Raw genomic sequence first — 119,608 nt, 5'->3', positions numbered from 1 at the left:
CCTGTCTTATATTTCATCAAGCTCCTCTGCCTCTGTTGTCTCCTTGATAAACAAACACACTAAATTTTGAAAAAACTTTATTAGGCACCACAACTGTGGACAGTCCCTTTTTTGTGTGTGTGAAACAGATATATCAATATTCACGCAATAAATATTGAAGAGATGTATGATTATTTCACTCAATTTTGGTAGCCTAAATTTATCATCCTTAAGATTTGTAAAGTGCATTTCTCAAAACAATTCGTATAGCCTACAAACCAAACGAACCACACTGCCAAAGCCTGTACCTTGCTCAAAATCCTTTGTTCATCTCTCAAAACTAAGTATTTATGTCAATGAACATATCAGTGCCATCTCAGAATGACAAGTCCTTGTGTCATTGTTCACACACAAGATATAGTCAAAATGCTTAGTCATGTTGTCAATATAACAGTGTAGCTACTCTGTCATTATATTCAAATGTAAACATGGCTAAAATTTTAATGACAGTGATTAAAAAAATAAACAAGACTGCACATTACTCTATGTGGGATATATAGTATACAATAATGTAGGCCTAGTACATACACACGTGTGTGTGTGTGTGTGTGTGTGTGTGTGTGTGTGTGTTACATTAGGTCTCTATAAAGAATATTTACTGTATTGCAAAATGCAAGTGGACTATACAGCATTACAGTGAGTAGCCTATACTCTATTACAGTATAGTGAACATAGTCTTACATGTCCTGCCTACAAATGTTTGAATAATTGATGACACAATGACACTTAATCATTCTTCCTGACTGTTGACCCTATTTGTTTCCTTGTTGTTTTTCCATTGTCAGAATGTGTAACACTGTTGTGCTCATATGCTTGCCAAATAAAGCTTCATGAGATGCACCTCTGAACTATTTTAGAGAACTGGTTGATCAATGTATCTAGCCTTTTACTTTTCCCTTTGTTAATAAAATTCAAAACTCACCTACGCAATTCATCAATTCAGGACACATTTACAAAAAAAAAAAAAAAGTCTGATAGAAATGTATAGAAAATATGCTTGACAGTTTATGACAACTAATTCAAGCATTTTGCACTTATGCAAGAAACAAATGATGTTTAGAGGGGTAAGACCATTCAACAGGAAACCGGTAGCTATAATATATTTTGACATGACACAAGCAATTGATAATGTATTTGACTAGTGACAAGTGACTATGATGTCGAGGTTGAACAAATGGTTTTTGAGAATTTCAGTTGTGATCTGAGAAATGCACCAAAGTTACTGAGAATAACTATAGTTTGGTGCATTTCTCAGATCATAAATATATTTACAATGGATTAGCACATTTTAATTATTAAAGTTTCTATCTGGGAAATAGATCATATAGACTAAATAGATCAATATATCCTTAAAAGGATGCACAACAACATGTAGATCATTATTATTATTTAGTAACTGTGGATGGATTCGAATACTAGATTGTCTTTAGACTTTGCCTGTAGATAAGAAGAAAGAAAGAAAGAAAGAAAGAAAGAAAGAAAGAAAGAAAGAAAGAAAGAAAGAAAGAAAGAAAGAAAGAAAGAAAGAAATATGTATCTATGAATAGACCTGCGTGATGGCACGGAAGCGCGTGGGGGTTTGGTGACGTAGAGCGCATGTCGTCCGCAGTGCACGCGAGGCCTGCTGCCAGTGGAAGAAAGCGCTTTCAATACGGTGAGGTCATGTTATCGAAACCAGCAGCCGAATAAGCGCTATTAATAATCAATAGAGACTTCACCACATCATTTCTGAAGAGCCCGAATATTTAGTCGCATTTAGGATACAGGAAGTGTTTATATTTCAATCGTAGCAGGTAAGTACGCGTTTTAAGGTGGTTTTGATACTACGTGGTATTGTTTCGCAGTGGGGGAGGGTGTCTGCACACATCACAGCTGATTTTCCTTCCTTTGAAAGTGTAATACGACAATGTCGCTGTTTTGAATGATGAGGCTTTTTAACGTTGCGACTAATAAATGAGCCCGGTTACGTGAGATCGCTTACAATGCTATTTGTCAAGCTGCTCGCTTTGCCACCCACCCACTGTAACCATACTATACCTTGTGTGTATTCTAGATACAATTTAATCAATAACGTAACATTTGAATGTAGATTGAATTACAAATGGTTTAGTATTTATACTGATCACTGTCCAAGTAAAAAAAAAATATATATATATATTTTATTTTATACATAACTTACAGGCCTGCACTGTCATGACTACATGTATCCTGATTTATAAACATTTAAAGGTCAGTTTTAAATGAATTGGCAACAGGCTGATTAAATATTGCTTGACAGAATTTGGCCATTATATCTGTGAGTTTGATGAGTAAAATTGTCATTATTATTAATGAAACAAAAACAAAAAATGACCCCTAAAGTTTGGTGGCAGGAACACATGATTAAAGTTTGTATCTTAATCAGAATTTGTCATATTGTTGAAATTAACTTGATACTTGACTGATATCTCTATAAAAGTGTTTATTTTATTAGCCAATGGTCACTTGTGATGTGTTTTTACTTTTCACCAGGAAGGCTGTCCATAATATTTTATTTCTAATAAATTAATTTGATATCACATTAGAGCTGAAGGAATTCCATATTGAAGGCCGTTTCTATTCCTTTCTATCGATAATTTCTATTGTGGTGCATAATAATACTTGTGGTTTGAAATTATTCTCTTTGTGATTGTTGTGTTGAGTAGTTGTGAGTTTGCCTGGAAGTCTAAGCCTTTATTATGATCTGATTAAAATGAGAAATTATGTTAACTGGTTTGTTTGGGTGCATGTCAGATTCTACAATGTAAGCACTCATTAATATTCAATCATAAGCACCAATTAAAGTACAATTAAACATGGGCCTGTAATATTTTAAAATGATATTTTTTCTTTGTTTTTTTCACTTGCTTGATTATACAAGGTTACAACCACAGACTCCTGATCTAGTGTTTTCCAGAATCAAATCTTGGCAAAATTCTCTCTGTTGCTATGGATCCAAATGCATTTTTGTTCATGCTTTTTTTTTTTTTTTTTTTTCAGTGCTACTTCCTCTCATCACATTGAACTGTGTCACTTTTAATGTACTGTGACATGTCAGACAAAAAATATCCCTGATATTATGCCATTTGCGAAAAAAAAAAAAAAAATGGAGCTTTTTTTCTGTGGATCTGGGTCATTCTGTTAGTCCTGCTATTTAAACTCAGGTTAATAGCTATTAGGATACTGCCCTACTCTTTGGTGGCGTGCGAGTCCCCTTTTTATGTGTGTGTGTGTATATTTCTAACAGCTGTATGTTCTAGTTATTTTCTTTATGATGGCAGAGAGATAAAGCCCAGAGCCAAAACGAGGCTTTAGACCACTCTGTGCTGTCCTTTCAGTTTATTCTGCTATGCCAGGACAAAAGATAGTGCAGAAAAATTATGTTACAATGCTAGGGATATCACAACAATTGCAATCTATAGTGCATTTTACTTTGTTTTTGTGGTCTAGGTTTGTAAAAGTCTGCCTCGTTCGGATGCTAGGACATCAACTTCATCATGAACAAAAATAAGCGAGAAAAAGAGTTCTACAGCGTAGATGTGGGTGATTCGACGTTCACAGTGTTGAAGCGCTATCAGAATCTAAGACCCATCGGCTCGGGTGCTCAGGGAATAGTCTGGTACGTTCTAGAGCTCAAATTCCACCTCAAACCAAGGACGTTACACAGTCGCCACATCTTTTCATCTGTTTTATGCATGCTTTTCTCTTTTAGCTCAGCGTATGACCACAACCTTGAGCGAAACGTGGCTATAAAGAAACTCAGCCGGCCTTTTCAGAATCAGACTCATGCCAAACGCGCATACAGAGAGCTGGTGCTCATGAAGTGTGTCAACCATAAAAATGTAAGTCATCAATACTCCAAAATGGGTGCATGTTGCATGCAAAGAGAAACATTTGTCCAGCTTCCAGCAGGGCTAATAGATATGCTTGTCTTTTTCGTTCCCAGATAATAGGGCTCTTAAATGTTTTTACACCCCAAAAAACATTAGAAGAATTCCAAGATGTGTGAGTATACATTGTGCATTCATACAGTTAAAAACGCCAGACCCCAGCTGATACCCCGCTAATGCTCTCTCACATCCGCACACACACCCTCCCCTTCTTCTCTTCTCTCTCCTACCCCCCCATCACACCCTCTTTTTTTGTCCCTCCCCTTCCCGCCCCTTCCCCAACGACAGTTACCTAGTAATGGAGCTGATGGATGCCAACCTCTGCCAAGTCATTCAGATGGAGCTGGACCACGAGCGGCTGTCCTATCTTCTGTACCAGACGCTGTGTGGAATAAAACACCTCCACTCCGCAGGGATCATCCACAGGGTCGGTGCTCTTTAGCCTAAAGCCTGTCCGCCTAAACAAAAAGACTGCCGTACGCAGCCAAGGTTGCAGTGACGGCGAAAAGCTTAATAATCAGTTAAGGTGAGGGAGGGGGAGGGGTTTCATCCCCTGGGCTGATTACAAAAAGCCAGACCTCTGCCTGCCTGACTGCCTGACTGCAGCTGCTGCTGTGGACTGCATTGCGCTGTTGAGGCAGGGACGTGTTGAGAGGCGACAGGAGGGAAGCGATCAAGTGATCCTCAGTAAACATCGCTGTCCTGTAGTCCTGTTTCACCTTGACTTTACCTCTGTCTTATACGGTGCACTGCTTCTGCACAGATATGACTGAAGACGTTTATATGGATGTAATACAATAAATTTGTCTCACTGCACAAGGTCATGGCTTATAAACAGCGACCTTTGAACATTAAAGATGTTAATTTCATTTGCAACCGTGGATAATCAAGCATTAAATTAATGAAACTGGTTTCACTCTGACAGACCGATTAGGTGATGAGAAAACGAAGGAACATTGAAGGAAAGTCTTTTTCAAGGTTAATGATGTGGAAAGATTTGTTTGTTGAAAATGGAGTACAGAACATTAGTTTTAGTTCACCTTAGCCCCTGGAAATATATCTGTATTGCTGGTTGAGTTTCAGTTAGACAGCACCAAGTGAAACCTAAAAAACTCAATACTGTAGCTGACATATAAAACCCTTTCCAAAGCACACAGAGTTTATAACCACCTTTGGCAGTTTATTTACAATTATTCTTTTATTTTAAACATTTATATTCACCCATTAATGTTACCTGAATGTTAAATGCTGCTGCCACTGGTCCAAAAGTCTGCTTCTGTTTTTTGTATATTACAATGTATTATCAGCATAACATTTTGAGTGGAAAATAGAATGGAAACATATTGACTATTTCAAATAAATGGTACTTCTAAACTTTCTATTCAACAAAGAATCCTGTTTTTGTTTTTGTTTTTTTTAAATCACAATTTCCAGAAAAATATTAAGCAGAACAACTGTTTTCAACATTGATAGTAATAATAAGAAATGTTTCTTCAGCATATTAGAATGATTTCTGAAGGATCATGTGACACTGAATACTGGAGTAATGATTCTGAAAATTCAGTTTTGCCATCAGAAATAAATTAAATTTTAAAATATACTAAAATAGAAAACAGTTATTACAAATTGCCATAATATTTTACAATATTGTTTTTACTATATTTTTTTATTTAAAAAAATGCAGCATTGGTGAGCATAAGAGATATATTTAAAAAAAATCTTACCAATCCCAAAAACGTATTATTATTAAAAAAATTTAAGAATCCTAAGACTTTGTGGTGTTGTTTTTTTCTACTTTGGTTTTGATTTTCTGCCGTCTCAGACTTTTGGACTCCAATATACTTTATATAGCCTATTTTAAAGCAAACAAATGCTATAAATGAGAATGCAAAATATTCAACTAATATTCTGTCCTGTTATTCTTTAGGATCTAAAACCCAGCAACATCGTGGTAAAGTCAGACTGTACTCTGAAGATCCTGGATTTCGGTCTGGCCAGGACAGCAGCTACGGGTCTGCTGATGACACCATATGTGGTGACGCGTTACTATAGAGCCCCTGAAGTCATCCTGGGAATGGGATATCAAGCCAATGGTCAGTGCTGCTGACAGGCTACAGAATGCCTAGTTGACACATCCTATGCATGCTTAACTACCAATATCATCCTCGTGTTGCAGGTTTCAATTCACGCTTTTATAGGCCTCTCTGATGCTTTCCTTGCACTAATAGCTTTGTGGTTTCAGCACCAAAATGTGTTACAAGGCATACAAATTGTTGGGAATTCATTCTTTTTTGTTCTGTCTTTGTTAAAATGTGAAGCCTGTTTAGTGTGTGATGAGTAGACAATGGCTTGGTGTGCTCATTCATTTCTTCCCCAAACCCTAATGAATTAAACAAGCTCTTATGCAACAGTACAAAAATACTAACACCCCCTGACTTCCTGCTTAACCGTTTTCTCTCTTTCCCTCTGCTGCACGTGCTTAGTGGACATTTGGTCTGTGGGCTGCATTTTGGCAGAAATGGTCCGTCACAAAATCCTTTTTCCTGGGAGGGACTGTATCCTTGAGCCACAAAATTACAAAAATGCATAATTGACGCTTAGATTGTCTGTTGTCATTTTGAGAATCTGTATTAATCTCACAAGGAAGAGTCATGCGGTATATATTAAGCTAGATATACTGTATAGTCCCCCACTAATTTGGCATAAATGTGTTTTAAGGTTCTATATTGTGTTCTTTGTTATGCATGCTGCGTTCATCAAATTTGGGTTGGTTATAGCTCTTTCTTTTGCATTTCACTCAAATATTTATTTCAGTGAAGTGTGGTTTTGACTTGTCAGTTGGCTCACTGGTTAATTTTGGCTTTACCTTTAGTGAACACCACTATATTGAAGGATTAGTTTGTTTTTTTAGATTGCCACCTGCTTTTTCATTTACTGGTTGGTTGTCTCTTATTGGTATGTGTTTTAGTGTCATGGTAAATTAAAAAAGAAACATTCAGGCATTCTAGCTGTTGTGTTCTGCTCTTGTGATAAAGGTCTGACATTGTTTTAGTTTCATATTATAAATTACCCCTGAACACTGGGATCAGTTGTATTTATGAGCTTATTAGATTTGAAGGTTTTGCACTCTATGGTGTTCACTACTGTTCACAAGCTTGGGGTCAGTAAGCTTCTTTTTGAAGAAGAAGAAGAAGAAGAAGAAGAAGAAGAAGAAATGTATACTTCTAATTAGAAAAAGATTCTTTAAATTGATCAAATGTGACATTAAACACATTTTATAATGTTGCAAAAGATTTTCGATCAAATTTTCTATTCATCAAAAAATCCTGAAAACTGCATCAGTTTCCATAAAAATATGAAGCAGCACAACTGTTTTCAACACTGGCAGTAATGTATTTTTCAGCACTAAATCGGCATATTAGAATGATTTCTGAAGGATCATATGTGACTCTGAAGACTGGAGTAATGATGCTGAAAATTCTACTTTTTCATCACAGGAATAATATTTTAAAGTATATTAAAATAGAAAACTGTTATTTGAAATTGTAATAATATTTAACAATATTACTGATTTTACTGTATTTTTTTTATCAAATAAATGCAGCTTCGGTGAGCATAAAAGACTTTTCCAAAAAAAAAAAAAAAAAAAAATCATACAGACTCCTAACTTTTAATGGTAGTGAGTTTTGATGGTGTTTGAGAACACATTATAGTGTCATCCCAAAAAGCCTACGCCAGGATTTTGGTGTATTCTGAAAATAATATTCTGTAATATGTGTATGGTCATGTCTAAATCTGTGATATTGCCCAATGTTTTATTTTCTCCATCATAATCAGCTGATGAGTCACAATATGAATGAAAACGGTCAGGCCTGTGATGCTTTATAAGGCTTGTTTCCAGTTTATTTATAGTGTTGCGATGATCATTCTGTTACGTCTGTGCTCCATCCTCACTGCCTTTCCCTGCTAGACATGACAGTTCCTGCATGACGCACATCAATTTTCTTGACATCTGATTTCATTTTATTTGTCTTTTTTTAGCTCTGTGTTGCATGCTAATTTCACTTTCATTTCATTTTTCAGTGGATGTGTGGTCTGTTGGCTGTATCATGGCTGAAATGGTCAGAGGTAGTGTGTTGTTTCCGGGTTCAGATCGTATCCTTACATGTCTATCGTGTGTCATCCATTCCATGGTCATCCCTTCTCTCTGTTACACACGATACATTGTTTTTCCATGGTACACTATGGCTTTTGATCTAAATAGATTTAGCATAAGCCTTCAAAATGAATTGGAAAGCCTGCAAGAAGATCGTTTTAGATATTGTAGGCCTATTTATTATTTTCTTAACCTTCTAATGCCTAAAGATATTGATCAGTGGAACAAAGTCATCGAGCAGCTGGGAACACCATCCCAGGAGTTCCTGATGAAACTCAACCAGTCTGTGCGGACCTATGTGGAGAACAGGCCTCGGTACACCGGATACAGCTTTGAGAAGCTGTTTCCCGACGTCCTGTTCCCTGCTGATTCAGAACACAACAAACTGAAAGGTACATATGCCTAAAGGTTTAAATGGGTTACATTTTTCTGTAGCACTTTTTTAATAATTGGGCAGCTGTGCAAAATGCTGTTTGCAAATGGGAAAGTCAAAATGTTGGTATTGTGCAAGTGTTGAAATTAAATATTTAATCCATCACTCAGCTGATATATTTGCAGAACAAAAACAACCTATTTTGCAATTCTAATCATTTCCAGTGTATTCACAGTGAAGTGGCCTGAATAATCTGCTGTGTTTTTGAGATGACATGTCAAGCCACTTGAGAACCTCAGAAACACCATTAACTCTTTCTCTTTGTACTGGATGTGATTTATGCAGCGAGCCAGGCACGGGACCTGCTGTCTAAAATGCTGGTAATAGATGCATCTAAACGGATTTCTGTGGATGAAGCTCTTCAGCACCCCTACATTAATGTGTGGTACGACCCAGCTGAAGTGGAAGCGGTGAGTTTATGCGCATTCACACACACCAAGTACCAATCCATTGCTGTTAAGTACACATGCAAACTCATTGTGATTTCAAGTCGTTGCACTTTTGAATAATCTACATAATTAGTGTTGATTTTTTTTAAGCTATAAATGTACAAAAGCTATTTTAAAAAGAAATTACAACTGTGCCAGAATAAATGGGTGTCTAATTTGGGGACCAAATGCAGGTTTGTTGTTATTGTTTGAAAATGTTTCATACTTGATGTGTTTTTAAAAATTAGATGTGTATATTTAATATGCACATTTAATATAAACTAGAGATGCGCCGATATATCGGCCACAGATATATATATCAGCTAATTTCTAATCAATTTAAAGCCATTGGCTATAGCATGAAAAAGGCTGATATCAATGGTTTTGATTAATTAACAGCTTAAAGGCAATGATTTGTATTATGTCTGTTGCATAATCCAATGTTTTTCTTTGGGTAAAATATTTAGATGCTTGCCAAAACAAAATTAAACCTGTACAAAATATAGCAGGGCTCGACCGTTGCCAGAATTGATTTCTCTTTTGCTTGAACAGACAAATTCACACAAAATTATATCAAAATGCCCATCTAGGTAAGTATCCTAGTAAATGCAGCTGGTTATGGCTTAAGTGAACATAAACAGTTGAGAAATAAAACGTGTATATCAGTATATTGGATCTGTGCAGCTCTTAAAGTGACAGAAGCCTAATATTCCTGCTGCACTGCTGTCTTTGTTTTAATATTAATCAAACTAAAAAAATCGCTCACTGCTCTTGACTAAATAACTGTTGTATCTTTAATAAGGATTATATATACATTTGCATACATTTAATATATACAGCAGTTTTATCTAACATTTGATTATTTAATTTCTGTACCTGAAAACTTCTGTTACTCCTGTTTCACACTGGATGCGCAAGCAGAGCGGAGGCAACGCAGAAGCTGTGCGTATGTAGAGCGGGAGCAGCACGCACGCATTGTGCTTTCACACTGGCAGCGTTCGTCGCGCAGCTGAACCGTGGCTTGGTACTTGATTACTTCAAATACAGAGTATCGTACATTCTGGCACGTTTTTCAGGTGTTCTCCTCCAACCACTGTCTGTCACGTGCTTTGATTTAAGATAGACAGCATACTCTGCTGCAATGCGACTGTGTTCTCCTCCTACTGTCCCACACACATATGCATATAACATGCTATATATATGCGTATATATGTATGTGTATATAGTTTACATGATAAAAGTAATCTTAAAGTCAAGATATACCACTACTTTTAAGCAATTAAACAAGCCTTTGAAGTTTGGGCAAAAACTCCTGGCAATCATGTGTTTTTGTGTATTTTATTATATTTTTTCACTGCTCTGAATGTCGGTTATTGTGAAACACGGAACACCTCATTTATATGATTTTATGGGGAAATTTGTTATTTTACGTTCTAACAGCAAAGATAGACTCGGTCCGAAACGATTGCGGGACTGCCGCTTCTGCTCTGCTTCTGCTATGCGCTGCCTCGGTGTGCAGTGTGAATGCTCTAATAATCTGAACATGGTCACCGTAAAAAATTCGCTCTAGTCTGTTTACGCATCCACTGTGAAACAGGCCTTAGAACTACCTGAAAATCACTGTTTATTTCTTATGTATCTTTGTTCTGTTGTGTTTATGTATTTATGTTGGCCTGTTGAATGTTAAATAGATCCAATCCATGTTTAATGAAGATGATTTGATGATGCAGCAATAAACTAGCTAGTATACATTAATACTTGCTTTTTTAAACTTTTCTAATTTAAAACATGATCAAAAAAGTAATCTATTTTAATGACGGAACTTATATCGGTTATTGCTATTAAAATATTGTTATTGCAATTTAAAATAATATTTCTTTATGGCAAAGCTGAATTTTCAGCAGTCATCATTACTCCAGTCTTCAGTGTCACATGTTCCTTCAGAAATCATTCTAATATGTTGATTTCGTGCTCAAGAAACTCTTATTATTATAATTATCATCATCAATGTTGAAAACAGTTGTGCTGCTTAATATTGTTGTGGAAAACATGATACATTTTTTCAGGATTTTCTGACGAATATAAAGTTCAAAAGAGCAGTGTTTATTTGAAAAATAAATCTTTTGTAACATTATAAATGTCTTTACTGTCACTTTTGATCAATTTAGTTTGTTCTTGCAAATTAAAAGTATTAATTTCTTTCAAAAACAAAAAATCTTACTGACCCCAAACTTATGAAAGGTAGTGTATCTGTTCTCACAACAGAAACATAGAGTTTGTGCCTATTTTTTTTAACACATTAATTGTTTATCTCACCAGTTATCTTGTTTATCATAATTATGTACGCTTATCTTTCTCTTTTCAGCCACCTCCTCTGATCATAGACAAACAGCTCGATGAGAGGGAACACACAGTGGATGAGTGGAAAGGTGGTTTGTTTTTCTAACTTTAAAGTTCACTGAGTGAAATCCGATGCAAAGGAAAGTGCCAGAGGTTTAGAACAAACATGATTTGCTCACTGCACACGCGGTCGAAATCTTGTCTGCAGCGGTCACCTGATTGAATAGTGTTAATAAGCTCCTCTGCGTGTTTAAATGTCTGACGGCAGTTGCTTAAATTAGAAAGATTGATATTTCTTTCAACTCATGGAGAGGAGCATGTGCTGTTGAATATAAGCCTTGCCAGTTTCCATGACTTCGTTCATCTATCCAGATTTGGGGAGTAACACATTTTTTTTTCTTCAGTTGGATTTTCTTTTAGCTACTTGACAGTAGCTCAGCTCTTTTCAAGACAGCGTAACTATTCCAAATTAAGAAAAGCTAGTTTTTCATGACAGTGAAGCTACGTAGCGTGACAGTACAAAAATCCCTCACAAGTTCCTAAAAGTTTTGCGAAGTCTGATGCCGTTTAGTGAATCAGTTCATTTGGAGGGTTATACGATTCATCAGTCAAACAAACAATTCACTTTTATTTCAATCCCTGCTCTTTTCCCTTCCAAGTATGTAATCTAATGCCACTGTTCATCACCATGTTTTCAAGTTAATTAGTTAATATTATTTTCTAGTTTTATTAATGTATCTGAATGTGAATTTAACCCTACTGAAATCCTTATGTTTTTTTTGCTTGAGAAACTTATTTATAAAGTTTCATTCCCTTAAATGGCTTCACTGAAGTTGGATAAAAAGTGTGTACTAAGTACTTCAAAAAGAGTAGCCTCACTCTTTTGTTTATTCTTTCTAATTGTTCTTTCTTTGTTTTTCTTCATCAGAGCTGATCTATAAAGAAGTTATGGACTGGGAAGAACGGGTGAAGAATGGTGTTATTCGAGGTCAGCCCTCCCCTCTAGGTTAGTTAGATGAGTTTCTCTAATGCAGAAACATTTGCTTATGTTGATCTCAGAGCTCAATGCTAAGGATTCTTTTTAATGACCCGGTCAAGCCTGTGGTTTAAATTTTCACTGGCCCCACCACAACATTTTTATAAATAAAATAAAATTGTTATTGTTTTCAATGATTTTGACCCATGACACCAAAATGTTAGATCCCAGTAAAATCTCGCAATTCTCAATTCCAATTTCTAGCCTAACTAATCTACATTTCACTCACTTGCATGATTAAATTGGCAAGACTTACAAAAAAAGAACGTGCAAATCATAACCTTTCGTGACGATATAGACAATTCTGTCAACTGTCCCAAACATCTTTCACGCTGGCCTCGGCGATCAGGCAGTCCTTATTGTCGGGCCCTGCATCTGCCCCCATCTGTATATAATCACACATTACACCGTACAAAAAATAGTTGTTTCAACTTAAAAAAAGTAAGTGTTCATGCTGCCTTAAAAATGTACGTTTACTCAACTCAAATATCCAAGTTGTCACAAGTACAACTTCACATTTCAAGTTGACTAAACCTAAAAATGTTAAGGCAGCAAAAACACTTGCTTTTTAAGTTGAAACAACTATTATTATTTTTTACGGTGTATGTGCAGTTAATCTAACTGACTGTTATGTTTCACATAGCACAGGTGCAGCAGTGATCAACGGCTCACCCCAGCCCTCCTCCTCCTCCTCTATTAATGACGTCTCCTCCATGTCCACAGAGCCCACCGTGGCCTCGGACACCGACAGCAGCCTGGAGGCCTCTGCGGGACCCCTGAGCTGCTGCAGATGACTATCACCTTCCCCTGGAGATTCTCTGTGTGTGGCATGGTATCAGATTTAGGCCAGTCTAATACATTATTTTGGGTCGGGTATGGCTTTTTGAGTTCTGCTGTAGATGCTGTAAATGACTATACAATTTTATCTTTTTAGCGACAGCCCTAACAGGTTTAGCCAATGATAGTGAACTCCTTAACAAAACTCTTCTTTTATAAGCTACATTTAGAGTATTTTGTCATGTTGTCGTAGAGTGATTTTGGAAGGTAATCTGTAAAGATTGAATTGTGAATATATTTTCTCAAATTCATTTATTTTTAGTCTTTTTTTTTCCCTGGTCAATGTATAATTTTCTTCACCTGGGATATGAAAATCTTTAGATTGTCAATATGAGTATTTTAAAATGAACATAACAATGTTGCACATATTGATATCAACATAGGTATTTAAGTACATTTTGACAGCTTGTCTGAGGTGGATTTTTCTGGGTCATGTTTTCCATCTTTGTGCACAGCACATTTTATTTAAATTTTGTACAGTTTCGTTTAGATATAATAACTCACAACATCGAAAAAATATTTTTATATGTACATTGAGTTATTTTGTCAGGCTGATCTGTTTTTCATGGATACTTTTGCTGCTGGTTAATTTCCTGGTAGACTGTGATATGTGTCGTGCTTGTCCATATGTCTCTGGTGTTCTTGTTCTAGTCCTAGTTACCTGGGATTTCAGCACCTTTTTATTTTTTTATTATTTAAATTCATTTTACCCCTTCAAAATCTGCATATAGAACAAGCATTGCACTTCAATACCGTCCTGGTCAGAATTATTGGCACCCTTGGTAAATATGAACTAAGAAGTCTGTGAAAATAATTCTGCATTGTTAATCCTTTCAACCTTTTATTCAGAAAATTCACAAAAATCTAACCTTTCATTGAAGTAAAACAATTGAAAATGTGGGGAAAATCTGAAATAAATGTTTTTCTCTAATAAACACCGGCCACAATTAATGGCACCTTTCTATTCCATACTTTTTGCAACCTCCTTTTGCCAAGATAACACCTCTAGAGTCTTCCCCTATAATGGAGAACACCTGACAAGAGATCACTAGACAATTCTCCATACAGAATCTCTCCAGATCCTTCAGATTCCCAGCTCCATGTTGGTGGTGCTTGTCTTCAGTTCAGCCCACTCATTTTCTGTAGGGTTCAGGTCAGGGGACTGGGATGGTCGTGGCAGAAGCTTCATTTTGTGCTCAGTGACACACTTTTGTGTTGATTTTGATGTTTGTTTTGGATCGTTGTCCTGGTGGAAGATCCAACCACGGCCCATTATAAGATTTCTAGCAGAGGCAGTCAGGTTTTGATTTTTTATCTGTTGGTATTTGCTAGAATTCATAATACCATGTATCTGAACAAGATGTCCAGGACCTCCAGCAAAAAATATGCCCACAATTTCAAAGATCCAGCAGTATATTTAACCGTTGGCATGGCATACTTTTTATCCCTGGTTGCACCAAACCCATCTGTTGGGTTTGCTGCCATGAAGTACTTTTTTATTTTTTATCTGACCATAGAAGCCTGTCCCCTTTGAAGTTCAAGCAGTGTCTGACAACAATATGCTGACCCCTAGACTCAACTATTTTCTGCAATTCTCCAGCTGTGATTCTTGGAGAATCTTTGGCCACTAGAACTTTCCTCACTGCGCATTAAGACAATATAGACAACATAGTCCTCTTCCAGGCAGATTCGTAACATTTCCTGTTTATTGAAACTTCTTAATTATTGATGGTGGAAATGGGAATATTTAACGCTTTAGCTATTTTCTTAAAGCCACTTTCTATTTTGTGAAGCTATATTCAGAATTCTTTGGTTTTACTCATTGTGATGGATGATTAAGAGAATTTGGCTTGTGTGTTTCCTCATATTTATACTCCTGTGGAACAGGAAGGCATGTTCCTAGTCACCATGGTGTGCTACAAAATTTAAAATATGAAGGGGAATATACTTCAGATATATATTACTCACAAGAATTTCTAAGGTTACCGATAATTGTGGCCAATGTGTGTTAGAAAAAAAAAAAAAATCATAATGTGATTTTTCCCCTCCACATCTATTAGTTTTAATTCAATGAAAGGTTAGATTTTTGTGATATTCTTTTTTGAATGAAAGATCAAAAGGATAAACAATGCAGATTTATTTTTTCATCCATCTTTGATCATATTTACCAAGAGTGCCAATAATTCTGACCACGACTGTAGCTGGGATTATATCAATATTAGATTTTGCAGTTTTTCTCTAATATTTTTCCATCCCTTAACAAGGTTTGTTTTGTGACTACTTTGTTGGTAGAGCAAATGTTTTCCAATTATTTTATTATTATTATTGTATTGGAAGACCTACAAAAATGTCTACACTAGTTAATTTCTAGCATATTCCATTAGAGTTATTAAGCTACTTATTTTTGTACAACAGTGAAATGAAGCAAATTTGGAAATAATTTATCTCTAGATTGTTTTTATTCTTATTGTTTTTTAATTCCCCCGTCAGGTTGAAAGGTCTGTAATGGCACATTATGTGCTGTAAATGAACGGGACATACTGAACTGACCTACTGTACGTATATGAATTGTAACTCGTGACATTGAATACTGTGGAGTGCCATGTATTATTTGATAAGATTAAGATATATCAGGGAAGTGGGTTTCTTTTACATTTGCTTTTGAATGTGAACGTGAGAGAGAACGTTGAAAAGGCCTGAAGTTTTGGAGTGAAAAGTGGGAATCTGAATGTTGGTGACCTGGGGTTTAGCCCATTGGATTTATTTACCTGTGCACAGGGTAAAAAAAAAAAAAAAACTAAATATTTTGCTATTACTTTATATTATTGTTTTTGTTTTAAGTGCTCTTAATAGTGGCAATGATATTAAGCCCTACATACTTGCCTGGGAAGCCTGAACCTATTGTAACTGCAAAAAGCAAAAGCTTCTCAACATGTGATGTTTTAGGCATGAAAACACAAGAGCCGTTTGAAGGTCGAGTCTGAACTACCTCACACTGACACCATACAGCTCACATTTTACAAGTATTACTGTAAACTTCATTTCATTTTATTTATTTATTCAGAAGAATATGAGTGTACAAGTGTCTATAGTTTGTTAGTGTGAATCTGTGAGAGTGTATTGTATGTATGTGTATACAATTCAACGAGCGTGTCCTTGTTTCCTCTAGACTTTTTTGTTTGTTTTATTCAGCTTATGTGCAGTAACTCAAAGCTGAACAATGAACATCTTATTTCAGACTCTATTTATTTCAGAAGATGTTTAGAAGGGTTCTGTCCGTATTTTGCTGTTTCGAGAAAAAGAAAAGAGAATGATTAAAATGGAGAGGAAATGTTTCTCATCCCCAGTCTCAACAGTGGGCGGTATCTTGCATGACCTGCTTAGCATTTGATTTTAAGTCCAGAACACTGTACAAGAACCATAAGATCATGGTGCTGGGTTTATTAGACTTCACAAACTGATGCAGTTGTTTTATATTAGGGTTAGCAGATTACCACCTCATTTGAATGCACTGAACTTCAACTGTTAACATCATAACAACTGGAAAAATGGAAATAAACCATTGAAAAATGGGTTTGCTTGTGTCTTTTTTTGTCCTTATTGATGTCTAAGAAGTTATATTTAAATTTTATCTTTTTTTTCAAAGTGAACTGCTTTCTTCATATTTTACCAAACACTTTAAAGGGTTAGTTCACCCAAAAAGGTAGATTTGGTCATCATTTATGTACCCTTCTTAAAAACACAAAGGGAAGATATTTTTAATAGAGTCCTGAGAGATTTCTGTCCCTCTTCTGAAAGTTCATTCCACCATTTCAAAAGGTTCATAGTGAGACATTGTAAAGGAAATCCATATGATTCAAGTGCTTTAATCCATGTCTTCTGAAGAGATTGCTATAGCTTTGATGAACAGATTTGTTTAGGCTTTTATTCTCATATATAAACATTGATCAACACACATACATATGATATAGCACAACAAATATGGTCAATTTAACTTTATTAAGCATTAAAATGGACTTTTAGAATGGACTTTCAGTGGAGGGGCAGAAATAGCTCCAGTTGCATAAAAAAAAATCTGAAGATGAATGATTTATGGAAAGGCATGAGGGTGAGTAATTGATAACAGAATTTACATTTTTGAATGAACTATCCCCTTTGAAGGGATAATTCACCCAAAAATTTAAATTCTGTCATCAATTACTTACCCTCAAGTTGTTCCAAACCTGTATTCATTTCTTTCTTCTGCTGAAAAGAAGGTCGTAAACCAAACAGTTGATGACTAGTTGACTGCTATTTTTTTCCATACTATGGAGGTCAATGGGGTCGATCAACTCTTTGGTTTCCGACCTTCTTTAAAACATCTTTTGGGTTCAGCAGAAGAAAGAAACTAATACAGGTTTGGAACAACTTGAGGGTGAGTAGATGCTGACAAAATGTTCATTTTGGGGCAAACTATCCATTTAAGTTGTCCTTGTTGGTCTGAATTCTTGAAAGCGTTAAATAGAAAACAACATTTTTTTTTTTTTTTTTGCATAGCACTGTTATCATTATATGATTTGATAATGAGTTGTTATAGTACTCATTATCCAACTTCTGATTTTGCTTGATGCATTATAAAGTCACAACATTACACAGTTTTAATGACAACAGCAATTTATTACGAAGACTATAGCCAGTCTTCATTTGAAATTAAATACCCATTTTTTGAAGACCTCTACTTTGGCACGTTCTGCATTCAGGAATTAATAAACAGAAAAACAACCACATATGTGCATACTTTAAAAAAAAAGAAAGAAAAACTAACACATTCAAGTATATGTCAGCCTTAGTTCCATCATCTATTTTATATAAAGACACTCATTCTTTGAGTGTTTTGAAAAACAACACCTGAGAAATAGTTCTAGGTACATTAATAAGCTTAAATAAATACTAGCCTTGGCAATCCTGCAGCTGAAGTAATCTTTTGATATAGTTGATTTAAAAGATTTGAATAACTTTTGGACAAGTTGTACAATTCAACACTTGTACAGTTTGGATGGTGTCACCTCATCTAATCTTTTATTCTATAGTGCATTTTACTTACAATAAAGGGATTTGCTGAAAAGAGTTTGTGTTTGAAGTCTGACGGTGTAACAGTTGATCTAAATGAGATGACTTGTTCATGTCTGGTAGTGTGAGGCAAAGTGTGATAGTAAGCAGCCTGTTAATGGTTTTAAACGAAGCAGACTTTGTATGAAAAAGGATTGTGTGATAATTTCATCAAAACATCAAGGTTTATCAGGACTTCTTTCATACCATGCATTAACATGACCTGCCTTTGTGAGGGAACAGTCTGGTCTGAAAAGTCATGCTTTGGTATAATCTGTGCAGGTTATGCTAGTGATGACTGCTAACAATTGAGCTTTACCTTAAAGGAATAGTTCACCCAAATAAATTAAACTGTTATTATTTACAAATAGTAGATGGCAAGTTTGACGTTAAGAACAAGATGCACAATTTGGTTTGTTCTTCACAAAATAAAGCACTGCTTTTTGACATTTTTTTAAGATTTCTCAAAAATTCGTTTGTGCTCTGCAGAAGAAAAAAAACAGCAAATTTGAGTTTAGAACAACATGAGGGGAAGTAAATCACAGAATATGTATGTTTGTGTGAACTATCCCTTTAAAATGTAAGACTGAAGAGCAGAGATAAAAGTAAAACTGCTACACGATCAAGTCGCCGTTACAAAACAGCACAAAATGACCTCTGAATACTCATGATGCATGAGCAGAGAGATTTCAAAATTCTATCTACAACAAACACGCAGTCTCTCAGTGTTAAATCAGGAGGACTGTCAAAACGCAAGTCAAATTTTGCTTGTCCTTGTTCCCAACGTAAGATCTCCCAAGGTGGAGAAGAACTCCTCCATTTCGTTCTGGAGCAAACGGTTGCGAGTCTCTGCGTCCTCGCGGGCCCGTTCAGAGTTGCGGAGTTTGATTTCCAACATGCGATACTTTTTCTTCTCCTGGTCAAACTCCTCCTCTAGTCTCTCCATTTGGCTACGCAGCATGATGCTTGATTCCTCCAGCCTTAGAAGAATGAATTACATTTGAAAAGTAATGCCAAATGCACCATGTGATATTGTAGGAAATGCAAAGGAAACACAATTTATTCTAATTCACTTACTAAATGACTATTTATTGTCAAAAGAATTCATTTAAACATAAAGGTGAAGTGTGTAATTTCTGCACCGCTAGCAGTATGAAATGAAAATTCAAAAATTATAATTGTTGTCAAGCAGGTTTCTTAAACACTCTCTGCTATTGGCAGAGACAGATAGCCCCGCCCCAAACTTACACCATTGGTTGAGCCATTGTTGCTGTGTTGGGCTGGTTGGATTTCTCAAAAAAATCGTCAAAATCCAAAGTATTTACTCTTTCGGGGGAAATCAGCGAACAAAATGGCTTTCTCATGTCTGCATAAGGGCCAGATTTACAAACACTTTTTGTGGCTGACCTTATTGCATATGCATTTGTAGGAGTTTCCCTTTTAAGTGTAAAATTTATGGGAGGAGAGTATTTAAATTAATCACGCAAGGTGATTCACTAAAGTTAAAAAAGCACGTCTTAAACCAGATGCTACCTAGCAGATTGTATTGGTCATTATGGAAATTATCTGACTGCATCTGTGTCCTTTAAACGTACAGTATGGGATTTTTTCTCCACTAGGGGTCGCTAACCTATTTACAATAACAAAGGCGTAGTTTGATGACGCAACATTTGCTAAGAATTATGGATCTTGTCGTCAACGTCAAGCCGACCGATCTAATAATGTTTATGGATGACTGAATACATCGATGCTTTTATCATGACTGTGATATGAAGCAGTTCGGGATTGCTAAGAGACAGCTATCAGCTCCACACGCGACGCGAGTCCCGCGGATATAAAAGGAATATGGACATTTCATTCTACCGAACTACACGCAGAATCACTACTCACAGGTCAGTTTATTAGACAAATTAAACTTGTGAGGTAACGCAGCGCTGTTTCACTTGGTCTAACATTACACTAGCACACTAAACTGCATTTGAATGTGTTGAAATGTAACTTATGTGTTAGTTTGTCTGTATGAGACTAACATTAGCAGTAACGTTAAGCTAGATCAACATTAGAATAACATACAGATCATATTCTGACATTTTATCATTGTTGAACTATATAACATTGATTAGTTTTATGTACATGTGCTCACCTGTTTAATAAAGTACATGTAGGAGCAGTCGAAGTCTCGGACGTGGAGCTCTCGTTTATATACTGTCTATGGGAGCTCTCGGCATCTCGAAAACACCGCGCTGATATTGATTCTCGTTTTAGTTCTCCTTTTTTATCCAAAGTCTGCTTGCCATGGTCCATAATGTTTGAACGAAACAACAACAGCGTGCAAATAGACATTGCGAACTACAGTGGTCCACGTCTGTCGTCTTGGTTACTATCAGAGGGCTCTAGTTCATAGCTCTGGTTACCATGGCAGCACGAGCGGAAACCAGGGACAACGCGGATATGACGCCATTGACTGCGACATAACGGAAATAAAGACACGGTCCGTGTCTTCGAATTAAAATATTAATTTCTCTGGATTTAGAAGTTAATTGGAACTGTCGGGATAATGTAAATACACAACTTTAAAAAATATATAACATAGATATAGTGATTTTTTATATTTTTAAAGCAAAAAAAATACATATTGTGCCTTTAAATCGCACATCCTCAGTAGATCACACGCAGAACTTTGCACTCCCAACGGCGCTGTTTTGGAATTGCGCTTTCATGCTAATTTGCCCTGTTTAGTAAATCTGCCCATAAAACTAGGCTAGGAGAAAGAATTTTAAAGCCACCATGAAATCAAAATTGACAATTCTCTATGACAATTCAATGTCATCCTTAGTTTTTAAAAATGTATGTGCCCTTGTAATCTTTAATCAAAAAAATTAACTTCCCCTCCCCCTCGCAACAACATCTCAACTTACACACTTCAGCTTTGAAAAGATTCTAACATTAAAGGAACGATGAGAGAGTTTATACTGCTCACTTCATTTAATTAGTTCAAGTAAACTTTAATCGTCAGTGTGCTGTGGAACATACCTTCGTATTCGTGATTCATAGTTGGCCTTCTGTTTCTTCAACTCATCTTTCAGCTCTGTTACCAGGCTATTAAGTGCTGTAGTGGAAGTGTCAGTATCTCCCATGGCGTTCACCACATCTCCAACATTTCCATTCTCACTGCAGCCTGCACTGCTCACACACATTTCCAGTGCTTCGCTGCTCTCCGTGACCTCTGAACTCCTGTCCTCACTTTGCCCTTGGACAGACCCTCCAACTGACCACTCCAACTTCACAGAGTTCAGCCCAGAAGGGTCACTTGCTACGGAGTCGGCCACTAAAATCTCGCAAGAGGACGTGGACCAGGGCGTGCTCGCGACACTGGGTACGCTGAGACTGGATGAGGTCACGTTGTCGTAAGTGGACAGACGGTGCGACAGGGCTGAATCCTTTCCCATGCGCTCTCCTGAAGAAGTGCGCCGATGGCTGCGGAGAGAAGAAAGCCCGTTCATCAACCAGTTGCCAGTACTGGGCAAGGTGGACACGTCCACGGACGAGCCCCCTATTTTCGCGGGCTGAGCGCGTACACCTCCACTCTTGAAGGAGTATTTCCAGGAGGGGAGGGATTTCATCTGCTTGCTGGGGCTGACCGTCACACCAGCTTTTCCCTGAGGTGTCATTTTGGCAGTGATAGGGGCACCTGTACTGATGTCTAAAGACGTGGCACTGTCGCACGTACTCTCTGCCACTCTGGACGCCTGGCTCAGTGATGAGCAGTTCAGCATCTCCTCATCGGAGATCCACTCCGCCATGCTGCGCTGACCCCGAAGACAACTTCCGGTCTGCTCAGAAGACATATCTCCCTCAGTCCCCACATAAAGACGCTCATGTTCACTGATCAACACCGTCATCAGGTGCTGAACCTGGGAGGTTCCTAAAAAATGATTTAAAATGACTCAGATATTAGTTTCTAGCTGTATATATTACAATGTCTGCAAATACTTACCTTCCATCATTGAAACAGGGTCCTCTACTTTAGGCCGAAGGATATTTGGTCCAAATACTGTTGCAAGGTTCTGGACGCTCATCTTGTTCTCAATTGAGTGTGACTGCACCTCATCTAAGAATCTACGAGAAGACATACAGTACAGACAACAGATATTCATTCATCATTTATTCAAATGAGTAAAGCAATCATTTCAATAACATTGACATGTACTGTATTCACTTACTTGCAAATGTACTTTAACAAATTATAATTAGCCTGAGGAAGAGTGTACACCTGCTTCACAAGCTCATCTAGTCCCTTTAGGAGACACATGGGAACATGATACATTAGAAATCCAGGAAACAAGAACAACATGCAGTGAGCTTTTCTATGAAATCATCCATTTTAAAAATAAGTGAAATAGTTTTGAATGTGCACTTCAAATCCTAAAAGTATATTTTAAAGGTAATATAATATTAATGAGATAAAAGGCCACTTAAGTGTACAGAGTACACTTTCATGACTATTTTTCTTAACACACTTAAGTACGCTTTTAAAAAAATGCACTATGTAATCATAATTAAAAGTTGTTTTGATAATCTTTTGTCATAATTTAAAGAGGTAAACCTATTTTGATGTGATGACTAACATACTAAAGCTCATGTAAGTACTTGCTTAGAGTTTTAACTGTAGTGTGTTAATATTACATTGAAAGTTAATATATTTTAAACATACTAAAATGCAAATTCATCATTACAAATGTGTAATATAAAAATACATGACATACAAGTTTTAATAGAAATTACATTAAAGTATATTTTAGTTTACCATAAATGCTTGTCAGAACATTCGGCAGTGAACTTTAACCCTATTTTCAAAGACATAATTGTGAAATTACATATAGGCCTGGTATCACAGACAGAGCTTATATTAAGCCAGGATTAGGCCTTAGTTCAATTATGAGGACATTTAAGTAGCAAAATAATGGCACTGACATATTTTAAGATATGTCAGTGTAAGTTGCTCTCAGTTAAGACAGCTCAAACATGCATTTTTAGTCTGTGACTAGGCTTAAGGCTTATCTGTGAAACCAGTGGATAAAGATGTACTTAAGTCCTACTTAAGTGGGTCAAAAAAACTCAAGTTCAACTAATTGATTTAACATAAATTTAAAATATGATACAGGTTCACACAATTGTAAATAACTTGCAATTAAGTGCCCGGAAACATTATATTCAGTTCATACCAAATTATATTATTTCCATAACAAGTACTCTTTTAAAAGTTTACTGCTTTTTTGTTTTTACAAGGGCAATGTTTTTATTTAATTCAACTTCATCCCACTGAAATACTGTATATCAGACTCACCACTTCGTCATCTTTTAGCAGAAGCTGTGCACAGGTTAGAAAGTCCTCATATTTGTTAAAGGGGATCACAGGCTCGGGCAACTCCCTGAGGTAGAGCTTCAGGAGGGACGCCACGGTGTGAACGTCAGTGTTACTGCAAGAGGTCACACACAGGTCAGCGGGATACACAGATACACCAGTTTAGTTTTCTTGACTAGGCAAGTATGTAAACTGGTCCAGCACCCTGAAAAGCACCTATAACCAGCACTAGCCAGACTATATACTGTAGAAACTAATGCTGGTTTAAACTGGTAGAGGGAAGCATAATCTTTAAAGTCGCCATGAAATTATATAAGTGATTTATTATTATAAATGATTTATCAGTGCACATAATTATTATTTTCTTTTAATTCATGTGCCCTCGTAATTTTAATCAAAATAACTTGCATCGACATCTGTTTTCTTGTCTGATGAGGATGTGTTTACTGGCGTGAGGCCAGGACAACCTGTCACTCACATGAGATCACAGCAATCCAAAGATCCAATAAATTCCCAATGGACAAAATCAAGTCCCGCCCCACATTTTCTCATTCGAGAAGCCATTTTTTGCGGATATGTGTCACAATAGGGAAGGAAAGCCGATCACAACTTCCGTTCTTAATGCTCTTATGACACTGTGGGATGTTTCTGATATCCAGTCTAAATCCTTTCTAAAAAGCAGTTTATTGGACCTTCCAAAGAAAGCTACTTGTCTGCATTTGAATTACTACAGCTTGTATACTATTTATAGCTCATACTTAAACTTGGCATTATGTACTGCAAATATGTTGCCCCATTTCATAAATTGCTTGTGGTTTTCTTCATTTGTAAGTCGTTTTGAATAAAATTCTCTGCTATATGCCTAAATGGAAATATAAGTGTTTTATTTGTTGTAGAGATTTTGATCTCATCTTGCCTGTCAAACAGAGGCTTATCACCACAGTCAAAAGCATCCTGGAGTTCTTTGACCAGGTTGGCTTGTCCTGGCATCCTAAAGAGACCCTCCTCTTTCAGACCCCGTTCCCGTATGAAATCCACACACTGCTCCACCAGGAGAGGGGCTAGCCGTGGTCCAAACTTCCTCTCATATTGTACTGTGTCCTCCAGTCGCTGGCCAAAGATACCTAAAGTAATACAAAAATGTAAAAAAAAATGGGTCATTGCAACCATGACATTATCAAAATGTTAGAAATCAAAATATGTTTCACAAAATCCCAGTAAATCTCCAAAATCTATGCAGTATCCTATCCTACCTTGCAGTACAGTTCTGCCTCGTATATTACAATCTTCTGCACGCACACACAAGCCACGGTGATCGAACAGACATGACAAGGTTTTAACTTCAGGCATGAGACACATGGCAGGTCCCTCCTGGCACAGGCAGCAGTCCACTTCAGGCACAAGTGAACAGTGATGCATGTGAATGTGTGTGTGCAGTGAGTGTGTGCAGCCGTCAGCAGTCACACCTGTTTTTGTCCTCTTTCATTGTAGTGGTAATCCAGCCTCACAGAGCGTGGAGAGAATGTGGGCGTGAGAGATTACACCGAGCGGCATCATATTGCTTAACCCATTTATGCCCAGATTCACACAATGTTTTTTTTTATAATCATACTGTTTAGCATGGTTTAAATATGACAATTGTTGTGATCACAATGTTCTATAAGTGCTGATATATAGTCCAGCAGCACTGGGACTTTTATTTTGGTATCACGCCACCTTATTTCATGTTGCAATCTTTTTTTACAGTCTATGGTTGCAATATTACTAGGTATTTTATATTATTAGTTTTATAGTGCTTTTGTCATTTTTGCTCGTTTTTTTAAATTATTTCTATATAGCTTTATAATTTATTTATGTTTAAATTTTAGTTTAAATAATTGTAGTACTTCAATTAAAACTTATTTTATTTCAGTTGCAAAGGAAAATTTTTTTTTATGCTTTTAAATTTAAGTTTTTGATCTAATATTTATATTTTATTTGATTTCGGATTTATTTTAATAATCTGCTGCAGGGGTGACGTCAAAACCCAGAAGAATCCAGTGGTTCCCTCAAGATTTTCGGGTTTTTTCAATTTATGAGTAAAATAAGGTCTGCGGTAAACGTAACTTTACGATACTTTGACGCTTTGTTCTGTAAAACGTAAATTACACACCCATATCTAAAACACAATTTTTGAAGCTGTTATATTTATTTTAAAAACAAGGTCGTTTACACCACGCTGTCTTGCCTCAAATATCGTCTGCAATATTTAGAACTGCAATCTGGCTGTGTCCTGTGATATATAACAAAGGCTGTCTGTGGTGGATATTTAATACCATTAAAATAATATTAAAATGTTTGCCATTATTCAGACACCCCTAAATAATCCATGTTATTAAAGACCTGTAATACAATGCCTAAAGATTCAGACACTGTCATTCACACTCTGCTAGTGCTGTTGTTATTTTAGTGAGCTTGTGTATCAGCCGTGCCAGATATAGATCAGCTTGCTAGTTTAGTTTGATCGTTTTCTTGAAATCAGCAGATTATGTTGCCTCATAAGAGAGAAACTAATGCTTAGTGCAGGGTTCACCAATCTCGGTCCTGGAGGGCCGCTGTCCTGCAGAGTTTAGCTTCAACCCCAATTAAACACACCTGAACCAGCTAATCAAGGTCTCACTAGGCATACTAGAAACTTTCAAACAGGTGTGTTGGAGCTGGTTGGAGCTAAACTCTGCAGGACAGCGGCCCTCCAGGACCGAGATTGGTGAACCCTGGCTTAGTGATTGGTGTTATTTATGTATGATGTCCAGGTATATGTTACCTCCTCCAAAGGGAGCCCAGATGACACGTCTGATGGCTTTGACCCAATCCTCCATGTCATTCTGGGAGTTTGCCATGAGCAGGAAAGCCTCATGGCTGAGAGCTGATCTGTCCTTCTCTCCTGAACAGCCTATGGAGACAGAGAGGGGAAAAACAAAACAAATAAATCCTTTGATTGACACTTATAGCATTCAGTCTGTCAGAGTCCCTCGACACTTCAAATGACAGATAAATACCAAAACATGAATAATTCTATTAATGTCATTGCAAATGCTATTTGTAGGCACATGAAAAAAAACATTACATAATTATATGTGGGGAATCATTAAAACCACATATTGCTAATTCTGTTGCATAATATAATTCATGGAAGTGACAGATCTGAAAAAATAATTATGACTCAAACTAGTGTTCTAGGATGAATGATGGTGCAGAAAAAAATATTAATTTAATAATTCATAAATTAATACTTTTATTCAGCAAGGGTACAGTCATTTGACAATAGGAAGGATCCAAAAGTGTCGGTAAAGACTTTTGTAATGTTACAAAAGATTTATATTTCAAATAAATGCTATTCTTCTGATTATTACATCAAAGAATCCTGAAAAAAAAAATGCATCATGGTTACCACAAAATATATTAGGCAGCGTAACTGTTTTAAACATTGATAATAAGAATTGTTTCTTGGGCATCAAATCAGCATATTACAATGATTTCTGAAGGATCATGTGACACTGAAGACTGGAGTAATGATGCTGAAAATTCAGTCTTGCCATCACAGGAATATGTACATATTCCCTTTACAATATATTGAAGTTAACTAACCACTAGATGGCACTAAAGTCATAGGGAAATCTCAAATGGCCAAAATAGTGATTTCTTTTAATGACATCATCCTTCATACCAGACATTAGCCATAGCAGCACTGGAGAAAAGTGGTATATCGTTCTTAAAAAGAGGACATCCGATGAACTGAAATGTGCCATGACATTTGGAGAAGCTGTCATTTGATCTGATTTCTTAATCATTCTGTTAGTGTTCTAATCAAATGAACTAAATAGTTCAATATTAAGTTGATTTGCTTTTGAATGCTTGTTAAAGCATTGCTTTTTTGTAAAGCAAAGCAAAGCATTGAATGCTCCTGTTAAATTCATAGCATTATGGAACTGTGACTTCTTTTCATTTCCTTCCTCAAAAAGCCCTCCCTCTCCACCTCCCGAAAATATCCTCAGCATAAATTCTGTTCAACCTAGTTTTTGTGGATGGATGGTTCCATTATCTGTCTGAGCCTGACTGCAGACTGCAGAGTATTGGTAGGTAGCTAGTGGCTGTGTCAGACAGCACACATACTGTAGGACTCCCTGAGGAGCGCCTGACTGTCTCTGATCTACATGTCTGAAAGACAGGGAGTGGATGATGCATTGCCTCTGTGTTTGTGTCCTTGGAAGATGCAGTTCCACTGTCTGTGTCTCACATGTAATGGCAATAATCAAAGGCCTGACTTTGTGGGGAAGTAAAAGTGACCTCTTCAGAGAACACAAGCTGTCAATACCATTGGGACCTTCTGTTTAGAAATGGGTCTTTTGACCTATTGATTTTACTAATATTGGCACATTTGCATTGGTGTGCAAATGTGCACACCACAATGCACAACGTGTCATTTGCAAACTGAATTAGACAGATACAGTATGTATACACCTTCAACATTTCTCACATTATTACAGTTTATTCGCTATAGTTTAGAAAATGGTAATAAAATAAATTAGGTCTCACAAATGAATTAGGTTGAATAGCTGTCAGCTGATAAATTTAAGTACACAACTACATAATACCAATTTAGGTCAACCAATTACCAAGCAATGCTTAATTTTGTTCAGTCTGTGGTGTAAAAAGGTCGCATTAGCAATTAAAGAAAAAACACTTAAGCAAAACATGGTCAGGTCAAAGTGTCTGAATAATTTTCGGTCCCAAACTGTTATAAATTTTACTGGTAGTTCACTGTATGAAGAATGTTGGGGTATAATATGTCACATTTTACTTTATTTTGCTATCCTCACTTACATAAATGAACTATAGTGTCCTGCACCCGCTAGTAAAAAAAAAAATTATATCTGGTGTCTGAATATATATAGTCCCAATAGGGAAACTAAGACTGCAGCAAGGTGCCAGAAACACTAACCACATTCATGTAATACATATCAGATAAACTATTACATACAAAAGTTCGTAATAAACAATACAATTATACAGAAGGCATACATAAAAGTACCAGGCTCTATTCAAGATTTGTATAAATTCAAGATTTATTGTGTGTGTGTGTTAATATATAAATGTATTGTATATATTGTAAGACTGGAAAAACTGGAAGAACTGGAAGAGAGGGCAACTCTCTGAGAGAACAAAGGAAATTAACATTTGAACTCACTCTTGTGCACCGTTCGAGATGCAAGTCTCACCTCAGAATCATCCTAATTTACATCTCTTTCCCTCTTCCCCCACTCCTTCTCTCTCATGCTGAGATCACCAAAATCTATCTGGTTTAATGTGAATAATTATCATACAGTATTACACGTTTGGTATCATTTGAAATGTCTCAATGCGACTACAAAGGTCTCATTCCTAAAGAAGTAAAACAAATGGTAATAAAGTTTTTAAGAGTTTAGAGATAACTTGCACACAAAGGAGGGTGGGTCTTGGCCTCCTGCTCTCAAAAGGTGTGAACTCTGAATGCAAATTCCCATTGTTAGCAAATGTTTCCATGTGAAAGGAGTTTCTGTCTTGGTCTGGGTTTATAATGAATTGCAACAAGAGGCTCTGTGCGATTCTGTAACTCAGATCAGCCCATAATGTTGAAGGATCTCAAAGACTTCAGCATTATGCATTTTTCAAAATGTCGGGTTTCACCTACATCTTTTACTCTTTGTCTCTGAGCATTTGAAGTTATTGTATTGATTATCTTTGAACTGATTATGAAATTAGCATGATACATTTACCTGACAATAAATGGTTACATTTGATTATTCTGAATTGCTCTGAAATTCTTTCCCCAAGTAGATTAAACGGATTCGTATGTTACCTCAAATCTGCGTCAGATTAGTGACGACTAATATTTGGCGCTAATTCAAGTGTACTTGGCTTTGCGAAGACAAGAAGGGAATTTCCGTTTAGGGCAGCGAATGCTGTTTGACCAACCTAAATTTGGGTGTGTCTTACCTCTGTTTTAATTTTAATGTTACTTTAGATAAGTATACGTGAGAAATCACGGCATGGCCAATAAGAGAAGTAAAGTTGGTTGACTTATATCTTTAAGTTAAGTTCAAGTGTATGCAATTCCATGGGGGCTATACCAAAGTATCTTTGATTGTGTAAGCGTGAATGCGACCATCTCAGGTATAGCCTATAGCCAATTACCTGTTTAGTGACCAAAGCTGGCGAGATTGTGATCGTGAGACCCGCGAAAACAGAAGACGTGAGGACCTCAAAAGCGACATAGGTTCCTAATCTGAGCGGGTAAAACATAATTAAAGAGTTAAAAAGAATAATCAAACATTGGCTCACTTTTAATGATGCCCAGATATAATTAACCCTCTGGGGTCTGAGGCGTTTTCTGGGCCCTGGAGGTGTTCTGACATTCTCAGACATTTGTGCTTATTTCTGTTACTTGTGACATTTTCATGGCTAAAGTCTGATTACACTGTATTAAGCACAAACTCTGCTACAATAATATGTCAACAGCATGTATGTAAAAGTTTGTAGTTTTGAGATAATGACATTTATGCGTGGTTTGTGAAAAAAACAAAAAAAATTGTCACTGAAAAAGGTCATGAAACCCATACTGATTATTTCTTCACAAGACTTTGTGTCATATTTGTCGTAAAATTGTATAACCTTTGTCAGATGAAATAACGAGGTAATACATATGAGAAAATGTATTTCATTTAATCTTGTTGTGTCACGTAAAAGGAAAGACAGTAACGCGCAAAGACCTTCACCCGTATTATTGGAAAACCACCATTGGACCGACAAACAGGCTTACAATATTAATCATAATTTCCTGTAATTTCTTGTAAATTATATAACTTTTAATCAGTATCATATTATTGAAATGTTTTTGAAATTGCTGGGATTGAATGAATTTGAGTGAATTATAAGTGAACTGCATCAGGCTCACTCACTTTGCATGGCCAAAGTCAAGGTCAGAAATAATCAGTCTGCATTCACAACATAATTTTGAATTCCCAGGATTTTAGATGGCCTTGCTGTCCCTTATCTGCTACCAAAAAGCTGGGCTAAACTGCTCACATCCAAATTCTCAGAGTGTGCATATCCCAAACAATGATTTTACTATATGACATTTAGCATTTTCTATGGTAAGGTCATGGATATGGACTATTTGTAAAATGAAGGACTGAACAGTGATGTGCATTCCACTGGTGGTAAGAACCAAACAATGTCATGCCTATTTTACATGATGCATTGTTCAAGATAAAACATGTACTTGTGGAATTTCATCACTTGGAGAGTTTTTGTACTGGAGTGAGCCAAACGTTCTTCATTAATGTCCCATTAGCACTATTACACATATCAGGGCATAATAATAAAAACAATAATTCTTGTTTTTGTTTTTTTATGTGCAACATAAAAGGCAAGACATTGTTTATACATACTAGATTCGTAAAAAAAAAAAAAAAAAACTCTTGATGTCCTTTAACCTCAATTTGGTAAATGCTTAAAGGGGTCGTATCATACTTTTAAAAAATATTTCCTACATATAATATTCATTAGTTTTAGCTGTCTTTGAGCACAAAAAATGAATTTTTTAATTTTTTTATTGTAACAAATGCTTTGGAGTATCATCTAAAAACACACTATGAAATCCCGCTATAAAAGCTCAGTCAGCTTTTAGGTAGCTGCAGTGTGTCTTCCTCTGTCATGTATCAGAGAAAGATGTATATCAGGCAGAGAGAAGCCCGAGGAGGCACAGTGTGTGGTTTGGCCAGCAGTAGACTGGGACGACATCCAGCACGACAGGCCTGAGGCTTTCAGATGAAGATCTTTACTTTGAATCCAGCACTTTGTAGATACACTTGCCTTGAGAGGTGAAAGTCTGCGTCTTAACTTAATGAGAAATATCTATCTATCTATCTATCTATCTATCTATCTATGGTCACAAGTTCCATTGGTCTCTTTTGAGAACGACAGAACTTGCGAACATCGTTGCTTTTAGGAAACGCACCCCAGCCTAGCAACCATTCAAAACACCTTTGCAAGCACCTAACAAGGTTACATCCCTTTAAAACATTTTTTTTTCAAACTTCAGACTGACATTTTCTAGTGTTACCTAAAGTTCTTTACACACACGCACACACACACACACACACACAGAGAATCTGTAACATTCAGGGCAGATATGCAATTAAGTTCAGAGTGCTCACAGAAATATTTTCTAAGTAATACTTTATTTGAACGACCTATCTTATCGCTAACACAATGCGTGTCAATTGTGTTTGAATTCTTTATGTAGAGAAACCAGCAAAACCAACATGCTCCAAAAATCTGCCATTTGGAAACTCTTATCAGTGCTGTTGGTTTAGCTCTCTCTGTGGGGCCGTCGTTTCTGGTTCTGATTAGTGAAGATGGGAGCCACTCTTTAGTGAGTCTCTGCTCTCCTGATGGGCCCCCATGACTCCCACTGTCATAAAATCAGTTGACCCACAATGGCTTCATTCTGACAGCCATTAGTTCTCCCTGTGTGTTTTTACTTTGTAGAGAAATGCAAGGATTATTATGAACTTAAGAAGAGGGATATCCATGGTTATGTCTACATTTAAACAAAGCAGGGACAAAATGTTTCAACCATTTTTATTTTATGTACCCCTTCATTGACATCAAAAATAAATGTGTTCTTTTTAACTTATTTATACTGAATAATATTTAGCATTGTCATTATTAAAATGGCCATTACATGTTTATACATACACTATAAACAATCGATACTGTATAGGTGAGAAAACAAGTAGCTTAGTTTTAAACTGAAGCACTGTGAGAAATATAGAACCTCTTATCAAACCATAGTTTGATATTGGTTTGAATGGCTGATATATTAAAATGGGACAGTGACAGTAAATAGAGTGAAATAATATGTGTGAGATAAGAGTGAAACAAGTACAGAGCAAGTACATAAACTGTACACAATTAATAAGATTTGAATACGTATTAATAGCTACTATTCAGCAGGGATGCATTGATTAAATTGATCAAATGTGACAAAAAAGACATTAATAATGTGATTCTACAGCATTCATTTGATTCTTTTGAACTTTCTATTCATTTCTATTCAACAAATTTGAAGCAGCACAACTGTTTTCAAGTTCACACTTTAGATTAGGGTATTATATGACTTTTGCCACAACAAACTCCTAAATACTGCTTATTAATAGTTAGTGAGGAAGTTGTTAAGTTTAGGTATTGAGTATTAAGGAATGTAGAATATGGTCATGCAGAATATGGCATTAATATGTGCTTTATAAGTAGCCTACTAATAAACAGCCAATATCCTAGTAATATGCATGCTAATAAGCAACTAGTTAATAGCGAGAATTGGCCCCTAAACTAAAGGTTTAGTTTAAAACTGTTTGCGTTTTCAACATTGATAATAATAAGAAATGTTTCTTGAGCAGCAAATCAGCATATTATAAAGATTTCTGATGGATCGTGTGACACTGAAGACTGGCGTAATGATGCTGAAAATTCAGCTTTGCCAACGCAGGAATAAATTACATTTAACATGTTAAATAATTAAATCTATTTTTTTAAATCTTCTGAAAGCCCCAATATTTACTTTTAAAGTCATATTTTCTCTTTTGGTTTAAGCAAAATCAAAGCATTTCCTAGTGCCTCCTGGAACCCATCTGTAAAACGTATACACCTGCAAATAGTATACAAATAGAAACAGCCGTATCGGTACATCACAATCATTCATGAACTAACTTCACATGAAATGTGAATCAAAATGAGCAAGGAAAGGGTTAAAGTGTCAGTTTCAGCTCAGAGAGCAGACGAACACCTTTCAGCATAGCTCAGGCAAAATTACAGGCCCTCACATTCATGCAAGACTACCTCACCAGCAGCAGCTCCACTCCTCACAGCCCGTTCCAAAAATACACAACTCACAAAGCCACAGCTTCCTGGATCTTTTTCATGCATCGGACACTCCAGATGTTACAGTCCTTACAAGCCGCAGCTGGATCCAACATAGATGATTTACAGGTTAAAGAACAAAACTCCCATCGCCCATAAATTCCTTTCCTGCTATAAACGCCGTACTGTTCTTCCACCGCGGTAAATCTCACAAACCGATCCATATAAGTTGCCTTCCTTATGAGGAAAGTGTGTCCTTACCCTTAGCGTGAACAGATCGGTGCTCCTGCAGCTTGCGGCAACCGAGTCCCATGTTGGCACACGGGTGCCAAAGAGGGCAGCGCTACAGTTGTGCCATGTTAGTTACATCTCTGGCCTTCCTGGAAGGTAAATACGCAACATAGGTGTGTGCTGGGTGCATGCGATTGAGAGAGAGAGGAGAGGAGAGGGGAAAACTGTGCATGGGACAGAGTAAGATAGAGAGGAGAGTAAAAGAAAAAGGAGTGAAAGAGAGAGTGCAAAGAACCCCACAGTACCATCACCACCAGAAACCCGAAAAACAAGTCCTCCGTCTGCTTCATTCATTCATTCAAAAAAAGAAGTTGTTGTGTTCTCTCTTTTTTTTTTTCCCAACCTTTTTCTTCCCCGCCCCCCTGGTCTGTCAGACTCGCCCTCGCTCACCCTCATAAGCAGAGCCACCACAGTGCTCATCTTTGCCAAACATCCCCCCCAAACACAAACAGACCTGGCTAATCAATCTGTGTGTGTATGTGTGTGGTTTGGGGGTTGATATGACTTCACATAAGAGGGCGGTTGAACATTTCTGTAAGCCTGACGCACAAATCTCTGCATGTTGCCTGGATCTTTTCCCCTATTAAATCTAACGGCTTATTAATTAAAACTTCCCCTCTTTGAAGACATTTCAGAGACCACAAGGGGCTTTGTGTGTTACACAGATGCTTTTATTGCACATTGCCAGAAGGCTTTAGATCTGAGCTTTTAATGTACCAAACTGCAATCTTCACAGACAGAGCGTGATGCTTCTGTCAGCTGTAAGGACATGCTCGGATCAGACCTTCCTACTCCAGTCTGCAGTCATGCTTTTGTGTTGAGACCAGGCGTAAATAGAGCCATTGTTTGAGTGACTGATTTAAAAAGACCCGGATTTATGGAAAGCGGGTTTAGTTTGCTGTACATAACAAAACACCATTATACCGAGAAGTTCAGTGTCCACCTTGCAAAAGGATTATAGGGGTGACAATGATCGTCAAGGTGTAAGAAATGAACTGCAGAATGTAAAAACAATTATAAATGGAGGCCAGTGTTGAATCTCAACAACTAATGCATGCTTCATTCTCAGCAGAAGATGCTAAGACTTGCCTTTTGTTTGGCCTTTTTAAGAGCTATTCTTTCTCGAACTCCTAAGAAGTGTGCAAAAACTCTCAGGGGATTTAGCCTTTATTCACTTTTAATCTCAATTTCAATTATCTGAAATGCAAGACCACCAAGACAGGGTTTTTGTGTCCACTCTTCATGCCAAATAATCAATGACTATTCAGATTTATATTTACACAGAAAGTGTGATTAAGCATGACAGTTTATGTTTCACTTAAGTATGAAGTCTTAAAAACTATTGTGAATACCTTATAAAAACAGTAAAAAGTAATATAGTGAAATAATAGTACAATTCAAAAGAACTATTTGTATTTTAATATATTTGCATTGTAATATATATTTAAAAATGCAATTTATTCCTGTGATGGAAAAGCTGAATTTTCAGCATCATTACTACCTTTTGTAAATGTCTTCACTGTCACTTTTGAATTACTGTTATTTTAATGAATCCTTGCTGAAAGAAAGTATTTATTAAAAAAACATATTACTGACTTCAAAACTTTTGAACGGTGGTGTGTAACATTAATGATTTATTCTTTTCCTTTTTTTCTTTTCTTTCATTCCATCATGTACTTGTTCATGCTTAGATTTTGCTTCAACATCACATTAAAGTATTAAAGATAATTATGACTAAGCGCTTAGATTCTCAGAAAATAACACAGACACCTTGGTCCTGAATGCCAAGTCACGTGTTGGTATAAGTTGAACTTTTACGTTCAGGTTTGATTGCTGTAGCAACAGCTTGTGATATTTACTTCTTGTAAATGAAAGAATTCTCTCTCATCAGTCTTTTTACGACAGAGAGTCCGCGTGTTGCTAGGCACCTAAATAAAATATCCCAATAAGAGGCAAAAAGACAACAACATTAACATCACCAAAGCTATATAAACTTGACCCTAGCAGATGAGTTTCATAATGCAAACATATTTTAAAATTAAAATTAGCATCAAAACTTAACATAACGTTTTTAAAAAGAAGTGTCTCTAGCAATGTATAGTTACAGAAGGGAATAAGTCACACTTCAAAATACAGTGTATGAGATTTTCTAATATTTGACAGTCAATGATCGCTCTCCTGGGTTTCGACAGTGAATGCAGTAAAAGCATGAATCTCCACTGTGGACCACACATGCAAATTTCTTTATTTTAAATCAAGGAATGCCCCCCATATGAGGGGACTGCCTGCAACAGCTCAAGTTAGCCTATGACACTCCATACTGAATTCAAGGTCACGTCCTTTGCTTATGAGATGCTGGGTCAGGGTGTGCAGAAAGATATGATACGCAGAGGTTCCCAGAGTACACGTAAACAATAGACACTTCAGCAGAGTCTGTCCCACGGGAACATCCTGCTGCATCCGTAGCGTGGGTCGTGACCCATGTGACACAACAGATTGTTTGCTTTGAATTAGGAATTCTGGCTTATCATATATTATTGCTCATATGTGGCATTCCAAAAGTGAGTAACTGTTGGATAACGTGTGGCAAACAAGTTAAATGACAACTTAACAGACAAACCAGTAAGACTTAACCATTTTACTCACCCTCATGTCATTCCAAACACGTAAGACTTTCGTTCATCTTCAGAACACAAATGAAGATATTTTTAATAAAATCTGAGATATTTCTGTCCCTCCATTGACAGTCTATGCAACTACCACTTTGACACTTCAAAAAGTTCATGAAGTGATCGTCAAAGTGGTAGTTGCATAGACTGTCAATGGAGGGACTAATGTAGTTAACTAAAGTGTTATCTAAAAGGTTAATTTTTTATTATTATTTTCTAATCTACTAGAAAATATGTTAATACATTACATTATATTATTAGCATAACAACTTGAGTCAAAAGTTGAATTAAAAAATTCATTCAGATTTCATAATTTTACAAAATTCAGTATGTCCACCTAACATTCAGGCTGCAATGTCTTAAATATTTCTTATGCATTTTTTTATTTTTTTCCTTTTCAACGTCATACATTTTTCAATCTTATTTTTAATTTGATGTTCATCTTTTTCATTTTAAGGTGTAAAGAATACAAAACAGATTTTCAATGCGGTCTCAGACTTTTGAACCTCACAGTAGGTGGTCAGCATTTTTGCAAATGAATGGCTTTTAGTCTTCACGAATGTCCTTCATGAATCCTCAGAGGACACCTCATGCCCTCTAGTGATTACCTCTGGTAATGAGGAAGCTGTATTTCATCAGTAACAATATGCAAGCCTGTGAGCACAGTGCCTTGTTTGTTTTCTTGCTTTGCCATTATATTCCTCCTTGAGTGACAAGTAGGACCAAGAGCATACTGCGAGCGAGTATAAAATATAACATGCACAGATTACGCCCTGATGCCACAAACCATTTAAATTGTTTTTAAATCAGACCACAGAAAGATTCAGGAATATTTAATTATCTCTTACCTGGAACTATTTCAAAAAGATGCCGCCCAGGTTCGTCAGGATTGGCTGTCAGCTCGTTGACTTGACTACCCTGCAACGGGATACATCCCTGGAGGGAAACAGACCGAAAAGATGACCTTACAGTGAAAAGAGGGCTGAAAGGCACGTCTTTAGCACAGTTCGTGTCCAAGTCACTCGGTTTCAGAACTGTTCAACATTTTAAGCTGTTTTATCTTTTAAAGCATTAGCATAATGAACAATTCCTCTGCAGTGATAACTGGAGATCAGTGTTCCATTAGTCTATTGTAATTTGATTATTGATTTGTGGTGCTAATAAGAACCTATGGGGGGGTTGTACTTCAGGGCAGATAAGGCATTGTGTGATTTGAGTTCTCTGTTGTGTGCGTGGCCCATTTTTACACCGTAATCAGTAATGCTGAGTCATGCATAATTAGACACAACAACAGTTAAAACATAAATTATGCACCAGCCCTTTAGCTCATCCTCCATCCTTCACTGCATTAACACAGCAATGCAAGCTCGCATCGCTCTGAAATTCCTCTTTGCCATTCAGATGCAGTTAAATGAAATTTCAGAGGGTATGCATTGATAAGGGTAAATGCTTATAGGGTTACACGCTCAAATGCAAGCTGGGCACATTTCTGCAGAGGAGATTGAATTTAGCTGTGATGGAGGTGGGGTGGGGTCAGGGGGGAGGGGGGTAGAGAAAGAGAGCAGGAGCGTTACAGGGAGTTTATGGGCTCCAGAGGAGAATAATACGAATCGAAGGATGGACGAGCCAGAGTAAAGTAATGCTGCATTAGGGGTCATAGGTCAGCTGCTCTGTATCCGCTAAATGCTTTGACTTACACTACAGCCAAGCACGAGGGCATGCTGTTTCCAAATGAGTTTGTCAGGCTAACAGCACGCTGATGTCATCTTGCTGTAATGGAGACAGTGGAGGACAGCGCTTTGTTTCCAAAGCCTCGCTGACAGGGGAGAATGAATCCCTAGTGTATATGTGATATTTAGTTTGTATTTTTCTCCGTTTTTCTTTTTTTACTTAATTTTTGGTGATTATTTTTTGGAATAAAACTAAATCAAATAACATGCGTACAACTCACAAACAAAAGATACAATATATCAACTATTTCGCATGAACTCTTTCATAATTTTAAACAAAAAATACACATGAGTAGCAACGAGGAAAAAGGGGTTTAGGGGAGTTGAAAATGACAAACAAATTTATTTAGCTGTTGTTTTAAAAAATCCTTTTTCGGCTACAAAATATTGTTTATATTCTGTTGTGTCTTGAGTATTTAAAAAAAATATATTTATAATGTATACGTTACAAGGTTCAAAAGTTTTGTAATGTTTTTGAAAGACGTCTCTAATGCTCATCAAGTCTGAATTTATTGGATCAAAAATACGGTAATATTGTGAAATATTATTACAATTTAAAATAAATGTTTGCCATTCTAATATATTTTAAAATGTAATTTATTCCTGAGTTGGCAAAGCTGAATTTCCAGCATCATTACTTCAGTGTCACATGATCCTTCGGAAATCATTCTAATAGGCTGATTTGGTGCTCAAGAAACATTTCTTATTACCATCACATTTGAAATATATTTGTGTGGAATCTGACTTTTGATGAACAGAAAGTTCAAAAGAACAGAATAGATTTTTTTTAAATGCTTTTACTATCACCTTTGATTAGTTTAATGCATCATTTCTGAATATAAGTATACAATTCTTTCATTTAAAAAAAAAAACAAAAAAACTTTTGAACAATAGTATATATATATATATATATATATATATATATATATATATTCATAAACTTTTAACATACAGTGGCTCAAAAATTCTTGAAGCACATAAAATATCTAATGCATTGAAATGCATACATTTTAAGAGTGTAAAACTTTTAGGATCACTTTCTGAAAAAAATAAATAAATACAGTGTTGTCCCTCCCACTGATACAAGTCCAGTATCCTGTAGAATAGATGGTGTGTATTGTGGGTCGAGGGGTTGAACTTGAAAATAGTGAAGTCATTATTTATCTCACAATCAATGCTTAAATCAGTAAGAGGAATAACATATTGATTTTTTAGAGGTAGGGTTATTGATCAGATATGAAATAAGAGGTCAAGGTCTCTTCTTTTTTTTAAATCTATTTTTGGAACATTAACTTCACACTGTTTAGACACAACAGGGTCAGATTTTATTTTGATTAATGTGGCTGGGGATAAATGATATTATAACAAAACATGTATCCTTATTCTAAGTCCTCAGGTTGGTCTGTCCTCCTCCCACTGTACCTGTGGTTTGGTTTCCTCCTCATCCTTGTAGAAGTAGAGCTGATCAGTCCGGAGCACAAACCAGCGCAGCTGCCAGTTCTTCATGATGCTGCGCTGTTTCTTAAGCCAGCCTGCTTTCAGCGCCCTCTCTTGGAGGCTGGGGGACGACGGCCTGGAGAGCTCCCCCATGACCATGCTCTTAGACCTAGCTGGAAACGCAAACACACATACAAACATTAGATTATATGTCACAGTTACATTCTGCTCAATCTAAGCCAAGTGAATTTGCCTCCACTAGTTTGGACAAGCATATGCACAGAATGCTCATAAAAATGATTAGATGTGTTCGGCAATGCCAGCAATGCCCCACCACAGCTGAAAACAAGATGTATCATGTATGCCTTATGACAGGTTCCTCAAAAGCAAAAAATAAATTGGGCTTATTCATGAATTTAAATTCCTCTTATGTTGACCAGAGACATCTGATCAGAAAAGGTAGCTGTTTTTTGAGAGGCATGCCCAGTGACACAAGCAGCTCATGGGCTGGAAGGGAAAAATCAATCCTTTCTTTCCGGTGTGCTGAGAGCAGCAGAATAGCAGTAAACATGAGAGTGCTTCCTCTGTACAGCCGTGTTCAGGATCACTCTGGATCTCCCTCTTTCTGTCTTGTCCCACTGCTCTTATTTGCTAAGTCATGATGGATTTTTTTCTAGCCTTTATCAGTGACCCACAGTGGGTCATTCCTATTATGCAGTGCATTTTCATGTGCTCTGAGTATTTTGTCATTTATTGGATAAAATATTAAAAATATGTATTTAAATCACATTTTCACAGTTTAACGTGTGAATTGTAATTATACATCTGTGTGAATAATTTAATTTATTTCATTTTAATGGCAATTTGTTGTCATTTTAATGCAAATTATAATCTAAAAAAACTGGAATTATATTAAGAAAAAATCGATTTAAATTGTATTAGTCCTTTTGTCAACTGAATTAAAAAAAATGACTGCATTGGAAATATTAAATTATAAAAATAAATATTGTTATTATTATTATTATTATATAACTGGTAATCAAATCTCAATTTCATTTTTCATCATGTTAGTCCTTTGTAACCTCCCTTTAACGAACACAAGCCAATTTCTCAATGACATCATCTAGGAAGTGATGTCATTTTTGGTGGACAAACATCAACACAAAGGCTGCATCCGAAAAAATCGCATACTTCCCTACTAGATAGTAGGCGAAAAACAGTATGTGAAAAAAGAAGAATGTTCACAGTACTCATAAATGAGTAGGCAAAAAGTACCCAGATCATTCCGGCGAGATTCTGAAGTGTGCATATGATGAACACTTGACTATCCCATGAGGCCACTGGAGAGGATTTGTGAATGACAGTGAAGCGACATAACTGATGCTGGTAGGTCACATGATAATGACAACATGGCAAATGTAATAGGTCCGGATTACATTCATACTACACACACTTATATCATACTACATAGACCATACTAGTCGTTAAGTATTAACTTAAAAATAAGTACCTACTCAAGAGAGTATGTGATTTCAGACGCAGCCAGACATCTTTTGTGTTAGAAATGGATTTTGTGAATTCTGTGATTTTTTTTTATATTCTGTGATTTTTTAAATATATAAAAATATATACAAATTGAATAAAATTATATATAAAACGTTAAACAGAATCACATAAGTGAACAACGCTTTTTTTCCTCCTGTTAAATACTATTTTTTTGCCATAAATAATCACGTTATAATTTTACTTCTTTAATTTACAACACGTTCTTTCTTTCTTTCTAAGTTACAGAGTGTAAAGGTACTGTATAACAGGAATGACCTGCACATTCTGCTCCTCTGCCTCCCCATCTGAATGAAGGGTTGCAAACGCTGCCACTCTGATTCAATCACTGTAAGTAACGGAAGCCTCATCAGTGTAAATGTACACCTCATAGCCTCATGGGGAGAGAAAGAGTGAGAGAGCACAAATGGAAGGAAGAGGGTGGGAGAAAAGCCCCTAAAATGATCCAACCTTTTAAACAACATCCTCCAGGGACACACATAATGATGTTACTCCTTATTACCCATAAACCTAGTGGCCAACTCTCAATAACTGACCGGGAAGAGGGGTCAGCATCAGAGTTTTCCTCCATTTGTCGGATTTTCTGCTCCTGTGACATGTTCAAAGTCTAAAAATACTGGATGTCTGACCAGGCCCATGCATATTTAATTCAGACTCATTTTTTTGGGGGGGAATGACAAAAGAGCCTTTCTTTTGTGTGTCTGTTCTTTAAATATCCTTTCAGGGCTCTGGTACTAAATATGAAGACTTTGAGAATGATTAAGAATTAATATCAACAATTAATCTACGCCTGAAATGATCAGGCTGCTTAAAATAGCCTCGTAATAAAGAGTTTTGTACAAGACATGTTTTATGAGGACACCTTGAGTATGGCATGAGGAACAGAATAATAATGAATCTTGCGTAGCTCTTATGGTTTGGATTATACCTTAGTTCCACTACGGACTTGAATCCAGCTCTGTTATAATTGTCTTGAAGACTAATATATATAATATATATATATATATATATATATATATATACATACACACACACACACATATCAAGTGTAAGTACAGCACAAAATTAAAAGGCAATTGTAAATCCACTTAATTTTCTGACACTCAGAATGACACACCAGTCAGCAAATGAAACCTGGCGGGGTCCCTGCGCTGGGATATATGCTGTGGCTGCTTAAAACACGGCAAACCCAACACCCTCGTCAAAAGTGACACAATCCATATGCAAGATGACAAATGCAGAGCCCAGCAGACAGACAGTGCGCTTCAAATGCTCCTGATTGCTTTATGTTGCACAGCAGGGCAGAAATCAATCTACAAACAGCCTCCTGCACAACTGCTGAAGCAGACAAGACCATTCTCCATTTAGGAGGAGAAATAATCATGAAAAAAACAGGCAATTATTATACATTCAGCTTTTAAAAATGATATTACACCTGTTTTGTGCATAGAATTGTTCAATGGTAATACTGCACTATAAGGCTCAATTTAGTATCATAAATAATCCAATTTATTTAACAAACTAGTTTAATTTGTAAATATACTTGTCAATTGTTATTTCATGTTCATAATACTACTGTTATATTATAGAACAGGAAATGTTAAAAATGCATTAATAGATGTGGAAATAAACTTGAACCTAAAATAAAAAATTATAAAATACTGCAAAAGTACTGTTCATTGGTTAATGCATTAGGTATCATGAACTAACAATGTTAATATATTGAACTTTATTGTGAAGTGCCATCTGATCAATAAACCTACAAGCTACTGTTTACACTTTATATGACATTTAGTTTAAGTATACTGTAACCTAACAGTACTACAGGCTATTGTCAGCAAGCTTTTTTCTCATGCAGGTGAAACAGTTTGACATTCAGCTGTTATGATTTATTGCACCTATAAGTCCCTTGAGTGTTGAGACTACAATTCATCATAGACCAAGAATAGAACATGAGTTCATGTATAGAAAATGACATGGAAATATAATGATCACACTCCTCCTTGAGTTTTCTGCACCATCATGTACGAAAAAGTCAAACAAAATCACAATATAAAACATCAGCGCTCGCATGTGTCAAGATCCGAATCATGACTTCCTGGGTTAAGGAGTGTGACACAAAGCCAGAGACCACTTACATTCATTAACCACTAATCAAGCTGAAAGATGTTACCAAGCAACCGCCCAGTGTGTTGGATCACTGCCATGGAGCCTCAGAGATACACTATCCTCAACAGCACATCACTGTGAGATCAGCGGACTATGAGCCGGTAGTGAGCGCAGCTTTAAGAGGGTGTTACTACGGATGGGAACGCATGACAGTGATGCTGAGAATTAAAGGCAGATCATATTAGTCTTACCTCTCCTGGACTGTCTAATCTTGGGGCTTAACATGGTGTTCATAGCAGAGCAACACTGTCCTCCATCCACATGTTGGGATCCGCACTCTACTCTCTCCTCCTGAGCCTCGCCCTGTTGCACCTCTTCCGCCTGCTCTGGACAGCATCTGTCTTCCTCCCTCCTCCCCTCCTCTCCTCTCTCTCTCTCTCTTATGTCCCACTGCACTGAGCGGCACGCTTCCCGGCCCCTCCCACCCTAATCATGCAGAGGCAGCTGGAGGAGAGAGACCTCTTGCACACGCTCAGATCCACCCTTACCCATAATGCATTATTTATCCCACACCACCCAAATTAATTCCACTCCTGACCAGCCATTAAAGGCCTGGATGATTACACTCAATAATTCAGTAAAGCAGAAACAGAAGGGCTTCTGCCATTAATTCTCCCTCCCTCCTAATTGGCTCTTTAATCTGGTGAATGTATGTGCATGTGATTGTGAGTATTACTGTATGTACTTCTCTATTTCTCTCCTTCACTTTACATTCGCCTTTTGATTTTCTAGCTTTTCCTCATTTCAAATGACTTCCCAAACAACAACAACAAAAAAGTTGTAATAGGGATAGTTCTGCTAGAAATTCTGTCATTTACTCTAGTTACGACCCATATCATGTTGTTGTTGCTGTTTTTTTCTTCTTCTGTGGAGCACAAAAAAAAAAAAAACGAAATAAATAGTTTCACACAGATATTTCTATACAACAAGCCTCCAAAAAGAACAAAAACAACAAAAGTATACAATAAAAGTAGTCTACCTGTTATGATGTGTGTGCTATATTCCAAGTCTTCTGAAGTCATATAATAGGTTATTGTGAGGGACAGAATGGAATTTAGGTACAAAACAAAAATAAAATAAAATAAAATATGACTTCAGAAGAATTGGCATATACTGCAGAATTCATACGAGCTATTTTAATGGCACTTTTGTCATTTTTGGAAGTGGTCATTGTGAACTGGCATTTTAGCTGCATATAAATATTTTTTTAAATGTGTTTATCTGAAATAGATTAGAAAATAATAGCTTATAGGTGTGGGTTTTATTTTACAGTGTCCTTGGTACATGTTACTTGCATTATATTATAATATCATTATAATTACACCAATGACACATTAAAATAAAGTGTAACCGTAATTTTTATTTTAAGGTAAACTAGTTCTTTAAATTGCTATTAATCCTTCATTTTGCTTTGACAGTAATATTAACATATAGTTGTTGCATTGATTATGAATTTATAAAACACAAACATTTATAACAAATTTATAAAACATTTATATATATATATATATATATATATATATATATATATATATATATATATTCTCAGTAACAGTACAACGTCCCTTTTACACATTTTAACATTTCACAACAATTGCAACAGTAATAATGTTTTGACTGCAAAACTATATGTTGACCATATGCCAGAAGTTAAAAAGTTTTTGCTAAAAGGCTCATAGTAATAGATAAAGCTTCTAATTACTTATTAACAATAAAGCATTCAATTAAGCACAATATACTACATACATAGTCCTTGGTCATATAAAGGCTCTCAGCTCTCAGGCCTTTTTGCAAATCATTTGCATATAAGAGATGTTGAAATCAAATGAAAATTACTACACAAATCACTTTCAGTCAAACAAGAATATTAAAGTCAACTAATTACCTAAAAATCTCCATTGTCTCCTTGGTGAACACTGAGAGTTGTACATCAGGGCTTACAATTTAGCATCTTCATGTATGGCATTTGAAACTAACCGCCTCAAACATCTGTGTAAGTAAAAGGAGAACTACAGTTATAAGTTTAAAGTTCACCAATGTGATACCTACCAAGAGACTCCCAGTTCCCTTAAAGGAACTGAGGGGAGGAGAATGATTTTGCCAAGTCAGAACTAATGCATAGAAAAATGTCTTCACATCATCAAAAAGAGTGCTTCTCACGAGAAAATTACTCAGTAATCCGTCTCTAACACAAACGCTATGAGGTCAGTATTTTCACATTTGCCATCCAATGAATTTGCATACTCTAGACGAGCAGTCTGTGCTTAGCTGCATTATAAAGGGGAAATTTCCAAAAGCTGAGAAGTGTAAAGTCACAAGAAACTTGGTAGATTGGCAGACACATCTAAGGAAATGACGACTGCTAATGCAGAAGTGAAAACAGCAGTGCAGTGAACAGTGACTCTTATGATGGCCTTATTTGTAAGATGTTGTCCAAACGGTTTTACATATTTTGGGCAACTCTTAATGGCACTAATTGAACAACTACAATAAATGAAGAGTAACAATAATCCAGTATAAAGTCAAGGATTATTGTTGCTCTTCTGAAAAGTAATATGTATAATAATAACTATATTACTTTATGGAGTCGAGTTAGCTTAGGGCAATGTCAACTGTGTGCTTGCCCTGAAATCATGTAATATTAAGTGTAAAGACTGATACATAAGGACAATTCTTTTTGAAATGAAAATATAAAAAGGCACTTTAAAATTTTAATTCAGACTCAAAGTATAAGTCTGCAATGATCATTAAAATACAAGCATAGCATGGGACTGGATAAACTGGCACTTAGACTGAATTATCATTTAATCCAGTGATAGAGAGGGACTGAAGATGAGCACGTGATTCACTGCAAAAGACTGAAGAGTTTTCAAATGATAGGGAAACACATGCCTTGTACAGACAAAGAGGGCATCTGAGAAAATACAATAAATGACCTGTCCTAAATCAAACCCTAGACTTGGATAAGATGTTGAATATATGCTCTCCTGCATTAGCAGGACTCAGTTGAAACAAAATGCATTTATTCATTGCCATGTCACTTAGACCAATGATACAGGTCTGCAGATTCCCCCACTGAACGGTATTACTGCAGCAAAATCAATGGAAAATTAGCAGCAGACTACACAGGCCTCGCAGATGATTAATGATGGATATCCGTCTTAAAAGCAGAGCTGGGAACGCAGCGCAAGCGCTTCATAATCCTAATGCAGGCAGAGCAGCCAGAATAGAAGTCTGGTCAAGAATTACTTTCAAATCAATAGATACATTTAGTGTTAAACAAGATTAAATTGATGTTTCAAAACTTTGTTTTGTAGAATAATTCAAACAAATACTTTATCCCAATATAACATACCAATAAATAACTGCCCATCTGTTTTCAGTGTGTTGTTTGATTGTTTTCTCATTTATTTGGCCTCATTCATCCATTATATTTGACTTAAAAATTAATGATAAAAATGAGAAACTAAAATGTATACATTTACACAAAGCCGTTTATTTAAAATATTTCACATATATATATAAAAAAAAATAAAAAATTCACAGTACAGATACTATTATGGGATTGGAAAACCAGCAGTGACCTCTAGGTAATATAATGTATTTACTTATGGGAGTCGAAATATATTTCTTTTGTTTTAAATTGTGTTTAATATTGTTAAACGGAATCAGTGCCCATCATGCACTACGCGACAGGACAAAATCTGCAGACTGGCTCTGACTTTCGCCAACTAGCTTTGTGTAGTATAATCAAGCTTTTAGAAACAACAATAAGATACAGACTAAACTGTGATGTTGCTTTATAATTTCAAAAAGTCTCTAAAGGTTCTATATGCTAAAAGACTGACTGTGCTGCCGTCTTCTTTTCCCTTCAAGCAGAAAAGAGAGGACTGTTGCCAACCGTTGTCTTTTAGAAGGCCCCTTGTGGTCGTACCGCCTAAAGTAGGTGGTGGTTCCCATGGAAATGGCATCAAGCTGCTCGTATAGCAACCATCCCACCCAGATCAGAGAGAGGATGTTGAGCAGAGCCAGCAGGACGACCCAAGCCTCTTTCCCCACCACTGAGCCCCAGTCAGACAGCTGCAAGCCTGAGAATTTCAGGTAGAGGTAGTAAACGGCACTGATGATGAAGATGAGATGAGCCATTACCATGGACATGATGAAGAGGATGAAGATGCGGTGGTTGTCCCGTCCCACACACTGATTGAGGAAGAGGCAGTGGTGGTCGTAGTCTTGGATGCACACGTCACACAAACGGCAGTGTTTGCAATTGTCCACTTGAATTAGCTGAAAGAGAATAGATTGTGCAGTTTTGAAATTTGAATTTTTTTCTATATATATTTTAATAAATTTGAATTTTTATTATCATTAAAAATAATAATACAATTAAAATTTAATATTTTAAATAATTATAATAATTAGCACTGGATCCTAATCTGATTGATGACTAACATATTATCAGAAAGTCAATTAATTTACTTTATAAGTACTATATATATATATATATATATATATATATATATATATATATATATATATATATATATATATATATATATATATATATATATATATATATATTAGTACTTATTATCAGAAAGTCAATTTATTTACTTTATAAGTACTATATGTATATATATATATATATATATATATATATATATATATATATATATATATATATATATATATATATATATATACATATAGTACTTATAAAGTAAATAAATTGACTTTCTGATAATAAGTACTAATATATATATATATATATTTAATGATAATAAAATGTCAAATTTAATATTAATAATTAAATTCATTTGTTTATTTTACATGAAGGATTTGTTTAACCAAAATGGTTGAGGTTCCAACCCTCCACAGAAAAGATAATAAAATGGTATTATTATTATTATAATAATAATAATAACAATAATAATAATTTATTATTATAATAATAATAATAATAATAATAATTATTATTATTATTATTATTATTAATTATAATAATAATAATTATTATTATTTTTATTATTTATTCAATTAGATTTTTTTATTTATTTGTACTTAAAGGATTTGTTTAACCATCCAAAACTGGTTGATGATTTAAGCCTTCACAGAAAATAATAATAATAATAATAATAATAATAATTATTAATATTATCGTTAGTATTATTAATAATAATAATAGAATTGGATTAATAATACTAACAACATATACAATTATATATATATATATATATATATATATATATATATATATATATATAAATAAAAATAAATATATATTTAGAGAGTACTTGAAGGATTTGTTTAACCATCCAAAAATGGTTGGTGATTCAAGCCTCCAAAGAAAACCATTTTAATGCAGTAAATAAATGAACTTCATCAAAGTATGTTAGTCAGCAAACAGTGCTGGTTAAAGAAGTGCTCACCTCACAGTAAATACAGAATCTGGCTGGGCTCTGGCTGGCTTCCATTAAGTCTCCTATGCTGGAAAACCGGGAATCAGTGTCAGCTTCTTTGAGTTGTCCTGGGTTCTGATGTAGAACTTTCCAAAAAAGTCCGGCAAGCACACAAAAATGGACAAGTGAAATGTGTAAGAGGGTATGAGCTGGCCAAAAACGTGAGCAGTTAAGGAAACATTTACATAAAACATTCTAAATGATTCAACTTGTAAAAGTGGTAGATGACATAAGCTATATCTGCAAAGGATATTAGGTAAAATTTTATAGAGAAAACAAGCTGTGGAATGAATTAGGCCTGCAGTCAGTGTTCCCAGGTAAACAGGGTTTGGTAACCTACAGTCCAAATCAAATCATTAAAAAGGTTATTATAACGCCATCAACATCACTTATATTATCAGTGATAAAGCAATGTCCAATAACAACCGTCTAACCTTTGAAAGCTGCTCAGTCTGTGATACTGAGAAAGAATGACTTTTGCCATACAGGGGAAAAGCACTGCAGAGAAGATACCCCCATATTCACCAAGAGCCGCAGCTATAATGAGAACCGCTGCCCCGCTGAGAGACGGTAACAACAGCACCCAGAAGTACATCACTGGAGAACAGATCATTTCATGAATAAACATTACAGCCAATGAATATCATTACAATACAATAATCCCACAGGAAACAAAATGATACCATATGAGTCTTTAGGAATCAGATCTTTCGGTCGTTGACTGAATTGTGTCAAAATCCTGGAGAGCTGCTGATGTCTACACAAAAATGAGGGAGAGAAAAAAGTTGATATCTTATTCTGTTAACGATATAAAATTTCATTACTGGCGTAATACAAATAATCAAAACAAACCAAAAATAATATACAGCATATATATATATATATATATATATATAAAAATGTAAAGCTATATGTTAATTGCAGTGAAGGTCAATTGACATATTCTTTTTGTTTTGACCACACAAATTTTTTTTTTACTTAAATGAATTTCCACTATTTTTATCTACAACTCTTGGAAAGATAAATAAATAAATAATCTGAATTAGAGCCTTTAAATTTTTCATTGGTTCTCAACAGACCTAAAAGTATTCCCTTGATTACAGAGGTCTAGAGGTGTGAGGCCAGTGTGGGTTTTCATGTGTAAAATGTGGAGTCCGGCACTCTTCAACAGTAGCCAGCACACCTCAATCATGCCTTTCTCTGCAGCCACGTGAAGTGCTGACGCCCCCTTGTGGTCAACTGCCTCTGGCGTGCACCTCTGGTTAAAGATATAAACAGGTGACACAAAAAGAAAAGACCTTGAAGCACTATATAAACAATACATTGATTAAACGCATACAATAAACTGTGATTTCAGAACTTTTAACTTCCCCCTCCCTCTTGCAACAATATCTCTTCTCTCTGATGCGTTTAGTGTCGCGAGGGACAACCTGGCATTCACATGAGATCACAGCAATTCCCGAATCCCAAAGAAATAACATTTGGTAAAAAATAGAAGCAAAGATTGCAGGTTTGCACATTTACCTGTGATGCATTTGTTATGTGAGCTAAACCCACAAGGAAACGAACGGAGGTTTGTGAGACGCACATACTACTCCAAACTATATCTGGCACGTTGAAGCGTATGACAAGTTAAAACCCCTTAGACAAGCTTTGTCGATGGCTGTATCGATGGCTTTTCCAGGCAAATTCTTAGGCTTATGTGTGGACCTACAAATAATAACTAATTTCATAATTTGATGTTGTTTTCTTATTTGCTATTATGTTTTCTGAATTACATTTGCACTTCAGGGCCACCATACATTTCACTTGGATAATGGATATACGTCACGATAGAGTGCCCGTCCCTTTTTCCAGCGGCAAGTATTTTTCGGAAGTATTTTTTTTCCATAAATTTTTCCCAAAAGGATTTTAAAATAGTCGTTAAAGAGTTATAAGCCATAAACCAAGCCAATTAGCTACGAGGTGAATCACAACACTACAAACTTTGATTTGAAGCAAAAACATTTTTTTCAAAATTGGCCAAAAAGACAAAGGTACAAGCCTGTGTACTTAACGGTTTTGGTGAGGGAAAGAACTACAATCCCATGAAGCATTGCAAACAGCATAATCGAATTAAAAACAATAGAGAAATATAAAACTACTCATTTACAAAAGTTGATTATATATACAAAAACAATATATATTTAAGTTTATTGCAAAATATGCATATATATATATATATATATATATATATATATATATATATATATATTTATATATATATTCAGAATTTTGAGAAAGTAGGGAGATGGGCTTGATTACATCATTCGCTTCATGGGAGTGGGCGGAGCTAAAGAGCTATTTTGGACCATGTTTCTTTTTCCGACTCTCTGATTGGTGTAATCTTCTACACAGCATCATGGGTAATGTAGTTTTCACCAGGAATTCCACTGTTAAACAGGATTATTTTAAAAATGAGATGAAATAATGCAAGCTAACGGCTGGATTGACAAGCTCAAAGCTCACAGTAGGTCTGTCTTAAAAGGTTTATAAGTCATCGTTCAATATCAATTTCCTTATGGAGGAAATGAATGGAGTTTTTACTTCCGAAAAACTGTAGCACTCTATAGAGAAGAAAAGACTATTTCATGACGACTTTAAAGGAACACTCCACCGTTTTTTTCCTTAACTAAGACGAGTTGATACATACCTCTCGTCTCAGTGCGTGCACTCAATCGCTCTGGCGCGTGGCATCACTTTGATAGCACTTAACGTTAGCTTAGCCCAGTTCATTCATTAGGATCCAAACAGAGATGAAGCTAGAAGCGACCAAACACCTCCACGTTTTCCCTATTTAAATACAGTTACACGAGTAGTTACATGACCAAGTATGGTGACACAAAATAAAACGTGGCGCTTTTCTAAGTGGGTAAAAAGGATTAGGGATGTCCCGATCCGATCACGTGATCGGAAATCGGGCCCGATCACGTGGTTTCAGACTCGATCGGAATCGGACGTTACCTCCCGATCAGGACTCGGATATATATATGTATATATATATGTATATATATATATATATATATATATATATTCTCATTATTTTTTAACACATCTATAGTTATGCGGTGGCACAGAGTTACGCCGGTTTCACACTGCACGCGTTAGCAGAGCGTAAGCAGCGCAGGAGCAGTGCGTATGGTGAGCAGGAGCAGGACACGCGCGTTTTGCTTTCACACTGGCAGCGTTTGTCATGCGCGGCTGAACCGCGGGTTGTGTACAGACAGAGTACTCTATAATGGATAAGTTGGCATTGCTTTATTTCGTTTTCAAATACATTTAAGAGAAAAGACTTGTCAAGGAGCTTATTTTATTAATAATTTCATTTATATAACTTTTGGTTCATCTTTGTTTTTATTGTTCTGGCAACAAGTTTGTTTTTGGACATTTGTTTTCTTTTTAAATTGATGTTGGTCATTTGATCGACTGTTTAAAACACAATAGATATCATCAGTGCACTTTTTGGATAAAACTGCGGTGTATTTTGGCCATGATCAATGCATTGTCACTTTAATTCAGCATAAGCGGCGCAGCAAAAATAGACGCGGCACTGTTGTTTCTGCTCTGCTCCTGCTACGCGCTGCCGCGCCGCGCCGCCTCTGCGTGCGGTGTGAATGCTCTAATCTGTTAACATGGGCGCCGAAAAAAATACGCGCTGCACGCACTGCTAACGCGTGCAGTGTGAAACCGGCGAGTGCAGTTCCTAAAAGCACATTACTGGCTTTGCAAACACTGTGGCACTTTTATTTTTTTATTTGTTTACATGCCTGCCGGGTGTTTTAAGTTGAGGTGCTATTTGTTTATATATTAGACTTTTTTATATTTACTGTTGCGTTAAAGTCCAAAAGTGAAGAATTTATGTTATTTATTACTTGATTGTTCAAGCTACCTCACATAAGTGCTCTGTTTGTTAACAGAGTTGTTGAATGTTAAAATAAGGTGAATTAAATAAAAAATAAGGAACATCCTGGATCTGTTTTTCGCTCTTCTTTATTCTTTTTTTATGTATTATAGAAGTATCGGATCGGGACTCGGTATCGGTAGATACTCAAAATCAAATGACTCGGACTCGGACTCGAGGGCAAAAAAACCTGATCGGGACATCCCTAAAAAGGATAACTATAATGTATGGCGGAATAGCACTTGGGACTCGGGAGCACTTCGACTCGGCGCAGTAAAAAGTCATGCTTGAAAAATCCTCTCCCCCTCTCCCTCCTGTCATTAGAACCAACGTGACTTTTTACTGCGCCGAGTCGAAGTGCTCCCAAGTGCTATTCCGCCATACATTATAGTTATCCTTTTTACCCGCTTAGAAAAGCGCCATGTTTTATTTTGTGTCACCATACTTGGTCGTGTAACTACTCGTGTAACTGTATTTAAATAGGGAAAACGTGGAGGTGTTTGGTCGCTTCTAGCTTCATCTCTGTTCAGAATTAGCTTAAAAATAGCATTCCAATAAAATGAAATTCCATTGTGATAGGAGCAATTTATAGCAGTTTTCAGCTAATTCTGCTCTTGACTATCAGTGTTTTGGTGGCCATTTAGCCTAGCTGCACCCTATAAGAGAACTACAAGCAGTGCTATAAAGTAAAAGTGCTTACATTCGCTCTAAGGAGATACCGGACTACATCAGTATTTCCTGTGGAAGCTGCCAAATGCAGTGGCGTGACCTGATAGTTATCTGCATCCGAGAATCGGAACATTCCAGTCTCCCACAGGTACTGCGTGGCAATACTGAGAACGAAAATGATTAAAACAACAACACTGAGAGGAACAATATAATGAAGTATGCAGCATACACCAAAACAAATCTATAATTCTTTTTAACAATCCTGAGTGTTTTTGTGTTAGTTTGTCTGCCACTATTGCAACAGGCCAAGTTACTTACACGCTTCCACCACCGACCGCATGATGAAGAGACGATTTCCCCTGCTCATCTACTATCTGTAAGTCTGCACCATGCTGCATCATTTTGTGCATGATATAAATATTGCCATTTCTGTTAGAATAACACAGTACAGTAAGCACTTATTATCTTTAAGGAGAAGCAGAGTTTATGATGGATGTTTTAATTAAAATCACAAACATAAGATGGATGAGGTCTCTCGTACCTGCAAGCGAAGTGAAAAGGAGTTTGTCCTGCATCACAAGGGATGTTTGGATCAGCACCACTGTTCAGCAGAAGCTCAGCCACTGGCCGGTTTCCATGGAGAGCAGCGAAGTGGAGGGCTGTGAAACCTCCCCAACCTGAGGAAATGAGAAAACTTTACAAAAAAATGACTTTGAAAAAGTTTTTTGTGACTATCCCAAAACATGAGTTGACAATTAAAATATAAACATGCAGTGGAAAAGTTGTGTATACATAAAATAATCTCTCATGGATGTCTATGTATCTGTATTGCTCGTCATCAGTTATAAAAGTTTAGAGTCAAGTCATTTTATTTGTATAGTGCTTTTCACAATATACACCGTTTAAAGTTTCATGATGTTAATGCCTAGCAGGGTAACACTTTACAATAAGGTTCCGTTAGTTAACATGAACTAACAACGAAAAATACTTGATTTCAACATTTACTAATTCAATATCAAACCAAAGTTGTGTCTGTTAATATTATTTAGGCCTAATGGACCAGAGCTATATGTTTTAATATACTTTATACAGTACTAAACTCACAATTTTTAAAGATGGAAATTATATTCTTTTATATATATATATATAAACATATTCATAACAAATATATGTTGAATAATGGCTAACTTTAGCTCTTTATCAACATACCGTTTTCACAATCAATTGTTCGATCTTGCTGCTGTACTGTAGCTATAACAGGATTGACTCCTATAATTTGCACTGGCTTCGTTTTCTTACAAAAGATTTATTAATCAATAGTTAATGTTGATAATAAAAAGTTGCCACTGTAAATCCGGGTATGAAATTTCCTGCAGTAAGCTTGCAGAATATTTATCAGTTTAATTCCCCTTTTTTGATCACCGTGGTGACAGATTAACTATATAGTATTTTAGGAGATAAATATGGAGCGAATTATGTGCCATAATTAAACAAACAAATCCAGCATTTTGCAAACAAACTCGATCTACTTCGCAAAGGAGCCAAGAGATCTCATAAAAAGCCAAGTGTCACACAATCATAACAGACAGATATGCATTTGTATGCACTAGATTTGGTATGTGCTCAAAGGTTACATGCAATTTGTAGGATGGTTTGTATTTATTTGTGAAGTATTATCTTGGCTCATTTATTTATATTTGTAAAACACAATACATATTTGTTACTCCACTGCATTTTCACTCAAACTGACCTTTGTACTTGCACATTGCTTTCTGTTTGTTTGCGAGTCAAGTTTTCCTTTGCGAAGTAGATTGAGTTTGTTTGCAAAATGCTGAATTTGTTTGTTTAATTATGGCACATAATTCGCTCCATAGAAAAATATACTATAGGCCTATGTTTACCAAATTACATTACAAAGGTGATTTAGATCGTACCTATCAGACTGTTACCATTTTGTCTATTTAAACAGGGAAAAATCTAAGATAGCCTAACGTCAGTAAATTATGGAGTGCCACAAGGATCTGTGTTAACCCCTCGATATTTTCAATATATTCAATATATAATATAATATTTTAAGAAAATATGGAATTAGTTTCCACTGCTATGCCGATGATACTGTTAAATGAGTGTGTTAAAGATATTAAACATTGGCTGACCAGAAATTTTCTTCTATTAAATTTCAAATAAGACCGAGGTATTACTTATTGGACCAAAAACCTGTACACAGAATCTCTTAGAATTTGCATCTAGAAGGATGTACTGTTATTTAATCATCTATAGTTAAATACCTGGGTGTTATATTAGACAGCAACTTGTCTTTCGAAAAACATATTTCATTTTACAAAAACAGCTTTCTTCCACCTCAGAAGCATCGCTAAGCTTCAGAACATGCTGTCCTGTTTCAGATGCAGAAAAATTAGTTCATGCATTCATGACCTCTAGACTAGATTACAGTAATGCATTACTATCTGGTTGGTTGTCCTGCATCATCAATAAACAAGCTACAATTAGTCCAAAATGCAGCTGCTAGAGTTCTTACTAGGTCAAGAAAATATGATCATACAACACCAATTATATCATCTCTAAACTAGTTACCTATTAAGTTCCGTATCAATTATAAAGTATTGCTACTGACCTATAAGGCCCTAAACAGTTTAGCTCCAGTGTATTTAACCGATCTCTTATCGCCTTACAATCCATCACGCTCTTTAAGGTCACAAAACTCTGGGCTTTTGGTAGTTCCTAGGATATCTAAATCCACTAAAGGAGGGACAGCGTTTTAACATTTGTCTCCTAAAATCTGGAATAGCCTTCCTGATATTGTTCGGGGCTTATAGTCTCTCTGCCATTTTAAACTTATATTACAGATGCATCTCTTTAGCAAAGCATTCATTTAATGCATCTCATAACCTTGTACCCCAGTTAGATCAGATCAAATGCACATGATTATCTGCTTAATGTTACGAATAGCAGCAACGCTAATTATTTTCCATTTGCTTTTCTGTTTTTGTCTCGGGATGCCCATCCTGAGGTAACTAGAGTGTATGTCAGCTCCAGTTTGGATCCAAACTCTAATGAAGACTTCAGATGCCCAACACCTGTGAAGAGAGAGAGCACTAACTCCTGCAAGGACTTCAGATGAAGCAAGCTCTGAATCATCATGCACCAATGCTACATTTTCTATATCCTAATCATTTGTTAACAACATGTATTCATTACTTCAATGAGCTCATTGCTTTCTGCCTTTAATACATTGTTAGCAAACTGTGTGATTTGTATATGTACATGAAATACATAACGTAGACACAGGTGACCTCTGATAGCAGACCACTCTAAATTGTAATGTAGACACATGCATTTTCTCTGTAAAGTTGCTTTGAAACGCTATTTATTGTGAAAAGCGCTATACAGATAAATGTGAATTGAACTGAATTACCATAGAACTACAAAAGGTAGGCTTTGTTAGAGGACATCTTACAAAGCGTAACAGGTATCGGACTGAAACAGTCTGGAAGAAGCTGGCTATTGAAACGACAAATGCATTGAAACTTATCGCACGATTTGGTATTTTCTTTAATCAATAGTGGCCATTAATAGATAATAAACCAAACGATAGGTGGGAGAGAGAAAAACGGTTACATGAAGCTCTATTGACCAGTAACGTTAGATCAGTGCAATCTCTGCCATCATCTGTCACTGTGGATCCATTTCAGCACCCTTTAAAACAAAATACTCACCTTTTTGTTTTAATACGCCCCGATCCTGCTGTAATAAATGGGAAACTCGATCGATCTCACCCCGTTGAGTCGATTCAAATATACAACTTCCTGAAGAAGCCTGCAACATTTTGCCACCATTTGTTTACGCCTCCTGTAGACTGAAGAGATTATCGGCCAAATGTAATTGTTCTGTTAGTTTGTTGCAGCGGAAATATCTACGTCCATCACAAAATTCGCCCCGTTAGATTGTAATTCATTCGATAAAAGAGCGAATCTGATAATATGCAAATATGCAGTACTACTGATTTAAGGGAAACCCCGCCCTCTGGAGGTGAAGGGAGAGAAATGTCTAATGTTTCCTCTAGTGGGCGCTCGGCGGCCTAAAACCCTGAACCGCATTTAAATGTCAAGGTTTTTTTTGCCTCACTGAAGACAATGAAAGTATAATCGATTGTAATATATTTAAATGCAAGGTTGAACATGGTATACTAATATTTTTATTACCTCAGCAATCTAAAAAAAAAAAAAAAAAAAAAGGAATTAATGCGTGTAACCGCAAACGACTGTGATTGGTCCAGCTTGACAGCGCAGGGAAACGTCACCGGTACCACATGATAAAAGTATCTGGTGCAGAGTGCAGAGCAGACGTCCTGATGAAACTGCAGACCGGAATAACGCCACTATATATTTTAATAACATTAACATTCATATTTTCATTAAGAAATAAATATCAATTAAGTAATAAAACAGGAGGAAAGAAATAAAATAATAATAATATTTTAAGACACATCTTACCTGGCTAATTAGAGACAACGTCCGAGCTGCTAAACCTCGCCCATTACAACAATTTTCTTTTCTTTTTTTATAGGCTACGTCTCAATCAGCTCACTAGTTCAGTAGCCAGGCAACTGATCAGGGAGTGTGCCATTGTAATGGCTGTCTCAATCCCACAATGCTTCCACTGCACTGAAACGTTTGCCCCCTAAAAAGTCCTACAATGCACCGTGAAAACCAGGGAGCGTCACTGCGTCCAAAAACATAGGCAGCTGACTTGTTGCCTTCACTGCTCTATCAGGCACGGGCTGTGTCCGACATCGTGTCTGGAGCGGACGAATGTGGGTTCTACGTATAACGTTACATATCTGAAGATCTATTTTTGTCTGACAGTTTAATATGTGTGTGTGGGGTATTTAGATGTTTGCAATGTTTTTGTGTCTAACTAAACCAACCAATAACTCAAACTTAAATAAAATAAGGATTAGCGTGCTAGCGACACTTAGACAATTTGAGAATTTATTTAATGCCTGGGACACACAAGGCCTGTAATGAATGTAATTTGATACTTACGACTGATCATGCCCAAACGCTCAGAGACAGTTGCGTTCTGTCAGTCTGTTTAAAATCTGCTCCAGTCACTGGAAACAGTATAGCCGTTAGTGTTTCAACGGCTCAAAACCATAGAAAAAACACACTTTGCTATTTGACTTCTCCACTCCACTCCATCAGTTTGTGAAATGTTGTTGTCTAAACATATGAGATGAATATACCAGATAAAGCTTATACCAGCGATTTTAATTGTTCTTATATTAGAAATATATATAAATTTTATTTTTGAACAATAGGTAAGAACGTTTCCTTGTTGCCAAGTCCGTATAATATTTGTAAGCTATCTTAAATCACCGCACGATGTCACTATTGCTCAACATCGACCGCATCTTAAAGCGCTTAGTGAAAAATATTGGAATAACTTTAAACAGCAGAGGGCAGATACTATTTACGTGCCCTCAAATTCACTTTTGATTGGTCGATTTTAAATCTCCCTTTTGGAATAAAAGAAGGAAAATCAGCCCTATTGCTTCACTATAGTCTTCTTCAAATTATCCTATTTTGAGCCTATTAAAATGTGGAAAACACACAGATGCGCAATAGAGCGTTTCTTCTGCTTTTTTCACTAGGAAGTGAGGCACATGACCAGGCGCAGCTGATGTCAGAGTTTCACATTGTGCAAAGTTCATGGATTAGGAGGCATGTTTCAGCTGGCCACTCACTGAGTGTTGTGTTGTGATGTGGGAACCCAGAGGAAAGCCTTCTGTCTAGCCATAAATCTACGTACACAAGCCTTATCAAAGACTTGAGATGCCACCTACCAAACAACAGGTATGTGTCGGGTTACAGTCTGACTGAACTGGAGTTTCGCCTGGGGTTCATATTAGTTTGAGAGGTTAATTCAGATATCTCACAGAGACTAATGTTGACAGCTGTGGTTGACATGTAGTTGTCTCACTGAAGTGTATTCAAACTAGTGTTATCGCTTGGCGGCTCAACTTGCTGGAACACAAAGTTCAACAAGGAAGCTTGACTGCTTTTGGTCAAGTACTTTCTTAGCTTAATTTGTTTGTCCGCAAACTAATTTATTTTATCAGATATATTTTATTGTATCAGGTTTAAACATTTCAGTAAGAGACAAGCAAGCTACTGTACAGAATAAATATTCTTTACCGCAATCAAGGCTTTGGATACAATAACGAGATGACATTCATGTGCTGTTTTTAGCCACAGAGTGAATAAACTGGTGGGAATGTGCAGTGCAAACATGTCATTTCTACTGGAATGTGAATTGTCTTCCCTGTAGCTAAACAAGCTTACGACTTGACATCACAAGATCACATTAACGTGCAAACAACTGATTGTAAGTTGCAGAAAGCCCTCCAACTTAATGCGGTTGCCTTTAAATAAATATTGTCATATGCTTCAGCTTCACTGTTTATGCTGTACTATTTTTTTGTGATATTTTCTTAGAAAAAAGATGTTTTATGGCTCTAGAGACTTGAGTTCCTTTTTATATTTTAGGCATGAATAATAAATTATGTTCCTTTTTATGTTTCATTTATAATGTTGTCTCAGATGTTTCACCTAAAATTCCCTAGAGCTGTAAAAATAAAATAACAACATATACCAGATCATTTGTTTTTGAAAGAATGTGATGGATAAAAATCAGAGAAGCAGTTATTTGTGCAATAACTTCCTTGTTAGTCACTTCATTGAGAAAGCAGATTTAGTAAATGTTTTCAGAGAATAGCAGATCTGATATCAGTGTGTGAGCGTTTCATTGTAACCTTTCGTTCATCACCTTTTTTCTTTTTCTTTTTTATAGGAGCCGGGTGGAGAAATGGAGAAAATCAGTAAGGAGAACGGGGAACTTAGTGCGTCAGGGGAGAGTTCAGAGAGCACAGAACTGAAAACTACCCAAATGAACAGTGAGACAAATGGGGACCTGAAAGCAGATGAGGATCTAGTGATGTTTCTGAGAGATCAGCTAGCTCAGTTGGGCCAACGGTCACCAGAACAAACAAACCAAGAGCTCAGCCGACTACTGCTTTTGTTCATCAAGGTACAGAAAATCAGTGAGAGGAAGGAAGGAGAACTGATTTTTATAAACTGGCAGTCAAAAGTTTTGGACACGCCTATTAAAATGATTCACAAAAATAATTTAAATAGCTTTAATATGTATAGTTGTATAGTATAGTATGAGAGAGAGAGAATCATGTACTATACCTGTGATGGCAAAGCTGAATTTTCAGCAGTCATTACTCTAGTCATTCATTCATTCATAGTCTTTAGTGTTGCATAATCCTTCAGAATATGCTGAATAAGCATAATAGAAGAATATGCCTTCTAATATGCTTATTAGAATGGCTTCAGCTTATTATTATCAGTTGAAAACAGTTGTGCTGCTTAATATTGTTTCATGAAGAGAATGTTCAATCACTTTACTATCTTAACTATCACTTTTGATAATTTTAATGAAAATTGGTTAATAAAAGTATTAATTACTTAAAAAAAACGTATATTTCACCATAAAAATAATCCAAGTCAAGTGTGGTGTGTTGAAAAATTTGACTGATAATGTATATTGGCCATATAAAGATTAAATCCCAAGAAAACCTAGGTATTTAAAACCTAAATACCACCTTTGATAATATTAGCTGCTCTTCAGTGATTGGATAATATTTGCGTCCCTTTGACAGAGGCACTTTGCTTTATGCTGACATCGATTAAGCTAAAATCTTTCATTTCCCGTTTAAATTCCATCAATGATCTGTCACCAGCAGACAACTGATCTGGTATGTGGCTGCATTGACAAACACTCATGACCTACTGAGATGTAATCCCACTCACAGGCTGTGGTGGTGCATGTGTGGAGGTTTACACACGCGTGTGACTCATTTGATTTACCACTCATGCATTCTTACTGGGATTTAACCAACCATAGAGTAAGGAGTAAGGCACCACATCCGCTTGAAAGTCGCACAGAAGTAGGGATTGAATTTGGGAATTCAGCTTAGGGAAATGAAACTGAAAATGTGAAGATGTTTTTGTTTTTGCCTTGTGATAAGTGCTGATTATGCTATCGACATGATTACCTTTGTGAGAAACTTGTCATGAACCTATTTATAATTATTGTGTTTGTGTTTAAATATTAGCATAAACAATCTTTCCACTAACTCTTCATAAGGTCTCAGAGAGTGGCGGCGTCCTTGATGATCTGGATCTCCAGGGCCTGGCACTGCAGGTTGGAGAAGCTCTTGTCTGTCATATACAGCAGAGAGTGGCAGAAAAGCCGGCAGGTACCTAAAAATAACATTTTATTTAACGCAGTATGTTAATAAAGTTGCAAAGTGATTACAGTGTGAAGTCACTAAAGGGCAAATACTGTCTGTGTTTAAAGGGAAGTAGCCCACTTCTTTATTTCACAAAAATGCAACAAAATGAATGTTGACCATTTTGGCTATTGTTTGTGTGCATTTATTTTCGGTTCTTCTTTCTTATATTTAGTTTAAATTACATAATTCAAAATGTGTTTGTCTGTGTGTGCTAATATATAGTAAGATGCTTTCTGTTGCTTTTATGGCTTTGTTTAAAATAGAGGAAGCCCGGTATGAATTGGAGCAGTTGTTTCAGAGGTCAGAGGTCAAAAGCAACCAAGGATGGCTTCTGCTCAAATCAATATCTCTTTTGTCTAACAGAGACACTGTAAGTCGTACTATGAAAACGGATATAATTGTTTATGCAATCAGTTTCATAATTATTTCGCTAGTGTTTTACCAATACCTACACATTTTAAAGATATAGTTAAAGTGCAATTCTGTTGCATTTGATGTTTTTTTTAGGTAACACTGTGCAATAAGTTTTCATTAGTTAACTGCTTTAGTTAATATGAACTTAGAATAAACAATACTTCTTGAGTATTTATTCATCTTAGTTATTGTTAATATCAGCATTTACTAATACGTCATTAAAATCAAAAATTGTATTTGTTAACATTAGTTAATGCACTGTGATTTAACAAACAAACAATGAACGACTATTTTTATAAACTAACAATTTAACAAAGATTAATAAATACATGTATTGTTCATGTTACTCTAATGTTAGCAAATCAGACCTTATTGGAAAGCGTTATCATATTTTTTGTTACAATAATAAACAATATCTAAATCACGAGTTTTGATTGCTGAGACAAAAATTAGTTCTGTTATTATTAAATTAGTCTTCTGTTTGACTCGACCCTGTGTAGTCATGTTTTGACAGGAAGCTGTTGTGTTCTTTGACAGGAGGTTGGTGTTATGATCAAGACAGGTCTACCTGCTGCATTAGTCAAGTGTCTGTACCTGTTTGTAGCTTTGCCTCCCAGAAAAGAGAGCTTTGACCTTCAGAAGAATGACGAAGTGGAAGTCAAATGCTCTTTTCAGGACACTCTTATTCAGGTTTTTACATTTTGATATGCTTTATTTGATGTTGTAAAGCAATTACGCTACAGATGCTCATCTTGTGTATCAAAATGGGATACTGTTTCGCCATTAGCACATCCAGTTTCAGAAAGCTATTTCTTTGTTTAGTATTATTATTGTTTGAAAAGTGGCAAAAAATTATTTAGTCCATTTAATCTTACTATGAATGACCATGTAGAAAGTTTTCATACATATCTGATGCATTTGTGTCAAACTAATAAAAATATACCTCTTCAAACCTTCACCTCTGCTCAGGTGATGTTGCAGCTCTGCAGGCATGTGTGTTTTGTGGAGGTTCTGCTGGAGACCCAGGAGCTTTCAAGTGTGATGATCTCTCTCACCCTTCTGTGGGATCAGTGCAGCCCCTCATGGAGACAGCAGGCGTCCCGTGTGCTCCGAGCAGTGTCTGCCGCACAAGCTCGCAACACTGTACCTGCACTGCAAGGTCAACAACCACACACACGAGCCCCAGCCCATTCTTCTGCCAACTGAAGGCATCTTATTAGATAGTATTTTTCATAATAAATGATTCAAATTTAGTTTATTGAACAAGTGCATTGATGTAATAATCTACTTTAATATCTTGGTAATATCTACGTTTATCAACAAAATGATTGTATTTTGTCTAAATATGGAAAGAGACTATAAGCACATCATAAGATGACTATGATATTGATTTACTTTCACATGATGCTAAATTAAATTACTTAGTTGTCCCATACTTTAGTTTTTAGCTGGAGATCTTTGGTACAGTAGGTTGCAGTTAGAAAATCTTGGGCACTATACAAAAGCTTCCAGTTGACCCCCTTTTTTAGCGGTCCTGGGTCTAGGATATTAGATTGGACATAATCCAAGTTAGATCTTATCTCCTATCTTGGAGCCAGTGACAATAAGGACAAATTTACAGACTGACTTGGGGAAACTTAGTTCCTGGGTTGTTAGTATATACCTCAGGTACTTATTTAATTCCATTGCACTTATTTATAGTGTTTTGTTTCCTTTAGCTAGTAACTGCATGAAGATCTGCATCCAGAACATGCATAAGATCAGCGAGGACGTCCCTGGTCATGTTCTAGCTGGGGTGGCTGTGAGTGTTTTCAGCTTTGTGAAGGACTCTTATCCAGCCAGCCCTCTTCTTTTTGAGGAGTTTGAGAACAACGACGGCTATGGCATCTTTCAGGCCATCTTGTTACGGTAAATTCATGAGTTTTGTTGGGAAAAATCATCAATATAATTGGAGATTGTCACTAAATAGTGCACATCTGAAGACTAAATGTCTCTGAAGCTTTAAAAAATTAGGTAGACCACCACCTCGAGAAAATGCATTTGCTTAATGCATCTTAGGTACTTTCCATTCCTTTCTGTAGCTCTCTTTCTTCATCTCATTCTCAGCTCCTTCCTCCTGCAAGTTTCTTTTTTGCATGCCGCAGAATTCAATAATTAAAGAGCTCGTAATGAGATCAGCAGTAAATTGAGCTCAATCATATTACTGAACATGCCAGCTCTCTCCAACTCACTGTGTGTCTGCGCTTCCTCACAGCAAGGGTCACTACAGGACAAGCCCTCAATGAACAATAGGTCTCATTCACCAAGCATACTTAGACATGTATTTGTACGTAAAACCTGTGTGCGAGCATCTACATTTAACCCCACAGAAATGTTTGTGTTACTTTTCTGTGCACATACTGGAAGAATGCTTAGTAAATGAGACCACTGTTACCTAGTTGTCTGTTACTTACACTACCGTTGGGGTCTGTAAGATTATTTAATGCTTTGGAAAGAAGCAGTAGAAATGTCTTAACTGTAATTTCTGATCAATATAATGCATTTTTTTCTGAATGAGAATATTAATTTATTAAAAATAAAAATAATCTTGGCACACAACTTTTGACCTGTAGTGTACTTTTGTTAAGTTTAGTGAGTTGTAAAGAAAAAAATAATACAAAATACCATTCATACTGTATTTTACTAGAATTTAAATATTTTTTCTTTGAGCTTTTGCAAACATGTACATACAAGTATAAACATGAAATACTGGATGAGAGAGTGATTTATTTTTACCTTTTGCAGCTGTGAGGAGGAAGTAACAGATGAGCACCTTCTAGCCGTTCAAGACCTTCTAGGCCTCATTGCATCATTTACACTTTTTGGCAAGGCTGAGCTGAAGGTGGCCATATGTGTGAACAACCCCCAACCACCAGGCTTCAGGTTTGACCCCACCCTGACTAACGGTAAGCCGCCATGACAGACAGTGAGTGCCACTCTGCATCTCTGCTGCACCACCTCATAGTAACGCCACAGAAAAGGCAATTATGTCCAAGATGATGAAGTGTAGCTCTCCTCACTAACCTGGTTAAACCACCCTGCATCCATTCTCTTCATACATACAGCAATTCCCCATTCATCACCACCAGAGCACCTCACTCCTGAGAGAGAGAAACACAGCACCTTTTTAAAGCTTTATTTCATTTGGCTTTGATGTGATTTTAATTATGGGTGAAACTCAATCTTATTACCCTCTGCAGCTATATTTATTTGCCATATACATCAGTGCACCTTTGTCCAAAGAGCCAATCAGTCTTTTCTCATATGTTGACGCATTTGAATGTTGATATAGTTCTAAATGTGGTTTAATCTCTTTAATGCGTGCCATATAACACAGTTTCATACAGCATAAGTGTGAATAACTCAATACTGATGCAGTTTCTCATTTGCATGAGCTCTTACTTGTTCATAATGTCATCAATAATGTTGCTCTCTCACAACGTACTTTTAGGAATAGCGTTACAAATTGTGTATGTAATGTATAGTCTACATTAAGTCAATTAATACAAGGTTGTTCTACTCAAACATGATGCAAAGTACTTTTTATCGAGTCAAGTAATTGCATCTCAAATCAGTTTTATTTAATTTTATCTGGGTGTATTTTATGGTTACTTATTAATTTTTTTTTCTTATTTCTTATTTTCTTCAGTTTTTTTTTAAATAAAAACAAAAAATTGACAGTCCATTTTTTGCCTAGATAGTTTTTAATTAAACACTCGACCAGTTGCCCCTTTTCCTTCTCATTTTCTAAGCGCCTCACTGTCTTCATATTTTCAGGTTCGCCAGTAAAGAACCTCACAGCCTTCAAAATCATCCAGTCCTCCTTCTTGCGCTCAGACAACACAGTGATCTGCAGCCAAATCCTGCGCACCATCCAGATGATCTGGTCTTGGGAAAAGGCTAACTTCTTCCTACTGGAGTGGACTCTTCAGACTCTGGCTCAGCTGGCTGAGTGTGTGTGGCAGAAATCGCCACCTGTTCACCTCATTTTCTTCGAACTGTTTGAGACCGTCATCTTCCAGCTCTCCTACATCCCACACGAGACCCTCAAGAAGGTCCAAGCTGTGCTGAAGCAGGGATGTTCGGAGGCCTTCAACGTCGCAGCTCTGGACTGCTTCTACAGACTCATCATGCACAGTGGATTGCTGTCTGAAGTCCTGAGTGATGGAGGACTGATGGAGCAACTGTTGTTTGAGCTTAAAAGAAGGGCGAAGATAATCAGAAAGGCAGGTGTTGCTGGTGAGTCCTTCGGGGTTTACTCTACTATGAATTATGAAAACAAGACAGTTTGTTCTGATTCTAATCTGAGGTTTCATTTATCGACAGCAGGTGAGGATGAAGAGAAGGCTGACAACTATGAGAGAAAGTTGACCGCGAATATTTTGAATGTGGTTGCAGCCCTGGCCTTGCAGTCAGTCAGGAACACTGGTTGGTTGAAGCCATTTTCTTTATAATTAAATAATTGCAATAAAATAAAAATTAAATGGTGTTAAGATTAAAATAGAATTACAAAATTTTACAAAAATAAAGATCCTTTATGGAGGAAACAATCTCTGTATTTGAGCACAAGTAATATTTGAAGAAAGGAGTTCATCCAACGGACTGTACATCTGAAGTCATGGCGTCTGATCAGTCTCTTGGCTTTAATAGTGTTCATCAGGGACTTGGGGATGATTCCCTATGTGAAGATCTTTCTGGATGTTGAGCATTTCCGCGGTCCTGCTCTGTGCATCCTGGAACAGCTTTCGGAGGTGAATCCAGAGGAATACATGAGCACCGCCATCGGAGCCATCTGCTCCTCCACTGAGAGTGAGCTCAGACTCAAACAGGATCTTTTACAGGTATTTCCTCAGTTGCTGCTTTTTATTTTTGGCTCTCCCACTTCCTCAGTCACATTTACATACTGTAAAGACCATTATGTATTTCCATGGCTATTTTGGTCTTCCTGGTTTGGGCTGTTTTGCTTTTTTTAGTATTATTTATTATGCATGTCCAAATATTGAAATACAAGTCACAATTTGTTATTCCAAAACATGATGGGATTAATAGAGAGGGCACCTCGTACCACCTACTAAAACTAAACTGTGAGTTCAGGTAGCCTGTAACTGTCTGTAAATGTAGCTTCCATTCTTAATTCTAACAAATTATAACATGTTTAAAGCATAATGAGCCGGTGAATTTATTATATCAGCTTTTGGGAGCCTGATTCCATTATAGCCTAAATTCAGATTGATTTGCTAATATACAGTTAGCTGTTAACTCAAGCTTCATTCGATTAAGCCTGCAGCCTTGTGGTGCGACACACACAAAATTATGAGCAATATCAGATCAGAAAATGTGAGAGAAATCCAATTATGTATAACTATGTTATTCAGTTACTGTACATGTCCATTTTTTAGATTCAAGCTCAGGAATACTAACCTGCAGACCATTAAAGTGTAACTGGGTTAAGGCTGCTGACAATTGGATTCACCCCGACCACTCTGTGAAATGTGTCAAAGCCATTCTGATTACTTCTATTGGTGCTAATTAGGTTTGGGCTTCATTTTATGACACATTAGCTCTTTGATGTATTAGCATGGTAGATTGAATAAGGGCTAATCCATTTTGTGCTAGGCTCTTTGAAACATGAGACCCCTCCCGTTTCACGTTTTGTTGTGATGCATTATTTTTGAACAGATATTTTGAACAATTCTAGGCAGGCGTAGTAAAACCTTGTAACTAATTCCAATTATATTGATGATTAATAATAAAATTTGATAAAGATTAATGTCTGTACTATACGGAGCCCTAAAGGGACATGGTGGTGGAAAAACATGAAATTGGAGGAAAAAATCTATTTAAAATTGTTTGTGTTTATTTGCAAAACTTTTGTGTTCCCCGAGAAACTAAATTTCTCGGGGGAACGCAAAATATTTGAGAGAACGCAAAAACATTGTTCCTTAGGGAGCTCCGTAGAACTACTCTAACATTGAAACTTGAAAAGTTTGGGGTCAATGAAAAAAACCCATTTAATTCAGCATGACATTTATAATGTTACAAAAAATTTCCGTTTCAAATAAATGCTGTTCTTTTGAACTTTCTATTCATCAAAGAATCCTGCATGTATCACGGTTTCCTCAAAAGTATTAAGCAGCACAATTGGTTTCAACATTGATAATCAGCATATTAGAATGATTGCTGAAGGATAATTTGACATTGAAGACTGCAGTAATGACTGCTGCTTTGCCATAATAAAATAAAATAAATAGTAAAATTTCACAATATTACTGTTTTACTGTATTTATGATCAAATAAATTCAGCCATGGTGAGCAACATAAGAGACCTTTTTCAAAAACATTTAATAAAATCATACTGACCCCAAACATCTGAATGTAGTGTACTTGTAATACAGTGCTGGTCTTTCAAAGAGGGGAAGCTCATTTTCGGATTTATTTTTTTAATAAAATTTATTTATAAATTAAATAAAATATATTTATTTTTCATATTAAACTCGACGGAGGAAATGTGGTAATTAGGTTAAACTGAAACAAGGATTGTGGTGCATAATTGTGAAATGTATGATGAAAATTGGCTAGCAATTTCGCCAAGCAAATAGAAATAGGTTGCAGCAGTTTGTCTTTCGACTGTACTTGCAAAATCCGCGATGGGACTGAGTTCGAAAAGCTTCAGCGTCAGTGTTTTTTTATAGTACAAAATCGCTGTCAATCAAAAGGAGATGCAGTCTTTCGACAGACCCTCCAATCATCACGCAGAAGCCCGTAGTCCAGGCCAGCCCACTCCTCCATTCACCCCTAGAGACGCTGAACGTCCGTGGCAGGACATAATCGCAGCATTTATCCAATGACCGTCTAGTTTCGAAGCACTGAAAAAACTGTTCAAAGCAGCCCCATTGAAGTCAATGGACACTAGGCTTCAACAGGGAAATGCACTGTGACGCTAAGAGAATGTATAAGGAAATCGAGTCAGCCGACCTGCTATATGTAGCTGATTCTGAACGAACTCATCTTCGAGATGAATGTGTTCTAACGCATTTTTAGTCAATAAAAAGCTGAGCTTCCCTTGCAGTCTTAAAGAAATCCCCACTGTTGTAATAATCCCTTGCATCTTGCCTTTGCACAGTCTATTATGAAAGTTCTGGAGAACCCAACCAGTTGGAACGCCTTCCGCACTGCTGGAGGCTTTAACGGTCTGCTTTCCGTTGTGGTGGACATGGAAGGATCCCTGCTGGAAGCCCCAACGGGAATGTGGGCCTCACTGAGCCGCCAGAGCCTTGTTGAGCTGCTTCTCCTCACCCTGCACACCATCGCTCTTGCGGTGCACGTGCACCCGGTCAACGGACACTTTTTTCACACAACCGGAGTCTGCGAGAGGCTGGGTGAAGCTTTGCTACAGCTAGGTTGTTTTCAGAGAGGGGTCCCTGTGGAAACAGACAAAAACAGCTCAGACTTCAGGAGTTTCCAGGAGTTTGTGGAAGCAGTGGAGAGGCCAGAGCCCAAGTTGCCACCACCTTTAGGAGACTGTGTTAAGCTGCTGGGATTTCTGGAGCAGTTTGCTACTGGTGTGAGCTTGGCTGCAGATCCATGCACTGGCTTGCAAGAGAATAATCATGCTGGCGAGAGTCAGATCACAGTCTCAGGTCAGAGGATAAGGGAGACATCCAATGAGGAGGAGTTGTTGAATCGCACCGAGGTCGCAAGTTTGTCTTTAGTATCAACAGATTCTGGGAGGTAGGTACTCTCAATCAACTTTTATCTATGATTAGATATTATATTATTAATATAACATAGCTGTTTTAAATAATAAAAATAAAAAAACATAAAATGGCTGTACATCATTACAGTAATTTGCTATAGATTTGTTGTTGTCCAGAAAAGTCAGTAAATCAATACTGGGACAATTTCATCTTTGCATTGTCTGTCTGTCTATGATTGATAAACATGTCATTGTTTATTCAGGGTTTACTCTGAGCTCACCATTCTTCATCCTGGAGCTGTTAAGCTGATCATGACTCTCCTGCCTAGTATTTACTGTCCCAGTGACCCTTGTGTAAGTAAAACAACAATCACAGTCATACCTCGGACATAATTTGTATTTGGTGTATTTTGTTTTTCTTTTTTTCTAAATTGTATTGAATTGTTTATATTGCACTACTGTTGAATGCCTGAGCCTCAACCAAATGCATTTCAACGTACAAATTGTCTTTTGAATATATGACCAATAAATAAACTTGAAACTTGAAACTTGACATTAAACGAACAAACACATTGTCCTTTAGTTGTCTGAAGAGCTGCAGCTGGCTGTGGCTCATCATGTGCAAACTCTGGTGAAGTCAGAGAGAAACAGGCAGATCATGTGTGAGTTTGATCTGGTGTCCACACTGCTGACTCACTGCAAACGTATCCTCATCGACAATTCCCATTCACTACAGCTGCCCATAGTTCGGATCCTTGAGAAACTCGCCTCTCAGTCCATGGATCACAAATGCCTGAGGTCAGCATACGTTTGCAGTTAACATGCTCATGCATTCCTCATGAAAAATGTTAAATATACAATAGGATAAAAATAAGTTTACATATTTTGTATGGCATTACAATAGTGTACTTTTATCTTAGGCAGTTCCTGTGTCTTGGGGATCCTCTGATGTGTAGTGGAGAAAACCTTCTCTCTGTCTCCTGTGAAGAGGCCAACAGCACAAGTACAGTTCCTCCTAGTCCTTACAGACTTCCTTTTTGGCTTACTTCCTGTTTCATGAAGAAAAAAGCATTTGATCAGATTGTTACATCTATTGTTTGAAGAGACTGTATTGATCCTTATACTTTTCTGTTATCTACTGCACAGACCAGACAAAAGACTCTGAAGAGGATAACAGGAAATCCTCGAAAAAAACAATGAAAAGAAGTTTCAGTCTACTGAAAACCTCTACAGACAGTGGGATGGCAGTTCCTCTTCATAGAATCATAAGTCTTGTCTCCATCACATCGCCACGGTCCTTTCAGCCACACAAAATCTCCATTTCCCCTTCTTTTGTGGAGTTTGACATGACAGACAGTGGCTATGGGTAAATGTTTGCAGATCGCTTTATTGACATACCAGTAGAGATTTGTGTCCTTTAAGGAATAAACAATTCCTTTGAATACTGTATTGGACAATATGGAGCCTTCGAATCAAGATGGTTAAAAAACACTGCTTTAGGGGCTTTATCTAAAAATAAAATTATTAGTGATGAATTAAACTAAAAAAAGAAAAGTTGAAAGGCACAAGTTTTGCACCAGACGTTGAATTAACCATATCATTGCCAAACGCAAGATGTCACTGGAAGTAAAACTACTGATATATTAATCTAGAATTATTTATTCTGCTAAATGACAAAAAAAACCTATTTTGTCTCCACAGGTGTTTGTTCCTGCCATCCCTTGCCACAGTGAAAGGTGTCAGTGCAGACTTTATCTCCACTGGAGGCTTGGGCACTGGTAAGAAATACTATAGAATTACATTGTTGCCATTCAAATAAATACCCCATCTAAAATCACATGAGACATATATAAGTACAACTAAAATTCTTTTGGTATGAAAATCTAATATACTAATAAACTAATAAAAGGTTGGTTCCAAATGGATTTATCTGCTTCATAAAGAACCCATTTACCAGACACTTTTATAATATACATGAAAGCGCGATGCATGTCCGGTTCTTCTTTTATATCCTTTTTTTTTATCTCCACAGACTGCAGAGGCTTCCCTCCTTTAGCCGGCTTGTCTTTCTCCTGCTGGTTTATGATCTGTAGGTTCAGCTCGGCTTTTGAATCCCACCCTGTGCGCCTGCTCACGGTAGTGCGCCACATGTCTCGTGCTGAGCAGCAGTTCAGCTGCCTGTCTGTCAGTATCTCTGAAGGCTACTTGGTGATCTCCACTGAGGAGGAAGCATATCAGTTCTTAGGTGAAATCTCCCTTGAGATTACTTTTAATGTGCACTTTTTTTCTACTAGCTTAGCTATGTCTTTGTCAACGCGTGACAACGCGTTGTTGTCTTTGGAGCTCTATCGATTTGATTTATAATTCTTGATTTTTCCCTTTAAACTCACTTACAACGAACATTTTCTACTTTTCCTCACTGAGAAGCACTACTGCTCAAACCTCATAGTTACAACGCGGACTGTTGAGCAGACGCGCATCAAGCCTATTAGTGATCCAACGCCGGATACTCTTATAGGTTACGTCCGTGGAACTAACCCGCTGACTCCGACCTCGTCTACTCCGTGCGTTACTCAGCATCGGTCCCGAGCGCCGAGGTCGCGATCAGCCATGGTCTCGTTCACTCCGGCTCCAACACGCCACCACGAAGCCTGGATGGTTCCGCAGCGGAAGACGCGAGTCAGGTCTAGACCAAGAAGACTCTCTCCGCCCCTCCCGGTTTTCGAGTTATCCACACAAAACCGCTTCTCCCCTCTTCGCGAAACCGAACGCGATGCTGTGATCATCGGCGATTCCATCGTTCGGCACGTACACGCTACGTTAGGTAAAAGTAAGGTGCACAGTCACTGCTTTCCTGGTGCTCGTGTTTCTGAAATTGCTGCTCGCGTTCCCGAGATTCTGAACGATGACGAGCGCGTCGGAACTGTGGTCCTGCACGCGGGAGTGAACGACATCAGGCTGCGCCAGACAGAGGTTCTGAAGAAAGACTTCAGGTATCTGATCGATACGGTACGCAGCACATCGCCTGAAACAACGATCATAGTGTCAGGACCGCTTCCCACGTACCGACTAGGACATGAAAAGTTTAGTAGACTATTCGCGCTAAATGAATGGTTAATGTCATGGTGCAATGAGCAGAAACTGCTCTTTGTAAATAATTGGAATTTGTTTTGGGAGCATCCTAGGCTTTTCCGTGCCGATGGCTTACACCCAAGCAGATTCGGAGTGGATCTTCTGTCGGATAACATCTCCAAAATGTTAAATACCATTAAATGACTAGTAACCAAAAGTCCAAATCATAATCTCTCCTGCACCAATTTAAATGATATAAATACTAGTGTAGAACATTGCATAGAAACTGTGTCTATTCCTTGTTTAGTGAGATCAAATAATGATTCTACTGCAGGATCTAGGAAAAATCTAATTGTTATTAAAACAGAAAATGTTGCTATTAGTAAACAAAAACAATTTTTAAAGCTAGGTCTTCTAAACATTAGATCACTCACACCTAAGGCAGTTATTGTAAATGAAATAGTCACAGATAATAGCTTCGATGTACTTTGCCTTACTGAAACCTGGCTTAAACCAAATGATTATTTCGGTCTAAATGAGTCTACTCCATCTGGATACTCCTATAAGCATGAACCCCGTCTGATTGGTCGTGGCGGCGGTGTTGCAACAATCTATAGAGATATTCTCAATGTTACTCAGAAAATGGGTTATAAGTTTATTTCGTTTGAAGTACTTGTACTAAATGTTACGCTCTTAGATGTTAGAAAAAAATCCATATTATCTCTAGCCTTGGCTACCGTATATAGACCGCCTGGGCCTTACGCTGATTTCCTAAAAGAGTTTGCAGATTTTCTCTCAGATCTATTGGTCAATGTCGATAAAGCATTAATTGTTGGAGATTTTAACATACACGTAGATAATTCAAATGATGCGTTAGGGGCTGCGTTTATAGATTTATTAAATTCCTTTGGGGTCAAGCAAAACGTCATCGGACCAACTCATCGTCTTAATCACACACTCGATTTAATTATATCATATGGAACCGATCCAACCGATATAGATATCATTCCACAAAGTGATGATGTCACTGACCATTACTTGGTAACTTGCATATTACGTACTGCTGTAATATGTCATGCTGCGCCGCGTTATCGACCAGGCAGAACAATCCTTCCATCCACCATAGATAATTTCTCAAATTGCTTATCTAATCTGTCTCAGCTGCTGCCTGAACCCAAACAAACAGATGAACTAGAAGAACTAACTAACACTATGAGCACCATTCTCTCTAGAACATTGGATGTTGTTGCACCCATTAAATTAAAAAAGGTCAGAGAGAAAATGAAAGCACCATGGTACAATAAAACTACGCATGTTCTAAAGAGAGAAACCCGTAATTTAGAGCGTAAATGGAAACAAACTAATTTAGAGGTCTTTAGAATCGCGTGGAAAGACAGTATGTCACGTTATAAAAAGGCCCTAAAAGCGGCCAGGGCTGAGCACCTCCGCAAACTAATAGAAAATAACCAAAACAATCCTAGGTTTTTATTTAACACCGTGGCTAGACTAACAAATAAACAGACGTCACCCGAACAAAATATCCCGTTACAGTTTAGTAGTAATGATTTCATTAACTTCTTCACTGAGAAAATAGAAAACATCAGAACCACAATTGTAAACGTTCAATCCTCAATCGCGCCTTATAATTCAGCCTCAATTATCACCCCGCAAGAACAATTACAGTGCTTTACAACTATAGAACAAAAAGAGTTAAATAAACTTATCACTTCATCTAAAACAACAACATGTTTATTAGATCCTATACCAACTAAACTACTGTGTTAGGCCCTCTATTATTCTCAATATATATGATGCCACTTGGAAATATTATAAGGAAACATGGAATTAGTTTCCATTGTTATGCTGATGACACTCAAATATATATTTCATCACGGCCGGACGAAAACGCTAAATTATCCAAATTGACAGAGTGTGTTAAAGATATAAAAGATTGGATGACGCGCAATTTTCTTTTATTAAATCCAGACAAGACAGAGGTAATACTTATCGGTTCAAAAAAACGCCCACAGAACCTCTCACAATACAACTTTGACATCGTAGGATGTCCTGTTACTTTATCCTCTACAGTAAAAGACCTGGGTGTTATACTCGATTGTAACCTGTCTTTTGAAAATCATATTTCGTATGTTACAAAAACAGCCTTTTTCCACCTAAGAAACATTGCTAAGCTACGTAATATGCTATCAGTTTCTGATGCAGAAAAGTTAGTTCATGCATTCATGACCTCGAGACTAGATTACTATAATGCTTTATTAGCTGGTTGTCCTACATCCTCAATAAACAAGCTACAGTTAGTCCAAAATGCAGCTGCTAGAGTTCTTACTAGATCAAGAAAATATGATCATATAACACCGATTTTATCATCACTACATTGGTTACCTATAAAGTTCCGTATTAATTATAAGGTATTGCTACTGACTTATAAAGCCCTAAATGGCTTAGCTCCAGTCTATTTAACGGATCTTCTATCGCCCTATAATCCATCGCGCTCTTTAAGATCAATAAATTCGAGGCTTTTGGTCATACCTAGGATATCCAGATCAACCAAAGGAGGGAGAGCATTTTCACATTTGGCTCCGAAACTCTGGAATAGTCTTCCTGATACTGTTCGTTGCTCGGACTCGCTCTCCCAGTTTAAAACTAGATTAAAGACGCATCTTTTCGGCCAGGCATTCATATAATATTGTTAATCTTACAGTTCAAACTACAATCCGGCCTCTAGTTCATAAATGCCAGAGGAGAACTGGCCCCCGACTGAGCCTGGGTTCTCCCAAGGTTTTTTTTTTCTCCATTAGGTCACCTGATGGAGTTTTAGGACACCATTAGGTCACTTGATGGAGTTTTTTCGGTTCCTTGCCACTGTTGCCTTTGGCTTGCTCAGTTGGGGATATTTTGGGGATATTTAATTTTATTCTATCAATCAATAAATTCCACTAGAAACAAACCTTGTTGTATTATTTTATTTTAATTTAATACTGTGAAGCTGCTTTGATACAATCTGTATTGTGAAAAGCGCTATACAAATATACTTGACTTGATTTGATTTATTTACAGTATTTGTTTTACTCTACAGACATGATGGAGCCAGAGGTGCAGACTCCCAGCACGCTGCCGTCCTCAGTGCGGTTTAGTTGTTCCAAACAGCTGATACCAGGCCAGTGGCACCAACTTTGTGTGGTTATGGCCAAAGAAATCAAGAAGAGATGTTTAGTCACTGTTTATCTGAATGCAACACCAATCGGAACAGCAAAGGTTGGTGCAGGGAGATTATTTTACTTAAAAGAATAGTTCACCCAAAGATAATTTACTCACTGTCCTTTTGTTTCAAACATACTGGCTATATATCACTGACTTTCTCCTGTCGAACACAAATAAGGATTTTTTTTTTAAATTTAATGAATGTTTGACTTAAATTACATTTTGCATTAATGTTTGATGTTTTGTTATATGAAGGATATTTAAAAAAATAAATAGTTGAATGTGTTTGTTGTGACACATTACCGTTTTTTTTGAAAGAAGTCTCTTATGTTTAATAAGGCTACATTTATTTGATCAAAAATACAGTAAAATATTAATATTGTGAAATATTATTACAATTTAAAATATCTGTTTTCTATATTAGCATATTTTAACATTTAATGTAGCCTATTCCTGTGATGACAAAGCTGAATTTTCAGCATCATTACTCCTGTCAGCATCATTACTGACAAACTTTGGAACGGAATGAGTAAATGATGACAGAATTGTAATTTTTGGGGTAACCTGTTCCTATAATGAACTACTGTAGTTCAAACAGTAGAGAATGGAGCTAGCAATGCCGAGGTCATAGGTTCAATTCCCAGGCAATGCATAACCTGAAGAAATGTATACCCTGAATGCAGTCACTTAGGATAAAAGCTTCTGCCAAAATGAATGTTTACCTTGTGTTTGCCATGTAAATAGCCCCAATGCAAACATGTTGTTAAAAACGCTCTTTTTGCAGATTAAGTACATTCAGCCGTTTCCCGGTCAGTCAATCTCAATGGATCCCTCTGCAGTCATTGACGTGTGTGGGATTATTGGAACTCCATCTTTATGGAAACAGCATGCAGCTCTGGTCTGGCGTGTCGGTCCTACATACTTGTTCGAGGAAGTTTTGAGTTCTGATCAGGTGAAGACTATTTATGGGCAAGGCACCAAATACATTGGCAACTACCTTGCTCTCAATGTTCAAGGTGAGAAAGTTTGCTTCTCTTTGTCCAAAAATAGTTCAGAATTTTATGGAAATCTGTATTCACACAAGTACATATGTTTAATAGGTGAGACAGACGGTGCAATGTCCCAAATTAGGATGGTCTCCCCAGAGAGGATTTCCTTTGCCATAAACACAGCGGTTTCCACCATGACAACAGTAGTAAATATTAGAGACCAGTACAATGAGGTGGACTGCCGCCTTATAGCCAAAGAGGTGCTTTTCCTGTTTAATTCATGGATTTAATTATTTTGATGATTGAATCATGATTGATTCTTCTATTATTTTGATCACAGATTGGGATTACGTCACGTGATAACTCTACTCCTGTCTTCCTGGCTCATAATATCAGCAAGCACCTCAGTGGAACTGCCCGGACGATTGGGGCAGCCCTGGTTGGTTGTTTTGGTAAAAAGCACAAGCCCACTAGCTACTGCTCTAAAGTGCTTACTGTAAGACAAGACTGCAGCATTTGTTTATGTAGTAAACTTCTGATTTTACTCTTTTATTTCCAGGTGTAAGGACGTTCAAGTCATTCAGTGCTGCTAGTAGCTTCCAGTATATTGGCGGCCCTTCTGCCATTCTGAGTTTGGTGGCGATGGCCTCGGATGATGGATCCTTGTATGCTGCTGTCAAAGTTCTGCTCTCGGTTTTAGAGACAAATCCTGTGATGGAGCAGGAGATGAAGCGTACTAATGGCTACAAGGTAGTGCTGTCAATTAAAAGCAAGTTAAGACTTTACAGCATTACAAATCCAAGCTGCAGATTTGATTTTGTTTTGTATTGTCAGCTCTTGTCCTTCCTGCTGAAGATGAAGACTCAGCTGATCAGCTTCAGGATTTTTCAGCTCATTCTGTCTATAGTGGGCACAATGGAGCTGGGCATTGTCACTACTAGTATCCCAAACATCAGCGCTTTCCAGGATGTCCTCTGTGACTTTGAGGTAAGTTTTAGATTGGTGTGCTGTATGTTTCCTCACAGCTACAATATTATCTGCTTTGGTGAATGCAGTAGCTTTCTGAATGAATTTTAATAGAGCTGTTCAGTCATGACGTCAATTTGTAGACTAACCCAGAGGGCTAACTTGCTGTCTCTATAAAAAGCTGGTCATGGCTTAGTCTATATTTAGTGATAAATAAGTTTGTTCTTTAAATAAGGGTGTAAACCACAGCCAGTCTAAAGAGATGACGCATAGAAATTCACTTTTTAGAGCTAGCTAGAAAGTAGCTAGCTGCTGAACGACTGCGCTGACTGGTTTATTTTATGACTGACTGGTTGACTGGTTTATTTTATGTTCTGTTTCTGTTTTGTTTTTTGTTTTTTTCAGTTATTGAATACATGGGGCTAGCATGTTTTCCATATGTGATCACATCTGGACAACGTCACCACGTTTCACATGTGATCACATGGATTCCAAAACCACATGTTTCCCATGTGCAAAGTATGTGTTTCACACGTCCTTCACATGTGGCCACATGTATTTTTGCACATGTGAAATTCGTGTGGTTTTCTGTAAGGGTGAAAATAGCACTAACACTACTTTCTGCATGCAAAACAAGGATGCAAGTGTGCATGCAAAACAAGGATGCAAGTGTGCATGCTTGATTAATGATGTGCAATTAAGCTAACAACTCTTATCGTCCTTATGTTGCAACTTTTTGACAAGGTACACTACCATTTAAAAGTTTTTTTGAGTTTGTAAAATGTTTTTGAAAGAAGTATCTTAGGCTCACCAAGGGTGCATTTATTTGGTAAAAAAATATAATCATTCTAATAGGCTGATTTGCTGCTCAAAAATATTTATTATTATTATCAATGTTGAAAACAGCTGTGCTGCTTAATATTTTTGTAGAAACAATTATAACACTTTTTTTTTACAGTATTTATTTGAAATGGAAATATTTTTGTCACATTATAAATGTCTTTCCTGTCACTTTTGATCAATTGAATGCATCCTTGCTGAATAAAAATATTAATATCTTTTTTAAAACAAAACAACTAAGCTGACCCCTTACTTTTTAATGGTAGGATACATTTTTAAAGCACATAGCAGTTGCAAAAGTCAGATTTAAGATATGACTGTGCAAGTGTGCATAATTAATGTTATAGAGCAAAAAGGGGCAATCTCTCATCAAGCAATGTTAAACACGGTCCATATTTTACCGCCATTCTAAAAACTCATAAAAACTCAGCAAATTATAATTCTCTTTGTTTTAGGTCAACAAGCTTAGCAGCTCTGTTGTTTTGCAAAACTTTAAATAGCAAAAGGATTGTCATTCAAGAAACAACAGCAACTTTTTGCTTAAATCATAAGAAGTTTCTTTCATATTGTTTCTGTAGGTGTGGCAGAATGCTCCAGACAATCTTGACATTTGTGTTTTAAATCATTTTGCTGCTATGCTGAAGTCAAGGTACGTTGTTGGCTACTGATGTCAAGTTGTTGTGAGTTCATGTTTAGTTTGCAGCATAAAGTGATGTGAAACGCATGGCCCACTTCCTGTTTTTCAATCATGCATAAACCTTGTTACTGGAAACATGCTGTTCACTGTGGATACGTGTGTCTGATGGTGAGTTTGTTTCCAGTGGGAGTCAAAAGAATGCTGAAGTCATGCACATACTCAACATGATGAGCAAACTCCTGATCCTCCTGCATGATCCCAGTGTGACCCGCAGGAAGGTGTCAGTCATCTGTACCATCATCAAATCCCTCCTCGAGGAACATTTCAACACCACAGACATCAAAAGGCATGTCTGTTAACTTTTACAGGCTCGGTTTAAATTGAATCATTTGTTACAGCTCAATTTTCATGACAATTTTGGGAAGATCACTAAAGCTTCAAGGCACCAAATGAATAAAAAAAGTCACTCAGTGTGATATCTTGACATTTTTGTTTGTTCAATCAGGCTTGGACTCTTCTTAGTTCATAGTCTTTTGCCTCCTACTTTGAACGAGAAAAGCACTTTCTCTGATTTGGATTTTGATGATCAATCACAAGGTACAAATTTTTGCAATAAACATTCATTGTGTTCATGATTTAAAATTTGTGCTTACTCCAAAATCTTGACTTTTGAACGAGGCTCACTCCTTACATGCTCTTTAAACTCTTTGTGGCTCTAGGGTGGAGTCAGACTCCTGGGAGATCAGTTTGGATCAGGAACCAGTTGCTCTCAATGCTGTCTTCTCTAATCATCCCAAACGCTTCTAGCATGTGAGTCGAGTTTAGCAATGTAACAACGACAACTCTTGCTCTCTTTATCCTTGTTTACGTGATCCCATCGACGCATATCTTGAATTCTAAATACGTTCTCAAATGTTTCTCAAATGGCAGTAACCAGGAAGAGGTGTTCTTCGCACTGGGGTCGGATTGGTTCCTCCTCTTCTTACAGGGTCACATCCACACTAGCACAGTGCTGCTGGTTCTCACGTTGCTTACTCACTTTCTGTCGTATCCGAACATCCTGAGCAAGTTTAAAGAAGGTGTGTCACCAGGAACTTTAGTGGAGACCATGGAGATGCCTACCAGTATAACAGGTACTGTATTTCTGGATGGAATTTCAAAAGTGTCCATTAATGTTGTTGTATGTGACTATTTAAAAAAAAAAAGTAATAAAATATTTGTATTTTTGATTTTGCCATTTTCCTATAGATAATTTGAAGTCTCGCTCATGGTCGTTTGAGTGCTTGAGCTGTATCTGCCCAGGGTTTGAAGTCCTGCAGAAGCTTCTTGTCAGCCATATCCACCTGCCTCAAATTTATGGAGCTCTAGCTGCACTGCTTATAGGAAAATCTGATTTCCAGGTTCCTGCTGGACAGGTAGTGCTCACATTGCCTAATTGTTTCATGTGACAAAATGTATTTTATTGGCATGTATATTTATTTGTGATGGTTGAATGACCTACTCCCCTATCTGTCCTTTGGATGGCAGGTTGATATTGACATGATGCTTCAGAGTTTGATTGACAGCTGCAGTCGATCTGAGGGCTTTCAACTATGTGTAGATGCAGCTTGTGTCCTTTTAGAGTTGGTTAAGATTATCATTACTAAGGTAAGTGTGTCTAAATTGCTAAATTTATTGGCATAAGATAACATGACATGGACATAACATGTTACAGCATAGGATAGCAGTTTCTACATACTAAATGAGGTATTTTACCACCTAGTGTTCAAAAAGGCAATACTAAAATAGACTTGCAGACAGTTGCATGTCTGCTGGATGTAATATTACATAACATATTATCTGAGTGGCAGTTTGCATGATTACAGTCCCTTTTTGCAAACAGGTTGCATAATCCATTGCATAGTCATTGATGCAATACCAGTAAATCAAGTTTTTCTTGTGTATTTCTATTTCTCAAATAAGCCTGTTACAGAAAGTGCAGATGGCTGGGAAGTCCATTACCCAGGTAGTGTGATGCAGTTCCTCTGCCTGGTGAACAGTTTGTTCCCTCAAGATCCTCTCTGGACCTCCCCTGATTTCCTCAGTTCACTGGCCAGTGCTGTTTTCCCCTTTGAAACCCCAGAGGTGAGACTTTTGGGGATTGTACCGTACATTTTCTGTGCAACTTAAAAATATACCCAAGAGACATTTTATTGCCCCAAAGGCAAGCAGTTTACAGAAGTGATATTCTTCTTCTCATCTTCTCGTACAGAACACTACAGGTGCTCAGGGTATCAAAGAAGGTGGCGATGCGGTGGGGGAGCTTCGCCCGTCCCACCCAGGCAGGAAACAGGTGTGTGACTTCATCCGCATCCTCTTGATGGACAGCCTCATTAACATCCCTGCCAAAGACGGCATGCATCCTTTAATACAACTGCTAGAGGTGAGGGATGACAAATATTGACATTTATTAAATCAAACTACTTTTTTTTTTAGTGCTGGGCAACGATTAATCGCATCCAAAATAAAAGTATGTGTTTACATAATATATGTGTGTGTACTGTGTATAATTATTTTGTATGTATAAATACACACATATATGCATGTATATATTTATGAAAAAAATCTATTTATGTTATTTATATATAAAATATTTATATTTATATATAATATAAATTATGTATAAATATATATATATATATATATATATATATATATATATATATATATATATATTGTGCCATATGTGTGTATTTATATATACAAAATTATACACAGTACACACACATATATTATGTAAACACAAACTTTTATTTTGGATGCGATTAATCATTGCCCAGCAGTATATATATATATATTTTTACACAATTATGTATCTATAAATCATGTATGAAATGTATAAATTATAAATTGTAGAAATATTATTATTATGATTATTATGTTGATGATGATTATTATTAATTAGCATTGTTAGAAAAAATTGTAAAATAAATTATAAATAAATGTAATAAGAATTTATGTATTGCAATTTTTATATATATATATATATATATATATATATATATATATATATGTATGTATGTATGTGTATATTTTTTAATTTATTTATTATTTAATATGATAATTATATAAATTATATTATTACATACATTTAATAATAAAATATACTACTTTTGTAATGCAGGAGTCACATATGAGCTGTTAAAGCAGAATCTGATGCTGTGTATAATATCTTTCCTCCATAAGGTGCCACTCTTTGCTCAGTTTTGATGATGAGATGCACATTACTGCTCACTGGAGGACGATAACTACGGTTTATGCAGTCTAGCCAGTAGTGCCCTTGTGGACTATAGTGAAGCCATTATTTTAACATTCTGAAGATTTTGTTTTTAGTTTTCCCAAGATGGTGTTTGTCAAGAGCAGAGGCAGAGCTTTCAGACTGAACTCCTGGAGTTTATGATGGACATCATCCACATGACAGGACAGGAAGAGGGCCAGTCTACACATGTTGCCAGAGATGGTAAAAATATATCAGACTCTATATAAAAATGCTTTTAATGAATTCGTTGATTGTCAGAAATGTTTTTCATCTTTTTGGATGAAATTATATTTAAAAAATAATAAGCAAGGTTTTAAGGGTGCATTTATACCGCTAACATGCCCCACTAAATTATCCTAAGACCCATCCAAGTCCAAGCAGGAAGGAAAAGCTGCCGTTTTGGTTGAGAATGTGGGGTTCTTCAGTAAAAAGCTAGTGGAAAAACTCTACTCTGGCATGTTTGTGGTGGAACCAGAGAACCTCTTGGTCTTCATGGTTGAACAGATAGCAGTGGTGAGTTTATCTTCTGATTTCACTTATACCGAATTATTGTTTTAAGCCTAGACACACCTGTAATTTACACTGCATGTTTGTACTGACATCAGGCACTGGAGAGAGGTCCAGGTCATCGGGAGATAACGGTCAGCATTCTGTACAAAAGCTTGAACCGGGCCCTGCTCTACTTCCTGTCTCGATCCAGACAGACTCAAGCTGAGCAGGAACTCATTATTCAAACACTTCAGGTTTTGCAGCAGCACTGGGATGTGATCATGGCAACATACAATGCCAATGTCCACTTCATCAACTGTCTCATGCACTGCCTCGTCCTTATACGCTCTGGCAGGTGGGTTTCATTGTTAGTGATCATAAAATAGTCACTTTCCACTAATTTGTTTGTTCTTTTTTTTAAATATTAAAAGGTGACAATTCCACATCTCATTCTATTTTCAAAATTTTTGCAATTTCTTTGGTTATTGAATGATTATTTTTGGTTATTGTTTTTGTATTTATGGAAAATATAAGGTTTAAATAACTACGATGGTAAAAAGAAGCATGATGTCCGCACACTGCAAATAACAGCTCCAAACAACTTTTGATGGAAAGCGCAACGTTTCGACCAGCAGGTCTTCATTAGGCACATACAGTATAAATAACTATCAACCAGAGTTTGATCCCAAACTGCAACTCTGTGACCCATTCTGGCATTGTTTTATTGTTGTTATTATTATTATTTATGTTTATTGCTAGAGAAAACACAATAAAAAAGCACAAAAACTTGCAAACCTTCGAGAGAAATCTTCAAAAGTGTTTATTTAGAGGCCACAATCTCTCATAATCCATAATCAATGCTTTTGGTATTGCAATAAATAAATAAAAATGAATTAAAAAAAGGTATTTTTACATTAGATAAACTGTATGTTTTCCAATATTTTGATAACAGGGTTGCAAAATCTCCTTTTAAAAATATATAACATAAAACAGCTAATGCAGCATTTAGTTTGAGCAACATTTTCCTCTAGTCAAGAACATCCTTTCATTGGTAATTTTTCTGAATAAGTCAAATATTAAAGAATTTCCCCTCTTTTTTTATTACTGTCTTTTAGCTTTCTTGAAGGCTTTGGATGTGAAGTCCATAAAAAACCCTCAAGAAACATCTGGAGGCATCTTTTCCCACACAAGAACAGCCGGGTGATGTCGCAGACCAATGTCGCTGATTCAGCAGAAGGTTTGTTCGTTCGATCGTTCGTTCGTTCGTTCGTTCGTTCGTCCGTTCGTTTGTTCCTTCCTTCCTTCCTTCCTTCCTTCCTTCCTTCCTTCCTTCCTTCCTTCCTTCCTTCCTTCCTTCCTTCCTTCCTTCCTTCCTTCCTTCCTTCCTTCCTTCCTTCCTGTAATTTGCCAGACTCATGAGTAAAATGAAAAGTTTTGAATATGCTTGTGATCCTTGTAGTGGAGTCAGAGCTGATGATGCTTGTGGAAAACACCTGGAGTAGAGTCATGCAGGAGCGGAGGCAGGCGCTGGAGGAGGCCTACAAAATCGACCTGTCCGCTAAGCCGGCCGGCAAGGAGGGCCAGGTCTCTATGGGTGATGTGAGCCCTCTGTGGGAGGAGACGGCAACGAAAGCTTGGCAGCTCTTTATGGGTCAGTCACTGCTACTTGTGTGTCAACATTTAAGATTACTGTCAGCTTTCTTTTTTTGATCCTCCTGCTTTAGTTTCGGTTGTATTTGAATGACATGACAGAGGAGAATACACATGAATTCTATACTGCATGTTGCAAAAGTAGTAAAAGATTTTCCTGCATAGAATTACATTTAACATTTTTCTCTCAGATTCTCAAAAGAAAAAAGCAAATAACGTTCACCAGAAGAGGGCAGGACTTCTCAGCAGTGCATTGCAATCTGTTCAGAAGAGGTTTGGGAAGGATTCAGCCGGCAGCACTGAGGTAGGACAATCAAATTTGTTTTAACACAAATGTTTCTGTTGGATTCCGTTGCTTTTACGTGATGCACGTCCAGAACCACTTTGGACATACAGGACGTAAGTGGTTCAGTCAATGAGAATTCCTTCACATGGTGCCCTCACACCGTCCCAATGTCACCGCAACCGGACGCCACCACCTACCCCGTGGCTCTGTCTCAATCCTGTCTCTAAATCAATTTGGATTATTGCAGCTGAGTACACCTCAGTGGGCAATGTAATTGATATTTGTTAATTTTTTCCATGGGAACACTCACTAGAACATTGCGTTTGCTGTTGAAGGTTAAAGACGCTGTTATTGTTGTTTTTCCCCCCCGAAAACGCAGCCCACATCATTAGTTCCCACCACTGAAGACGTCGCCATCTGGAAAAGGATGCACAGAGATATTACTCAGGCACAAGGGCATGAAATTGCTGTTTCTTTGCAACTGCTGCTATCTCCGTCTCCGCCTCAGAAACAGGGGGGCGGTAATTATAGGCAGTCCCGATCCGATGAAAACATTCATTTTCTGTTACTCTGTATCATATCAGTTTGTGACAGCCTATCAGCTGTCTTGATGAATTGTCCTCCTCAGAAACGTGCCGCTTAAATATGCTGTGAGTTTTGTGGATTCTGAATTTCTCCTGAAAAGTCGTTGTCGTGTTATACATTGTGTTGTACACACATACTTCAGATCATCATACTTTAATTTCCTTTGAGTTTTGATAGAAAGTTTACTTTAGCTCATAACAGAAAAATCAAGATTCGCATAATTATTAAGATTTGTCAGTTGATCAACTAATAGTAATTTTTACTCTAAATGCAGAATATGCTATTACAATTTTTTTATTTATTATTTCACTGCAACATTCAAATACTCTAAATATTAAACCTTTTCTTAGGTGTTTTATGAAAATGTGACTAATGTCCAGCAAGATAAGGCTTTGGAATTTATCTCTCATTTATTTTCACATTTTTATTTGACATATACATCGTTAATGCATTTCCCATAATGTGAGGCTAGTTGTCACCTTTTTCTGATTATATGACCATATGCAATAGACACTTTCTTCTGATTTCAGTTAATAGCACGGTAAAAAATAATTAGGAATATTAGTTTTACCTCTCGTTTCTCCTTGCCTAGGAGAAAACCTACAGTAAGTAAAAATGGCACAGTTTACCCCACTCCTATTTCACTACAAAATTTGAAGGAGAAAAAAAAGAGATCAGAAAATCACAGGTTAAAATGTCGTCAGTTGATGAGGTTGACATTTTTTACACTAGTTATTTGTTACTATTACATAATTTGTGTCTTATGGGTGATAAATCCATTTCATCATTTTAAAATGTATATTTGGTATACGCAGTTTAATCCAGTTGCCTGTACGCCAGAGAACTTACCCATACAGCACGGCGCAAGGCAAACTTTCCTCTGGATTCATTTCAGATATATGCTACAGACTAATTATATCTTCATAATGGAAAGATAATTAACATAGCTAATGATCAAGTTAAGTTTATTACACATTCACCAACAGCCTAAAATGAAGCTGACATTATTTTATGTTATCATCAAAGGTAGTCTTTTTCTGTGGAAAGTAATTAAAATGGAAATCAGTGTGATGTTAATTGCAGAGGGGATGCTGTTTAATGTGCCGCTCGTACAAGGCCAATAAGTTTGCTGTTTGGGTAAATGGAGTAATTAATGCTATATATTACTTATGATTCTCTAAATAAAAGAATATGATTAGGCGATGATTCAGTGTTTATCTGTCAACACAGGGCCGTAATTACTCCTGTGAACTCCTTTGTAACACTTCTTAATCCCGCCATCCATTTGGCACACACAAATGCACAATTTCCTATTTTTCTAGTTTTATAACTTGTCACTATATTTTATAACTTGTCTCCCAAATTGCATTTTTCCTCTTTTTTTTTTTGTTGGATTTTTCTCATTTAGCTATGGCATGCAAAGCAGCATTGAGTATGTTGGTGAAACAAGTGGACTGAGTTACTAAGTAAAATTACAAATCGAAAAACTATTTTATTGCTTTCCCAGTGAATTAATAACATGTTTGTAGATGTTTTGAGATGTTGTTTTCCTGTTTACGTGCAGAAATCCTTTTTGCACTCTGCCTATAAAAAAGTATACGCCACTTAGGCTAGGAAGTTTTCATGTTTTATTATTTTCCAATATTTTACCACAGATGATTTCATATTCTGATTTTCACATAAAAATAACAGAAAAACATTTCTACAAATCAGTCAAAATGTATTGTTTGCATAGCTAAAATACTCATCCATTTTAAGTACCAAAAAGCCAAATTAAGTCCACTGTGATTTAAAGCTGTAAATCAACAAAACATAAAATGGTCCGAGATGATTTTTATTCATCTTAGTTTTATCTTGTGCCTTCTTATCACAGTTTGAGCTGCTGGATTCAGTGCTGCTCTTGTCTCTGAACTGCAGTCAGTGTGGCTATTGGGCGGCTCTTAGAGGACACCACTGTGATGATTGGTTTAATGAGCCTTTAAGTAAATCTGAATATGAGCAGGTCGGTGGTGAAGTACACAGGCTTCCTGAAGGGCTAATGCCTATCAGTATAATAAATCAGCAGGACACAACGAATGGCGCAGGGCCAGCAGCCACCTCACACTGTGCTTATATTATACTTTAAGTTAATTAGAGCACACTGAGGACTATTGGAGACAGCTTTATTGTATGGTTAAATAGCCACTAGCTTGTTTTTCCCACATGAATGCAATTTGTGAAATGTTATTGTAACTGTGTGCAAACCTAATAGCTACAGAGGACCGTTTACATACATATAACTGTCTGCTTGTTATAATGTACCTTGTGTGTGTGTTTGTTTCCATTAGGGGTTCGTGTTGGACATGGAAGCACACTGGCAAACTTGTGAGACCATATTTGATAGCATGTTGAGGAGTCACGCACAGGTTGGGTTTTTTTTTGTCTTTTTTTTTACACCTTTACTTACAGTATAATGCTGTGGCCCAGGAATCCAACATTTCATTCTTTTACTTTGTTTTGTGTAGATGACTCATAGTGAGAATGATCGTATGGCCGTTCAGTGGCTAAGAATAGAGGAAGACCTGCTCAGAGAGAGGGGTCTTTTCGGCCCTGGTCCAGGAGTCTTCCTCAAAAGAGGCTGGGTGCAGAACACCGCAGAAGGCCGCAACCGCACACGATCCCGAATTCGCAGAAAGCAGTTACGTCGATCCAAAAAGGTGAACTATTGCTGTCATGCCAAAGAATAATCATTTCTGACTGGAAAATCTTAATAGCATAACATTCTTAGCAGTGAATTCAAATAAAGATCAAATGCAGGTTTTATATTTTTATTATTATTATTTTATAGTGTTTTTCCTACCACTGTTAAATAATCATCAAATGCAGGTTTTATTTTTGTATTATTTTAATTTATATAATAATAATAAGTATTTTATTAGTATTTTTCTTAAAGTACTATCACTGTTGAATATTTATGCTTGGAGAATGATTTGTCTTCTGTATTAATTTGAGTTCTATACTGTTAAATAAATAAATATATAAATAAATATTAGTTTTTTTAAAATATTTTTTTATTTATTTGTATATTTATTTATTTTAAATAGATGCCAACACTGACTTCGGGCCTTATTCAGAAGAATTTCACTGAAGAAAGCAAAGGAGCTGCTGAAGTTGTTGAGGCTGATTCAGGTATCATATTTTTCATGTTATTTTTATGATTAATAACATGTTTTATATTGGACAGCAACAGCTGAATCTGCACATCTCTTTAAGTGCATATATTTAATGTGTGTCCCAGACCCCAGGATCCTGTGTGAGGCAGGCCGGGAGGTTGATGAGGAGCCTGGTTTAGATTGTGAGCATTTGACCTTTTTCCCTGTGCTGAACGACGCCTCACTTCTGCCCGAGGATATCTCAGATCAGTGCATGGACACTCAGCTCATACTGAAGGAGCTGGAACCCACTGAAGAGGTGAGAATGATCATATATTCAACTGGAGACACATTCCTTTGGTATGAAAAAAACAAAACATTCCTGAGCTTAAGTGTGGACAGCTGTAGTGTGTGTGTTTTGAGCTTGACAGCGCTCTTCAGCATTAACAGGGCAGAGAGTGGCTGACAGAAGTATTAATAAGGAACAGTAGGGGGTGATGTCTCCTGTCTTGTATTCATTCAGTAGGTGGTGTGTCCTGCTGTGCTGCGTGCCAGCCGAATTGCCCTCTCCTTACTTATTAATACAGAAATGCAAACGCTTGACGCGGCCTACGCCTCAATTCCAGAGGCAATGTGATGACTGTAATTTACAGGCACCATGTCCTCAGAGGCTTAGCTTTTCATTATTACTCAAACAGGAAATAACTTCACAGATGCAATCTCACGAGTTGTTAATTATTGCTTTTATACAGAGCTGATGTGTGGCTGTTAAGTGCATATGCTGACACATTTAGCTGTGGTGCTCATGTGGGCAATGTAAGTTTGAATCTAGCTCATTTAATTTCCCAATCCTTGTCCTATACCCATCATTTCCTGTTCTCTCTTAACTATTCCTATCAATAGGCGCAAAACAAATGGTTGTTGTTGTTTAATAAATAATAATAATATATATATTTTTTAATTTTGGTCTTTTTGGCACCTATTATAGGAATAGATAAGAGAGGAAATTAATAATATTCTACTTTGTGTGTGGTTTGATGATGGATAGAAAAAAAATCTGATGGAAGGGTTGAAAGCTGTACATTTGTTTATAAATATCAATATTTTTCCACCTTTTTTACTTTATAATACCATTTCTAAAGAGAAAAAAGAATTGTAGTCATTTAAAGTATTGTTTATACCTAAAGCCCATTCTAGATATAACATTAGATGTGTCATTATGATTGCTTAGCCCAGTCTGAAATCAGTTTCATTATTACATAGCCATTATATATCTCCAACCTGTTAACATGGATATATATATATATATATATATATATATATATATATATATTGTTACGATTTCCTGGTTGATCTAGGGGAGGAAAGCAACAGCAAAAATTGGATGGTGGTGAAATGAATGTGCAATAGCATGAAGCCACCCCGTCTCCAGACCCAGAGTTGTTTCACAATAACCACATAATTATCTCATGAAAGAAAAATAGTTTTTATTTTAAAAAAATATATATAAAAAAAAGAGGGGTATCAGATTCAGAAGGGGGTATTGCCAAAACAACAAACATAATCAATCTAACTCCTTATTAACCAAACTACCTAAACTAAAAGAAAAGAATACAAGAGTACAGCAAAATAAGCTAACTCCCTTACTAACATAAACAGGAGAAAAATTCAAATCCAAAATAAATGGCATTGGGCCCTCCTCCCTACTAACCCCACAAATAAAGAAATAAACGATTAACTAGCAAATTTCATATAAACTAAGAGAAAAACAGATTAATTAACCATACAATAAATAATCATTAAAGTTAACTCACTTCTGCATTTTAAGTCTCAATCATAGTGTGATCAAAAAGAGACTAATGAGAGAAAACTACTTCAATAAGTAGAACACAACATGAGGTAGAGATACACTATCAACTACTGGCTTCAACAGAACATCGGGTCTGGGGTTGAAGATGAGACCTCAAAGCTGCTGCACACAGTCAAGCCACCACCAACACGGCTCTGATGATGGTTGCAGTTTAAATTCTCTCCTTCCCCTCCCAGCAGGGCATTGATTATTTGCATCAGATGGAAACCATTTCTCCTACGAAGAGAGACGGGGATAGAGAGAGAAACAGCACAGCTTGGGCACACACAAACAAAACCTTACGGCTCTGGACGTAACACCCCCGCCATCAAAGACCATAACCGCCCACTGGTTATAAGTCAACGTACTAAGTCACTAATCATCAAAACACTTTAACTGTCTAAGGAATGAGTTCTGGACAGGGCATCGGCAATGATGTTGTAGATTCCTGTCTTGTGCCGAATGTCAAGATGGTATTCCTGCACAATTAAAGACCACCGCATTAAACGTTGATTAGTGTTAGACATGCAAGTTAAGAACACCAATGGATTATGGTCTGTATAAACCAAAATGGGGCTATCACTTCCACCCAGATAAACTTCAAAATTCTGAAGGGCTAGTAACAGAGCTAGAGCTTCCTTCTCAATTACACTGTAATTTCGCTGACACTTAGTGAATTTTTTTGAGAAAAAAGATACAGGATGGTCAATTCCTGCGCCATCCTCCTGCATCAGGACTGCCCCGGCTCCTGCAGCGCTGGCATCAACCTGTAGTTTGAAAGGCCGTGAGAAATTAGGAGCAGAGAGAGCAGGTGCAGTACAGAGGAGATCTTTTGCAGCATTGAATGCATCCATGCACTCTGGAGTCCACACAAACTTCCTGGATGCACTCAAAAGATCAGTGAGAGGAGAAACAATAGCAGCAAAATTCTTGCAAAAGCTGCTATAGTAGCCACTCATTCCTAAAAAACGGCGCAACTCACGTTTATTAGTGGGCTTGGGAAACTCAACAATGGCAGCTGTCTTGGCTTCTACAGGTCTAACTTGTCCTTGGCCAACACATTTACCAAGATGGGTAACTGTTGCTTTAGCCAAATTCAGAGTCAGAGATGCCCTACTCAACCGTTCAAAAACAACATTTAACTTTTCAAGGTGTTCCTCCCAAGTGTTAGAATATATTACAACATCATCCAAATATACCTCAGCATCGGTCACTTCTGACAAAACTCTGTTCATTAGCCGCTGGAACGTAGCTGGTGCATTTCGCATGCCGAAAGCCATGACCGAGTACTGTAGGAAAGATTCAGGTGTGACAAATACAGATATTTCAGAGGCACGAGAAGTTAGCGGGACCTGCCAGAACCCTTTTAGTAGATCTAACTTAGTAACATAATGAGCAGCACCAACTTTGTCAACACAATCTTCCATTCTTGGAAGAGGAAAAAAGTCTGGTTTGGTCACAGCATTAACTTTATGATAGTCAGTGCAGAATCTGAATGTAGAGTCAGACTTTGGCACTAGAATACATGGTGAACTCCATGGACTTTGACTACGAGTTGCAAATCCATGCTCTAACAAATATGTTACCTTATGGCAGCCCATAGAACCGATTGCAGGAAAGTTGTAATGGTTTGACATTCTGATAGAGGACAGTCCCAACATTAAATACACCAATTTTGGTCATTCCATCTAGCGCCACCACCTGTCCAAATTTTCACTCATATTTTGCTAATAACTTTTGAACCATGAGGCCAATCAACAAAGTTAGATTCCTGAGCTCATGACGATTCGACTGCACCCTATGACGTCATTTTCCGTCATAAAAATATGGCCGCCATTTTGAATTTTCCGAAAAAGCTACTTTTTCGAACTCGTCCTAGACGGTTTGTCCGATTTGCACGAAAATTAAACCAGGTCATCTTCAGGCAATGGTGACAAAAAGTTATGGAATTCAAATTGATTCGTCAAACCGTTTTCGATAAACGCACAAACAAATTTTACGTAGCGCTTGCAAAAACAGTCGTAAGTCGTAAGGCAAAATTTTGATAGTATGGGGTAGTAAAATCCAATCAAAGTCATGTGTCAGTCATTTTTTACGTGTTTTTTCATATAAATGTCTATAACTCCGAAGCGAATTGAGATATTTTCACCAAAATTGACACACATATGTACGGGCTCACTCTGAGGACACATAAAAAAATGGTGGGACTGAGCCTCTTGGTGGCGCTATAATAGAACAAAACATGAAAATCCCTATTGAATTCAATACAGTTTTGTGAAATAAAATGCTATACTAAACAAATGCATTGGTGTAATATTACGAAACTCAGAACATGCCATCAGCACCATCCCCTGAAGGTACCCAAAATATTTTGAGACAGCGCCACCTTTAGGTCAAAAGTTATAACAAAATTTTCAAAACTGCTAATAAGTTTTGAATAAATCGGCCTATTGTAAAGCAATACTGGTCTTAATAGATTCCTTGGGTCAAGCCGAGAACATAGATACCAAGTTTACCTTATTTGGCCAAACTTCCTGTCCACCATCTTGATTTTCATTCAGTATCTACTTTTTCGAACTCCTACACCGTTTGTCCGATTTTCACCAAAATCGAATCGTATCATCTTCAGACTTCGTGTCAATTGACAAAACCGTTTTCGTATAGCGCTGCAGCAAAGTTGAGGCATGATGCCAAAAGGACTATTCTATTTATCTCTGCAATGCCTTGACATTTTGACACCAAACTTTGTATGTCATTGTTACTTCTCTCTGACCACATCACATCAGTTTTGTAACTGCGCCATCTATTGGTCGAAAGTGATAATCCATTAAATCATATTTTTAATTACTGTTTATATGATTTTTCAGCCATTTCGCCTAAAATCCTCTTTAAATGTCTTTAATTGCTCATTGTTGCAGTTGGTCTGACACTTTCAGACATGTTGGCATGTCTTGTCGTCTTATTCTGCTTGGCCCCGATAATTGCTGCTTGCAGCTATATTTCTATATGGATGTTGCTTAATGGGCTGGCTAACTCCTTCATCAATGTCGTGACACAGCAAGGTAGTCTGGGAAGGAACATCAGAGAACAGGCCAGAATAGTTAACAATTAAGTTACTAACTGCTTTACTCTGTTCTTCTGTTAAGTGGAAGAGATAGGATTGCAGATCACCCAGAATAACTGAATTCTGCAAGCGGGCACACAAAGTTTGAGCATCTTTTGCTATCAGTCCGTCCTCCTCCACACATTCAGTAGATATAAAAACTGCTGCAGACACGGGTTTAACAAGAACATCTGAGTTTGCATTTCTTGTGATATATGCCTTCAACATGTTTACATGACACACTCTGCTCTTACGTCGCTTCTCTCAATGATGTATGGGCCAGAGAACCTAGCTTGCAAGGCTGTTCCAGGCACAGGAAGTAGGGCCAGAACAGATTCACTTGGCTGAAACTCACGCCTCACACTTTTGTGGTCAAAACGAGTTTTCATCTTCGCTTGAGACTCCACCAGATGAGTCCGAGCTAACTGACAAGCTTGGTGAAGACGTTCCCTGAAAGAAGTCACATACTCAAGTACAGATATAGGTGCAGAAGTCTGTGAAAGCAACTGTTCACTCAGTAACCTTAATGGGCCTCTCACGGTATGGCCAAACACCAATTCTGCAGGGCTGAATCCGAGTGACTCCTGAACACTTTCTCTTATTGCAAACATCATTAAAGGTAGACCTTCCACCCAATCTCTGCCAGTCTCTGTGCAAAATCTTCGGAGCATAGCTTTAAGAGTCTGGTGAAACCTCTCCAATGCACCCTGAGACTCTGGATGGTATGCACTCGCCAATTGATGTTTAACTCCCAATTCACTCAGCATCTGTGTAAACACTTTTGATGTGAAATTAGAACCATGGTCAGATTGAATAACCTTAGGCAAACCAAAGAGAGAACAGAAGCGAATTATCTCTTTAACCACTGATTTAGCTTTTATCGTGCGGAGAGGAATTGCTTCTGGATAGCGAGTCGCAGTGCACATGATGGTTAAGATATATTGATTCCCAGATTTAGATTTAGGTAAGGGATCTACACAATCTACAAGCAGCCGTTCAAATGGTTTGTGAAGGACAGGAATTTAGAGGAGCTACCGGGATGGTCTGGTTTGGCTTCCCCACTAACTGGCATGTATGACATGAGCGGACAAATGTAGAAACTGCAGACTTCAAACCAGGCCAAAAAAAGCATCTGCTGATTCGATGGAATGTTTCCGTTACTCCTAAATGTCCTGCTAGAACATTCTCATGAGCTAACTCTAGTACATGGTGTCGATAATCAGTGGGTAATACAATCTGGTGAACCTCTTGCCACTTTGCATCACAATGCAAAGGTTTCCACTTACGCATCAGAATTCCATCTTCCCAAAAATATGCTATTCTAGCTTTAGGTACTTGAGTGAAGTCTACTACAGCATCTCTACAAGCAGCCAGGAAAGGATCAGTAATCTGTGCAGCAGCTAACTCCACCTTACCTATTTTTAATGTGATTTTCGATAACACAGTGGATTCAATGTTTTCTAACTCACCCTTAGATTTAACTTTTGCTACCCTCTCCATATCCTCAGGTTGAGAAAACAGCACATTATCTGAAAGATCTGAAACATCTCCAAACTTCAGTGACTGAGCTCGTGTTACAGCACAGGCAGGAAATACAGATCTATACTGAGTCGCAAGCTCAGACACTTCAGTAGCAACAGGTTCATGAACAACAATAGGACTAGGAAAGACTTTGCCACCTGCAAGATCATTTCCTAGAATGAAACCAACCCCATCTACCGGTAACTGTGAACATACACCCAGCATCACTAAACCAGTAACCAGTTCTGACTTCAAATACACTTGATGAAGAGGAACATTGACACAAACCATTCCAAAACCACGAACTAACACATCAGTACCCGTATAAGATTCAGCAGAAAAAGGAAGCATCTCTTCTAAAATAAAAGACTGCGCAGCAGTCCCTTAGAATCCTTAACTGTCTTTCCTCTGACTCAGATGAAAGAGAGAGTACCAGTACAAATAAATGGCTGATAAGTGGTAGCATTCACATCATATGCTTTTGGAACCGATTGCATGAGCGCTACACTTTTGGACTTGGAAGCAGCATTTTTTTTTGCTTCCACGCTTTACATTCTGAAATTAAGTGATTGGGGTCAAGGCAAAAAAAACATGCTCGCCTGTCACTTGCACGTTTAGGACTCGATTTACGTCGTGAACTATGGTCTTGACCGGTGTTGGTATTACGACTAGGTGGTCGGAAAACTTCAAAGCTCCCCCCATGGAAGGCTGACTTTTGTTCAATCGAGTTCGGGAAAACACATTTCGATGCGTTAATACAAATTCATCGACTGCAATAGCAGCATCAGCTAGAGCCTGCACTTTTTGTTCGTTAAGATATACAACAACGTTTTCTGGCGCACACGTTTTAAAGTCATCCAGCAGGATGAACTCCTGAAGCTGCTCAAAGGTTGTGATCCCAGTGGAAAGACACCACTTATCAAATAGTGTTTTCTTCTCTCTGGCAAATTCGACATATGTCTGTCTGGCTGATTTCACATGCGATCGAAATTTCTGACGATACGCCTCAGGCACTAATTCATATGCTCTCAAAACCGCCGTCTTAACTACATCGTAATCGAGAGCTTGCTCAATTGGCAATGCAGCTGAGACCTCTTGCGCCTTCCCTACAGAGTTACTTTGCAAAAGTAGAACCCACATGTCTTTAGGCCATCGCAGCTTAGCAGCTATCCGCTCAGAATCAGAAACTGCAGTCTCCACCACAGCATCGGACTCTACCCCAACGATACCCTCCTCATCTGGTGGTACTAGAACGCCAGTTTTAACTAGCTTTCCAAATAACTCCTCCTTGATTACCTGTTTACTCACTTCTTTTGGAATATTAATATGAAAGAAATCTGCTATTTCAATTAAATCTTTTTTTTCTGCAATGATTATATGCTTCCCAAGAAGGATATAATGTGAACGAAATTAGATCAAATTCCATATCCTACACCTAGACTACTCCTCCCTCATCAAAAGTGAATCAGCCAGACAAACAAATGTGAGAAATGCAAAAAGAATGAACCCACTTACCTCAAATAGTTGTCACACACAAAGTAGACCAATTTTCAATCCCGGACGAGCCCCCATTTACTGTTACGATTTCCTGGTTGATCTAGGGGAGGAAAGCAACAGCAAAAAATGGATGGTGGTGAAATGAATGTGCAACAGCATGAAGCCACCCCGTCTCCAGACCCAGAGTTGTTTCACAATAACCACATAATTATCTCATGAAAGAAAAATAGTTTTTATTTACAAATTAGGCAAAAAAAAAAGAAGAGGGGTATCAGATTCAGAAGGGGTATTGCCAAAACAACAAACATAATCAATCTAACTCCTTATAATCATAATCAATCTAAAACCTTACGGCTCTGGACGTAACTATATATATATATATATATATATATATATATATATGTATGTATGTATGTATGTATGTATATATATATATATATATATATATATATATATATATATATATATATATATATATATATATATGTGTATGTATATGTATGTGTATATGTGTATATTTGTATATATATATATATGCATATATAAATGTGTGTATATATATATATATATATATATATATGTATATGTGTATATATATATATATATATATATGTATATATATATATATATGCATATATATATATATATGCATATATATATATATATATATATATATATATATATATATATATATATATATATATATATATATATGCATATGTATATGTGTGTGTGAATCTATCTATGTGTGTGTGTGTGTGTGAGAGAAAGTATGCATGTGTGTGTGTATGTGCGAATGAATGTGCGAATGAATGTGCGAATGAATGTGCGAATGAATGTGCGAATGTATGTGTGTGTGTGTGTGTGTGTGTGTGTGTGTGCGCATATCAATTCTAATGTGAACTACCACAAACACTCTTAAAAACATTCTGTAGCAGGGTGTAATAAGTTGTTGCTGTAAATCACCAAGACCAGACAGAATTAGGACCGACTCAGGTCAGGGCTGATTCTGTTTTAAAGCTCTGTCTGAAACCAAACCCCCACCAGGTGGACCATATATTTAAACAGGGCCTTAATCAATTAGTGTGTTGCTATTGTTGCTGTGTCATTGATTAATTCTGGTAATAAACAGTGGGGCCCTCTCTCTGCTCTGGTGAGGGGGCGCTTGCATGGAGAGGAGGCTCTGATTTGATTTGTATTAATTGTGGAGCGGCTGGCAGTACGGCTGGACCCCATATGTTTCGGGGATGCGGATCCCCGGAGCCCAGAGTCCCGGTGACTCAGGGCTGAGGCCAGGTGCAGCTGCTTGGTGTGAAATGAAGGGAGACAATACAATTAGCCGTGCATAATCGAGAGGTTTCGTGCGAACTCCGCCTGCGGAGGATTGGCCCTGTTTCACAAACACCCCAACCATTCAGCATCTTGCCTTTTTCTCCCTTTAATTTTTGTCTTTTCACCATGTTGTTTAGATAATGAAGTGGTAACAGTGATCAATCAAGGCCAGGGTGGCGCTTCTTTGACACCTTAGCCCCAGGGCACAATTCAAAAGGCAGGCTGCAGTGACACTTCGTACAACTGTTGAAAACTTGGCTTGACATCGTGTTTACTCGTACATTGATTTCGGCAGCTTGTAAAACAAATTACAGCTTTATTTTAGACAGTTCAATGCACAATACGGATTCCTGTGTAAGCTACTTGATACACATGCTGTCTGCTGTAATGTGTCCATACTTCAGGTCAAAGCCAAACACTGCGTGGTGGTCGTCAGTGGTCACGTGGTGACTGAAGGAGTGCTGTTGTTTGGTAAAGCTGACCTCTACATATGTGAGGGCTTCACGTTGACCTCCACGGGAGATGTGTGCTGTAGAATCCATCATCAGACCAAGTAAAAGCAACTGTTTTCTTTCAGCACATACATACATACATACATACATACATACATACATACACTACCATTCAAAAGTTTGGGGTTGGTAAGTAAAGTAAAAACAGTAATATTGTAAAATAATCGAACATAACCCTTTTCTATTATATAATCTAATTTATTTCTGTGTTAGCAAAACTGAATATTCAGCAGCCATTTCTCCAGTCTTCAGTGTCACATGATCTTAATCATTTTAATATGCTGATTTATTTATGCTGATCTATTTTAAAAATGGTTGTGCTGCTTAATACTTTTGTGTGAATCATAATAATAAAAAAATCAGTATTCTTTGATGAGTGTACAGTTTAAAAGAACACAATTTATATATGTATAAATCATAAATCGTGTCTTTCACTTTGTATCAATTGAATGCATCCTTGCTGAATCAAAGTATTCATTTTAAAAAAGACTTTGAATGGTATATGATTATGTGATAATTCATTCTTTTAGTATTAAAGCATGATAAATGAGAAGGTTAACATTCATTTTACTGAGATAGAGATTATTTTTGTTTATAGATACAACAGTATCTTAAATTTTCTGTACTTATTATAGTGTGAGAGACTCATATATTTGCAACATGATGAATAAAGAAAAAAACTCAGTGAGCCCGAGCTGCAAACGCTGGTTGTATGATGACATCAAAGAGGCCAATTTCATGCGCTTTCTGCTTGAGGTGAGATTCACAGAGCCCATAGTTATTTCTGTTGTTATTTATTTTAAAGCCCAAATCCTGTACCTTTGTTACTGAATTACATATGTATAGTAGTTGGTCTTAGAATGCATGCCTGTGTTGTCCAGTGCAGTTATTAGCCATTATGTTTTTGTTGTTTGTAAATGTTTTTTTGGTTTTCTTTTTCTCGATGATGCTTTAGGACAACGCTCTGGAAATATTCTTAAAAAATGGCACTTCGGTGTTCCTGGTATTCTTCAACAATGACCACATCAATGCATATAAGAGGTAAAGCGAGATAGTGCTTGTGTTTTAGGCAGGTAAAGAACTGTGTGTGAGGTGACACAATAAATTGATTTTCTCTCTTTCTCTTTGTCCTGCTTTCCAGGCTATGCTCTGTGGTCTCCTCATTAAAGGGAAGGGGAGAGACTGTACTTAATGTGAGGTGAGTGTCAAAAGCATCTACCAGATCTTGCAGACAGCTGCCACTTCAGTTGGAGAGACTGTGATGCTTTTATATTGAAACAGAGTTTTGTGGTTTCAAAGTTTCCAGAAAAGACATTCTCATATGTGTGCGGTTAAATATTGACAGGAAGACTCTCAATCCCCTCAACAATATCCGGGCATTACACGGAAACTACAATTACTGCATCTTCAGCACTTGCTACCAATTAAAACAGCCTCAGTAACTTTTCGAAGTCATAAGCTGCCAATAGTCACGATTTTATAGTTTTTAATTGTCTGCAAGGGAGCCATAAGCTTTCTACCTATTTGATATTTCAGATGTTGTTTTGTTTCAGATTTCATTCCTTAACTCACCGTTTCAATTTCTGCTCAATTTAGTTTTATTATGTTTAGTTCCCCTGACTTTTTGACATGATGAAGAGGGAATGGACTTAATATCAGTACCATTTCCTCAAAGCCACAGTTTTTTTCTTACAGTGGGAAATGTACAGTAATTTGATGCATTTTTATTTTTTTTACTGAGACTGTACAGATTACAGATCAAAGGACCCCTTGATGGATAGAGAGATGGAGCATATTGTGAAAAACATTTCTACTAATGACAATTAATGTATTTACATATTTAATTAATGATGAATGATGTACAAATTCATATATTGGTACATAACATTTTAATTCTATTTAATTTGACAATGAAACAGCTTGCTGAACCTTCTAAACTTAGCTTCGTTTGAAGTTAAATTTGTCGTAGTTTAGTTTGACGCACTTTTTTTTATTTTCCACACAAATGAGTTTGAGATCAAACCATAATTGGTGGACCCCCCTTGCAAAACCTGCAGTTTATTCAATAACATTTCAGGAGTAGATTCAAATGTTAAAACAGTCATTATGTAATAAGATTATTAATAAAAGACAATCTATTGGTGTCTCCAGCAGGTCTGTCATGTTCTCTGTGAAAACTTGGAGGTGAGGTAGTAGTCTTTTGCCGCCAATTTTCTTGAATACCTCGAGCTACCGAGTTTGGCGAGATCAGCCCTGAAAAATTAATCTTCCTTTGCGACCTTTTCCTTCTGCTCCTCCCTTGACAAGGATTGCACAAATCTCCTTCTCTCAACAAATACAGACTTCCGGTCATCCTTACAGACTCAGAGTCTTTGCCGTCTTGTTGTGTGTAGGCCACAGGATTGCGTTTGGTGTTTAACTTGGTCAGGTTGGGCAGCAAGTGGATGCATTCAGGTACCTGTGTTAGCAAGTTATCAAAAAGTCCCAGCTCTGTCAGGTTTGTCAGGAAAGCCAAGGTGGGCGGGAGAGCGTTTAGACGATTCATTCCCAAGTTGAGAACCTGGAGGTTTCTCAGATTTCCTATTTGAGACGACAAGCCAGCAGAGTCAAGGTTGTTGTTACAGAGGTTGAGGTGGACTAGAGATCCCAGGAGTCCGATGCTTTCAGGCAGTTGTTCGATTTGGTTGCTGTGAAGGTCTAACCAACGCAGTCCAGTCAGCTGGCTAATGAATTCTGGGATTGTTTTCAACTGGTTCCGGCTCAGGTCAAGTTCCTCTATGTTTCTTAACTTTAGGAGGCATTTGGGAAATGTGGCGATGCCTACGTTGCTCAGATCAAGTCGTAGTTTGCCATCTGGAGTTACTCTGAGAGCATTTTTAGCCATTTTCAATGTTATCTTCGTACCTTTGGCTCCACTTGCTCTCTTCCCTTTAGCCATGGAGCTGTAAAGACACAGATTAATGGTTAAACGCTTCTGAAGCATCAATTTGATTAAGTCATGTAATTATTATCTCAGGACCTCGTAGCTTTAAACATGTATGACTTAATGACGGGACAGTTTAGTTGTTTGCATTGGGAAAGAGGTATCATGTATGCCTGCAGGCAGTATCGGGGGGCGAGGAGGTGTCGGGCCGTTTGGGGAATGAGAGGGGTGTAAATGTTTACAACCCCGATTCACTCACCCAACTCACCCTAAAGGGAAAATTTAGGATAATGTCGTTCTCTAATTAAGGCTAATACCAGATAACAGTGGGTACGGCGAGCGCCCAAAAGATTTTCTGGAAAAAGCTGTTTGTGTTCCATCTGATTGATCCAGGGCGGCGCTAGCAGTCCGTGTGACTGTGTGAAGAGAGTCAAATCAGTACTTTGATAAATGACACTGGTAAGAGATTTAAACTCGCTCTCTTCATATCTTTCCATTAAAAAGGAGGAGTGTCTGCATTGTAAGCCCTTTGGCGACTCATTAATCACATTGGTAGATGGGCTAATACGGTTCATCCTGTTTCTATTAGACCTTTTGTTTTTGAATCCATTGCATCCGAGAGGTGCAATTACAGAGAGCTGACCATCGACGTGATCCATCTTCATGTTGTTTGTGATTCGCTGATTCTGAACCCTCCAAACGGATAGAAAATTGGATGGTGTTGCTGTTTTCGTGACATATGGAATATAATAGATGCCACAACTACATGGTTTAAGACCAGATATCATTTGTAACCAAAATATAGGCTACTTTCTAATTGATGAATATGCTTTTGAAAACTAACAATTGTTTAGTAAGTCTTTTAGAGTATTCAAAATTCTACCAAATCAACATTAATATATTTTTTGTATTGTTTTGAATGTTGTACCAATGATATAACGTACTTACTTAAATAAAACAGATAAGAGTGAGTAGTCAGACACTTTCTCATTTGTAATTTTTGTTGTTTTACACTACTGTATGATCCAAATTGTTAATATGAAATGCCTATTTTTTGTAATAGAAAAAATACATAAACACTGTGATAGAATTAAGCTTCAGTGTCTAACTTTTCTAGTTACGCCACTAGTTGTACCTAGTAACAGTCAGTGGGCACATTTTCTAAGCATATTTTTATAGGTTTATCATTAACCATAAGACGTTTTGTCATTTGTGAGACTTTAAAAAACAAATTCTCTGTGCATAAACAAGCTTCACAAGAATTTCAGAGAGTCTAAAAGGATTAAAGGTAAAAGGGTAACGCAAAAGTCTGTAAAAAACGTAATTTTTGTCTCAACCAGCTATTGTTACCCAGGATTAATTTCATCCCCTTTCTGGTGTTAAGGAAGACTTAAATACGTTTTTTCTTACTCACGGTTTTTAAATGAGGTCCACAACTGAATTGCTTGAGAATCAGGGGAGGATCTTCAGACTGTAGTCCAAAAAGAAGCTTTGTCCTGTTTAACTTTTGTTACCAAGCAACACTTGCGTGGGGTGCCAAGAGTTTTATTGTCCTGTGACCAGAGCGCACACAAAAGAAAGGCGAGAAAGAAGTGTTGTGTGTATGTGTACACTCCCTCAGATTACTTTTCCAGAATGTTCTTTGAAGTCCGGGACGTTAATAGTTTCACCCATTAACCACTATTGAACTGTACTTTCTTTCTTTCTTTCTTTCTTTCTTTCTTTCTTTCTTTCTTTCTTTCTTTCTTTCTTTCTTTCTTTCTTTCTTTCTTTCTTTCTTTCTTTCATTTACATATGGGAATAAATGGTGATAAATGCAAACCAGTTTCAATAGTCGTGGTGTCCGATCATCAGCATGTATGCATGTCAAAACAGCTTTGATTTTGCATGTTTGGGTTGCTTGTTGTAAGAGCCACTCTTCGTAATCTTGTAATTCAGTAATACGTGTGCAGGTGCAGCCAAACTATCAAGGTAACATGTTACTGTGTGTTTACAGACATTTTCGAAAACCTATAGATGGCACTATTTACTCCTTTAAAGGAGGGAAGGACATGACTGAAAAAAATCTCAACCCTTGTTTCCACAAGAATGTACATGTTTCTATTGCCCCTTGTCTGGTGAAAGATGTACCTCAGTTTAAAACCATAAGCTCTTTCTAATCCTTAACCTGTTGCTGTGCAACTATAGTAGACTTGGTTCAGATGACTAGTTCTAAATCCACCTTATTCAAGGCACTGTTAAGAATTAAAAGAAAACAGCTCTGTTTGCATTACATGTCAGGTGTCATCGCAATAGGTCAAATAAAATGTGTTTTTTTTTTTTTTTTTTTTTTAAGATAGATGTCAAATTCTTCACAATAAAATATTTGAATAATATTTGTCTTTAAATACTTCTTTGCTGTGTTCATACAGACGGACGGCAGCGGTTGAGAAGATGGCCCTAATAAAATGGCAGGTTGGAGTCTTCAGTTACTTTTACCATTATTAACCATTATCAATTGTGATATACATCCTGCAAATTGATTGAATGCAGTAATAGAAACATAAGCTCTCTGCAAATGTGATTTTACAAATGTGTTTTGTTTTATTTTCTTCTGTTTTGACACTATTTAGAGGGGAGAAATAAGTAACTTTGAATACCTTATGCATCTAAACACGCTTGCTGGACGGACATACAACGACTTGATGCAATATCCTGTTTTTCCGTGGATCATTGCTGATTATGAATCAGAGGTAAAGTTAACATGCATGCGAACTTGAAACTTTTGAATTTTAAGGACTTGATGCTGAAAATTCTTGTTTGTTTGACGATTAGACTCTGGATCTGTCCTGTCCTGCTACATTCAGAGATCTGTCCAAACCAATGGGAGCTCAAACTGAGAAGAGAAAAGCGAAGTTCATTCAGAGATTCCTTGAAGTGGAAAATAATGATGGTAAACAATATTTTTTATATGCACCTGTTTTATATGCAACTATTCTGTAACTGAGACCTTTTGCTCATAGTTTTGTCAGTTTCACCTGCAGATATTTCACCTGTCCATGTTTTTTTGTTTGTTTTCTTTCTTTGAAACATAAAGACAGGGCTGTTTTTCAGAAAAAAAGCTTTTGGGGCTGCAGGACTGGATTAAATGATCAAATAAATGCTTTTATGTTACTAATGAATATCATGATTACAGGTGATCTGTCGGCTCAGTGTCATTACTGCACACACTATTCCTCAGCCATCATTGTGGCCTCATACCTGGTGAGGATGGAGCCTTTCTCCCAGACCTTCATCCAGCTGCAGGTAAATAGAACTTCTCACCTGTGTGACCAGACTCAAATATATCACACTACTGTTGTTACAGGGCATACAGAAAAAATAAATAATATGTGTTGGCCTCTTCTTTATCAAATGAAGGACAAAACATGTCTGCATGACAGAACTTCTCCTATAAAATTCAATTTTTCTAAATTGAAGTTACTTGATGAAACAAGCTTTATTGTTTTTGGGCTTGGGTGCGCTTTTTCTTTTTTTCTTTCCAAAACTGAATTAGGGTATGATTTTAATATGTATGCAAATAAATAAATTATTTTGCATCACTTGCTTGCAAAACCGCATTTAGATTTTAAAGAATATCTCATTTATACACATGGAACCAATTGATTAAAATAAAATGTCATGCATATTTGATAGCCGGTGTAATGTAATGCAAACATTAAGATAACACTTTGCAATGATATTTGCTTAACTTGAGCAGCTTTCCTCCGTACAGTAATATTCATAATCATATTTGTGCCACTAACAGTATATTACTTTCATTCAATTAGGGCATTTGCTTTTCCTGCAAATTACATAACTTCTCCAGAGATTTTCATCAGGACATATAACCTCCCCTGAAAAATAAAAAGCCTGAATCAATTGCTTGAAAATGTCTAGAATCTAAGCGGTTGTTCCTTGACTATGATTCATATACACACATGGGGCCATTTTAGTGTTCTCGACTAGCTGGCGGGGGAGCTCCCAGCCTTATGCATTAAACAAACACATATGATGGCATGTCTTTTTTCATCCTTAATAATTTCCCTTGCTCTGAATCCTTTTCATTGTGCCACTTTGATTTCAAATAACATTAGAAAAGTGCTCCCTTCCTTGAGTTTCAAATTTTGTTTTATTTTTTTATAAAAAAAAATTGCAGGGTGGAGCGTTTGACGTCCCAGAACGGATGTTCCACAGCATTCAGAACGAGTGGGAATCTGCATCTAAGGACAATATGAGTGATGTCAGGGAGCTCATTCCAGAATTTTTCTACCTCCCAGACTTTCTTGTCAACTCAAACCAATTTGACTTTGGTAAGATATCAGTATTAGCTCAACAATCAAATGGAAATACAGGGGTTTTTTTTCTCTATGATTTGAGTCAAAGAGGCTTTTTTATATATTTAATTTTTAATTACCCGTTTCATAAGTCTGTAAATGTGTGTATTGATAATATAGGTTGCATGCAGGACGGGACGTTTTTAGATGATGTGGTTTTGCCACCATGGGCCAAAGGAGACCCACAGGAGTACATCAGAGTACACAGAGAGGTCAGTTTCTCTGGTCAAGGCTGTCTTAAAAAAGGGCCTGTTTTGTGGACCACAAGCATCATAATATCTAATTCTAGTTTAAAGCCTGCTATACTTACTCTTAGGCTATACATAAGGCAACGAAGGTCAGTGCAATCAGAGCACATACCAAGTTTCATGAAACAAGCATGGGGTTAAACGGTATCAGTGTCACTGCACCATTCATATCCAGCTAAACTTAGCAATAGTTAAATCATTTTTGTAGCTGCTTTATTTTTTGCCTTTCCTGAGATAATAAGCACTTGTTGAGTTCATCAAGGAAGCCCCATTACTCTGTTTAACGCCATTGTAATTAGAAGATAACAGGCCCAATTCAGCGCAAGTACAATATCTGCACTCTCCTATAACTCCATTACAGAAGCCTGCTGGTTATTGGAATGAATGCTTTCTTTCTCACTACGTTATGCCTGCAGGCATATAAGGGCCAGGCTTTATCAGTTCCCAATCTACAGAGCAATATTTGTATCATTTCCAGATAGTATAAAATGAGCTATTCTGTCCGCTCGCCTTCCTTCATATGCAAATGAAGGGCAATATAGGGATCTTCCACAATTTAGTGCTTGTGACTTAGAGCTGCTTTGATTATACTTGTTATTTTAAATGATTTTTTTTTTTTTGTGTGCTTTTGTGTATATGCTTATGTTATGTTTGGGCTCTTTAACCAATTCTAAAATAAGTTATTTTTCCAATATTTTTTCAAAATATAAGTATTAACATGGAATAGGAATACAAACTTTTGGAATATAATTTTTAGATCAGATTGTTCGAACTGTAATCAGTCGCCCGGATGGAATAATATCTTTTTAAAATGCATTATTGTGCAATCTCTTTGACCTGAAATGTGTAAGCTTTTCCGCCTGCACTGCTACAGAAATAAAGGTTACGGCATCACTGATAGTGTTTTAGACCCATCCAGATCTGCTGACTGACTGAGTTTGCACTCTCTGCAGGCTCTTGAGAGCGATTACGTGAGTGCACGCCTGCATCTTTGGATTGATCTGATCTTCGGCTACAGACAGCAGGGTTCGCCCGCAGTAGAGGCCGTCAACACCTTTCACCCGTACTTCTACACTGACAAACACGATAGAGCGAGCATGAAGGATCCTGTCGTGAAAAGTACTGTCCTTGGGTATATCAACAACTTTGGCCAAATGCCAAAACAGGTACGCCAGTTGAACAGTTATAAGGAACCTCTATTCCTCTCATTTTTATTTTGGTTGTAAATACAGAATGTAATTTTGAAGCACTTTTCACAGCAATATATACTAGAGATGCATAGATATTATATTTCTGGCCAATACTGAAAAGCCCATAATTATTTCATGTTATGGCTGATATGTTTTGACTAAATAAATTTAAAATAAAACAAAAATGTTAATTTAAAATTGTTTTTATTTAACTGGTATAAGTGAATTTAGGCATCACAACATTATAATCAGGGCTTAACATTAACACTTGCCGACCTGCCAAATGCGGGTGGCTTTCAGCAGTGGTGTGTAATACATACATTTTTCAATTGTAGTCTTTTAAAAAGGCATCTGAAATAAGTGCATTATAGTATAGATTTTTCGATACATATCGATACTAAAATATCTGAAATGCTTTCAATACTCATTTTCCGCAGAATAGATACACGCTACTAGCTGCGCTTTCTCGCTCTCTCATCTTTCCTACAGCGAGTTGACACAAACATGCCTCCCCTCGCTCCATCGTTTTACTCAGGATGAATATTGTTGTTGTTACAGGGCTTGAATTTCAGCATGGGATTTTATGCTCACACCCAAAGTGTGTGCACATAAAGCCACCTCTCAGTACTAAATGTAGCTATTTTTCACTGTTTATTGCGCTTAAACGGTCAAATACACAAAAAATAACGTCAAAATACCGGTCTTGACGAAAATCACGTAAACTCAGTTGTTATGTATTAACCCTCAGACGGTCTTCGTTTTCCAGTCACATGCTGGGCCTTCCCGGTCAGAAGTGACCGGAGGCCTAAAAATGAAACTTCCTCCATCCCAGTAAAACCAATGCAATTTATTTTTGTTCTATAATATTTATTCTTTTTAATTTAGTATTTTGAGATCATTTTATTGAATTTATTAATATTTATGCAATATTTATGGTCTATTTTTGCCATTGAAAATAATTAAAAAATTTATATAAATATATGTATTTAAAAAAAAAAAAAAATTATACAGTATTTTAGTTTAATATAGAGTCTAGGCCTTCAAAAAAAAAATGTTTGAAGCAGATTAGCACCATCTGGTGAGAGTATGGAGGAAAAGCGTAGGAGCAGGGTGTAACCACTAGATGGCATCTACAGTTCTCTATGGAGAGGCATGTGAATTCCCCAGCTGTTTATGGACACATTTACTTTTTTTTTGTACAGAATTTGTAACAAAAAATGCAATTCATTCAATTATAACACTTTTTGTAAAATAATATTACATTTTTTTATTTCTTTTATTTTTTTATATATTTTTTTCAATTTCCCACAGGTATTTTCTATGGGGGACATTTTTGACCGAAGACCACAAGTGTGACTATTTTTTTTACGACCACTTAGCATGCTCGAATCATGACCTCAATTTTTTTGTGTGTGCACATACCTATTGCCATAAAAGTCACCGAGTTTCGTAACATTCCAATGAAACTGTGATTTTTAAAAATTCAAAATAGATTTTTTGTAATCAAAATTTATTGGTGTTTATGTGTATAAAAGTGTGTGTGTATGTGTGTGTGTGTGGGTGGGTGTGTCTTTTTTGTATTCTTGATGTTGTAGAGTGTCACCCCTTTACAGCGGTGTACTTTTTTTTAGGATTGAGGCCGATTTGTAGATTGTACACACAAAAATTCGGAGAACTATTTTTTTTTTGTCAATTTCCCATTCATTTCCTATGGGTCGGTCATTTCTGACCGAAGACCAAAATCGTCACTATTTTTTTTACGACCACTTAGCATGCTCGGATCATGACCTCAATTTTTTTTTGTATTCACATACCTAATGCCACAAAAGTAACCAAGTTTCATAACATTCCGATGAAGCTGTGATTTTTAGAAATTCAAAACAGAAAATTTATCGGTCAGAAATGACCGAGGACCGTCTGAGGGTTAAGTGAACGTAAACCGTTAAGAAAGAAAACGCATGTGTAACAGTAAAATGGATCCATGCGTCAGGTCTTAAAGTGACAGCAGCCTAATATACCTGCTGCCAAATTATGAGATAATATTGAAAATATTTATATGGCAGTTTTTCCTCATGGTAGTGATGTCAAAATTGTGGCCAGTGACAATGCTGAGTGCACTAGTTACTTTGGAAAAACAAAAAAAGTTAATGTCAAGCCCTGATTATAATGTACAGTATGAAATAGATATTCATTTTGAGATTTGCTAAATATCACATTTAACAGTGTTATTAAATTATTACTATTTAAAAAAAAAAAAATTAACTAATTGAGCATTAGATGACACCAAAGATAATCTAAAGTATGGGAAATGCACAATTAAATATCCAATATCAACAGATAAAAGAAAATCTCCAATAAAGGCCAATAACCAATATAGTTCCAAAATATCATGCCTAATATGTTGGAAACAATTCCAACAGTTTAACCCTTCTGTGTTGAAAAATATTGAAAAATGAGCAGTCTATTTTAATTGCTTTTAAAACACTCATTATGCTATATTATCATCAAATATAGGATTCAGTCTTTTTAAATCTTCTAACTTGTTTTCTTTTAATTAGAACAGGTTTTGTATTTATTGTTGGAACTAATTAATCGCAGGCCTCATTGATCTGAGCTTGCACTGTGTGACTAAAAATCAGTTCAAGGCAAAGACATTAACTAGCATTTTTGAGGAAAAGAACATTTTTCTTTAATGAGATGATTTATTGTGGTACTGCATGTTAAATGCCATACTGAAAGAAGTTTTATGCTTGCAGCTCTTCACAAAACCACACCCTAGCCGCACATCTTACAAGGGTCCTGCTGCGAAAGAGCCATCGGTATCCAGTCAGATAACCCCCTTTTTCTATAAACTGGACAAGCTCAAGCCCTCCACCCAGGCAATAAAAGGTACACTGCCTGCTTAAAATGAACATTCTCAGCTCTGTGGTCGAGACCCCCCATTTAATCATTCATAGTCACCTTGTTATTTTATTCCATTCCTCAATTATTTTTTACAAGATGGGGCCACGTCTACAGGGAGCAATAGGAGCCGCGAGGCAGAAGATGCTGGCTAGACTTTTCACAGGCTAATTTTCTCAGTCGTAGCTCAGCTCGGCTCCATTCAGCTCCTGCTATTTGTTAGGCCGCTCTTGATGATACAGCCACTGAGGCTTATTTAATAATCTGAATATCCCAAAAGGATCTCTCTTAGAAAATTAGATGATTCTCTTTCGCTGTGTTTCCATCTCTCTCGCTCTGTTGTCTCTCACTCAATATCTTGTTCTCATATCAGGCGTTACTTTATCATACTGATCAGTAAATCCAACAAGGAAAGATTTAAAGGGCATCTTGAGACAGATTTGCAATCGATTGTCTCATGCTTCATTATGGTTTCTGTTGCTGTTCTACTGTCAGTGAGCGAGGAGATTTACTGTGTCCTCGGATACAGTATGTAGGTCATTTGAAAGTAGAATACTCCTTCCTCTTGACCACATGTATTTTTTTTTTTTTTTTTTACTTTTATCCTTAACCTGAGACATCGTTCCAAATTAAATAAAAAGTCCCAAATGCCTGATTCAAAAATTCGAGATAGATTGATACAATAACAGTCTAAAAAGGTGGCTGACAAAAAACATGGTCATTTCAACATCCAGATTTTTGTGTAAATATTGCATCTATACAACTTACACACCACTTTTATTAGTTAATAATAACCTTTTATTGTAATAGCAAGTTTTCCAATATTTTTAGTCTTCATTTAGTGTTTTGATTTTATTTAAATAGTTTTCATGAAATATTACTTTTAACAATAGTTTTGTGACAAATTAAAGTACAAATAAAATTAGTTAAAAAAAATTGAAAGAAATGAATAGTTTTATTCAGCAAGTCTGCATTAATTTGATCAAAATATTTCTATTCCATATAAATGCTGTGCTTTTGAACTTTCTATTCATTAAAGAATACAACATTGACAATAATAAGAAATGTTTCTTGAGCACCAAATCAGCATATTAGAATGATTTCTGAAGGATCATGTGACACTGAAGATATATATATATATATATATATACTTATTAAAACATTTTGCAGTATGTTGATGAAGCTGATATTTCCTGTTGTTTCTCTTCTTAGAGCTCTCGCTGGGGCCTGTTGGTCAAATAGTGTGTAGAGAGAAGGATGTATTGGTCGTGGAAAAAAACAAACTTCTCATCCCTCCACATTGGAACACAAACTTCTGCTGGGGATCTTGTGACCAGACCTGCTCTTTTGGGAGCTACACAGCCGAAAAGGTTTGCTTTTATAGTTTCTCTAGATCCATAAATAAATCAAAGTGACGGCCCTGCTTGTAATGTTTTCCTATTGTGTAACTGAATTATTGTTTATGATTTAACAAGGTTTGATAGCTTTATTGCCTGTGCTGCAGAGCTTTGCCGTGTTTGAGAGCCTGTCGGACTGGGGAGAGGCTGTGTGTGCTGCCTGTCCCAACCACAGCACCATCATCACGGCCGGGACCAGCACTGTAGTGTGTGTGTGGGACGTCTCCATTAGCAAGGACAAACTCAAACACATGAGACTCAAACAGGTCATTAAGAGCCATGCTCACGTTTAGGTGTCACAAAGCAGTTTTGTGATGTTTTTTTCATTTTTAAAAAATAAATGTTCTGTTGTTTTCCATCCTAGGTCTTGTACGGTCACACAGACACTGTGACATGTCTGGTAGCATCAGAAGCGCATAGCGTGATTATTAGCGGCTCTCTTGACCAGACCTGCATCCTGTGGGACCTGGAGGACCTCAGCTACATCACGCAGTTACCAGAACATTCCTCTGCCGTGTCTGCCCTGGCTATTAATGACCTGACCGTGAGTACCCTCCAGCAAAAACATACGTCAGCCTGAGGTCAGCCTGCATTTTACCTCCCAAATCTCTCTCCATCCATCTCACTCCCGCACATTTAATTTGGTTAGGGCCATTCGGCTCGTGTTGCGTCTGGATGACACATTTATACCGGCTCATTTGCACTCGCAGAGTGGTTTCTGCAACTCCCTTCAGCCAGCTGTGTGAAGGAAAGGGTGGGCACATCCTTCCCTTCAGACCTGCTTTAACGCTTAAACCCCGTTACACAGTGTGAAATGTACCCCCTACTAAAAACACAAGAGACAAGTATTGATGCATGATTCCAAAACAGCAAATTGAAAGTATTTAAGATCATTTAACCATGTGTAATTATTTCTTCATACATTTTAAGATCATTTAACCATGTGTTATTTTTTTCTTCATACATTTTAAATGTCCAAATAGGTTTTTGGGCCACTGTAAATTTCATAGTTGTGTGCCTTAAATGAATTAAATGCCTTTTAAATTTAAATAAAATGACTTGTAGCACACAGGATGCAGAATTGCAATTTTGATGTAAATAGCATTTAAATTAATTTAAATTTAAATAAATTCATGTAACTGTCATTTTTAACTAGAAAAACAACATGTGTCAAGACAAGCTTTGAAGGTTGGCTTGTTTGAAAGTTTAAAATATAGTTTAGAGTTTGTAAGATTTAAAAAAAAAATTGAAAGAAGTTTCTTATGTTCACCAAGGCTGTGTTTTTCTATCAAAACTATGGTAAAAACTAATATTGTGGAAATATTGGAATTGTTTTCTATTTTAATACATTTTAAAATAAATTATTTATTCCTGTGATGGCAAAGCTGAATTTTCAGCATCATTACTCCAGCCTTCAGTGTCACATGATCCTTCAGAAATCATTATAATATGCTGGTTTTATGCTCAAGAAACATTTATTATTATGGTTGAACATAATTGTGCTGCTTAATAATTTTGTGAAAACCATGATTTTCAGGATTTAAAAAAAAATCGCAACAATGTAAAAGTCCTTACTGTCACTTTTGATTAATTTAATACATCCTTGGCGAATAAAAGTATTAATTTATTTTAAAACCCCCTAAACTTTGGAACAGAAGTGTAGATGGATATATAGATTATTGCCTGATATGTGCATCATTAATGGCCTTTCTGTCTCTCTCAGGGTGAGATTGCATCATGTGCCGGGGCCCATTTGTACCTGTGGACCATGAAGGGGCAGCTGCTGGCATCCGTAAACCCTTCCTGTTGGCCTGAAGGAAACATTCTGTGCTGCTGTTTCACACAGAAGTACGAGTGGGACTCTCGCAACGTGATCATCACCGGCAGCGCAGATGGCATCGTCCGGGTACGGGCAGATCCTCAGAACGGGCCTTTTCAATGCTCCTCCGAAGGCTCTGACTGAAAGATGATGGGGCGTAGCGAACTTTATAATGAGAGCGTTTAAATGAGAAGTCTTCTCCAAAGACTACACCTTTGTGTTTAAGCAATAAATCTTTCCTGTAGTGTTTCCTGCTTAATAGTCAGGTAATATAGCTGAAAAAATATTAAAATATGGTAACTGGGATATTGAAATGGGACTCACAGGCTTGGCTGAGAAGTCCCACTGAAGCATTAATAGTTACATGTGCTCAGTTTAGATGAGGTAAGAGCAGTTATTAAATCAAAATGCTTCTTAAATTAGGCATCAATTGGAGCCTGGACCTGCGACATCAATGGCCAGCAGATTTGATTTATGAATATAGCTTCAGTTGCATTCGATTGTTTCCCCTCTTTTTTTCATTAACCGTGTGGTTCTGTTCCAGATATGGAAGACTGAATATACTAGAGTACAATTACCTGGACACGAGGAGTGCTCGGTGTCTCAAGGGCATGTTTTGTCGTCAGCTCCTGAGGAAGCAGGTAACACTAATACACTTCACCTTAAGTGCAGAATTGAACAAGAGCGTGAATATGCGCTTTTGCTCTCGCCTCTGGCCATAGGAGCGATATAACGCACAAGCTTCCTTAATGGCCAGCATGAAATAACAGGATATATTGGAAAGCAATGTACTTTGTGACGTCACAAGAATCGTTATTTTCTAATACACAAGTAATGTTTGAAATTAAATAGCCAGACCAAATACTAGACATCCTTCAAAAACGCCGTAAAAATCGGATTACGTGTGTTCTTAAGTGCGATAGTACAGACACTCAGCCGGAGGTTCGGTTTTGAGCGATCCGCAAGAAAAGTTCATAATGATCTACTGTTTTGTGCGACGCATTAGGGCTAGCTGCGAGGAATTATGGGGCAAAGTTATTAAACATACAGCCTGTAAACACTGATGAGCAATTTTGCTGATGTAGGCATGCAATTTAGAAAGCAATAATAACCAAATCCAATTTGGTACACATTGGTTACAGCACAGCGTCAGCGCGTGTAAGTATCAACACGTTTAAATTAAATTGGGGGAACTCGTAACAGTGAAGGCTTTATATTAGATGTATTTCTCTCAATTTAGCAACATGCTGACCATAAATAATCTCTGTCTCATATCTCACTCTTGCTTTTGCTTTTCTTAGACAGCAGCTCGTGGAAGTGGGAAAGACACCTGGTGCTCTGCCGAGAGTTGAACCGCAACCAGGCCGTCTCTCGGCGACGCTGCAAAAATAACCCTGCGATCACGGCTCTGGGCATATCCAGGTATTGACGAAAGGCCGGTCTCTCGGTCCAAAATGTGGTCTGAAAGCTCTCCTTTTTGAAATGATTCAGTGCAGGATTAAAGTCAACATTCTTCTGAAGATATCTTTTGAATGTGATTTCAGAACGCATGGCACGCTGCTGGTAGGTGATGCCTGGGGCAGGGTGTACAGCTGGTCCTGCGAGAGCTAGGATCAATCAATCCTCCGTCAGTCAGTAACTGCAGCTGAATGCCAGAGGAGAGTCCAGCTTAAGAGCTGCCTACGTATGCACTTTGCTCTCACCACTTCCAGCAGGACTGCTGACTTCAGGAGACCCACTCTGGGTCTGGTGAATTACAGGGATGACGCATTCTTTCTTGAACTGGGTGAGGCTCGCTGGCCAGGGCCGGAAACACAACACTGCTTATTTAAGAAATGAAAGATGATGCCATTTAAAAAAAAATAAAAAATTAGGCCCATTTGGTGTATCGGTTTTATTGTATGGTAGCTCTCTTTCTCTCGCTGGACTCTCAGAAAGCCAAAGTAATGTTTATTTTATAAACACCGGTATGCTGCAGTTTCAAAGCCATTCGCTTGTGTGCCATTTCATATTTTTGCTTGAAATTACACTGGTGGACATACTGAATGGATATGTGTACTTTGTAAAGCAGCAGTTATTGATAGGGCTGAATCAACCCCTCTTCAGCCAATTAGAGTCAGAGTTTCCATTGGCGATGTGCCCCGGGTTCCCGTCATAGAGGGTGCGGATGTGTAAAGCTGCATTTACACGCATTCCATGATGTGGGGAATTCTGAAATAAATGCCACAAAATGATGGCATATAGGAAACAAGTGATATGCTGTTTTATCTGTGTAAAGGATTATTATTGCTAACCATAGACTGTATAGTTGCTAACACTTTCCATTTTTATATATTTTTTTAAAACCTTTGAATAATTAGGTGTTCAATAAACATTTCTTATTAATGTTGGAAACAGTTGTGCTGCTTAATATGTTTCTGAAAATTGTGATACATTTTATTTAAAATTCTGTGATTAATAGAATGTATGAACGAACAGAATTTGACTTTTGATCAATTTTGATAAATAAAAATCATCAGGTTTACAATGTAGAATATATCTATTTAACCCACTAATGCATATTTAATCTGATTAATTTCTCAGATGTCTTCAAACGCATAAAGTGTAAATGTGTAACATCATCTGCTAAAGATGCCAGGAATATTAATGAATCTTATGATTTGAATAGCATCATTTAGTCATGACCTTGAATGACGCTTCTGTTTGCTTGCAGCCACGATTAATAATAGCCTGTATTTTCTGACATCCTTAATGAATGAGCGAGCATGTTTATTATATAGGAATGCTAGCGAATATAAGCTTTCTGTGAATTGTCCGTTTGTACATGTGGTCCCCTGGCAGCATTCAGCAGTTGATGTAATGTTTTCGGTAGTTGTCAGGGCTGCTGGAGTAGTTAAATTCATAGAATCAACACAGATGTCCATTAAGTTTAAGAATATGGGTCACTGCATGCAGAACAACAAGCTTTTACAACAAAATTGCAATGTGGACCCTGGAAATGCTTTATAATTATTTAATATACTTATTTTCATAATTATATGTTATAAATGTATTTATTATATTATATACTGTATATTAGACTGTATACAAGCTAACTTGTTGAACAGAACAACAGAAAAAGCTTCTGGTCTTCCGCTGTCCAGATGTGTAACTTTGCTGTGTATTAAGGGTCTCTTTGGCACATGAGTGAGTCCGAGTCTGGATCTCTCAAGCAGGCGGACAGCAGGGAAAGAGCTGTGATTACTGGGAACTCCCACCAGGCCACGCTCCACTTCCCTCTCTGGGGAAGAGGGCTAATTGTTGCTCCCCTCCAACCTTTGGAGACTGTCTTCTCCTAATAGTCATCATTAAGCAGCATGAATAATCCAGCGATGGGGGTCGGCCCATAAAGAAAACGGGTGGGAATCTGAGATCAACCATTTCATGAGGTTATATCTCCACTGTGATTGGATTTAATGTAATGTATACTTGCTCTCAAAATGCGTAAAATAAAGAAATATTAATGTCCACTGTATTCACTGCAGTAAGATAGTAGGCCTACGTAAGATGCTTTGTATTCTAGTATACTGTTTTGTGTAGGCCTCTATATATATTATATACTGCATATTAGACTATATACAAGCTAACTTGTTGAACAGTATATATATATATGTATATATTATATATAGCTTATACAAAACGTCATATTTCACAAAGTGTACATATCAGCACACGGTTTTAGCGTTTGCTATAGACAAGTACTGTAGGCCTACAGCAGTGAATATTCGTAAATGCCAGGACCTTTGGATGGTGCGATTGACCAATCAGAATCATAGACTATAATTTAGCGGCATATTTAATTTTTGACAGGAATGAAAATGAGGCCGAGACCTTAACATTTCCGGTTTTCTCAGAAGCGAAAGTCATAGTTGGGTAAACTTCTATAGCGGAAAATGAAAGACTACATTAAATATATATATATATATATATATATGTGTGTGTGTGTGTGTGTGTGTGTGTGTGTGTTCCCATTTACTCAAATAGCAAAACCCCACAATAGTGTTTTCACAACTTTCAAAAAGAGTTATTAAAATAGAGATATTGATAACAGCAGTCAGAAGAGAGAAATAGGCCTATGTCAATTTTACCGTCAGTCAATCACAGCCACTGTCTTAGAAACACACCCGCAGCAGCGTTAACTGGTTTTAGTAATTTGATGCAAATGTAATATAATATAAAGTAAAGTGTTAACGTACGTACATTTAAAAAATATATATATATATGTAAAATAAAAATACTTTGCAGGATTTACGATGCTGATCACAGTTAAAACGCGTACCCCATTCAGTGGGCAGTTCAATGGATTGTGCTGGGGGGTTTTTTTATGACCGACTCGAGTAAAATAATGTTACTCACTGTATCTTCCCTGTATGTCACTGTGAGGAAAAGAGCGTTGTAAAATCCTTCAGATTCTGCCCTTTTGGAGTTTCTCCACGAAAGGAACAACATATGGGTTTGGAATGACATGGGCGCGAGTAAATAATCACAGACTCTTGCTTTTTTGCTTAAGTTGCAGCTCGGGGCGGTGAAAAAATGTGATTTTTCTTTTCTTTCTTTCTTTTTTTTTTTTTTTTGCTGCCTTATTTAGTTAAGGAAGGGTGTTGTTCAAAAACACAACAGAATTGAGAGCAGATGAATTTGCCCAGCTTTAGATGGCCTCATATGTTAGCATCTCTGTGGTAAACTGTGTTTGTGGATTTCTCTGCCTTGAGAACAGTTGAAATTCTTGCTTTGTTCTGTGTTTTGTGCTCGCAACATTTGCACGTATTCATACAAAACAGCAGAGATGAGGCCTCTCTCTCTCTCTCTCTCTCTCTGAGAGGACCCGGTCAGAAAATGCTCGGGCACTCCTGCAGAGCAAAAACAAAACGGGGCAGCAGAAGGCCATCGTAAGTTTAGATGAGACGAGACGACACAGGCAGGGTTTGATGAAGAGTATAGCTGTGTTTACGCTTGACGCTAACGTTTCAGATAGATCCAGAGCTGAGGGCCGGAGAAACTGTATCTCGCTCTGTCTGTCACTCCCTCTCTGCCATCCTTCTCTCCTTCTCTCACGCTGCATCTGCTCATTAATATGCGCGGTGACCACGAGGAAGAGGAAGGGGGAGAGTCGCTCTCTTTAACCTTTGTGCATGCGGCTAATTGTGCTAAGTAGAGGCGCTTAATAGACTGGAAAATAATCACCGTATATCTCACGAAGAGAAGCAAATGACCTTCTGAAAAGACAATAGCCATCTCAATTTTAATACGTCGCTGATTTTATGATATTAAATGTCAAACCATTTGGGCTCTTCTGAATAATTAAATCAAATAAATTATAGCACCTAGGCAGAACCATCTTGTAGCCTAACCCAATTATAATGCACTGTAAAGCTAATTATTAAGCATGATTACAATTAGTATGATTTTAATAAATGTAACCATTAAAGGGTTCATCACAGTCACTGGATAGCTGTGTGTGGGAGAAATGGAGAAAGAGAGACAGACTAAACTCAAGAACGGAGGCAGGATGTGCATTGTATAAAAAGATATCTCTAAAAGATAGAGCTTTTAGCTGTTATAAAACATAATAAATTATGAGCACTACTGAATTAAAAAATATTACAGATTTTATTATTATCAAAAATGTTATATATATAGCCTATAATGCTAAATATATTTAGTCCCTATTGCTGTTTATAATTTTAAATATGTTTATATTTGTAATAAACATTTATTTTTAGTGCTAT

The 119,608-nt window shown here is 36.9% G+C and overlaps 5 protein-coding genes across 15 annotated transcripts; 2 read left to right on the top strand and 3 right to left on the bottom strand.

Annotated features, from left to right (window-relative positions):
- Positions 1–1,623: 1,623 nt before the first annotated feature.
- Positions 1,624–16,749, top strand: mapk8a (mitogen-activated protein kinase 8a). Of its 9 annotated transcripts, none has more exons than XM_084092889.1 (12): positions 1,624–1,832; positions 3,508–3,676; positions 3,770–3,899; positions 4,004–4,062; positions 4,236–4,374; positions 5,875–6,040; positions 8,031–8,102; positions 8,313–8,495; positions 8,822–8,946; positions 11,330–11,393; positions 12,233–12,310; positions 13,064–15,958. In XM_084092889.1, the coding sequence occupies exons 2-12, from the start codon at positions 3,555–3,557 to the stop codon at positions 13,132–13,134; spliced, it is 1,209 nt and encodes a 402-aa protein (XP_083949015.1). In that variant the 5' UTR covers positions 1,624–1,832; positions 3,508–3,554; the 3' UTR covers positions 13,135–15,958. The 9 variants fall into 9 exon arrangements, with proteins under 9 accessions (XP_083949015.1, XP_083949016.1, XP_083949012.1 ...); XM_084092890.1 differs by lacking the exon at positions 8,031–8,102 and adding an exon at positions 6,431–6,502 and having other exon boundaries at positions 1,647–1,832; XM_084092886.1 differs by having other exon boundaries at positions 1,656–1,832; positions 12,989–16,749.
- A 958-nt stretch (positions 16,750–17,707) lies between these two features.
- Positions 17,708–47,703, bottom strand: arhgap22a (Rho GTPase activating protein 22a). Of its 2 annotated transcripts, XM_084092883.1 has the most exons (11): positions 47,581–47,703; positions 45,317–45,420; positions 39,685–39,872; positions 37,381–37,468; positions 26,434–26,562; positions 24,547–24,754; positions 23,613–23,745; positions 22,489–22,562; positions 22,263–22,384; positions 21,299–22,190; positions 17,708–19,245 (listed from the first exon to the last, which is right to left on the bottom strand). In XM_084092883.1, the coding sequence occupies exons 2-11, from the start codon at positions 45,360–45,362 to the stop codon at positions 19,023–19,025; spliced, it is 2,103 nt and encodes a 700-aa protein (XP_083949009.1). In that variant the 5' UTR covers positions 45,363–45,420; positions 47,581–47,703; the 3' UTR covers positions 17,708–19,022. The 2 variants fall into 2 exon arrangements, with proteins under 2 accessions (XP_083949009.1, XP_083949010.1); XM_084092884.1 differs by lacking the exons at positions 45,317–45,420; positions 47,581–47,703 and adding an exon at positions 43,623–43,793 and having other exon boundaries at positions 17,817–19,245.
- Positions 46,908–57,545, bottom strand: LOC311069613 (uncharacterized protein). Its single transcript, XM_084092885.1, has 10 exons — positions 57,237–57,545; positions 54,041–54,176; positions 53,818–53,928; positions 53,531–53,663; positions 49,970–50,148; positions 49,574–49,647; positions 49,325–49,487; positions 49,144–49,226; positions 48,861–49,051; positions 46,908–47,718 (listed from the first exon to the last, which is right to left on the bottom strand). Exons 1-10 carry the CDS (start codon positions 57,343–57,345, stop codon positions 47,260–47,262), a joined length of 1,638 nt encoding a protein of 545 aa, XP_083949011.1. The 5' UTR covers positions 57,346–57,545; the 3' UTR covers positions 46,908–47,259.
- A 1,453-nt stretch (positions 57,546–58,998) lies between these two features.
- On the top strand, positions 58,999–116,234 carry wdfy4 (WDFY family member 4). Of its 2 annotated transcripts, none has more exons than XM_084092811.1 (62): positions 58,999–59,375; positions 60,373–60,609; positions 61,735–61,846; positions 62,146–62,252; positions 62,834–62,986; positions 63,266–63,455; positions 64,015–64,204; positions 65,081–65,241; positions 66,113–66,574; positions 66,665–66,763; positions 66,986–67,176; positions 69,459–70,066; positions 70,295–70,385; positions 70,615–70,829; positions 70,952–71,034; positions 71,178–71,397; positions 71,733–71,809; positions 72,064–72,276; positions 76,198–76,376; positions 77,107–77,338; positions 77,423–77,571; positions 77,652–77,763; positions 77,871–78,061; positions 78,146–78,298; positions 79,696–79,766; positions 79,939–80,100; positions 80,260–80,351; positions 80,474–80,564; positions 80,685–80,887; positions 81,003–81,169; positions 81,282–81,401; positions 81,717–81,878; positions 82,006–82,176; positions 83,127–83,253; positions 83,414–83,565; positions 83,658–83,896; positions 84,657–84,778; positions 85,001–85,192; positions 85,383–85,495; positions 88,390–88,467; positions 88,567–88,758; positions 89,146–89,230; positions 89,340–89,512; positions 98,900–99,048; positions 99,643–99,763; positions 99,963–100,048; positions 100,149–100,205; positions 104,342–104,384; positions 104,543–104,662; positions 104,745–104,862; positions 105,106–105,215; positions 106,108–106,261; positions 106,406–106,497; positions 107,487–107,699; positions 110,480–110,612; positions 111,837–111,994; positions 112,129–112,287; positions 112,386–112,565; positions 113,745–113,927; positions 114,385–114,481; positions 115,142–115,262; positions 115,385–116,234. In XM_084092811.1, exons 1-62 carry the CDS (start codon positions 59,355–59,357, stop codon positions 115,449–115,451), a joined length of 9,519 nt encoding a protein of 3,172 aa, XP_083948937.1. In that variant the 5' UTR covers positions 58,999–59,354; the 3' UTR covers positions 115,452–116,234. The 2 variants fall into 2 exon arrangements, with proteins under 2 accessions (XP_083948937.1, XP_083948936.1); XM_084092810.1 differs by having other exon boundaries at positions 59,211–59,375; positions 66,662–66,763.
- Positions 100,983–102,115, bottom strand: lrrc18a (leucine rich repeat containing 18a). The gene has a single exon (XM_084092812.1). The coding sequence runs from the start codon at positions 101,988–101,990 to the stop codon at positions 101,112–101,114; it is 879 nt and encodes a 292-aa protein (XP_083948938.1). The 5' UTR covers positions 101,991–102,115; the 3' UTR covers positions 100,983–101,111.
- Positions 116,235–119,608: the final 3,374 nt, after the last annotated feature.

Source organism: Abramis brama, assembly GCF_963993115.1.
Source record: "Abramis brama genome assembly, chromosome: 19".
NCBI classification, from domain to species: domain Eukaryota; kingdom Metazoa; phylum Chordata; class Actinopteri; order Cypriniformes; family Leuciscidae; genus Abramis; species Abramis brama.
This window is presented reverse-complemented; position numbering and strand designations above follow the sequence as displayed.

What these genes read in the sequence shown, in the direction of transcription:
- mapk8a (XM_084092886.1), top strand. Translation starts at nt 3,555, where the DNA reads ATGAACAAAAATAAGCGAGAAAAAGAGTTCTACAGCGTAGATGTGGGT. An exon ending in GGTGCTCAGGGAATAGTCTG is followed by an intron (nt 3,677 to 3,769) that starts GTACGTTCTAGA and finishes TTTCTCTTTTAG; the next exon opens with CTCAGCGTATGACCACAACC. An exon ending in GTTGTTTCCGGGTTCAGATC is followed by an intron (nt 8,103 to 8,312) that starts GTATCCTTACAT and finishes TAATGCCTAAAG; the next exon opens with ATATTGATCAGTGGAACAAA.
- arhgap22a (XM_084092883.1), bottom strand. Translation starts at nt 45,362, where the DNA reads ATGTACAACTCTCAGTGTTCACCAAGGAGACAATGGAGATTTTTAG. An exon ending in GAGACAATGGAGATTTTTAG is followed by an intron (nt 39,873 to 45,316) that starts GTAATTAGTTGA and finishes TTGCGTTTCCAG; the next exon opens with CTAGGTCTAAGAGCATGGTC. An exon ending in CCCTGTTTCAATGATGGAAG is followed by an intron (nt 22,191 to 22,262) that starts GTAAGTATTTGC and finishes ATCATTTTTTAG; the next exon opens with GAACCTCCCAGGTTCAGCAC.
- LOC311069613 (XM_084092885.1), bottom strand. Translation starts at nt 57,345, where the DNA reads ATGTTGCAGGCTTCTTCAGGAAGTTGTATATTTGAATCGACTCAACGG. An exon ending in GGGCGTATTAAAACAAAAAG is followed by an intron (nt 54,177 to 57,236) that starts GTGAGTATTTTG and finishes TCATTTCCTCAG; the next exon opens with GTTGGGGAGGTTTCACAGCC. An exon ending in AGACTGAGCAGCTTTCAAAG is followed by an intron (nt 49,227 to 49,324) that starts GTTAGACGGTTG and finishes TTTGGACTGTAG; the next exon opens with GTTACCAAACCCTGTTTACC.
- wdfy4 (XM_084092810.1), top strand. Translation starts at nt 59,355, where the DNA reads ATGCCACCTACCAAACAACAG. An exon ending in TTTCAGGCCATCTTGTTACG is followed by an intron (nt 64,205 to 65,080) that starts GTAAATTCATGA and finishes TACCTTTTGCAG; the next exon opens with CTGTGAGGAGGAAGTAACAG. An exon ending in TGTCGCTGATTCAGCAGAAG is followed by an intron (nt 84,779 to 85,000) that starts GTTTGTTCGTTC and finishes TGATCCTTGTAG; the next exon opens with TGGAGTCAGAGCTGATGATG.
- lrrc18a (XM_084092812.1), bottom strand. Translation starts at nt 101,990, where the DNA reads ATGCTTCAGAAGCGTTTAACCATTAATCTGTGTCTTTACAGCTCCATG.